General features: G+C 44.5%; 3 protein-coding genes across 22 annotated transcripts; 1 reads left to right on the forward strand and 2 right to left on the reverse strand.

Annotated features, from left to right (window-relative positions):
• Window positions 1–17423: 17423 nt before the first annotated feature.
• On the reverse strand, window positions 17424–79701 carry CYLD (CYLD lysine 63 deubiquitinase). 6 transcript variants are annotated; one of them, XM_019932499.3, is made up of 18 exons: window positions 79647–79701; window positions 78936–79016; window positions 72657–73308; window positions 70961–71263; window positions 68684–68789; window positions 46201–46299; window positions 44518–44634; window positions 39344–39723; window positions 38289–38454; window positions 37009–37150; window positions 35608–35730; window positions 32839–32930; window positions 31611–31677; window positions 26755–26887; window positions 25743–25851; window positions 24590–24708; window positions 24093–24309; window positions 17424–22446 (listed from the first exon to the last, which is right to left on the reverse strand). In XM_019932499.3, the coding sequence occupies exons 3-18, from the start codon at window positions 73158–73160 to the stop codon at window positions 22262–22264; spliced, it is 2862 nt and encodes a 953-aa protein (XP_019788058.1). In that variant the 5' UTR covers window positions 73161–73308; window positions 78936–79016; window positions 79647–79701; the 3' UTR covers window positions 17424–22261. The 6 variants fall into 6 exon arrangements, with proteins under 6 accessions (XP_019788058.1, XP_019788059.1, XP_019788057.1 ...); XM_019932500.3 differs by having other exon boundaries at window positions 78956–79016; window positions 79555–79688; XM_019932498.3 differs by having other exon boundaries at window positions 79555–79688.
• An 8649-nt stretch (window positions 79702–88350) lies between these two features.
• On the reverse strand, window positions 88351–114063 carry NOD2 (nucleotide binding oligomerization domain containing 2). Of its 14 annotated transcripts, XR_012327883.1 has the most exons (13): window positions 112334–113667; window positions 110374–110479; window positions 105208–107023; window positions 101249–101332; window positions 100934–101017; window positions 98580–98663; window positions 96600–96683; window positions 95998–96081; window positions 94241–94324; window positions 92900–92987; window positions 92336–92423; window positions 91027–91110; window positions 89524–89541 (listed from the first exon to the last, which is right to left on the reverse strand). XR_012327883.1 is itself a non-coding variant. In XM_019932492.3 (12 exons), exons 2-12 carry the CDS (start codon window positions 112790–112792, stop codon window positions 89469–89471), a joined length of 3042 nt encoding a protein of 1013 aa, XP_019788051.1. In that variant the 5' UTR covers window positions 112793–112800; window positions 113680–114063; the 3' UTR covers window positions 88351–89468. The 14 variants fall into 14 exon arrangements, 8 of the variants coding, with proteins under 8 accessions (XP_019788051.1, XP_019788055.1, XP_019788054.1 ...); XM_019932492.3 differs by lacking the exons at window positions 92336–92423; window positions 92900–92987 and adding an exon at window positions 113680–114063 and having other exon boundaries at window positions 88351–89541; window positions 112334–112800; XR_012327882.1 differs by lacking the exon at window positions 89524–89541 and having other exon boundaries at window positions 91055–91165.
• A 9214-nt stretch (window positions 114064–123277) lies between these two features.
• On the forward strand, window positions 123278–134533 carry SNX20 (sorting nexin 20). 2 transcript variants are annotated; one of them, XM_004320836.4, is made up of 5 exons: window positions 123279–123495; window positions 126327–126445; window positions 129594–129732; window positions 131198–131349; window positions 132615–134533. In XM_004320836.4, the coding sequence occupies exons 3-5, from the start codon at window positions 129603–129605 to the stop codon at window positions 133281–133283; spliced, it is 951 nt and encodes a 316-aa protein (XP_004320884.3). In that variant the 5' UTR covers window positions 123279–123495; window positions 126327–126445; window positions 129594–129602; the 3' UTR covers window positions 133284–134533. The 2 variants fall into 2 exon arrangements, with proteins under 2 accessions (XP_033701003.1, XP_004320884.3); XM_033845112.2 differs by lacking the exon at window positions 126327–126445 and having other exon boundaries at window positions 123278–123495.
• Window positions 134534–144179: the final 9646 nt, after the last annotated feature.

Genomic DNA, 144179 nt, shown 5'->3' on the forward strand with positions numbered 1-144179 from the left:
GCTGCTTGGATATTGGAGGCAGCATACTCCCACACTTGGGAAGACGGCTCCTGCCCATCCATTGGGTTATGTGGAAGGATGCTGGTCTTAAGTGAGGTCCAGAGCAAGAAGGGGCTCTACCCCAAGTCTGGGTTGTGCTACAAGTCCTGCATCTTGTGCCATATGCCTCGATGGACCCCAGGGTGCTGACATTAGAAAAAAAGAAAGGTCTCAAATTAATGACCTTAGCTTCTACCTTAAAAAAGCTAGAAAGAGGAGAGAAAATTAAACAAAAGTAGAAGAAAGGAAATAATAAAGATTAAGGCAGAAATCAATACAATAGAAAACAGAAAAACAATTTTTAAGAAATCAAGGAAACGTAAATCTTAAAAAGATCCATAAAACGGATAAACCTCTAGGCAGAATGATCAAGAATAAAGAAACTACAAATTACCAACATTAGGAATGAAAGCAGGTACCTCACTAGAGAGCCTATGGAAATTAAAATGATAAACGGATATTAAGCGTGAATTTACGGCAATAAAGTTAATAACTCAGATGAAATGGACACATGCCTTAAAAGACACAAACTACCAAAGCTTATATGAAAAGAAATAGATAATATTCCATAAAGGAACTTGATTTATAGTTTTAAATCTTTCCATAAGCAAAACTCCAGGCCCAGATGGCTTCACCGGTGAACTGTGCGCTTTCCAGTTCCTTTTCTGAAGCCAGCAGTACCCTGATACCCAAACCGGACAAAAATCTAACAAGAAAAGAAAACTAGAGATCAATGTCCCTCATGAACATAACCTCAAAAATACTTTTTAAAGTATGAGCAAATAAACTTCAGCAATATATAAAAGGAACACTGCGTGATGACTATGTGGGTTTTATCCCAGAGATTCAAGATTTGATTAGCATTCAAAAATTCACCACATCGACAGGCTGAAAAAAGAAAAATGGTCATTTCAATCGAGCTAACAACAGAGATTCAAAGAATGCCCACGCGTACCGCCTCTATTCAACATTGTACTGGAGGTCCTAGCCAGTGCAGTAAGGAAAGCAAAAGAAATAAAAAGCATATATATTGGAAAGGAAGAAATTCAATATGATCATCTACATTAAAAAAAATCTACCATAAGCTCTACCAAGTAGCTATTAGAACTAGTATGTGAGTTTAGCAGGGTCACAGGATACAAGATTGGTATACACAAATCAATTATATGTCTATGTGCTAGCAATGAACAATTGGAAACTGAAATTTTAAAATACCACGTACATGGGAGGGAGGGAGACGCAAGAAGGAAGAGATATGGGAACATATGTATATGTATAACTGATTCACTAAAGCGGCAAAAATTCGTTCTCAGGAGACTAAAAACCGTTTAAATATCACAATGGTATATGTCCCTCCAAAGAGCAATAGTGCATAAACAGATATGCAGTATATCTGTGGCATTAAATTTCTTGGGCAGGGGTAGTGCAGGCATTAGGGGAAAATGTCTAAAAAGGCTCAGGGGTTGGGGGAAGGGTAGTATTCAAAAATATGTCTTGATAAACACTGGATAAAAAGTTTGTATCTAGAATACATAAAAACTCTCTTACAATTCAATAATAAGACAAAGAATCCAATTTTTAAAATGGGCAAAAATCAGAACAGATACTACATCAAGAAGATATATGGATGGCAAATAAACACATGAAAAGATGCTCAACCTTATTAGTCATTAAAGACATGCAAATTAAAACCACAAGAAGATACTGATACACCCGTACAAGAACAGCTAAAATTTTAAAAAAGACTGACAATCCAAGGGATGGTGAAAATGGGGAGCAACCAGAACTCTCTCGGAAGATATGTTGTCAGTCTTCGGTAACGTCATAATATATACGCCTGGTTATGAGGTTTCTGCTCCAACCTTACTAGTTACAAATATGAACAAGAGACAGTCAAGTAGCTAATTTCTGGGCACCCAGTTTCCTTAGCTGTAAAATGATGTTAATCATACCTGGCTCATAGAATTATTATTCCTGCTAAATGAGAATTATGTATAAAGCATTATTAATAGGGCAAAATTTTATCTACTTACAGCTTCTTCACTGGACAGCAATCAGAGTTTCCACTTGTCTGAATCTATCCCCAACCCTTTAAACTTGCACAGTAGAAGGCGCCCCTGAAAAGTCAGAAGACACCACCCTCTAAAATGCAAACCCATCAGCTGGCAGAGGACCCAGGAAGCCAGGATCACCCGTTGACACCTCAGCAACATCAGGTTATATGACAACCCACCATGGCCCAAGGAGGGCGGGGCGCCAGTAGGGGGAGAGGGCTCTTTGGGTGGGTGGGTCTCTGATTCAGGCTCAAGAGCAAACTTGCCCACTCCACATGGTACACCCCCACCCCATGCACAGACTTCAGCCCATCTTTGATAGTCACTTGTTCAACTATCACATGATTCACACTCTCAGTCACTCAGGAATTTGTTCATTCATTCATCCTGAAAAGTATTTATGAAAGGGCCAGACATTGTGCCAGACATCAGGTACGCAGTATTGATCTCTCTGAGCCTTTGTTTTCCCATCTGTAAAATGGGCTGTTGGCAGAATAAGTTGTGTGTCCATGAAGTGCCCTGTATGGTGCCTGGCTCAGAAAATGTCCCTTCTCTTCCCGTTAGCACACGAGGCTCTGAGATTTCCTTTCCATTAAAATGAGACCTGTGTTAGCCTTTCCTGGGAAATAGGATACGTGGACCCTGGCAACCCCTCTCTTTATGTCAGGGGTTGCAAACTCAATTATCTCTGGTGTCCAGGCCTTGGGGAAGGTGACCAGGTGCAAGCAGAGCACAGAGCTTGTCCTCGGTGGTCAGCTTCAGCCCCTGGTTGCCCTTCCAGAAAACAGCCCCCAACAGGCCAGATTTCCCAGTGTTTCAAGAAAAGCTGGAGGTCCAGATTTCTTGTAAAAGCTTCTAGTTTTTAAACAAGGGCAACTTTTCACATTTATTCCAAACACCATGCAGACTTTGAGTCTGCAACCTCTACACAGCGGAGAAAAGGCTGTGGTTCACAGCTTTCACTGCTTCCCCTCACAGGGGTAGAATTTTCAGAGACACAGACCAACCTCATCCTTAAAGGCCAGCCCATCCTCACAGCCTCCTGGGCCCACAGTCCACACCGACCAGAGCCTCTTCAGTTCTCAATATATGCTTGTTATATCCACTGCTGCTCCCCATACCCTCACTCCTGCGTAAGGAAATGTCAGATCCCAGCTCTTTCTGCCTCTGGAGTATGTTGACCAAAGTGCCCTTTCTTCGCTGCAGACACAGATGAATACAGGGCTGCAAGGTGCCTGCCACGTGCAGGGGCCACTTACAACAAACAGGACTCCCCTCCCTCCCTGAGGCCCCGCTGCCCTGCCAGCCGCCCGCCTGCATGACCACTGCTCTCCCAGCTACGCTCTTCCCCACCTTGGCCACCTCTGCTCAAAGCGACGCACGTGTCCCCCCAGTGACAGAGCTGTGTGGTATGAAAAGACTCAGAGTTGATAAAAAAGACTTTTCCCCTTGATGACCATTTGGCCTCTGGACAGGCTTTCCAGACAGCCTGGAGAGAGCTTATTACATTATCAAACACCTAGAAAAGCAGTTCCTCTCTTGCCATATTCCAATCCTTAAAGAAAAAAGAAGAAAAAGCTACAATCTGGAAACAACCTAAATGGCTACATTAACCGGGGCACAACCAGACAACAGAGCATTATGCAGCCGTGTGAAAAGCTAAGGAGCTCTGTTATGTGGTTACATGAAGAGAGCAAAGCGCAGAACCAAGTGCAGAGTGTGTCCCATTTCTGCCCACAAAATGGTGATATTTAATTGCCCGAGTTGGTTCATGAAAAGAGTATTTCCGGAAGGAAATAAGAAACTGGTGAAAATGCTAAACTCTAAGGAAGGGAATTGGGAACAGGGAGGCACAGGTAGGAGGGAGGTTTGCCTTTCACTTTTATACTGTTTGACATCTTTTTAACCTTACTGTTATATTAGTGACTTTTTCACAAACTTCTTTTGTTTGGGAATATTTTTTAGGCTTACAGATTTGCAAGGATGACACAGTTCGCATGTACCCTTCCTCCAGTTCCCCTTAAGGTCAGCCTAACAGTGGTACATTTGTCAAAGCTAAAAAGCTGACAATGGTACCGTCTTACAGACTTTATCCAGGTCCTACTGGTTTTTACACAAATTTCCTCTTTCTGTTCCAGGCACCCATCCAGGGTCCCCTGTCGCATTGAGGTATCATGTCTCCTTAGTCTAAGTCTGTGACAGTTTCTCAGACTTTCCTTGTTTTTCGTGAACTTGAACACCTTTGAAGAGTAGTGGTCAGATGTTTCGTCTGGTGCCCCTCAGTTTGGGTTTCTCCTGTTTCCTCGTGGTTAGTCTGGACCGTAGGTGTGAGGCACAAACAGCCCGAAGGTGATGCGCTCTCCTTGCCACACCACATCGGGGTCCGTGCTGCCACGCTTACCCCTGGTAAGGTTAACCTAGGTCAGCTGGTTAGTCTGTTGTGTCAGTTTCCCCGCTAACATGGCTGTTCTTTCCTGTCCACACTCTGTTCTTCTGACGGGAGTCCCGGAGTCCAGCCCGCAGGCAGGGAGAGGGGATGCTCCCCCTCCAGACGCGGCAACAGCTACATGTGTTATTTGTACTTTTCTAAAAGAGATATTTGTCCTTTTCCCCCATTTTTTTAATGTATTCAATCATTTCTTTATATTAATATGGGTATTTGGGGTGTTACAATCCAATACTGCAGCTGTTCGTTTTGTCATCCAAATTATTCCAGCTTTGGTTACATTTTTTTGTTTTGTTTCGTTTTTTTGCGGTACGCGGGCCTCTCACTGCTGTGGCCCCTCCCGTTGCGGAGCACAGGCTCCGGACGCGCAGGCTCAGCGGCCATGGCTCACGGGTCCAGCCGCTCTGCGGCATGTGGGATCCTCCCGGACCGGGACACGAACCCGTGTCCCCTGCATCTGCAGGCGGACTCTCAACCACTGCACCACCAGGGAAGCCCTACATTTGTTTTTTAATGGTTTTTGATGATAAAAACCTACAGTCATTTAAGAAGGCTGTGATCAAAGATAAGGTTGCTTGAGATCATCAGAAATTATTCCCGGGCCTCAATCTTCCATACCAGAGGAGAAAGTACTGGGGAGGGATGACAAGCTCAGGCCCCAGAGTGAGAACCAGGTTCAAATCCCAGCTCTGCCACTTAGGAGCTGTGCAGCTTTGGGCAAGGGGTAACCTCTCTGTGCCTTAGGTGAAACATTAAAAAATGGGATGCTTATGGTACATAATAATACTTCCTACCCCCCAGTTTTTGTGAGAAACAATTACAACAGTATCTGGGAGGCATTCAGAACGCTGCTTGGCACCAGGACAGCACCCAGTAACCGTAAGCCGTGGTTGTCATTGGCATGGTGTGGGGTGCTGGGCGCCGGGTGCAGTTGGGGGTCCCTGCACACTCATCTCCCCCCATCAGTCCTGGTCGTCAGCAAGAGTGGGCAGAGGGCCAGCCACACGCAGGAGGAAGGGAAGGCTTGGCGGAGATGGAAGGGTCAGAGGCAGGAGGTCTGACTTCCAGTGCAGCCCACCTCTGGCTCTGCCACCGCAGGGGGCTGGGGTGGACGCTGCGTCAGCCCCCCCGGGCCTGAGTTTTCTCACCTGTGGGGAGGGGGCTCATGAAGCTGGGCTGCCTTTCTCAACCATGGATACATGAGAGCTTTGGAAACTGCCAAGTTCAGGGGACCCAAAGAAGTCGGTTGATTCTCGAAGCTGTCTCCCCAGGCAGGGGGTCCAGATGCTTTCCCTAGCCTGTTCAAGGGCGTCCTCTTTCAGGCTTCAGCAGCCTTGAAAAACTCCAGCCAGCCTGCCTCCTCTGCTCTGCCCCCCGGGTCCCAAGCAGAAGCTAAATAAAGTGTGAGATCCCCATTGCCCACACCTAATTCACTTGACCTGCCAGGCCAGGGTGACAGGTCTGGGGCTGGGCTGCCCTCAAGGCCCTTCCCCTGAGTGTTGAATGGCTGGGAGCCATTTCACAGCCCTAGCAACTGAGGCCAGAGTGAACCACCCAAGTCAACATGGTGAATACGTTTCCGATCCAGGACTCAACCCAGGTCTAGACTTCCCCCAGGGATTCCGCTCTGCACATCCCACCGCAGTCATCGTCCCTCTGGGCTGGGGAAGTAGCAGGAGGCCACTGGAGCGAACCATCTCTTTCCTCCACATCTGCTCTTCCTGCCCTCATCTTGTTCCCTCGGGAGTTAGCCTAGCGCATCCACTCAGCCCCCTCTGGAGATCCAAACCCTTCCCCAAGTTTCCCCACACTACCTCCTCAAGGAAGCCCTACTGACCAGATGAAAATTCCAGAAAGGGCTCTGGATTCTCTTGGACCCGAGTTTGGATTTTGGCTCCCTATTGCTTAGCTGAGACATCTTGTGAGAATTACCTACTTCCCGAGCTGAGACATCTTGGATGAATTACCTCCTTCGTGAAATGGAGGTACCCACCTCGTGGGAATGTCACAAAAACTAGCTGAATATATATATAAAGCACTTGGCCTTGGTGAACGTTTAGAAAGTGGTAGACGGTACACTCTTCTCCTTGCAGCAGAACTCACGGAATAGCTCAGCCTCATCCTGCATCATCCAACCCTCCGTTCACCCATCAAGTCCTCATGGAGTTCCTGTTCTGGGTCAGAATCCGGGAACCCAGTGCTAAGTAAAGCAATACGGTGGCTCCCACGGAGCTTGCAAGGAGCCAGATGCCATGAGTGTCACATGATGCAAAATGACAGCTGGGAGGGTGAACCTTGTTGCCCTGAGAGCCCATACTTGGGGGACTTGGTGGAGTCTGGGCGGGTCAAGTGAGGCTCCCCCATGAGCCAGTGATGCTTAAGTGAAACCTGACGGGTGATGAGGGGTGAGGAGGTGTGGACCAGACCAAAGACCAGCATCTCAGCTCCTGGAGGAAGGCCCATGTGCCTGAGAGAGGGAAGTGGAGGGGCTGGGCCAGGTGAGCTCCAGGGAATGGGGAGCCCTGTGTTCTGGCCGGGGAAAGGGAAGCCATCGGGAGGTGAGTAGCCGCTTGTGTCCAGAACATTCTACCCCTGTCCACCCCAGCTGCCAGAGGGGAGTCCCCATGCTCCCTATTCATTACCTGACATAACTAATTGCCTGGTGACATTTCCCATATTATAGACAAATGTGAATTATGGGCCCAGCTGTTCCCCTGCTCGTCACCAAGAATCGGTTGATAAATATGTTTATTCGAGGTCAGCCCGGCCTCATCCATTAGAAATATTGTTTTTCTAAACATTACATTGATTTAATTTAACTCTAATCAATTTAAAATGGTTCTGACAATTAACAAAAGCTTCAAATATGACCTTAAAGTAATAGGATTCATTAGCTATGTTTAGGATTAAACTTACCCTAATAGGGCAATTTTTCTTCCGAGGGTATTTGGTAAGCGACTAGTGGTCAGTCAAAATGAAATCAATTATTATAAATTATACAGTTAAAGTTGATTATGTATCCCCTGCTAATTTGTATAAATAAGGGTCTCTGACAATGGGAGTAATTTATTAATAACTATCTCTACCCCAGCCCGGTATCACACTTCATGTAACAGCTGCCAGGGCATCTGTAGCCCATGAAGTATTATTTTCCACGGCTGCTCTCGATGTATGCTAATTAAACCCATAATTAATTGGAACAGTTATAGTTAAGACACAATGCTGGCGCCCTTTGCCCTATTATTCATTACAGTCAACTCATTCAAAAGGCAATCTGATCAAAAATTCATATGCTAGCTCGGGCGCCCCTAAAGTAAGGCGATCTTCCTACAAAGGGTGCCTGTGATGTGACAGCTGGCGTGCTGGGGGTGGAGGAGACGTAGTCAGAATCCCAGCCCCGAGAGCTTCTGTGCTTCCCACCCCGCCAGTGCCAGCCAAAGCCCGGTGCAGAAGGAACGGAGGCTCGGAGCGGCAGAATAGAGGGCCTGGGACAGAATGCCTAGGCCAGAGCTCATGAACTGGTGGTCCACACAGTGTTTAAAAACAAACTAGCTAAAAAAACTCATGTTTTGGTCAGAATTGTTACAAATTTGGGAAATCTCACATCTCCTGGAGATTCCTGACTTTGAAAAATCAGAATCCGCTGGGCCTGCTTCTCCCATTCCCTGTAACACCCCCATGCCTTTCCTTCCCTTCTTCCTTTACCTGCCTGGTCCCTATAGGCAGTGAGCTTGAGAGCCAAGGTCTGGGACGCCTCCCCATTTTATAGGTGAAGAAACTGAGGCCCTGAGAGACAGTCTCGTCAAGGAGCATGTGGTGACCAGGTCCCAAGCAGTCTGGGTATGGCTGGTTTCACAAGTATCTAGGTGGAGCTGGGGGCCCGTGGGGAGGTGGGCCTGTCCATGAGCGGACCCTGTCCCTGCTGTAGACTAGATGGACCAACATCACCGTGTTGGATGTTTGCAGTTGGAAACCACAGACTGAGTCCCTCTAATGGCAGATTCTTTGAGTTGGGCTGGCGAAGGATGGGGGAAATTCTTCCTTACCCCCACGTGGGCTCTCTGAGGCATGTGGCTGCAGGAGGGAACCAGAAGAGAAAAGTCCTGACAACTAAAATGGCACGGGCAAAAGAGAATATTCAGCTTGGAAATGCCCATGAAAATGACCTTCGTGTGAACCGTCCAGTCCTCCAGTGGACATGGTGTGCTTCCCATTGGGCTGTCCTGGGATGGGTGCTGAAGCAGCAGGGACCACGCAGCTCTCGCCCTCTGATCGCCCTCCTACCAGAGCCAGCAGATGAATATAAAGCTTTGTGGAAGTCCCAGGAGTCTTGGGAGCGCCTGGGGAGGGGTCCCCTTGAGGATAAGGGAGGCAGAAGCTCTAGAGGTGAGGCTGGGCCTTTCTCTGCACACAGGCAAGTGAGAGTAGCATTCCTCTAGGGAAAGTCTTGAATTCTTCCTGCAGGAAGTGGCAGGTTGGTGAGTAGCGAGAGGTAGGGATGATGGAGCAGGTCTGAGGCCCCAGAGGCTTTGCTGGCAAGGAAACTGGGAAGCTTCAGACGACTGTGAGAGCCCTACAGAGCCGTGAACTAGAACCACGGATATAGACAAATGAGCGAAAATGACAGACACCGCACGGAGCGTACAGGAGCCTGTCCCCCTTTACATGGAGTCACAAACCTGGCAAAATGAATCATGGGGACAGGAGTCAAAATAGTGGTTATTGCTGGGGGAGGGGAAGGAGCTGCCTGGGAGGGGCAAAGGGAGAAGGACCAGGTGCTGGAAAAGCCCCGGAAGTTGACCTGAGGGCTGTACGGACACGTGAAATTCACGGAACCCTGCACAGAAAACAAGCGTGCTTAAACAAGGTACATCTCAATAAGAAAGGCCGCAGCCCCACACAGTCATGCCCGCGGTGGGCGGGGCAACCCCCAGGCTCCCTCCCGCGGATCCCTGAATAGATCCCAGTTCAGCGCCCCTAAGCGCTGGCGCCCCTCCCTGGCCGGGGTGATGGCTTGCTCTCTGCAGGCGGGCCAGAGCACGACTCCAGACGCAGGGCCACAACCACAGAGCATCAGACTGAGACCTTACCTCGTTGGCACGGAAACCCTGTCCAGGGCCCTCTGTCAGAGGGGGACCTGGATCGGGCAGGGTCCCTCAGACGTGTCCAGAAGAATGGCAGAAACGAGTGGGACCAGAGGGAACCGTCTTGAGCAGAAGTCCCCCAACCCTACCTCCTTTTAGAGTCAATGCTAGGCCTCTGGAGCCAGGCAGCCCTGAATTTAAGTCCCACTGGCTCTGCCTGTGCCTCAGTTTCCTCATCTGGGAAGTGGGGTGAGGTTCTTGTAAGAATGGGAGAGTACATATAGGAAGCACCTAACCCAGGGCCAGATGTTCACCAGATGGGGAAACTGAGACCCAGGGAACAGACAGACATGCTTCCCTCCATGTGTCAGGACGCTGTGGTTGCAGAGCTCCGAGCTGGCTCCCCCTGCAGCCCCAATTCCCCCCAGGCCGTTCTGCCACCAGCAGGAACACATTCAATCCTGCGGTTCCACCCCGGTCCCCTCCTCTGGGTGTCGGGACACCCAGTCCTGCCCACCACGGCCCTTTGCGTTGGCCCCAGCTACCCCGTCTCTTGGCCTCTTCCATCCTCGCGTATCCCTGATGCCCCGCACGCCTCCCCAGCCCTGCCTGTCCAGACTCCTAGCACGCAAGGCCGGAAGGGGAGTGACATTTGGGGGCAGCAGGGACCCCCTGGGCCTCCCCTCCCACTTTTCCGCAGTGAGCAAGCAGCAGGCTCTGTGCCCATGGCCTCTGGGGAGGAGCTCAGCCTGCCGCTTCTGGTCCTGCCCGCCCGGGAGAGGCCGGCTTATATGCTCGGGAGCACCACAGTAGAAGTCTGTTTAACCCGTAACTCCTGCCAAATCCCCAGCTCCTTCGGCCTCAGTTTCTCCAAAGCGCACCTCTCCATTCTGTGAGGTCAGAGGGTGAGGGTGAAGGCTGTGAGCTCTGGCAGTCACACCAAGGCTTGGACAGTGAGCAGAGACTGGAGTGGACAGGGCCGGGCGCAGCCGAGTCTGTTTACGCCAAACCATCCTGAACACAGCTCTCTTCCTTGGCCACCTCATGCCTGATGGGCTGCCTCAGTCTCCCCAGTGTGATCCTGGCGGTTCCTGCTGTCCCTTCAAGACCCCCTCACCCAGAACGGTCGTCGTGGCCTGGGAACAGCTTCTGTCTTGATCGGGTCATTGGCGGCACCCCCGAGCCCTCGCTGACTCACCCTTCATGCCAGCTGCAATCCCCTCCCTCCCTGGGGTCCTAAACGCCCTCTGACCTCCGAGGCCCCTCCCACCTCCCTTCCCTTTCCCCAGGAGCCGTCTTTTATCCCCAGGACTGCCAGGAGAGAACTTGAAAACTGGTGGACATGCACCTGTCTTCATCATGCCAAATGACCTCCAAAATCACCGCCCAAACTCCCCAACATCCTAGCAGTATTTGATTTACAGCTCACAGACTTTCCCACATCCATTATCTCCTTCTGATACATGGCCCCTGCCCAGCCACCTCCCTGCATATCCCGTCATTCAGTCAAACACGGGTTTTGATTTGGATAATACTGACAAAGGGAAAAAACGAGAACATCAAAATCATTTGCCGTCCCTGTAATCTCTGCAGTCAGTGTATTCACTGCAAACTTTTCAGTACACTCGTACAAAACCTTGTATAAACAAAATTAGACAGATCTATTATGAAACGTGTTTTATAATCTGCTTTTTTTCACCTAATATATTGTGGAACTTGGCTCATGTCATTTAAAAAAAAAATGATGTTCTAGAAGCATCTTTAATGGCTGCTGAGTACTCCGTAGTCTAGCTATACCAGAAATTGATCAAGGTCCTGCATCCTTAAGCTTCTCAAGTGTAGCCATGTTGCGAACAATGTTGCCTGTGGTCTTACAGCTAATCTTGGGCATCCTTGTGATCATGTCCTCAGAAAGATGTCCTAGCAACAGAATTGCCAGGTAGAAGAAAAACATCAAGGCTTCTGAAAACTAAGCACACGTGGATGGAACCCCACAAGTGGATTGACTCACAACCTGTGTGTGATTGTTTAAGGTCAGGGGGCTGAGGAAGAACCAAAGCAAGAGAAGTCAGCGGTCTGAGGAGGGGTCTGAGCACATACCAGGCCAAAGCACCCTCAGATGTGAACATGGGGAAGGGGGCTTAGAAAGCAGTGGGGCCCCTGAGTGTCAGAGGACAGCGGAGAGGCTAGCCCCAATCCCCCTATATTAAGGGGTGGAGAAACAGGCCAGAGAGACACCACCCAGAAAGGTGGCGACCTCCAGTTCTGGAGTCTTTCCAACAGAGCCCTGTGCTTTCTGTAAAGCGAGCCCTGCTGGGGCAGAGCAGGCTGCGCCTCGGTGTGGGAGTGTGGACTGGTCGTATCCAACCTGCCAAGCAGAGCCAGGGAGAGATGGTGGGTATGAGCCGGGGTCACGGACATACAGTGGCTATAATCAGCCTGAGCGCCTGTGATGTGCCAGGCGCTGGTCCAGGCGTTTGGGTCTGTGATGACAAAGTGAGTGAAGGTAGGAGCTACGGCGATGCAAGAGATTCCAGCTCTCGCTCACACAGAAAGCAGTTTATGTGAGCCTTCATCCACATGCAAATCCTTCCCGGATTTTGCTGAAAAAAAGTCTTTGCCACAGTGGCAGAGTCTAGGGTAGTGGTTCTCAAACACACACAAAGAGTGTACAAGACTCACTTGGTGGGGGGAGGGGGAGGGGTTCAAAGTGCAGACTCCGGGGCCCCATGCTGAGAGTATGATTCTGTAGTTTTAGGTGGGGCACTTGAGCCTGCATTCTTTTTTTTTAAGCGACGGATGTGTCAGCCCCATCGCATATTTCTTTAAGTCTTTATTGAATTTGTTATAATATTGCTTCTGTTTTATGTTTTAGTTTCTTGGCCGCGAGGCACGTGAGATCTTATCTCCCCGACCAGGAATCGAACCCGCACGTCCGCCTGCATTGGAAGGCGAAGTTTTGACCGCTGGACGGCCAGGAAAGTCCCTGAGCCTGCATTCTTAAGGGTCCCAGATGACTCAGATGCAGGTGGGCCAGAGCCCACTCTTTAGGAAACACTGATGAGAGTGTGGTTGATTTTCATACGGAGACCCTGACAACTTTAGCTGTAGTAAAGTTAGTAGATATTAGGCTCACCCTGACAGTCTTTTCCCACACCCTGTTCCCACCCCGCCCCCAGAAAAGCATGTTTCTAATGAAGGGAGAAATGCATACCAGTTTAGGGGCTTGACATCAGGATCCCATGATTTACCTACTTTCTTCTCATAAAGCTAGGGATTAGTACTCTATTCTTCAGCAGATCCCTGAGAGAAGCGCTCACACCCGACCTTACGGCATTCACCCAGCAGATGGCACTAACTCATTTTAAATACCATTTGTAAAAGGAGACAAAGCTCAAGATAGATGGAGACAGAGAAAGGGCAAGACAGACAGACAGTGAGAGGACAGTCACAAGCAGAAACGTCCTGAAGTGACACAGAGGGAGCTTAAACCCCCCTGGATGTAATTTGTAATCTGGTGTGTAGCCCTGACTAATTGCCACACTTGTTTTCAAAAATCACCTGCTGCTTCCCAAACCTGGGATCTGGCTGCATAGCCTATTATCACCACAAGATGGCGATGCTGTGCCAGGCGGACCAGAAGCACAGGAAAATCTAAGTCTAAAAGGCAATATGAAGGCTTGAGAATATGTCTTGAAAATAAGATCATGGAGGGAGAAGAGAGGGGGAAAGAGACATGTTGATTAGATTTGCAGCCTGTCTCTCAGAGTTCACGATTATGCTATTACCACGACAGCTGCTGCCACCAGCGGCTGCCATTACTGAGGGGCTACCACGTACCAGGCTGTGACAAGCACTCTACATACATACACAGTTTCATTTCAAGTTCATCAAGCTTACGAGGGAAGTTCCACGATGTCTCCACTTCTGAGAGGACGCATTATGTGGGACACCAGAGGCTGGGACCTCTTGTATTTTCTCAAAAGAAATGGGGACAGTGATCTAATTCTGGCCACATCAACAATAGTGAATGGGGTGACTTATATGCATAAAAGGCTGAGGGTTCCTTCTTTCACTGAGCAGATATTTGAGTGCCTACTCATGCCTGGCCCTGTTCAAGGTGCTAAGGAAAGAGAACTGAAGGAACTAGAGAAAAATCCCTGCTTCTAGTGCAGAGAGACCACAGAAAAGCACCAGGTTCCAGGAGGGGTGCCATGGAGAAACTGAAGAACCCCAGGGCCAGAAAGCGCCTGCAGGGGCATTTTAGAGGATGCTGGTGGTGGGCTGGAGCTAGTCCCACCGACCCTCAGAACCAATTGTTTAATTTTCAGGAATTTTGTGAGCCCGGTCTTAAACACATCCATTATTAATGTTAACTTATATGAACTTACAATTGTTATATGTAAAAGTTATCATTAAATAAGTCATATTTAAAACTTATTCCTTCCTAATTATTTTACATTTTACAATTATCTAATGAGAAGCACACTTCTTCCGTAAAGGACCGGAGGTAAATATTTTAGGCTGTGCGGAGCATACAGTTTCTGTCATTAACTACTCAACTCTGCCCTTGTATCTTGAAAGCAGCCATAGATATGTAATATGAATGGGCATGACTGTCTTTCAGTAAAACGTTATCTACAAAAACAGGCAAACAGGCGGTGGGCTGGGTTTGGTCACCCAGCCGTAGTCAGCAACCCCCGGTCTGTACTCAGCTATTCCTGTCTGTCGTATCTGGTTGGTGGATATGCTATATATTGATACTTGTGTGCTAATCCTAGCTACATCTCTTCCCGGTGCCACCTTCAGGGATGTCACACTGGCAGCTTGCAATCAGCCGCTGTGAAAGTATTTACACCTCAAAATTGGCAAACGCTGCAGAACAGGGCTTTTTTTTCTCCCTGGAGAGCTGGCTGTTAAACATTTACCAGCACACCAGCGGCTAATGTGGTCTGAGAAGGCCTCTCTGGGGACGTGAACTCTGCACGGGAACCTGAAACTGCACTTAAGTCTTTCTGTCCTGCAGCCGCCCATCCCACCCACCAGAGGTAATATACAGGACACAGCTTGGAAACAGATCTGAACAAAACAGTCTAAAGTTCGCAGAGACGGCCAGAAAGAGTAAAACACACACTTGTTTAAAACGTAGAGATTCCAGTCTCATAACCCCACCACGACACACTCCACGGAGCAGCCTTGCTTGTCTGCATTCATTCAGCCACGTAGGACGCACAGCTAAGAAGCCATGCGTCATGCCCCAAGGCCTGGCCTCATGTATTCCACAGGCTGGTGAGACTCTGCCTGCTGTCAAATGGGATTCAATAGGTACAACCTCGGAGGTCACATTCAACGTCTCACAAAGTAGGGAGGGGTGGCAGAGAGGGACTCAGGAGGCCTCCCTGGGGAAGTCAATTTCAATCCAACTCTTCAAACCTGAGTTCAGACTGCTTTGGAAAAGGCAGTATTTGAAACAGACCTGGGTGCTATTTGTAAGGGGATGGTCTGATGTGTAAAATTTACGAGTTTTCATAAACTCCTAGCAAAGGGTAAGGTCAAAGCAGTGGATGCAACTTGCAAATTTCTGTGGCGCTTTTGTAATGGAGGTCACTGCTGGGTAAATTACTCTACCTTTATGATGTCCAGTTCAGTCTTCACTCACCTAATTACTTCAATGAGACCACAAACTACTCCCTCTTCCGATAAAATTCAGCATTGAGCAACAGCCCTCCAAAAGTGGCAACTTGCACGAACCTGACTGTCCACAGTTCAGTGTAAAGGCTGCCCCCCAAAACACTGAGCCCCTTCCTAAGAGCTTTCCCACCTTCTTACCTAATCAACCTGGTGGGTTTTCTTTTCTGTTTATGACATCTAAGTTTCTACACACCTTGGAATATTTCCTTAACAGGATAGCATCTTCATTATGCCCCTGGAAGGATATCTTCATTCAAGCCCTCTTCAGAAGAAGTGACATTCACCCTGTTTCCAAATCCTTTCTCTGGCCTCTAGAATACATCCCACATCGATTTCCAAGGCTCTTTCTCAATAGTCTGGGCCATGAGCTTTACAACAGACTTTCTACTTCCCCTTTGGAGCCTGTCCAAGTCCATAGTCCTCTTTATCAGAGCAGAAGTTCCACCAGGGAACGACAGGTGGATTATGTTTCCCTCAGAAAACTCCATTCCCCCTGACAAGTGTCCCCCGATCCCGGCTGCATGTTGGACTAATGAAAGGAGCTGTGAAAAATGCCATGTGCCTGTGGCCCCGTTGTCACCAAGCAGGACCCTGTGGAACCTTCCTGGGACAGATGCCTACCCTATACCCTCTGCTTTAGCTCCTCTCTGAAGCACCTAGATAATAGCATCTGATGCATATTTCCTGAGATTTTCAGATGCTAAAACCACCACCAAATGGAAGAAGTTTACTACTTGATGATCATGAGCAGTAGCCCCCAGACCTTCTGGCACCTATGGATTGATGACGTTAACCCCTGTGAGACTGCCCTGTTACCTCACCATCAACCAATCAGAATTGTGCATGAGCTGATCACATACCCTGGGACCCTCCCCCCTCACCTGGCCTTTAAAAGTGCTTTGCTGAAACTCTTTGAGGAGTTGGGGGCTTTGGGGGCACGAGCCACCAGTTCTCCTTGCATGGCCCTGCAATAAACCTTTCTCTGCTCTGACTCTGTTTCAGTTTGTTTGGCCTCACTGTGCATCAGGCACAGGAACTTGCGTTTGGTAGCACCATCTGCAGACTCCAGTGGGCTCGGATGGGCACAGGCATGAGTTATCTTAAAAGCCTCCATCCGTGAATTCAGTGCGCGGCCAGGATTGAGAACTGCTGCTGTAGGCAGCACAGCCCTTCTCAGGAAAGTGAGGGACAAGAGGCCTCAGCAAGTCAGGAAAGGAGCAGGGAGCCAGGACCCAGGAGAAGAGGCCTAGAGAGGCCATGGTCCTCTGCCAACCGGGTAGCCTGCCTCCAGCAAGGTCTGGCTTTGACTGTCCACATCCACAGGTGGACACAAGCGTATAAACTATCACTGTCTCACTGACACACCCACAAAGAGAAAGAATGGATCTATGAAAAGGCATGAAAACCCTTGAGTCTGAACAAAGGAAAATCTGAGTGATGTTAAAATGGCAAAGTTTCATTATCACCGATGTGCCATTCAGCTATGCATTTCTGAAACAGGAAAGTTCTTGAAGGTTCTATGTTCATACGAATATTGCCAACTCAGACCATTCTGGCTTTCTTACCTTGGCATGACAAGTGACTTAAAATCCAAGTAGTAATTCCTGTAGAAGGCTTGTTATATCAGTTACCTAAAAGAAGGTAAAAGTTTCGGTCCTTATAGCATCATGTAATCATGCCTCTGGATTATACAGAAAAGTAAACTGTTTAACTGCCTCCTTGGCAGCTGTGAGGGACCAGGACACACTATTCTATAGTGTGTCAACAGTTTTGTGCCCATGTTTAGAGATGAACAACTTCTGGCTGGATTAGAGACTGGTGGATCAGAGCTTGGAGGTACCAGGTTATTTTAAGAAACTACAAGGAGTCATGATGTCAGGAGGCGACCCAGAGGCCACTGGCATATCTCCCACAACAGGAAAAGTCTGTAAGGTTTTCTAAAACAATTGTGATGATGGCAGAGACTTGAGGAAGACACAGGTGTGCCTGGTACAGCATTCTCCTAAAGCAATCTTCTTTCCTGGCACCACTGCAAAAACTTATGAAGTTGTACTCAATTCTAGTCTTCCCATAACCCAAAACCGTTCCCCAAAGAAATCAAGGAAAAGGAACCATACAAATTTAATTTTAATGATACAGAAATAGTATATAGTACATTTCTTTCCACAGCTGCACTTCAATCATCTCTAAAAAATTTAACAAAATTAAGGCTAAATCAGAGCAATCTGATAGTAAAGGGATATTTTATGTGGTTTTATTTTTAAAGAATGTCTTCATAAATATAGAATGTTCATCAGGCCAAAAAAAAAATGTTGAACGAGATACCAAATATGGGAAATGCAATACAAAATGTGCTCCTTTATACCAATTTCCTAATAACCACGACTTCCCTGGGAGGTTCCAAATGGGATTTTTTTTTTTTTTTAATGAATGTTTCTGACAGGATACTATGACTTTCTGAAGTACTATAGGCCATTTTAGAAAATAAAACCAAGGACAGTTGAGTCTCCAACACAATCTCTATTGAAAAAATGAAAAGCAAAAGTGGACAGGGTTTAAAAGTGCAGGAGAATTCCATCTGAGACGGCGATGCCCCCAAGGATGATCCCACCATACCTGGCCTTTCCCCCAACCTGTGTTATAGAAAGACTTTAAAATGCAGTGAAAATAACTGGCATCACTGACAAGACAGAGAGTCAGGAAAGCAAATGGGGTTCTTGAGTGACCTGCTCCAAATACTGATGTTTATTGTGAACAGGAAGAAGGAATGTCCTTCTTTCCCCCTTTTTCATTATCCTTGGCCATATTTGCTGGTTAGCTTTTTACCACCACTTTCTGACTCAAGAAAGACCCTTCGGCTGTTCCAGGATTTAGAGTAAGATGAAGAGTCTTTTATCCTCTCTTTTCCCTCCAATAAAGCTTCTGAAAGGAAACTAGACAATGCAGGGCTGACTCCCTGCAGGAAGCCTCGCTCTCTGCAGTCCCAGTCTCTGAGCAGCGACATAAGCCTGCGAGCAGAGAACCCACCTTCACAGGCTGGGTACCACACCTGGTGGCCTTCCCTCCTCCAACATCCCAACTCGCCTTGAGAAATTCCAGTATTATTTTCACTGAAGGAGAATTGTGGGTGTGTTAACATCACTGACCCCTAGAAAAGGTAGTTTTATTTCGTCATTATAAGCCTTAGAGTCCCCCTACTTTAACAAGGACAGTTTACTTTATGACCAGAATCTTCTCATACAGGGTTCAAGTTTTCATTATAAAGTAGCAGCTAGTTTACATTTTTTTCTATAACTTTGCATAAGAATTTTGTTTTTCCATTTCTTTGGTTCCCAGAGCCTCAATTTCCCCTGAAGAAATTAAATGAAATGCAAATAGCCAGGTAAATAACATCCAATACCCTCTTTAAGTCTTAAGTGTGTTCCAAAGATGGCTAAAACCTCTAGGAAACAGCGGGCTGAGGCATAGATACTAAAATGCATTTCTTATATGAATTCACATGTAAACACAGAGAAACAATATGACAAACATACAATTACCCACGTGAATGTAGAGTAATTAACACAATAACATTCTATGATCACACAATCACATAAGGAGAAGGTATTTGCGAGATCTTTCAGTTCAGTGCTTCTCAAATCTGGCTGATCATCAGGGTCACCTGGTTGGGCTTTGACATTTCCTAGACCCCATCTGTGAGGAGTCAGATCCAGCATGCATAGCCAGGGACCCAGAAATTTCTTTTTTTCCTATAAAATTCAACAGTCCCATCCTCTTGCTATATAGAGGAGGACACTAAGGCCCAGAGAAGTCAAGACGTTGCCGAAGACTAACAGAGCAAGCGACAGAGAAAGGGCTAGCACCAGCTCTCTTGTCTCCTTGTCCACCACTTTTTCTGTCACACCTCACTGCGTCCCAGAGCTTTCCCTCGACCTGGTACCCTTACACTTAGGCTAAGCAGCCTTTAGTAGACATTCTGTTGTTAGAAGTAGGTGGTAAGCTGCCTGAGGGCAGGGACCATGTCTCATGTTCCTTCTGACACAATCCTAGGTTATAAGTGTCTAAGAAATACTTGTTGGCAGGCAGTCCCTCAGCTAAGGCCTCATTCTGTATTTTCCACTCACATCTCTGTCTGCAATCATCCACATAGATGCAAAATCATCTAGCTGGATATCGAGATCCACCTGAGGAGGGCAGCAACGCCTCTGAATTTATGAAGGTGCCATGTTCACACAACAGGAATTTGAACGACTATGCAAGTTCCGTAAGGATTACCATGTCTTCCCCTTGTTCCTGAATTACGTGAATTATGAAAAAAAATAATAATATTAAATGAATCCATGGGATAGAAAGAAGTTATTTACCTATAATATTTGGCAAATATGAATTATAAAAATCCTCAACTAGTCCAGGGAGATAATCCTTAGCAACTGTAACAACTATATTTTATTGAGTTTTGTTACTGTTTCTCTTGGTTTGCAATGTGTATCCCTAGTCTTATAAAACATCCTTTTGTGGATGGAGTCAAACTCCTTCATCAAGCTGGTAGCGAGGGACTGAACACATTACGGCATGGCTGCTCTCCCTCTCCACCCCACATGTATAAACTCTCACACACAAACACACACACACTTACACGTGTGTACTTAATGGAGGTGGGGGAACATGACTTGCTTTATAAATAAGATGATTCTACTATATTGCCATCTTGATTGTAGATATGATACGGAAGAAAGGATAACAAAAACATTTGAAAAGCCAACAGGAAAATATTAAAGAAAATTTAAGGCTGAAAAGTAAATAAATCAACAGGCACATGGGCCACTGGTGCCACACAGCCCAGCCCTGCCTGTGCCCACCTGACACACGGGCCTCTGCTGGACCAGGAACAAGACAGGACTGCAGGGGAGCAGGGAGGACACCCAGGGTCGGAAAGGACCCCGCTTCCCCAGGAACCACTACAGCAGGCCCTGCCTCCCTTTACTGGGTACTCCCTCCCCAGCTAATGCTAAAAGAACTGTCAGCATTCTTCAGCTAATGCTTGAAGAGTCTGTCCTTAGAAATCATTTATGGATGAGGCCCCTCCCACTTGAAAGCGCCTCCACCCGCCTTGGGACACGGCACAGGCACCCTCACAAGTCCTCTTCAAGTCTTCCGCCGCGAGGGGCCGGGCACGACAGAGCTTCCTCAACTTGTACTTTGTTGTAATTTTTACAGGAAAGGCACTGTCTTCTCTTTTTTAACTGTGAAGTCCAGTCCTACCCAGGTATAGAGTCCTAGTCACTCCTCCAGACAGCCTTTTCAAATCACATTGATAAGCTCCTTCATCCATTTCCTCCCCAGCACGTACTGATTACGCGGTGACTGGACTTCCGGAAGGTCAGGACTGGGTGGGACCACAGACATCCTGTGTCCCATGCTCCTCACCTGCCCCTGGGTGACAGGGCGGGGTCACCCCCACCCCCCGATCTAGGAACCATCTCACCCCCAACCCAGGCACTGAGCAAAACTTCACGCACAAGTTGCGGACTTCTTCCTTTCAAAACTGAAAAAAATCACGATATGAAAGAACTTTTTGTACCTTATTATGATTTATAAAGCTAATAAATATTAGGAAAATGGAATGACAGAACCAAAAAGTAAACGTGACTTGAAAAAGAAACAATTGCAGGGTTTGCAAGGATTCTCTCCCGTTTTTTGGACATTCAATGCTTTATGAAGTCATATGCTAGACACGCGACAGCCTCTGCCTTTCCGCGCGGTTGGGAAGTCATTCCAGAGAGACGATGATGCCATACAACACATCCCACGGCACTGACATTTACAGCCTATGCTTCTAGTCTACAACAGACACACACTACGGATATTAGCTACAAAAACATTCATCTTCTACTTATCTAATCAGGAGGAAGGCAAAGCTGCTGCTAACATTTCAATAAAATATCTGATTCGTAATGGTCATTATCTCAAGGGAAATCAGATGGAATTTAATGCGGGTACTGATCTAAGTTCTGGACAGTCTTATCTAAAATAGTAGAGGTTTAGATATCCAATACATCTCTTCAGGGAAATTTTAATGAGTGATTCTATATGCCAAATTTATTTTCTTATGAACCATATATATTTGTGTAGGAATATATTTATCACCCCAACGCTTTAATAAAACTTACTGTGCCCTGTTGCATACAATAGAGAGCCTTAAAAAAAAAAGCTGTTAGCTGACAGTTACTACTATGAATGTAGAGCTTCAATTGCTGTATACGCTAATCCTCCAGGAAAACTACATCCAAAATGGACATTTTATGACAAAATCACTCATTTATATCAAAACCAGAACAAATAGAAAACACCACTAAGGGAATTTAAATACTCTTCTGACCACTACTGCAGAAACACAGAAACTCAGCAGATTTCAGACATGCAGGAATCAGCACTATACAGGGAAGAATTAACAAATCAAACTCAGTACAACTTTAATAACTGGATTGAAAGTAGACTCTTAATAAAACCAAAATATATCCTCCTCAAGGCAACCATCAGCTACAAAGGAAAAATGATTTCATATCCTTGGTCCATAAAGAAGACACATTTATTTACATTCTCAATGGACTAAAAGAGGTTTTAAACTGTCACAATTAAAATTTTATGCTTCCAAAAATATCTTATGATCAATGCACTTAACTTAAAGCTTCAGGTATTAATAACTTCATTTAGGCATCTTAAAAAACCAACACAAACATACTTTCTAGAGTGCAAAATGCTTCTTATTAAATACTTTAGTAACACAAAAGCAATTTGTTTTTAAACGCAGAAATCCTCTTCTGAAGGATCATCACCACAAAGACATCCATTGCCGGCAATGGACGTTGAACGAATCTGCCAGCTCGCGTGAAATGCAACATTAAAAATTGTGCATTGGGTTTCTGCACCTGTCCAGATGACCCCGGTTATTTGTACAAACTCATTGTTGGACTCTGGTACATGCACATGTATGCATCACAAAGAAGTCTTCGTGCACAGCCTTGGATTCTTCTGGAGTCCAAGGAATGCAGATCTTCTAGAGACATTTTCAAGTACTCTCCTACTTCTGGGCATGGGGTAACCTGAGGAATGTTGAAGCCATTCTGACCACCTATGGAAAAGAGGAAGAGCTGTATTTAGGGCAGTCAAGTTCTAAACCCTTTTGCTGTCCTGCCCCACCAAAGTAATTTTACAATTCCATAATTTAGTTAAGGCTAATTCCCAGGACCTGAAAGACCTTATTTTACTTCTGATTTCTAGAAGTTAAATCCTCTTGTTAACTCCCGACAGTCTCATTTCTTGGTTTCTGAAAGGATTCCGGGACCAACAGTGAATACTATTGATAAAAGGACACATATCCTGAGCAAAGTCCAAAACCTACTTCCCAGGCTTCTCTGTGTATTCAATCAGGGAATAACGTTACACACACATACGTACATGCACTCAACTCTTCACATTCCCAAATCCCTTCCCAGACACAAGCACCCCTCCCTGTATGCTTTACCATGAGCCTGTCCAGTTTAGGGCAGATCTAGTAAAATGAATACCATTTTATCCCGCTAAATTTAAAATATGTATTTGTGTGATTCTCGCAAGGTTTTGTTCTACATTTCATTAGACTGAATGAAGATGCTATGAGGCGTGGTCTTAGGGATTCCAGGAAAGGCTTTAGCCTCCCAGTGGCTTTTCTAAAATCGCCTGGAACCCTTGTGCTTTTGAGTTACATGGCTAAATGCAAATTTTAACTGGGGTAAGGACCTATTTACAGTTGGGGCTGTGCTATATCCCTCAACCGTCTGAGAATTGAGAAAACGTTGAGAACCCTTGGGGTACAGCTTGGGCATCTGATCAAGAGGCTGCCACAAGGTGGCGTCCTAGGTCACCAGAGGGCCACACCAGAAGACTCGGGGTCTGGAGCGTGAGAGTGACTAAAGGAAAAACGGAAGAGAACTGGAAGTACGTGTAAGTCATACTTCACAACCTGGCCTAGGACCAGTCCTAATCTGTAAACTCTATACAGGCAGGGGTACAGCTGTTTTGACAACTGTTTCGTTTTTGAAACCTACTAGAGCCCCAGGCACTTCACATGCACTCATTAGGTATTTGTTAAATAATGACTAAACATCCTAGAAAGCAGCCTAGAAGGTGCAGTATGTTCCCCACTTAAGGAAGACACATTACACACAGAATAAGCTTATTTTTCCAAAGAAGACATTTACTTCTATTCTTAGCTTTGTCATCTAGAAGACAACAGAAAAAACATAAGCACCGAGGTCAGAAAGACTGAATTAAATACAAGCTCTGAGACCTTAGGCACCTTAAATCTCAGCTTTAGTAAGAGAAAAATAGGAATCATTCCCATCTTGCAAGGATTTAGGTATAATGACGAAAGGTACCTCCCTGACAGCTTGGCATGTAGGTATTTAGGAAATGGTGACTATGGTACAGAAAATAAGAGAAGCCTGAAAGTCAAAGACGACAAAGCTGAAAACCTTTCAGCCCTAAAGAAAGAAATTTCCGGTTCATTTTTTTTCTTTTTTTTAAAAGACTCTATGAATGTCAAAATATCACAACAATATTATCCCTTCGTTTAGTAGCAGGGCTGTTAATGGGTTTCAAGATTTCGGACTACGTCACCAAGATATTCCTGAATGGCTTTTCCCAACACTACTTTATCACTCAGACCAGGCTAGCCCACTATGGTTATCCCACTACAAACTCAAATGTCGCCACATGTAGAAAAGGTCTGGAAAGTACCATCCCGATCAGCCATGCTGTCAAAGAAGAGCCAGGCAGAGTCGTCTTTCCCGTACTTCACAAAAGCGACATAGTGGCTTGTTTCTATGCAGAGGACAGCAAATAACTCCATCTTCTGACGGGGGATGCAGCCGTGTCTCCAATCCCAGTCAGGTAAATCTTTGGGAAGTGACACTGGGTTATATTTATGATTCAGCCTCTTGGGATGAAGGTGGACCTGAAAGGGAACATGAAGAGAATGCCATTAAGAAGCCAAACTCAATGTTTGACAGGAATGAATGCCACTTACTCTAATTGAATACATCCTCACAAAGAGCAACTGAGTACTTGACAGAAGTCCATCAAATCAGCAGAGGAGGCATAAACAATACCATTTAATTATGGAATTTTTAAAGTTAATTATGATTCTGAAAACTTTTCAAAACCTGAAATCTGTTTAAACTACAAATGATTCACTGTTTATTAAGAGAATATCCATTAAGTGAAGTCAAACTTACTTGAGTGTTGCAGGTTTTACAAAACTGCTTGATTTTTCCAGCTGAGATGTCAGGGTCATCGTAGCATTCTCTACACTCATACATTGCGAGCCCTCCACATATCCGGCACTGCCTAGGGGCTGAAAACGTTGGGGGTGGCGGGGAGTTAAGGGGTCTTTAAAAATGCATTCTTTCATTAAAAAGATTAAAAAGAAAAGTTAAGCTTTAAAAAGGATAATGCTCATGGACTCAGTGAAGTCCACCCCTCCCCATCCCCATAAACTTATTGGATTTTCTTGGATTCAGGATATCTTTAAAAACATTTTCTCTGACCAAATGACAATTTTTTAAAAATAATATATTCTAGAGTGTTTCCCCGATAATAAAATTTCTATTGATGAATATGCAAAGATACAAGAGAGTATAAATAAGAAAACCGAAAGCATCTACAATTTCAGTTAGCAAGACACAACCACTGTCAACCCAACTGTGAATTTTCTCAGATAATTTTATATCTGCACACTCATATAACTCGGCGCACGTGTGTGTGTGTGTGTGTGTGTGTGTGTGTAGCTCCTCTTATAGAAAATATCAGCATACTCTCCTTTTCACTTATCATTACATCATGACCACTTTCACATAACACTGGTCTTCAAAAACATGAATTTTAATGGCAGTAGTTTTGTTGTAGAGATACACCATAATTCACTTAACTACTCTCATTAACATATAGAGTGCTTCTAATTTCTTACTCATAAACAATTTACATATGAAATATTGATTTACATGTCTGATTATTTTTTCAGAATAAATTTTTTTTTTTTTTTTTTTGCGGTACGCAGGCCTCTCACTGTTGTGGCCTCTCCCGTTGCGGAGCACAGGCTCCGAACGTGCAGGCTCAGCGGCCATGGCTCAGGGGCCCAGCCGCTCCGCGGCATGTGGGATCTTCCCGGACCGGGGCACGAACCCGTGTCCCCTGCATTGGCAGGCAGACTCTCAGCCACTGCGCCACCAGGGAAGCCCCCAGAATAAATTTTAGTGTAGTATTTCCAGGCTCTTCAGATACCAAACTGTCCTTTAGGAAACTCATATCCTGTTAGACTCACATTCACAATTAACGTGAATGACCTGACAGACTATTTCTGAAAAACAAACAAAAAAATCTTATACTTACTGTCTTCAAGTAAATCTGTTATATTTAATTCCAGAGAAGGAAAAATTTTTTTAAATAGTTTAAAGTCTTTTCCAAATCGAGGCATCTGAATAATCAGACATGATGGTGCCTAAAAAAAAAAAGATACATCATTTTAGAAGCAAAACGCTGAAAAAAAATTTCCCTGAAATAGTTGTCAAACCAAGCAGTGGTTCCACCGTAACATGGATGGCTACTCCGTGTTCACAAATGGGATCCACATGTGAAATGGACTGTGAAGGCAGAACACCACGGAGCCACAAGCCTCAAGTAGTCCAAGATCTATGGACATGTGGACACGGAAGTCAGGCAGTTCAACAACCTTGGGTCTCAAATGATATGATGACCATGCAGAGTCATCTACTTTGGGTTTATATTTTTTAAAGGCTTTGGAAAAACCTGAAGGACACTATTCCTTATATTTCAACAAATAAATAACGGTAGCTGTTAAGGTTTTACCAGAACATTCCTTCAGAGATGGACACAATGAAAATGAACCACAAGCATGTACTACTAAGATCATGAAGATACTCAGTAAACAGTAAAAGAAAAGTAATTTAAATCACTTGTTCATTTACAGTAAGTGAATTTTGTTTTTTATTGAAGGAGGAAAAGTAAACATTTTTTTTGATATAGTTGGATAATATGCTTGGGTAAAATTTTTAATTGGGTAAAATGTTAAGCTGGGTGAAAGGACAACAACAACGCAAAAAAGCAAATCTTCTTTGCTTTAAGCGACTTAAAAGTTTTCAAGTTACAAATTAGAATGATATTTTCTATGGCACCAAAAATCTAAAAAGTTCAATCAATTCTAAGGTATTTTCTACATGGACAAAGTTGAAGCATGGCATATTTTTTTTAAAATTTGTGTTTTGTTAACAATTTGTGCTCCTAACTGTTCTCAGTGGGTTAAAAGTAATAGTTATAGAAGCTATAGTTGTCTGGAGAACCCTAATGACTTGCATAAAAAATACAATAAGTAATTATCACTAACCTCAGCAAATTTCAGGTTGCTGTTGATAAAAGACCATTCTAATAATTGCTGAATTGTAGGAACTCCAACTTTCTCATTTTTTTCCATAAAAATCTGATAGAAGTAACAATCTTGAACTTTCTGACCTGCTGATCTAAAAATATGCAGAAAAAAGCCAGATAATTTATTTATGAAATGCATCAAAAAGTGAAGTGGTTCCAGAGGCATTTGAGAACAGAAAAACTGTTGAGAACAGAAACCGATGGTGCAACTCTGACCATAAAACCAATGGTGCAACTCTGACACTCAGAACAACAGGGGCAGAGACAATCATTTAGATAAAATAATTAAATGTACTTATGCATAAGACCTTGCAAATGATTTCTTGTTTAAGTTCTCATATTGAAAAGCTGCCTTAGTGATTAGAAGAAAAATAATGCAATAACATCCACAGTCAAGAAGCACTGTGTGAACAATAAAAACCAGAAGCTAATATCACTTGGTTCAACTTAACCACTGAAGCTAGAAAGGAGCAAACTGCATTTAATGCTTGAAACAGGAAAGTTAATTTGTACATGCCTGAATGGGACAGACCCTAAGAGACCTTCCAGATGCAACTTTTCATTTCTAAAATAAAGGCCCTGAGATCTGGGGAAGGATAATCCTTCCCAGTAACTCAAAATCAGAGCCAGGTATAAAACCCAGGTGTCCTAACAACTGCTTACTATTCTTTGCACTAAAGCATGCTGTCTCTTTAGATGGTCACTCACTTACTCAACAAACACCAAGTTAGGGCCCACTATATGCCAATCACCGTGTTACCCTTATATTGAACATTTTCCCTTCTAAATATTTTACTTCAGAATGCATGAAAATTCAAGACTAACTCTACTAAAAGAATCAATAATCTTTCAATTTACTATTTACCCTTTTTAGCAGAATTTCTGCATATAGAATCAGACTGTTTACAATTAGATTTATAAGTACAGTTCAAGATTTTGAGGGAAAAATATTAACATAGTTTTCACAATAAAATCTCAGCTATTGAGAGGCCAACCTCAGAAACCCTCAGTTTCCCAAAGCAACTTATAGCCTGAAATAAACACAACTTATTTGGTAACAAAGCAAAGATTCTTGGGAAGCTACAACAAAAAAAGAAAAAAATGATAGCCAAAAAACCTGAAGGTTATGCTGTACCAATATTTTAATTGGTTACTGATGACAATAAAAGGCCAGCATTTTTCTGGCCAAAAAGCCAAAAAGCATTACCAAAAAAAGCCATTAAAAAAAGCCAAAAAGCCAAAAAGCATTAAAAAAAATTAACAGGTAACAGAAAAAATAAGACTGGAAACTAAGAAAGCAGAAAGTAGTAGAGGTCAGTAGTTGCAAAAATTAGAAATAATAATAGTGATGGGGAGGGGGATGGTGGTTGGAGGGAGCATGGAGTGGCAAACACGAGAGATGGGAACCAGAAATGAGGATGTAATACCAACAGCTTTGGGATACTGGGACAGAAAAACTAGAGGCGGTGAGGGGGGCAGCAACCACTCAAACCTCATAACTAAAGTTTTAGAAGGCTAATATCCTAGGGTAATTAGCTGGGCATTAAGACACACTATAAAAGAATCACAACAAAACTGGTGCTGTTGTACAAAACCATGAAATTTACATTGCTGTTTATCACCAAAAACATCTAAGAGCAGAAGGATACAAATGTTGTATTAACCTTAAAAGAAAACAGACGTCTACAGAGAAGATAAAAGTATCCATGGGTTTGCATAATATTGGTCTACCTACCTTTGTAACACAGACCATAACGGGTAGTCAACTAAAACTTTTTACAGATTCTGGATTATCTAGTACTATGGAATATAGCATATCCATGTAATAAGAATTGCCAGTTCTATTGTTCTATAATGAGAGGTACTCAGTAATACAACCTGAATGTTCCCTTATATCTGCTTCCTGATGCTGATCTTATTCCGTTATTTTTCTTGTAATGCTTTTACCTCCATCCATTAGCCTCTCGCATTAGTGGCTATGACTTTAGCTTCACCTTAGCACCCCATACACAGTCATTATTATTACTACTACCATCGTTGTTATTGTTTTTAAGTATGAAGGCTTTACTTACCCACATTTACCAATTTCTTGCTTGGCTTTCTTGTTTCTTGCATATCACTCCTTTATTCTAAATTCAGTTTTATGTTATTAAAGTACACCCTGTAATAAGTCTCTGACTGGTAATTTAGTCTTGGTTCTTCCAGCTCAGGAATTTTATGCATCTTTATTCTTAGAAATTAAGTCTGTCAAAAATTCCAAAAAATCTTCAGCTATTATCTCTTGAAATATTGCTTCTTCCCTATTCTCTCTAGTGTCTCCTCCTACAATGACAATTAGAATTTGTCTTCCATGTCTCTTATCTCCTTTTTCTTGTTTTCTAACTCTTTATCACTTTGGGCTACATTCTGGGTAATTTCTTCAGATCTATCTTTCAAGTAAGCAATTCTCTCTTTAGCTGTGCATACTGCATTCAGTGAGGTACCCTCTCCCAGCCATATATACATATAACTACATATATAGTTTTTTATTCTATTTTGGGGAGTTTTATTTTTGTTTATTTTTCTTTGTTATCAAATCTGCATTTATCCTCCATAGGTATCTAAGTTCTTCTTCTTTCTCTTAAGCTATTTAAGAATATTCATATTAAGAATATCATTTTAGAATAGTCTGTTTTAGACTACTTTACTATTTCAAGGTTTTAAGGTACTCATCCTCGTATTTGTTGCATCAGCTGATGCTCCCTCAGTCAGGAAGACAGGCTCATGGAGGGGAAGAATGACACTTGGGAAAAAACTGCTAACTTTTAAAGTATTTTTTTTTTATCTTTTTATAATCTTCAAACTAGTGATTCTCAATATGAAGAGGCTGCTGAATGGGGAGGAGAGGCAGAGCTTCCCAGGGCCCTCTTCAAACTCCACAAGACCTTCAGACACTGAGACATATTCCTATATGTGACTGACCCTTCTTCACCCACTCTGAGAATCACTGCAGTATTCATCCTATGTACATCCTGCGCACTGCAGTATTCATCCTATGTAACACACCAGGAGTGTATTACAACCCAAGGTGTGTTGGGCTATGCAAAAAAAGAATGAAAACTGTTTTAATCATCTGAAATTTATCTCTTCAAGATGAAGAACAGAAGTGATTTTTTTCCTCCCAAATTGCCTGGCAGATTTCCTACATCATGTATTCAATATATATTTCCTTCCTTCTTTGTGTTTGAAGGTCGACTTATAAAATACTGAAATACCACATATAGTTAATTCTATATCTGGGCTTTCTATTCAATTCTATCTATCCAATTTCTAATTGTATACCAGTATCACACGGTTTTAAATGTCTGTTGTTTTGTCTTTATAGCTTATAATAGAGTTCTTTAAAAAAAAAAAACTGCAATGTTTTCACCCATTTCATCTTGTAGAGAATTCTAAAATCATTTTACTAAGTTCCAGGAAAATAAAAGTTAAGAACTTGATTATGTACAAGTTATTTTGTAAACATTAACATCCTTAAGTTATTTAATCTTCCTACCTGGAACACAATCTTTCTCACTAATTAATTAAATCACCTTTTAGCTCTGTGCAAGTCTTCTTTAAAAACCTATCTCAGTAAAATTGATTTCTTAGCATTTTATACTTTCATGAAGTATGAAATTATCTCTTTTTCATATTTGCTAGTGGGGATACCAGAATATGACTGATTTCTCCATGGTTTTTTCCTGCATGGTCAAATTACAAATTCTTGTGTTAATACTAGTAGTTTCTAAACAATTCTCTAGGATTTTCTGGGTATACATATAGCTATGACCTTATCTGAATAGATAATAAATATATCCTATCTTATTTCATTAGCTAGAACTTCCAAAATAACATCAAACTATAACTTCAGTACTGTCCACCCTTCCTTCCATCCTTCTTACTCATCAATTTGACACTGGCATCAAAGATCATCACTTAAGACACTGAGATGAGTAAGAATACTTGTCTGTGATTAGGTTTTAGGGAAGTAAATAGTATATAAGCAAGATTTTTCAACAAAGAAACCCAGACTAAAATGTAAAAAGGCCCAGCATTCAATCTGGAAAGTTCATCAATTTAGAACATCTCACTAAGAACTTCACTGTATTAGATTCAAGGCTTTCATTGATGATGGGGGGAAAAATGACCAAGTTATAAAACTGAGAACAAGAGAGCTAATTTAGAGCTAAATTAATTCTTTGACTAATGGGTTGTCAAAAACAGTGCTCCCACAGTGTTTGATTGAGTTTGAATAATATTCTCTTAAAAGGATTCATTAATTTAAATTACAAAAATATTTACAGGGCTTCCCTGGCAGCACAGTGGTTGAGAGTCCGCCTGCCGATGCAGGGGACACGGGTTCGTGCCCCGGTACGGGAAGATCCCACATGCGGTGGAGCGGCTGGGCCCGTGAGCCATGGCCACTGGGCCTGAGTGTCCAGAGCCTGCGCTCTGCAACGGGACAGGCCACGACAGTGAGAGGCCCGCGTACCGCGAAAAAAATATATATATATTTATATACAGTTTTATAAGAAAACGATTTGCAATAGTGCTTATTACTGGGGTTAAAATTAAAAGCACAAATTTACACTGGATTTGTTCCTCAAGTTAAGTATGATACTATGGCAAAGATAATGATTTAAATTAATTTGCATTGCAGGAACCTAACATATTGAGATCCCTAAATAAATACAATATTAAGTAATCATTAAGGAAATCATTTCTACTGAATGATGGCAGTGGAAATGAGGACTGTCTATTTTTTCCAATGCTTCTGTAACAGTTTAAAATTACCTTATCTTTAACAATGGTTCTACCCTTAAAATATGATGAAACAGAATATTCAAGAATTCTTCAGGATCTAGGAGAAAATAAAAAATCAAATAAGTCACAGACAAGATTTTTAAATCATTCTATTTTTTCTTTATAACAGTCATATTCCTATACAGAATTCAATTTCATAATCAATATTATTTCCATTAAAAGCATAGTTCTCAAGTTTTCCTAACAAACTACAAAGGATATTTAAATGATGTGATAAAGTATTACGTGCCAATTTTGTTATAACTTTATTATATTTCAAAGGGTATAATAATTCACATATAGGGAAATAATTTTAATTTCTTTGGGAGGGGCTTAAGATAAGTGTAATAAAACCTGATGTATGACCTTATCTTTCCTGTTATTTAAATAATTATCAAGTCTGTAACTATTATAGCTAGTATGCTGTTAATACATTCAAAGTCAGGAGTTGAATCTCCGAGTAAATTCATTAGCTATGAATAGATTAAAACACTGTCTCTGACCATAAACTTTATCCTAATCAGCCATTTGTAACTGCCTTTATAACAAGGAAGGCTAAGTGAGAAATGTGGATGACTCAGTGCAACTCTTCAACCCTGAAAAGAAAACAACTCCGAATATCATCGCTGGACGGAAAGATCTCCTTATTTATTCATAATATACTCAAACCAGCCAGCTTCTTAAAGGGGTTCATTATTCCACATATCACTCACTTTTAGAAGAGAGAAAGCATTTACAAAAAGAAAATTGTACATCACATAGAAAAAAATTATATTTTAAAATATAATCCCCAAAACTACACAGATATAACATTTCAGCCAACAATTTAGCATTTATGCTTTCAAGTTATTTTTAATGCCTATCCTATAAATTAAAACAGTCACCTTGGGCTTCCCTGGTGGCGCAGTGGTTGAGAATCTGCCTGCTAATGCAGGGGACACGGGTTCGAGCCCTGGTCTGGGAGGATCCCACATGCCGTGGAGCAACTAGGCCCGTGAGCCACAACTACTGAGCCTGCGCGTCTGGAGCCTGTGCTCCGCAACAAGAGAGGCCGCGATAGTTAGAGGCCCGCGCACCGCGATGAAGAGTGGCCCCCGCTTGCCACGACTAGAGAAAGCCCTCGCACAGAAACGAAGACCCAACACAGCAAAAATAAATAAATAAATTAATAAACTCCTACCCCCAACATCTTCTTTAAAAGAAAACAAAAAACAGTCACCTTTTTCTTCAGAGGTAAATCCTGATGCAGCCTCAACTTTTTCAAGTATTTTCCTCAGTTTCATAATCTTTGTTGCACATACGTATCCATATCTATGTTAGTAAAAAACTATTAATATTAGCAAATATATTAAATTAATATAACACATTTTTTATTGAAGGACAGTTGGCTTACAATGAACATAACACATTTTGATAATCAAATATTTCTTATGTAACTCCAGCATGTCATAAATTAGTAAGCTTAATAAATATTTCAGAAAATACAATTATAAGCTTCTTCTTGAGGTTTGAAAATTTTAAAATCTATAATCAGAATTATCTCGGACACTATGATAACCTAAAAATAACTATCATATACTAATAAAAGAAAAAAATATTTTTCATTTATGATGACTGTTTTTTTAATACTATTTTACTTAAGGAATTAAAACATGTACTTTACAAAACAGGATATACAATTTTGAGAGAGACTCCTTTTAATGTTGTACTAAACGATGAAATAGCTACCAAGGGGGATGGAAAAGGGCAGTGATAAGAAAGTGAAATTCTAAACTCTGCAATCAAACCAGTCATCATAACTATGACACTTTCTCTTATCTTTCTCTGAATACAGGATACATTCAATAAGCTTCCTGTCAATCCTTGACAAAATTCTAATTCTAAAAATGGCTTCAGAAGACAGCTTAGAGGCCACCATGGGCTTCATAAGAGCAAGTCAGAACCACCTAATCTTATATCCATTTTTCATACCGGCTATCCACTCACTCATTAGCTCTTTGCAGCCAACATATACTGAGCATCTACCACTTACATAGTAATCTAACCTTTCAGTCACTGGGAATACAAAAATGAATAAGGTGAAAAAACAGGGTCTCTGCCTGCGAGAAGCTTGAAATGGAGAAAGCACGTGTTTCAGTACCAAGTAAAACCAGTCAGCTATAATCTAGATATGACTGCTGCAGACACAGGGAATCTTGATCAAAACAGGGCATCTGACAAGCTTCTTGCTGTGGACAGGGTGACAAAGTCTGACGAACCATGATTCTTGACTGGTTGGACAACAGTATTCAAAGAACGTTTATTAACAGACTTATGGTGTTTTGGAAGGAAAGAAGGAAGTGGTAACATGCCTTAGAGCTTTGGATTTAATCTGTCTTGTTCTAGTATCAATCACTTGGGGGGAAAATAGACAGTATGTTTAAATTTTGCATTTATACAAATAAAATACAAAATAACTGATGTAAAACTCAAGATTCATAATTATCTTAAGGGGGTAAAAACTACAGTTATTTTCATCATTACAGAATTCAAAGAAAACAAAAGATACAAGTGGGAAATTTATTCACCTATAATATACCTTCCTAGTCATGTTATATAGTAGGTCATTCCAAATGCTCATTATATTTCAGTGTTCTGCATTTTGGGGTCAAAATCTTATATGAAACTATTTTTTATTTTAATTGTTAAATAATAAAAGTATGTCACAAAATTTAAATTTATCTTAATGTGGACTTTAAATTATATAGTTTGCTCCCTATATTCCTAAAAGAACAGATTTGTTTTGTGATCTATGGCCCTGACTCTTCATAGTTTAAATTTTACACTGTGACATTATCACACATTCCTCCTACCACTTAACAAAAGTCCTTACTAGATGTCTTGTACTTATACCATTACAAATTGCTTCCTGTGGCCAAAGAAAGACATACTTATAATTCTTAAACTAGGAGATAACCAAAAACATCACCTTTTTAAGAGAAGTGGAGGGAGGCCTAAATATCTTCCTTTAACCAAGAAATGTGTTAATAAAATACATCTTATTTATTTCTAACATAAAACTATTAAATACTTGCTACTCTATAAATAAAAATGTCCCTTGCGGCTATTCATTCAGATAAAATTAAGTTTAAGAAGCCAGATCATACCGATTAAACTAATAAGCATGATTACATTAGGGGTAGTATTGAAGATAAGAATCCCAAATACCTTATATCAGCTTTTATAAACCTACTGTAATTGCTGAATTGTAGTACACTCTACCAAAATGGTTTAATCACTTCATGGCATACACTATGTGCTACACTTTGGCCAGATTTAAAATGTTAAAGAAGTAAAGACAGTACAACGGGACTTCCCTGGTGGTGCAGTGGTTAAGAATCCTCCTGCCAATGCAGGGGACACAGGTTCGATCCCTGGTCCAGGAAGATCCCACATGCCACGGAGCAACTAAGCTCGTGCGCCACAACTACTGAGCCTGTGCTCTAGAGCCAGCGAGCCATAACTACTGAGCCCGCGCACTGAAACCACTGAAGCCCATTGCCCTAGAGCCCGCGCGCTGCAACTGCTGAGCCCACACCCCGCAACTACTGAAGCCCGTGCACCTAGAGCCTGTGCTCCGCAACAAGAGAAGCCACCTCAATGAGAAGCCTGTGCACCGCAACAAAGAGTAGTCCCTGCTCACCACAACTAGAGAAAGCCCGTGTGCAGCAATGAAGACCCAACGCAGCCAAAAAATAATTAAATAAATAAAATAAAAATTAAAAAATAAATAAATAAAAGTAGCAACAAAGACTGAACAGAAACCTTCTTAAAAAAAAAAAAAAGACAATACAAGGACCGAAAGTTAAAAAAGATGTTAATACATCATCGAGAGAACTAATTCTCTCCCATTTCTCATTAAAGGAAAGCAGGGAATAAATTAATTACTGTACCAAAAAACAGCACCTAGGATACCACCTAAAGGCAAAAATAACTATCTTCTACTTACATTCTCAGAGGATTAACGATTTCTGTCCTCAGCAGCTCTTGAGTTTCACTATAATATTCTACATCATTCTTTTCTTTGGGTCTAAGTAACACAGTGTCCAGAACAGAACTAAAAGCAAACAAGCTGCAAAATAAAAAGAATATTTTTCCTCATGCTGTAAATGTACTAATTTTTGAGAAACCCATACTAAAAAGAATATGAAGAGAAAAATCACACACTCTGGAGAACAAATAACATGCAAATTAGTGTTTTTTATTAATACAGGTAACCAAGACCCCTGTCAAGCTTCCCATGGTTCAATCATCAGGGCCTAGAGATCCTTAAGGAGAATACTAATATCAAGAAGGCAAACTATAGATTGACAGTGTTAAAGGATTAAAAATACGCCTTCAGTACACTGGAAAACTTCTTTGCAAAAGCTGAAAGAAGGCCTACAAATCTGAGTCAAACTACAACAGAGGAGAAAGTGTGGAAACTAATTTCCCAAGGCAAACACATAGCCAATATGTAACCCACTCTAGATATTATACTTCTCTCTCTCCACAGCCCTTTGCAGAAATCTGAATTCCTTTAAATGTCAAAATCACTTGTGAGTGACTAACAGCAGTGACTTGCTGATATCAAAGAAAAAGAAAATTTGGCTAAACAGATTTTTATCAGAAAATCTGAAGAATATTACATCAATTCTTGCTTTTGTCAACACCTCTGAGAGACAAAGTATTCTGCCCCAAAAATGGCCCACTTTTATTCTTCTCCCTTGTCTTTAAAATTTTAACATCCCATTAACTTCCTAATTCTTACAACATGGCTGTACAGAGCTGGCAGGTTATGCTCAGTTTAACTGGCGATGTTCTTGGTTCAAGCTTCAGAGTGTAAAAATTCTTGCCATGTTAAATTGTTCTTCTTTGGAACAAACTACATATACGAGGGCAACTGTGCTTCTACTGAAAATACTTCTTTAAAATGAAGTAGTTTTATGATTGCCTCTGCCTAGTAAAACAAACACACACGCCAGTCAATGGCTTATGACAAGTTATTTGATTTGTGCACAAAGATCCTGTACTTATTCTCTTCAGTCCTATGATTTCCTACATACCCTCAGAATATCTGTACCACCTGTAACACTATCATTCACCTCTTATCCATCATTCACTGCATTATTTTTTATATTAATTTTTTGGATACAGGCACGTAAGGCAACATTCAGTAGCTTCCAAGGAGTATATAGTGAAATACAAATCTCCCTTTCTCTCCTGAACCCCAGCCCCCAGTTTCTCCACTCAGAGGCAATTAGCAGTTTCTTTCTCTCTCTCTTTCTCTCTCTCTCCGACACACACACAAAGAAACACACACACCTGCCCCCATGGCACTATATTCCTACTGCATTAATTATAAACTTACCAGAATAAGGTTGAGTCTAAGTAACAAGAATTGTAATGACCCTGGATACCTTTCTTCTTTCCAATCATTATCTCTAAACCTTCTTTTTCCATTTTTGGTGGAGTATTTTCTTCTACTACTTCACTTAAGTAGCCTCCAAATGCTGCAAAGATAAAAATGAAAATAATTCTTTTAAACTATTATAGTATTCCCATACATATTTCTTCACTTAAAAATATCTCTTTGGGGCTTCCCTTGTGGCGCAGTGGTTGGGAGTCCGCCTGCCGAGGCAGGGGATGCGGGTTCGTGCCCCGGTCCGGGAGGATCCCACATGCCGCGGAGCGGCTGGGCCCGTGAGCCATGGCCGCTGAGCCTGCGCGTCCGGAGCCTGTGCTCCGCAATGGGAGAGGCCACAACAGTGAGAGGCCCGCGTACCGCAAAAAAAAAAAAAAAAACTTTTGGTATTTTGATGCACAATTTATTACCCAACTTAAAACTAAGTTAAAGGTAGGTTTTGGTTAATTGTTATTCAGCTTGGCTTATAAAAAAATGCTAATGTTCGTTTTCAACCTTACTTCCTCCACAATTTAAAAAACATTTTAGAGTATCAAGTAATGTAAAAAAGCATCTGCCAAGTAAAATATTTTGTTCCCCAAATATCTTATTTGTCTGAAGATGTTCCATTTTCAAGTTGGAAAAGAAAACAAAAAATTCCAAAGCACTACTTCAACTGTAAGAAAAATTGTTTTTCATAAAGATGGCTTTCCTATTTATACCTGTTTAACCCTCAAGATGTTTCACCACAATTATCCAAAACTGGAAAGGAACCGTATCAGGAAACTGCCACCTACTATAAGTGATGAGATCTGTCGTTCATCAAGCAATTAAAACTACTTCTTATAATAATGCTGACTTCTTGATAAGTCATGCTTATTGATGTACTTGAACAATACAGAGAGAGGAAAATCAGTGCCATAATGAAGGCCACATTTCAATCTCTACTTCCTGGGTTGTTGAAAATTAAATGTCTGTAATCAACAGGAAGGGGAAAATAAATCCCACTATTTCTCAATTTTTAAGTCTCAAGCATGGTTTCCTGGCTAATACTTTTTCTAAATGTCCCCTCTTAGGATAACTGTAACTTTCTCATACACCAAGTAATAATTTTTTTCTGATTTAAAAGTTTGATGAAAACTGGCAGGAAAGAAGAAACACTGTTTACTACCAACTACTGCAAAATGACATGAGGTCAGAACTAGAGTCATTCCAGATTGATGAATAAATGAAAGGCACACAAATACCTAAAGAGTTACAGCGTTCGATCTGATTGGAAACTGGCTGCAGGGACGCAAACCTAGAGTCTGGCCGGCAGCTCTTCAGTTTAACAAACAGCGCCTTCTTCAGGGCACAGGTGAAATACCGAGTACCCCTAAAGGTTCCATCTGTACAGCCTGCACACTCATCTTCCTGAAAAAGAAAAAGAAAAAAAAAGCTTAAACATGCATTATTCTCCATCTTGCAAAGATGGTATACAAAGAACTAAGACTTGTTTCAAGTTTACCCTTTCTTAGAATTCTGCTGTCACACCTGTATTGAGAACTCCATCAGGAAAAAGGGGTTGACTAATCAGTGTTTCAGCCCACAGCTGATGATTTGAGAAATTAATGCCTTATTCCAGCATAAAATCTTCAATGTATTTCCCTTCAGAATACATGTTAAACCTTCCCTGGTTAACTGACTTCCCTGCATCATTTCCAAAAGCATTAAAACCAGTGGGGACAGGAGGCCAGAAGGGGCTGTTTATTTTAACAACCCAAAGAGAAAAATAGCATTCACTGGCCTGTAAACCAACAAATAAAAAAGCAAGAAATATATTTAAATAAAAGCTAAATGTACTCAAATTCTCTTTCTGATTATGAAATGTCAAACAATATGCTTTCTAATCTCCAAAATCTTTCCCTCTACCAAAGATCTCAAAAGGTCACTAAAAATGGTGATTAATCTTAAAGTCAATGATAGAAATATTAGAACTGACTGCAGGAGGGAGGCTAAGAAAAAAGAAAAACTGATAACAGTTTGCTTTCCTTACTGCATTCTGTTTAATATAATGAGCCTAAACATATTAGCCTAAAAATCTACTTTCATTCCCTGAACATAGATCAACTAACATTAAGAATAAGTGGATCAGATGCTTAATGGGTGGCAAAGGATGTCGGGCAGCGTGGTAATAAAATTTTTCTCTAGTGATGGCTTTGTGGATAAATAAAATATTTCACCAAAAAGCAAAGCATAGGGAAAGATCTGTACAAAACCCCAGACAGAAAAGAAATGCAATTTTTAGGTGAAATTAAATTACCAGTTCTAGTCCAGCCAGTACTTCATTGAGTCCTGGCGGCTGACCAATCCAACGGATTACCCCATAGAAAGGAGGATTCTCTTTAACCTCGGCCAGCGAGCCCACTTCCAGGCCATGTGAGTTACCAGAAGATACGGCCAAGGGTGGACTCTCCTGCACAGGTGCATTATTTAGCTCTCCCATCACAGACTGAACGGACAGAGAGAGCGGACTGTGGCTAATACTTCCATTGGTGTTGGGCATCTTTGTCAGACTAAATGGTAAAGAATGAAATCTGTTCTCGCTGGATAGTGAGTTCATGGAAGGAGGTTGCAGTGGTGGTGAAGCGTGTCCAAAGTCTGGAGAGATCTCCGTAAGCGATTTTGCAGGGTCTTCAGCAACTATAAGAAATTATTCTTAATTAGAGAAATTTATTTAAGAATATTAAATATGCCATACATCTCTAAAGATTAATATATACATAAGTCCAACTGCCCACCTGACCTCTTCTAGTATGATTCTCATAAGCATCACAAACTTACTACCTCCACGTCAGTGTTCTTGATTCAACCTCCACGTCAGTGTTCTTGATTCACATCCCCACCTCCAAATTTTTCTTCGTCAGTAAATGGCACCCAATTATTCAAACCAATAAAATATGTTATTGATTGGAATTGTATAGGTTATATTCTTTGTCCAAAATACAATTAAGTTACAAAAACCAATACAAAAAAGAGAGCAAAAAATTTAAGAAAGATGCTTCTAAATAACAAATGAATCAAAGAAGAAATGATAATGTAAATTTTTAAAATAAAGAAAAAAACACTTGAACACAACTAAAGTAATACTTATAAAAGAAATGTATAGACTTAATAGTTCATTTTAGAAAAAAAGGAAAGGTAATTAATAAACTCAGCATACAACTTAGGAAGTTAGAAAAACAACAGAATAACCTCCCCAAAAGTAGTCAAGAGGAAAGAACACAAAAACAGAAATTAATGAAAGAGAAAACAAACATCCAATAAAAAGAACCAAAGCCAAAAGCTGTTTCATTAAAACAACTAATACAGTTGCCAAGCAGGTACTGCAAATCAGTGTGGAAAGAGCAAACCTCTTAATAAACGGCGTTGAGATAATCAACTATCCATATTTTTAAAAAATTAAATGGGATGCCTCTGTCACACTCTACACAGAAACAACTTCCAGACGTCTTAAAGAAAAATGTCAAAGGCAAACCTACAAATTTTGCAAGAGAATATAGAAGAATGTTCTTTATGACTTTAGGGTAGAGAGAAATATCTTAAACATGAGTCTACAAACCAAAAAGGAAAAGACTGACAAATATGACCACATTAAAATTAAGAGATACTTGTCCATTAAAAGGCATCATAGCAAGAGTAGAAATATGAGCCACAAACAAGGAGAAAATACTTGTAATCCTTATTTCTGACAAAGGATTAGAATTCGAAAAAGGTCTATAAATCAATTTTTTTTAAAGACCAGAAAAAAATAGAAAAAAAAATGGGCAAAAGACTTGAAAAGGGAGCTCACAGAAAAAGAAACCTAAATCACCAACAAATCAATGAAAAGGTTCTTGCCCTCACTAGTAAATACATAAAAGAAAGTCAAAATCAACATGAGAGAGCTTTTCAAAAGGTAAAGGTCTTAGAACATTAACTGCTGGTGAGGATGAGGAGTCAATGATACCCTTACACAAAGCCGATGGGAGTGTGAAGTGGTATTAACTATTCCGGGAAACAGTTTGGCATTATTTAGTAAAGGAAAGATGTGCATATCCCATGTACATCTAGTAATTCCACTCCTAGGTACATACCCTAGGCATGGGTAAGAATGTTAATAGCAGAGCTGTTAATAATAGCAAGAAAATAAAACCAATTCAAATGTCCATCAGTGGTCGAATGGATAGTTACATTGTGGTATATTTAAATACCATATTTCACAGAAATGAAATGGAATGGAACGCAATGCTATACAGCAACGAAAACAAATAAATCATCATCACATACTACAACTTGGATGAATCTAGAAACATAATGTTGAGGGAGGAAATTACACAATATACATACAGTCTGATTCCTTGTATATAAAGCTCAAAACCATGCAGAACTAACAGTATGCTGTTTAGATGGACAAACTCATAAAGCGATAATGAAAACCAAGAGAGCGATAAACACTAAATTAAAGACGATGGTAGCTCAGAGGAGAGTGAAAAGAACACCACCAGGAAGAAGCGCTGAGGGGATTTCAAAGGGAATGATAATGTTCTTTGCCTTAAAGTGGGTAGCGACTCCATGGGTGTTCACTGTACTTTATAACTTATCCATTTAAGATTCTTTACTGATGATACTTAATCTAAAAATTTTTTAAGTTATTATTTTCTTTCCCAAACCCTCAACCCCCCAAGCCCAACACTCAGTTCCATACAGCAAGATCTGTTGTTTCTACTTCCAAAATATACCCCAAATTTGTCCACCCCTCTTACCCTCTACCATCATCTCCCCAGTCAAAGCCACCATCATCTTTCACCATGCAACCAGTCTCTTACCTGGACTCTCTGTCCCTCTTCTCGCCCCTCTCCAATCTAATTACCATACCACAACTAGTGAGATCTTTTTTAAAGTTTAAAGATCTTATGTGATCTTGTATCATTCCCTTGTTTAAAACCATCAATGGCTTTCCAGTACCTTACAATAAATACTAAATTTCTTACCAACACTTACTAGGTCCTAAATGATCCGGCTCCTACCTACCCCTCCAAACTCATTTCATACACCTCTTTTCCTTGCTTACTCTGCTGCAGCCACTCTGGCCTACTTCCTGTTCCCCAAATATAGTTTCTCACCTCAGGACCTCTGCCTTTACTATTTCCTCTGCCTAGAATGCTCTTCTCAAGCTCTTTTTCTGGAAGTTTCATTCACATCATCCAGATCTCAACATAAATATCATTTCCTCAAAGACTCTTTTCCAAACCATCTCTGGAGCCAGCTTCCCACCAGCTGCTATCACCTTGTTCATTTCCTTCATTCCACATGTCACAGTTAACCTTATCTGTCTATACATTTATTGTCTATCATACCAACTAGAATATAAGCTCCCTACAACGAGGAACTTTGTTAGTCTTTTCCATGGTTGGATCCATAACACTTGGTGTAGCCACTAACACAATAAAATACTCAATATTTAATTAAAAAAAATGAATAAATGAATCAAATGTTATAAAGAATAGCCTTTAAAATGTGTAAGTAAAACAACTACAGATATGATGTTCTTTTACAAGTAAATTGCTTCTATTTTCTAATTTAAGGATGCAGACCTATTCCATACAAATTTCATTACTTCATCTGTCTTTCTGACCAGTTAGAAGGTTACTATATTAATCCAGACAGCAAAAAACAAAGGAAAGGATCTGAACTAAGGCAGTGGTTTCAGAAATGAAGAGAGGGGAAGGATTCTAGTGATATTAAAGAGGAGGAAATCCCTAGGACTTGGTGACATCTGGATGTGACTAATGAGAGAGAGAGAGGAAGTCCAGGATGAAGCAGAAACTTACATTTTAGGCAACTGGACTCATGTCTCCATCTCCTGGCTCCGTAAAAACATAACTCACAAGGCCATCAGCGACTGCCACTGGCTAAATCCAACGGGTTTTTGTGTGGTCTTTATCTTATTTGCCCTCTCAGAAGCATTCGACACTGGTGTCTATTAGCTCCTTGGCTTGTTGGCCTAATAACCTCTTGTTTTGCCCACATCCTCTGGTTACCTTTTCTCTGTCTCCTTTGAAGACTTCTCCTCCTCCCAGCCATTATGCTCCTCAAGGCTCAGACTTCAGCCACACCCTCCATCCCTACTTTCTCCATAGGTGACACTATTCACAGGATTTTAATCACCACATATGTGAAGGCAAACTACAAATTTATTTCTCCAGCTCTTAACATCTCTTTTAAGCTCCAGATCTGCATATGCAACTGCCCGCTTGACAAAGCAACTCTGGGAAGTTTAAAAGGCTCCTCAAACTCAACATATTCAAAGCAAATCCATCACTTTCCTCCACAATCACCTAATCCATCACCTTCCTCCATCATCACCTACGTATGCAGGCCAGAAAACTAGGAGTCATCACTCACCTCTCTTTCTTCCTTACCTCTCACTTTCAATCTATCTGTGAATCCTGTCAATTCACTTCTGATATCTCATAGCCATCCACCTCTCCCCATCCCTTCCCCAACAAGGCTAGCCCCAGCAACTATAATCTACGGCTGAGCCTATCAGCAGCCATCAACGGTGTCCCTGCATTCACACAGCCCCTGCTTCAGTCCACTGTCCACCCTGCAGCCACAATCATCTTTTCAAAAGGCAAACCCTGCAAATCCCTTGCAAAATCCTTCAGTGGCTTGCCATTTCCTTTTAATAGGATACACCAGGCTCCACGTGCCCTGGCCTTGTTTGCCATTCCATTCTCATCTCATAAGATGTTCTATCTCTCTGTTCTGGCTACTCTGGCTCTCTTTAGTCCTTGGCAAACACCAGCTCCATTTTACCACAAGGCCTTTACATATGCTGTTCTTTCTGCCTAAAACGTTCTTCTGCCCCATTTCAATTTGTTATCTATCACTCCCCTGGTAAATCTAAGCTCATGTCACTTCCTCCTAGAAATATCCCTGAGCCCCTCAAGTAAAAGCATCCCATAATATACTCTCACAGCATCATATGCCTTCCTTATACCCATCAAGACTGCAATTCTTCATTTGTTTCTGGCACACAGTAAGCATTCGATATATACTTGTTGAACAGATGAACAAAAGAAAAAAGAATAAACCAGAAGAAAGTGATGTCCCAGAACCAAGGGAAGGTAGAGTTTTTTAAAAGTGGTATCAAAAAAAAGGATATCAAGATAGTAAAGTCTTTAAATGATTCAACTGATTCTAGAGATCTTCTACCTTAAACAGATCAATGAAGTGCAGAGAACAAGCTGCTAATACATTTTCTAAATATTACATTAGCCTTAACAGCAGTGCAGCTCAAATTGTGTACAATATTTTAATTCAGCAATATTAATAAAGAATGGTCTATTCATTCTGTTTCCAAAAACTATCTATATTGGTGAAAAAGCCATTTTTTCTCTAGTGAGTTAAAAGGAGAGAATCATTATAAAGAACACTAAAATTATAGATTACCTTCATCAATATACCATGAATTTTTTGATTTGGATTGTGGTTGTGAGTCAACAGAAGACCCATTTAAGGTATAAAATAATTCAGATCTGTTTCTATTTCCAGGGTCTGAGGTAGATCCTATGGAACAAGAAAAGTTCCTTTTAAAAATAAAGTCAATATGATGTGAAAGTTTTTCCGTAAGAGAAAATAATATGTATATGGTGTTAACAATTATTTACACAACCAACAGATGTATACAAACACAATATAGTTTATTAGTACCTTCAGCTTTAAAATTTTGGTAACCATTTTTGCAGTGTCAAAAAGATTCTTCAGCCCAAGAAACAATATAAGAGGAGAACAGGAGTTAAGTTAAAAGAAAAGCCTGCTTTTTTTTTTTTTTTAAACAAACTGCTTTAAAAAATCATTTCACGTACTATGGCTTATTTCCAAATGTCAAAATCACCATTCCCCAATTTCATTTAACGAAGCTCTTGGTTCACAAACTTAACATATTATTTTAAAACGGTTGCCCTCAAAAGAAGGCAGTCTTCGAATGTATATAAATAGATGCATAAATTAAGTTTAAAAGATTTAAGGTTTAAACATTTTGGAATTTAGTCAACAAATCCCTTGCTGAATTTCTTCATGTCTCTGAAAAAGTGAAGCAGTATTATTTCTTATACATTAGATTTATTAAATGTAAGAAAATTTAGTGTAGCTATGCCACAGACACATCAAGACATTCCCCCTGCCTCATTACTAAAAGGACATGCTATCGTTGCGAGTAGTGGGGTCTGAAGAACCTACAACAAAATCTGATTTCTTTTTCAATTTAAAGCAGATAACTTTACACTTCATACCTATAACTAAGATCTGCTACAACATAAGTAGTACACATATCTTAAGAAAATCTTTAGGCTATTCATATTTAAGTGAGAGTAGCAAATTGGTGCTAACCTATCTAGATCCATAGGTTAACATAAAAAATACTATCTATCACTTATATATTCTATTTAATTCTACATCTCCCAGGGTCCAATGTCACATAAAATATTTCTTAAAGTACAATTTCCTTTTAAATAAGCTGAAAAAGTTTTCTTCACTAGATAATTGAGGAAAAAATATTCTTTTCTTAACCTACATCTGAGTTGAAAATTCTTGCAGCTTTTTAAATTAGCTGTTTAGCTTGTATAACTACCACCCTATACATCTATGAAATATGTGGAAGCTAACCAAAAAACAACTAAAAACTCCACATGTATTGTAAGGGAGTCTCTGGAAGAAAGACAAAAATTTTTGCTTAGTGGTTTGGAATTTAATTTGTGCCACCTCTGTTAGCAAAATCCACATAATCTCTAGTATATTTTATCCTATAAACATTATCCATAAATGATTATTTTGTACAGTGTGACTCTAAACTATATATACAAATGTTACAAGTAGGGAATTCCAAAAACCAGCGTATATGGACCAGAAAAAGACACAGGTCCCCACAGGAAACTTTTCATCATTTAGAAAAGGTTGCGAACCCTTGGCTTAAGCAATACCATCTATAAACATTTTTTAGTAAACTACTAAAAATGTTTGCAAGAAGAAAGTCTACGTATACATTAAGGAGTAATACCTTTTAACCTTTTCTCAATGCTATGGCAAATAAAAAATCATGTAAATAACTAAGAACTGTATTCTATTAATCCATACCTGTAGCCTTTGGTTTATTATGACTGGATGAACCTTTGTCCCCAACACCTCTTGACATAAAGGCTAGTTTGGGAGGCCTCCTTTCCTGTGTAACGCTATCTGAAACAGTAAACATGTTTTTTAAAGATAAAAGCAAATTCTTATAGAAGAGAAACAATTGAGCAAATAATGACAATAACAACAACAATCCCTTTCCAATGAAAAAACAGAATTTTCAGAGTAGTTTTACAAATTCGTCAAGGCCATAAAAAGTACTGAAAAAGATCATACCAAAAAAAAATCACTGCTGTATTTCAAAACATAATTTCTACAAGATAATACACCCCAAGTACAATTCAGCTATGTGCTTAAACTTCTTGAAAATTTAACCACTTTTAATCAATTTTATTTGATATGTTGAAACACCACCAAGAAAACCTTATTCAGTTTTTTGCAGGATTTCCCAAATCAGTATCCCCAGAACACCCCTGTGTGTTATGAAGTGTCCCACTCTCAAATATCTCTAGAAGATGCTGAGATAAACAGACTTCTTTACCGCATAACCCCAGAACCTTTAATATGCTGATATGCATTGTGAATCTCTCAAAAAGGGATATAATAAACTTATCTGATAATGTTTTTGGTGCCACTCTACTTAGCATCTCAGATTAATATATTTCATGGGACACAGATTGGAAAAAGTCTGGTTAGGTATATGTATCAGTTTTTAAAAATATATATACATGTTAAGAATAACACAAACACATATACATATAAGAGAAAAAACACAGAGAAATACACAAATGAATAATGCAGAAAGCCAGAGATAAATAGCAACAATATTTCTGAAGAAAACACTTAAAACTGTTTTGAAAAATTGGTGCAATAATTTTGTTTTTGATACAAAGACTACTTTAAACCTTAAAGGCCAGTGATTTTCATAAGATATTCACAAAAACTGATCAAGCAAATGTAGAAAAGTCAGCCTGGAAAGTTTTCCCCTGGAAAGTTCAACATATCCGTGGAGTCCAACATGACACTTAAGAGTCCTACCTGATAAAGCTATGTATCAGCAAAAACAATATCACCCACAGTGGATTTTTGAGAACAGAAAGAGAAAAAGAGGGAAAGTTTTACATTTTAAACACAAGGGCTATTTTTTTTAAGAAAAAGGAAATAATATTGAATTAATTATATATAAATGATGCTTGGTAACTTTTTTCCACAGTTGGAGGGGGAGAAGAATGCATTATTGAACTATATCTTAACTGTCTCATAATGTGATCAAATGGAATATTATTTTAGTTCAAAAATTATACTGAATAACCATGTGTTTAACCAAGTGATATAGTAAATGAAAGGCTATTTACCAATATTTTTATGATGTTACCATTCCAATATCTCTAAATACCACATGTGACAGCTACTGTGAAAGTAAAACTTCTTAGTCACTGGCAAAAGTTTCCAAATTACAGCATACAAATTGACTAAAGAAAACTAACTCCCACTATTAACTGTAATTAATTGCATGTAAGTACATTTTGAAAAGATCTTCACATGTATACCATAATCTATATACATTATACAGTTAGTGGTGATTATAATAAAGGCAGAAAATGGTCTTAACTAAGGCCGCCTGGCAGTACCAAAAGGCCAAATGGATGAGCCGGTGGTGACAACTCTGATGCTGATGCTAGGGGAGAGCTCCAAGGGTTAGGAATATGCAGGGCACTGGAGTTGGAAATGGTGGTTATCTTCTGCCAAAGACTTTGTCATGGGGGAGGTAGGGGCTCAAATATCAACTTTGAGGAATAGGACAGTCCTGCAGAATTCTATGCAGATAAAGGGTCACATGCCATATCTAACTTGCCCTCCAGCAGTTACATACCAACTAATTCTTTCCTTATCACAACTGTATTCATGATCCAAAATCAAAGCCTTCCATCTTAAATGAATTTTAAGCGATTACCATCTCAGGAAAAGGCAAGTATGAGAAAGTAAACAAAGTAAGGAATAAATTTGGCAGGCAATTTTGTGAGATTAAAACAATCCTGATTAAAAGATATTAAAAGAGATAGCAAGACGTCCACCAAACGGCATGTATAAAATGTTCACAGCAGCCTTATTTGTAATAAACAAAAGCTGGAACAATGCATTCTACAGGAGAATGGATAAACAAACTGTGATCTGTTCATGCAATGGAATATTACATAGCAATAAAAAAGAATAAACAACTGATATACAAAACACCATGGACACTGTGTTGAGAAAAGAAATGAAGCCAAAAGTACCCATTATATATACACAGCAGGAGTGCATTCAAAATGATAAAATTAGAAGCCTGCCCATCACTCTTATCGATTTAATCAGAAAAAGAAAAACCTCTGGAAGAAACTTGGGTTGGAAATCATAACAATAAACCAGCGAACAATAACAAACCACAAGAAATGTCTGTGGATTTGAATGACCCACTAAATTGAGAAAATTGCTTAACTGATGTACTGCTTAACATCATCAGCCACAAGAGCATAATTCAAACCCAAATGAGAATTTAATATCCATGGAGAAATCTACTGAAGAAAATGTAAGTTTACTTGGGTAGAATGAAGAATTATAAAACCCAATACCAAACATACTATACACAACAACAAAGCAAAAATCTCCTTACAGTGAGACTACTGATCAAAGTAAATATTTTCCTTATATTTTAGACAATTTTATATGAAAAATTGTTCAAGAAATCCTGGAAGGTCCATAGAGATAACATCAGGGTTGCATACTGTGATCTAGTGCTTCAAAATAACCTTTTGGGCTCTAATTGTCTCATATGAGAGAAGTCCTGCCTATACAGACAACATTCAGGGTGATTCAGACTGACAAATCTCTACAGAAGGCCACTTGGCATTATCTATCAAAATGTAAAGTACACATACCCTTTGACCCAGCAAGTCCACTTCCAGGAAGTTATCTTTTTTTTAAGATCTTATAAATATTTTAATGCAAATATGAGTATAATATATCCCATTTAAATACTCAGAAAAGTATATTGATGGCACACAAGAAAAATCTACAGATGACATGATATTGAGAGAGACAAAACACAAAAGGACAGAATTAGTATCCAAAATGATCTGAAAATGGAAGACTGGATAGTTCTAACGACATGAAGTTAAACAGGGACAAATGTAAAGTCCTGCCATGTGTCCCCCAAATCAACCATACAACTATAGATCAGAAGCAGAAGTACATGTGAACAAAATTGGGGATTTAAGTCAAGCGTAAGTTCAGGAATCATTAATTCATTAGTTTATAAGTGCATTCATTTAGTCAAGAAATACTACCAACTCCACGCAAGGAAGGCATTACCGTGTCTCTGGGAATATAATTCAAACTGTGACAGGGCAGTCCCAAAATCTTTTCTTCCAAAGTCCTGTTCTATTGCAATAATTAGTCTACATACAGACTACGGTATTCTGTTCCCCTCTAGGTGTCCAAGTGTGAAGGTGTCTTTAACAAACCAGGTCTTATTCAGAATATCTGGAAGGCATGCGATATGAGAAATGGCTAAAATGACTCAAACTATTTAGGCTGGAGAACAGAAGATGTAGGTGTCAAGGACACTCATCTTTGAATATCTGAGGGTTGCTACAAGGAAGAGGGGCTGGATTTGTCCTAACTTCATCCCCAGTTAGAACTAGAATCAATGAGGGAAGTTATAGGAAGGTAGAGGTAAGCACTTATCCAAGGAGAGACTTTTTCACAATTAGATCTTTCTAAAATGAAATACTCTAATTTTCTTCAGGACAAAGTGACTCTTCTATCAAATGAACACATAAGTAATGTTTTAGCTATACTGCATACCTGCAAACTGAAACATACATATGACATTACTCACTGAAGCATTGTTTATAATAGCAAAAGACTGAAAACAGCCTTAATGCCCATCAGTAGGGGACTGGTTTCAAAAAACTGATACATTTTGGGGCTTCCCTGGTGGCGCAGTGGTTGAGAATCTGCCTGCTAATTCAGGGGACACGGGTTCGAGCCCTAGTCTGGGAGGATCCCACATGCCACGGAGCAACTAGGCCTGTGAGCCACAACTACTGAGCCTGCGCGTCTGGAGCCTGTGCTCCGCAACAAGAGAGGCCGCGACAGTGAGAGGCCCATGCACCGTGATGAAGAGTGGCCCCCACTTGCCACAACTAGAGAAAGTCCTCGCACAGAAACGAAGACCCAACACAGCAAAAATAAATTAATAAATTAATAAACTCCTACCCCCAACATGTAAAAAAAAAAATTGATACATTTATAAAATGAAATACAATGCAATAATTTAAGCAAAAGATTAAGTATGCAATTTATGTACTAATATAAAATGATCCCTATGATCGATCTACTGTTAGCTTTTTTTAAAAAGGGGCAACTTACTCTTCTGGGAAGATAAGTTGGTGTACTTTTTCCTATTCCTCCTGATAAGTACAGCTAAAAACTCTGGATGTAACATATAAAACAAAACTGAGAAGCCTCTGAAAGGCAAAGAGGAGAAGGCAGATGAGCTAGGGAGCACAGGACCTAAGGAGTGACACGAGATTTCCCTGGGTTTTCTTATTGCCTCATATATCCTAGACTTAGAGCTGAAGAAGGCAGCAACCTGGAAATGCCAACGGGGAGAGGCAAAAGAAACTCCCAACAAAGGTATCCTCTCATTAGTCAAAGAATGAGAAAAGACAAACCCTAGTTAGACAGAAACTTTTAGACAATAATCACTCTATTGCAACCAAACACAGCGGCCACACTCACTCCAACAAAGGCCAAGCGGGGAGTCTGGACTTCTGCCTCCACCTGACCATAATGAGGTGACACACACCCCTTGAAGCGGCAAAAACAAAGTTTAAATATGATCTAGAATCTCAGAATATAATACCCAACTGTCCAAGTTTCAAATAAAAATCACGCATTATACCAAGAGCCAGGAAGATGCCAAAAAGAATTTAAAAAGACAGTCAATAAATGCCAACACTGAGATGACAGAGATGTTAGAATCATCTGACAAAGATCTGTAAAGCAATCATGGTAAAAATGCTTCAATAAGCAATTACAAACACACTTAGGAAAAAATGAAAAATAGAAAACTTTTTACATAAAAGATAAAGAGAAAGGAATATTAGCATACCACTAAACAAAGTCATCAAACCACAAAGGAAGAGAGCAAGAGAAGAAGGGAACAGAGGAGAAATACAAAAACAGCCAGAAACACTGGACTCCATAAAAATCTAAATCTTTTGCTTTGTGAAAGACTCTGTTAAGAGGATGAAGAGATAAGCTACAGACTGGGAAAAAAATATTTGCAAAGGACTAGTGTCTAGGATATATAAAGAATTCTCAAAATTCAACAGTAAAAAGCAAATAGTCCAATGAAAACATGGGCAAAAGAGATGAAAACAAAATTCACTAAAGAAGATACATAAATGGCAATCAGTACATGAAAATAGATATTCAACATCATGAGCTATCACGGAAATTCAATTAAAACCGTAGTGAGATATGACTACACACATCTCAGAATGGCTCAAGTAAAAAATAGTGACCATACCAAATGGTGGTGAGCATGTGGAAAAACTGGATCACTCATAGATTGTGGATGGTAATGTAGAATGGTACAGCCACTCTGGGAAAGTGTGGCAGTTTCTTAAAAAGCATGCAAATACCACATGACCAGAAGTTGCACACCTGGATATTTATACCAGAGAAATGAAGACTTATGTTCACTTGTGTTCACTCTACACAAATGTTTATAAGCATTAGTTATAACAGCTAAAAACTGGAAACAAATCAGATGTCCTTCAATAGGTAAACTGTTAAACAAATAGTGGTACAGCCATAACATGGACTGTAACTCAGCAATAAAAAGGAACAGACCAGTGACACACACAGCATGGATGAATCTCTAGAGAATTATGCTGAATGAGAAAAGCCAAGCTCAAAAGGATTCTTGAAATGACAGAACTGTAGAAATGAAGAACAAATTAGTGGATGCCAGGGTTAAGGAGAGGTTGGGGACAAGACGGGCAGTGTGACAATAAAAAGGCCACACGAAGTATCCTTGTGGTAATGGGAATGTTCTGTATATTGACCATATCAATGTCAGCACCCTGGCTGTGATCTTACACTGTAGTTGTATAAGATGTTCCTTTGGGGAAAACTGTGTAAGGGGTACACAAGATCTCTCTGTATTATTTCTTACAACTGCATGCAAATATATAATAATCTCAAATATGTTTAAATCATATATCTGACAAAGGGTTTATATTCAGATTTATAAGAATTCTCAAAACCCAATAATAAAAATAAATTAACAAGAAATTGGCCAAAGATTTGCATAGATACTCCACCAAGGAAGATATACAGATGACAAATAAGCACATAAAAAGATGTTCAACATCACTGGCCATCAGAAAAATGAAAATTAAAGCTACAACTAGATGCCACTATATAGCTATTAGAATAGCTAAAATTTATAAGACTGACCATACCAAGCGCTGGCAAGGACATGCAAAAACTGGGATTCTCACACACTGCTGCTGGGAATGTAAAATAGTATAACCACTTTGGAAAGACCGTTTGGCAGGTTGCTGTTGTTTTGTTTTGTTTTTAAAGTTCAACAATCACCTACAATAGTACCAGCCATTCCACATCTGGGTATTTACCCAAGAGAAATGAATACCTATGTCCATACGAAGACTTATACATGAATTTTCATAGCAGCATTATTCATAATAGCCACAAACTAAATAGAAACAAGCCAAATTCCACCAACAAGTGAATGAAAAAACAAAATGGTATATCCCTATGCCTATAGGGAAAACACGCTGTCTTTCCCTTTGTTCTCATGCTCACAACAATTTTGACACTTCTGGCCACCAAATGTGTGAGGAGTTTTCCCACACTAAGCTGTGACACCAGCTGGGTGTCCTACAATTCAATTTGGTTCTGATGCTATCTACCTGGGGTTAGCGGCAAATCCCACAAGTTAAGGGCTCAGTCCCAAAAGACCGTAAGCTTTGCGGTAACCTGCAAGCTCTCAAAACCCCATACTATGGGAATGTTTATGGAGACTTCATCAGATAGGCATGCTTGATTACTAACTCAATTTCCAGCTCCTCTCCCCTCTCCAGGGGATGGGGCTGTGGCTGAAAGTTCTAATCACGGCTTGGTCTCTGTAGTGACCAGCCCTCCATCCAGGAGCCCACTAAGAATCACCTCATAAGAACAAAAGACACTTCTATCACCCAGAAAATTCCAAAGGATTTTAGGAGCTCTGTGTCAGGAACCTGGGTCAAAGACCAAACATTAGCAAGACTCAGGGGCAGACACATATATATATATTATACATTTATATATATTGTATATACATTATACACACATATAATATATATAATGCATATATATAATATATATTATACATATATAATATGTATTATTCATATATAATATATATATATTATTTCTCACTATAGAATGGAATACTTCTCAGCAACAAAAGGGACACGTGGATGAGTCAACAAATAATTACGTTGAATGAAATAAGTCAGACCAAAAAAAAAAGAATACATCCTGAGTTACTCCATTTATATAAAATTCTAGGAAAATGTGAACAAATGTACACTGACAGAAAAAAGATCAATGGTTGCCTAGATTTTGGAGGATGGGACACGCAGATGGAAGGAAGCAAACACAAGGGGCATACCTCGGGGTGATGGACATGCTCACTATCTTGACTGCGGTAAAGGTCTCACTGGTCTACACATTCGTTAAAACATAACAAACTATATACTTAAAATATGTGCAGTTTACTGTATGTCACTTTTAGTCAGTTAAAACTCACTAAAATTGTTAAGATTATAAAAAGAAGGTACAAAAAAGTGTATAAAATATGCAAACACTGAACAACAAAGAAACGAATTAATCAAGAAGGATGCAGAAGATAATTAGGTAGTTGGGGGGCAATGCTAGGAGGAAAAGGCCTCATACACCCTTTGAAAATTCTGTGCGAACATGAATGTACTACATAATCTGAAAAACAAAATGAGTATTACATTCCTAACCCCCAAAACTAAAAAAGACAACACAGATTGGACTAAAAAAAGCAGAAATTTAGGGGAGGCACTAATTGATATGCTTCATCACAACAGGTTTGAGAACCTGAATATAATGTCAAATTAGATTATGTTAGAGGTTTTTAACATTTAAAACAGTAACAAACGGGACTTCCCTGGTGGCACAGTGGTTAAGAATCTGCCCGCCAATGCAGGGCACACAGGTTCCATCCCTGGTCCAGGAAGATCCCACGTGCCGCGAAGCAACTATGCCAGTGTGCCACAACTACTGAGCCTGCACCCTAGAGCCCACGCGCCACAACTACTGAAAGCCGGAGCACCCTAGAGCCTGCGCACCACAACTACTGAGCCCACACGCCACAACTACTGAAGCCCGCACTCTCTAGGGCCCGTGTGCTGCAACTACTGAAGTCCGCATGCCTGGAGTCCATACTCCACCACAAGAGAAGCCACCGCAATGAGAAGTCCAGGCACCACAATGAACAGTAGCCCCGGCTCGCCACAACTAGAGAAAGGCCGTGCACAGCAATGAAGACCCAACGCAGCCAAAAACAAATAAATTAAAAAAAAAAAACAAAACAGTAATGAAGAGATGAAAAACTCTTAACAGGCTGAAGACTCCTGCATTTTTAGTCAATGGTATTCTTCAGAAGCCTACTGTAACAAGCAACTGAATAGGATGAATTCTTTCCTAATCTCATCAACTGTTCAACCACTTCCAAAAAAAATTTTTTAATGCTGTAAATAATTTTGTCCTACGAGTGAAGGTAATAGGGCAAGAAAAAAAACTAAGAAACTAAATGAGATTATGACTATTTTCTTCTCTCTCAAGAAATGGGTGTTAATGATGACATGAAATATAGATGAAGACCTATTTAAATAAATGAAATTAATTTTCGTTTAGACAACATTGCTTTTTAAAGTCTATTTGCAGGCTTTATTTTGTTGGCAAAAAAGTATAATTGGTGTATTATGTAATAAAAGCTGGTATCATTCCTAATTATCTTCTATTCATGGTTTATGAAAATCAAGGTTTAAAAGAAAAAAAAAAAGCATTCTTTGCCTTGCCTGTCACACTGCTCTGAGAGCCAGTAACAATGACAATGATTGCCACTGATCTATAAGATCAAAGTTTGCCTGACAAGTGATTCCTAAGAGATTCATGTAACTAATTTTGATTATTTTAATCTTACATCACTATTTAAATAAAATGTAATTGTAAATGTTTTTGAAGATAAATACTACTAAAGATGAATTCTTTGTGAGGTTATATATACTTCCATCACATGAAAAATAGAAATGGTAGCTTTTTCTTTTCTTTTCTTCTTAAGTGCTACTGTAGAACCCAAGATCATTTACATTTCAAACCAAATCGAGATATGGAAAAAGTATACAGAAAGAAATACAGCTCTGGAGTTGGAAAAAAAGGGGGTGGGGGCATTTCAAATCTTTATTCTACGGCAAACTGAGAAAAACACAATTAATATACATAAGCCAACCTTATATTTCAGGTATCTTTTTCTTTCTTAAATTATAATACTGAACTAATGATTTCCCCAGCCTCCCAACTTACTTGATATAATGAATTATATTTAGTTGTAAAATGGAAAATTCAAAGAAATTCAATTAAGGTACGTAAAAAGGATGGTTATACTAATAAGGTTTTGAGCTTTCAAAAGTACCCTTTGGACATTTAAAATAAAAAAAAAGGCAAGAAAGAAAGAAAAAGAAATACCCACAGAGATATTTGATTTGGTAAGACAAGTTAAATTACATTTATCCATGTGGTTCTGGTGAGACAATATTAGCATAGAGTTGATTATTCCTGTAAGAATAAATAATGAAAGAAAATTGATTTTACAAGGGATTCCCCTTAGCTATCCAGCAAGTTACATTATAAAATTAGCATAACTCACAGAATTTGCTTATTAGGACAGGGCTTCTCAACCTCGGCAAGGCTAACATTTCAGACCAGATCTTTTTTTGTGGAGGGCTGCTTGCTGCATTGTAGGATGTCTAGCAGCATCTCTGTCTCTATCCCCTAGATTCAAGCAGTACTCCTACCCCAGATGCGTTGATCAAAAATGTCTCCAGACATTGCAAAATGTCTTCTGTGGGCAAAATCACCACAGGTGGAGAACTACTACTGGCTTACAACTAAAATGACCTTCTTATGAAGGTTTTGTACTAATGCTAAAAGTAAAAGTAAGGGCTTCCCTGGTGGCGCAGTGGTTGAGAGTCCGTCTGCCGATGCAGGGGACACGGGTTCGTGCCCCGGTCCGGGAAGATCCCACATGCCGCAGAGCGGTCAGGCCCGTGAGCCATGGCCGCTGAGCCTGCGCGTCTGGAGCCTGTGCTCCACAACGGGAGAGGCCACAACAGTGAGAGGCCCGTGTACCGTAAAGAAAAAAAAAAAGTAAAAGTAAAACAAAACAAAAAACTTAAAAAATTGCTTAACATACCAAAAAAAAAAAAAAACAGTAAACTGACAGTCTAAAAAGAAAAAACTGCAATGGATACCAATGCATGGATGATTCTGATGTTGTAATTGTCAGATAAGAATTGTAAAGAGGCTATTATAACTGTGCTTAATGAAGTAAAGAAAAATATGCTTACAGTGAAGGAGAAGATAGGAATATCTCATCAGAGAAATAAAAACTAGAGAAACAAAAAAAGGAACTGGATGGAAAGTCTTAAAATACTTTTAAAAACTTAAAAATACAATATCTCAAAACATAATGTATTGGATGTGTTAAAAGCACAATGCGGATAAAAGAGGGGGAAGTGAATAAAATTGAAGGTAGAACAATAGAATTATCTAAAGAACAGAGGGACTAAAATTTGAAAAAAAATTAACAGAACCTTAAGGATAAGGGACAATACCAAAAATTTTGACATATATCAAATTGAAGGTACAGAAAGAGAGAACACTGAAAGGAACAGAAAAAACATTTGAAGGAAAAATGGCTAGACGTTTCCTACTTTGTTAAAAATATAAATTTACAAATCCAAGAAGTTTAGCAAATGCCAACCAGGATAAAGATGAAGAAAATCATTCTAGGCACATCATAGTTAAATGCTGTAAGCCAAATATAAAGTCTTCAAAGCACACAGAGAAAAACAACATATTACATTACATACAGGGTCACAATGATTCAGGCTACTGATGACTTTTCATCAGAAACTATGAAGGCCAGAAAAATCACAGAAAACCAACTTTATAGCAGAGTTCTATATATACCCAAAATATCCTTCAAATATGAAGGCAAGATAAAGACATTCTCAGACAAAGAAAATTAAGAGAAATTCATTTCTAGAAGACTTCACTTCAACAAACACCACAAGAAGTTCTTCAGGATGAAGGAAAATGATAAATAGATGCACAGATCTTTTAATTCTTTAAAATATAAATGATTATTTCAACAAAAAATATAACATTTTCTTGTGCATTTTTAAAGTACACAGATGTAATGTACATGACAATTAATAGCATAAATAATGAGGAAGAGGTAACTAGATTTACATGGTTACAAGGTTTCTACACCTTATACTGATGTATATAATTGGCACAATATTAACCCGAACTAAACTAAAACATAAGGATATATACTATAATCCCTGGAGAAACCACTAAAAGCAATATTACAATGAAATATAGCTTTAAAACCAATATATTAATTAACATATAATTCTTAAAATTTTTCAAATAATCTACCAAAAAGGTAGAAAATGACTATAAGAAGAATGAAAAACAGAGGGACAAATAGAAAACATAATAAACAGAAATTACTTTAAGTGTTAACACATTAAACACAACAACAAAAAGACAGAGATCATCAGAATGGATTTTTTTAAAAAATGACATGCTGTCTAAAAGAAAACAAGTGGGATAGAGTGGGAAAATGGAGTAAAGAAGGTGGGACGGGGGGAAACATCTCAATCCAAAAAAACACATTAGGGATAGGGTAGATAAAGTAGGACAAATAGAAAACACACAAGATGGTAGAAATAAATCCAACTGTCAGCAATGATAACTATTAATAGATTAAAATCTTCAGTTAAAATATAAAAATTGTCAAACTATATTAAGAAACCAACTATATGTGATTATAAGAGACATAACTAAAACATAAATCATGAAAAAGAGACATACCTGGAAAATACTAACCAAAAGAAAACCTATCTATATCATACAAAACAGAATTTAAGGCAAAAAAAAAAAAAAAAAGAAAAAATTACTGGAGATGGAGGCAGTCACCACATAATGAGAAATCACTTACAAGATATAACAATTCTAAATTCTAGGTACATAAAAATTCTAAACTTGTATGTAGCAAACAACAATTTCAAAATTAAAGGAAACACTTATAGATTAAGAAGAAATGAACAAATCCATCATCATATGAGGATGTTTTAATATACCTTGTTCAGTAACTGTTAGACCTCACAATTAAAAACTCAGTAATGATACATAAAATTTGAATAGCATAATAAATTAGCTTGACCTAAGGGACATATAAAATATGCATGAACTACATGCAACTACAATTGAAGAAAACACATTCTCTTCAAGTACACACAGAACATTTCTGAAAATTGATCACGTACTAGGCCATAAAGCCAGCCTCAACAAATGTCAAAGGATTAGTATCATATTCTCTCACCATATCAATCAAATTGAAAATTAATAACGATAAAAACAGACACCTGAAAATTTTTAAAGTACATTTTAAAATAGTTGATGAATTACATTAAAAAACTCATGAAGGAAATTACAAAACACTTCAAATTTAATGGTAACAAGATAACTATATATCAAATTTTATGGAATGTAGGTAGTTGGGTACATAGAGAGAATCTATAGCCTTAGATGCTTTACACTAGAAAAAAAGACTAAAAATTAACAAGCTAATAAGCATTCAAACTAAACAGTTTAGAAAAAAATAGAATCCACAAAAAGTCAAAGAAAGAATAATTTTTAAAATTACTGAAACAGAAAATCAATATATCTAGAAAGGATTAAGAAATCCAAAAGATGGCTTTTTGAATAAATGAAAGTGAGAATCCTCTGGCAAGATTGTTTTTCTCTGTCTGCCTTATTTCACTTAGCATAATGCCCTCACAGTCCAACCACATTGTCATAAATGGCAGGATTTCCTTCTTTCTCATGGCCAAATAATATTCCACAACATCTTCTTTATCCATTTATCCGCTGATGGACATTTTGGTTGTTTCCATACCTTGGCTACTGTAAATAATGTTGTAATGCACATGGGAGTGCAGACATCTTTTTGAGATCCTGTTTTCATTTCCTTTGGATATACATCCAGAAGTGGGCTTGTTGGATTGTAGGGTAATTCTATTTTTAATTTTTTGAAGAAAAAGGCAAATACTGTACGATCTCATTTATATGTGGAATCTGAAAAGGACAAACTCAGAAAAACAGAGAGTAGAGTGGTGGTTACCATGGAGTGGCGGGGTGGAATGGTTAATCATTAAAAAAGAAACAGTGTACGATTCCACTTAAATGAAGTACTTAGAGTAATCCAAATCATAGAGACAGGAAATAGAACAGCAGTTGCCAGAGGCTGAGGGTAGGGGAGAGATGGGCGTTTACTGCTTAATGGGTACAGAGTTTTACAAGATGAAAAGCATTAAGGAGGCAGATGGTGATGATTGTTATACAAAATTATGAATGTGTTTAATACCACTGAACTGTACATGTAAAAATGGTTATTTAAGATGGTAAGTTTATGCCATATGTACTTTACCAAACAAAAATGTTTTTTTAATTTAAACACATGCATTTTAAAATTTTTTTTTTTTTAATTTTACCCCAACACTTTCCAAGGAACAGGCCCTTCCTGAGGCAAGCCCATTCCAGGGCACTATGTAAAAAAATCTTTAAACATGCAATGCAAATTTGTTCTTTAATTTTGAAACATGCAAAAATTAGCAAACTGGACCAAGCAATGCATGACTCATGATAAAAGTGGACTTATATCAGGAATGTAAGGCTAATTTAATATTATAAAATTAGCAGATTAAAAGAAAAGAAACATAGGACTATCTCAATATATAAAGAAAAAAGTTTGATAAAATTTAGGGACTTCCCTGGTGGCGCAGTGGTTAAGAATCCGTCTGCCAATGCAGGGGATATGGGTTCAAGCCCTGGTCTGGGAAGATCCCACATGCCGCGGACCAGCTAAACCCATGCACCAGAGCTACTGAGCCTGCGCTCTAGAGCCCGTGAGCCACAACTCCTGAGCCCATGCATCTAGAAACTGTGCTCCGCAACAAGAGAAGGCACCACAATGAGAAGCCCATGCACCACAACAAATAGTAGCCCCCGCTCGCTGCAACTAGGGAAAGCCCGCGTACAGCAACAAAGACCCGAGCCAACACAGCCAAAAAAAAAAAAAAAATTCGATATCCACTCATGATAAAACTCTTTGAAAATGGGGAATAGTGGGTAGCTTCTATAACCTGATAAATGACAGCAACAACAATAAAATCCTATGATGAACATCATACTTCATAGTGCAATGCTGAAAGCATTCACTTTGAGATCAGGAGCAAGGCCAAGATGCCTCCTTTCACCACGTCTATCCAATATTACATTTACAGGGACACTAGGATAACAAAACCATATTTTAAAAATGAAAGATATAAGGATTAGAAGGAAGAGGTAAAACAGTATTTGCAGATGATAATGACTTGCTACTAAAAAGGTAATCTACAGATAAACTGTGAATAAAAGATTTTAATAAGATTGTTTATAACAAAACTCAGCATACAGAAGTCAACTGAGATACTACTTCACACCCACTAGGATGGCTAGAATCAGAAAGTCAAATAACAACAAAAAAATGAAGAAATCAGAATTCTCATACATTGCTGTAAAATGCGAAATGGTGCAGCCACTTTGGAAAACAGTCTGGCAGTTCCATAAATGATTAAACATGAGCTACCATATGACCCAGCAATTCCATTCCTAGATATATACCCAGGAGAAATGAAAGCATACATCCACACAAAAACCTGTACACGAACGTTTGTAGCAGCATTATACATTATAGCCAAAAGATGGAGGGAACCCAAGTGTCATCAACAGATGAATGGATAAACAAAATGTGATATATTATTACAATGGAGTATTATTCAGGCATAAAAAAGAATGAGGTACTGATACAAGCTATAACATGGATGAACCTTGAAAACATTATGCTAAGTGAAAGAAGTCAGTCACAAAAGAGCACAGATTATATTATTCTATTTATATGAAATGTCTACAATAGGCAAACATACAGAGACAGAAAGTAGACTGATGGTTGCCTAGGACTGAGGAGGATGAAGGGATAATGGAGTTATAGCTAAAAGGTACAGGGTTCCTTTCTGAGTTGATGAAAATGTTCTCCAATTGACTGTTGTGATAACTATACATATCTGTAAATACACTACAAGACACTGAATTGTATGGCTTAAACTAGTGAATTATATGGTATGTGAATTAGATCTCAATACAACTGTTTTTATAAGTAGACTGTATTTCTACTTATCACCAAAAAACTATTAGAAAATATGTTTTACTTTATAATGTATCAGAATACATGCAAGAAATGGAGAAAATTATAAAATTTTACTAAAAAGAGATTAAACAAATGAAAGGCTATACATTGTTCATGTATTAGAAGTTTCAATATAATAGAAATGTCAATTTTCCTCAAATTATTCCACAGCTTAACTGCAATTCCAATCAAAATCCCAACGGAACTCTCATAGTATTTGAGAAGCTGACTGTTAAATTTACAGTGAAGAGTCAAAGGCCAATCACAGCCAAGACACTCATTAAGAAAAAGAACAAGCTCAGGGTTTATTGTTTTGCTCTTCTGATGTCAATTAAAACACTTGGTTATTAATTTTAATAAACCTTTTTAGTTATTAAAAAAAAGAGAAAGAACAAGAAGGGAAATGTACTCTTACAGCTGTAAGACTTCTGCTAAAGCTATGATGATAAAGGCCTAGAGGTCTTAATGTAGAAAAAGAGTAGAGCACAGAAAGAGATCCATATATACATATGTTAAAACTTGATTTATACCCAGCAAGCATGGTAGAGAAAATTGGGTATATGTACCTCATATCCTACACAAAATAAAATCTAGGTGTATTATACACTTAAATGTGAAAAGCAAAACTATTAAACTTGTAGAAGACAATATAGAATAACAGGAAAACTCAGAAGAGCAATGAGACAGGACTAGGGCTCTTATTAAAACATAGTATAAAGAATCATTAAAAACAATGTGGTGCTGAAACATGAACAGACAGAATAGAAAGTCCAGAAATAACTGAAGTATATGTGGGAGTTCAGTATGATGAAAGTGGCATCTCAAAGGAGGAAGAAAAAGATGGACTTTTTAATAAATGGTGTTGGGACAAGTGGGTAACTATCTGGGCAGGGGGCTGGAACCTAAATTAGATCCATATTTCACATCATACACCATATAAAATAAAAATGGATCAAAGAAATAAATGTAAAAAATAAAACCACAAGAGTACTAGAAGAAAACATGGAGAAATTCCTTTATAACCTTGGAATGACAAAATCCAGAAGCCTCTAACAAATTTGATAAATTCAGCTACGTAAAAATTTTAAATCTTGCATGACAAAAATCACCTAAAGCAAAGTCAAAAGACATTAAACTAAGTGAAATAAGCTATATACAAAGGACAAATATTGTTTGGATTCCACTTACATGAGGTATCTAGAATAGGCAAACTTATAAAGACAGAAAGTAGAGAACAGAAGTTACCAGGGGCTGAGGGAAGAGAGAAATGGGGAGCTATTTCTAAATAGGTATAGAGTTTCTGTTTGAGATTATGAAAAAGGTATGGAAACAGCAGTGATGGTTGCACATCATTGTAAATATACTTAATGCCACTGACCGTACACTTAAAAATGGTTAAAATGGTAAATCTTATTACATATATTTTATCACAATGTTTAAAAATGAGGACAATCAGATAAGCAAACAATTAAAAACACTAATGACAAATGAGGGTTAGGGACAAATGAAACAGGAACATTTGCATCTCATATCACAAAAAAGTTTACAACCCTAACACATAAAGAAGAAATTGGTAAGGAAAAAAAAACGATAATCCAACTTTTTAAAATAGACAATAAATATGTATAAACAGTCCACAGAAAGAGAAATACAAATTTCTCTTAATCATACAAAAGGATGCTCAATCACATTCATCACAGACATGCAAATTAAAACTATACTGAAATATATCCTTCACCTATCAGATTGGAAAAAAAATCTATGACAAGGCTATAAAAAAAATCCCCCTTATGAAACCCTCCTATGCTGTTGGTGAGAATGTAAACTGTCACAGCCACTATGGAAAACAGTGTGGAGGTTCCTTAAAAAACTAAAAATAGAGGGACTTCCCTGGCACTGCAGTGGATAAGTCTCCACGCTCCCAATGCAGGGGGCCCAGGTTCGATCCCTGGTCAGGGAACTAGATTCCACATGCATGCCGCAACTAAGAGTTCGCATGCCACAACTAAGGAGCCCACATGCTGCCTCCCACAACTAAGACCTGGTGCAACCAAATAAATAAATAAATATTTTTTTTAAAAAACTAAAAATAGCGCTACCATATGATCCAGCAATCCCACTCCTAAGCATGTATCTGAAGAAAACTCTAATTCAAAAAGATACATGCACTCCAATATTCACAGCAGCACTATTTACAATAGCCAAGACATGGAAGCAACCTAAATGTCCATCGACAGATGAAAGGATAAAGAAGATGCAGTATCTATATACAATGGAATATTACTCAGCCATAAAAAAGAATGAAATAATGCCATTTGCAGCAACACAGATGGACCTAGAGATTATCATACTAAGTGAAGTAAGTCACTTAGTATGATAATCTCTAGGTCTCAGACAAAGACAAATATCATATGATATCACTTATTTGTAGAATCTAAAATATTATACAAGTGAATTTATTTGCAAAACAGAAACAGACTCACAAGACATAGAAAACAAACTTATGGTTACCAAAGGGGAAAGGGGGTGGGGAAGGGGTAAATTAGGAGTTTGGGATTAGCAGAAACAAACAACTATATAAAATAGATAAACAACAAGGTCCTACTGTATAGCACAGGGAACTATATTCAGTATCTTGTATTAAACTATAATGGAAAAGAATTTGAGTGTGTGTACACACACACAAACACACACACATGTGTATATATATATATATATATATATATATATATATATATGTAAAACTGAATCACCTTGCTGTACACCAGAAACACAACACTGTAAATCAACTATACTTCAATAAAAAAATAAATCACCCTCACACTCTGCTGGTAGGAATATAAATTTTTATATCCACTACTGAAAGCAGTTAAGCAGTATCTAGAACAATACAAATGTATACAGCTTTTCACCAAACAATCCCACTTCTGGGAATTTATCCTATAGATAAGTTAAGCACATGTGGAAAATATATATGTACAAGGCTATGCAGCATTGTTTGTAATAGTAAAAATTAAGAACAATCCAAATATCCATCAATATGAATCAATAAATTATGGAACCACAATACAACGGAAAAATAAACACTGTAAATAATGAGAAGAACCTCTCTATTCAGATATACAAAGAGCTCCAAGATATAGAGTGAAGAGAATAAAGCACGTTCAGAACAGCGTAAATACTAAGTTTCATGCCTAAAAAGGGAAGAAAGACTATTTATATTGTGTAAAGAAACTCTGGAAAGATATACAAGAAACTAAAAAAAATAGTTACTAATGGGAGGCAAGGAGAGGAGTGAGGGTGCAACTGGAGCAGAGGGGATAAGAATGGAAACAAGATACCCTCCTATACTGTTTCATTATTTTGACTTGAGCTATGTGAATGCATTTCTTATTAAAAATTATTTTAGTAACTTGATAGTTACTAAACTCAAGGGTATTTGTATTGGTCAAAACTCAAATGATACAATGTATATTTCATTACATGTATGTCTTTTATCTCAAAAGGAAAAAAAACCCTAAATACTTATCTCTAGCTAATTATATGCACGCTGAAGTATTTAGGAGGAAGTGTACTGATGTCTGTAACTTATTTTGAAATGCATTAAAAAAAATGGTGGATCAGTGCATGGATAGAGGGATGGATAAATAGATGATAAAGCAAGTACAGAAATATTAAGTGTAGACTCTAGGTCATAGGAATAGGGATGTTCAGTATAAAATTCTTTCAACTTTTCCATATGTTTGAAATTTCATAATAAAATGTTGAAAAAATATTTCATTAAAAGTTTAAAATAGAGAACTCATAAATCAATAAATAGACAAACAAATCAACAGAAAACTGTGCAAAGACACAAACAGGTATTTAACAGAAGACACAAATGTTCCATAAACATATGAAAAGTTATTCAACCCTACTTGTAATCAGGAAACTACAAATTAAAACCACCTTGAGATACCATTTCCCAAAGGCATCAGATTGGCAAAAATGGTGGTGAAGAGGATATGGAAATACGCAAAACCCAAACATCCATTCACATTAGAATGGGTTATTAAATCATGAAGTATTCACACAATGAAATATACTATGAAGCAGTGAGGGTGAACAGACTACTAACACCATCATCTACAGGAAAGACTCTCAAAATACACTTTAAGTAAATGATGCAAGCATTAAAGAATACAATCACTGTGACTCTGTTTATACTAAGTTTAAAAACAGGCTAAACGGGGCTTCCCTGGTGGCGCAGTGGTTGAGAGTCCGCCTGCCGGTGCAGGGGACACGGGTTCGTGCCCCGGTCTGGGAGGATCCCGCATGCCGCGGAGTGGCTGGGCCCGTGAGCCATGGCCGCTGAGCCATGGCCGCTGAGCCTGCGCGTCCGGAGCCTGTGCTCCGCAGCGGGAGAGGCCACGGCGGTGAGAGGCCCGCGTGCCGCAAAAAAAGAAAAAAAAAAAAAACAGGCTAAACAATATATTATATACCACCTCGATATACCACCTCAATCCAAGCCACCATCCTCTATCTCTCATATGGATAATTGCAACAGTCCTCCTCCTGATTTCCGTTTTTGCCTTCTAACACGCAGCCAAAGCGATCATTTAAAAACGTAAGTTAGGGTTAAGCTGTCCTTCACTCAAAACCCACCTGAGCTCCCCATCTCCCTCAGAGTAAAGCCAAGAATCCATACACCAGCCCACTTGGCCCTGCCTGGTCCAGCTCCACTACCTCTCCTATCACTCTCCCTCATTCAAGCCACAATGAACCCCTTGCTATTCCTCAAGCTGGCCAAGTCCTCAAATCTCCTTCATGTCAAGAGCTCAAATGTCACATTAGAGAGGTTCACTAGGACTACCCTATATAAAGTAGAAAAATCCCACCCCTCACAACCCAGCACTCCCCTTCCACCTTGCCTTGTCATTCTCCATGCAATCACCATCTAATTGACCATATGTCTTATTTATTGTCTGTCTTCACTCACTAGCATAAAACCTCCATGTGGGAAGACCTTTTACCTGTTTTGCTTCCTACTATATCCTCAACACCTAAAAGAAGCCTAAGTAAGGCTTTAATAATATTTGATGAAGGAACAACCTTTTACAAAACTGCTTTTTAAACAATAAGCATTTATTGTAACATTAAAAAGTATTTTGATTTATAAGATCACAAATTGTGTTTTTCCATAAGCAGTCATGAAAAGGTAAATTAAATATTACTAGGTAAAATACAAAGCACATGTATACTTTCCACTGAATGTAAACCATTTGTTTCCAAAGAGAAGCAAAGAAACAGCTAAGAATCCAATGTGTAAGAAATTAAAAACTGATTTCAAAGAAGTCAAGGAAAACCAAGTATGTCAGAGTTTACAAAGCAAAATCAACATAAAGCTATCATTTGAATCCCATACCTCCAACTAAATTAATGTACTCTTGCTGTAAGGCTAAAAGCTAACGTAGAAAGCATTTCCTAACTCAGCAAAACAAGCATTTATTACTTGCCAAGCCAACAGGGAAACAGGAAGGACAAAGAGGGCAGGCTAGAAGGAATCTCAAGGATCACCTAGTATTAGCCCCTTCATTTTTACAAAAAAAGAAACTGAGGACCTGAAATGACCTTTTGAGTTTTGGGGAACTCAAAAGTGTTATGTGTCAAAATCAACAATAATGAAATAACACTGGAAGCAAAAAAAAACATTTTGTTCAGTTGTGATCCTTGCTATAGTAAAATTCAGCTTTTAAAGAATTAAAGACAAAATACATCTCCATGGAAACAATATTCCCAAGTATACATGTGAGGCTGAGAATCATGTTCTTCTATGCAGGGCTTCATATCCTAAGTACACACACAGGATGTGGGGTGAGGAGGTACTGAAAAGGTCAGAGCTTTATAATCAGACAAGTCTGGATTTGAATTTGGGCTCTAACAGAATCAACTAGGATGTTACTTGATCCTAGTCAGTCTTATCTCTATCTAATCCTCAGTTCTTTATCAGCAAAATGGGGATAATTAAGACCTACCTTATAAGTTTGTCAAGAATGTAGAAACTAATTAAGAATTAATGTCCAATCTAATTAAGAGATTCATAATTTGTGGCTACTGAATGCAGACTTTCAATGCTCAATAAGAATCACCACCTCTGATTGCCTCTGTTAGTTCCATGACTACCAACAGACTAGCTGATAATTGGAATTCTACTAGGAGCAGGGAGAAGGTGATGTTGATGCTGCTATCGATAGGAATTTATCAATTAGTTGACAGCAGCCATTAGGTGCTACTTGTTTAGGGTAAAATAAAAGGTTGCTTAAGATTATTTTTAAGATGTAAAAGTTGAGTGATCTGTTTCTGACTACAGAGTCATGAAGCCTGATCAATTATGCCATTCTCAAAACTGGAAGGGATATCGTAGGGCATCCAGCAAGAATCCTCTCCACAGTATATTAGATTATATTAAATGACCAACTTCTGCTTAAAGGCTTCTAGTTTAAACCAGGCTCTCACTCAAACAGGTAGCAGTTTATTACATTTTCTGACCCTTGCAATTATCAGAAAGGGTTTTTTTTTCACCCACTTAGAAGGGAAACGTAATGAAAAAGTGAACAATAATGGATAAATGCTACCCCACACTCACATACTTTTAGAAATGCAAATCTTTAAATATTGTTTTTATTTGGGGGTAAGGAAGGATATTCTATGTAATAACAATTCCATAATATAAAAGTCAAGTTCCAAAAATGCATCTTGAAGCTTATATTTACATCCTCATAACTAAATATGCCTTAGAAGCTCTGCCTTCATAATATTTAAAACACAAAGAAAACATACCTGGGATGATATCATTGATATGCAAGAGAATTGTACTTTCAACACTTGCAAAACTACAAAGCTGTACTCCATCAAATCTTCCATCCCAGTTGCCAATAGGATTATCCTAGAAATTAAATAATAGAATAAATTTTAAAAACCTCCTCAACAAAACATAAATATGAAAGTTTGTATTTTCCATAAAAAGATCCTCCAACAAATGAGATCAAGAACAATCAAGCCATAGTAAACCCATGGATGAGCAAGGGATCAAAAGCATTTGTCATATTTCACTGGACAATAGTTATCTATATAACAACAATCCATCTACATAGGTAGATGTATTAATCATACACTGTTTCAGCCAGAAATCTGCCCCTAATTAACCCTAGCTTGCTCTAGTCACTTCACATTCCCTGAGCACTTAAATATTCCATTTGAATTCCTGTGTGCCTTTCTGTAGACAGAAAGTCTACTTTTTTTAACTGTTCTTTTGTCATTTTATGGGTATGCAAGAATTCCCTCCAAAATGGAGATTTTTATATTAATTATAAAAATGTACTCCATGAACAGCACTATACAAGTGCTGTTCATGGCGCTAGATTAAGAGATGGCCCAGTCAGACAACTGCCCTGAGCACCAATATGGACAGCATGCGAAATGTCATCAGAAATAGGAGATGAACACTATTGCATTTGCCAGAACTTTCCTTTCAAGGAGTGCACTAGAGGGGTTTGGAATGAATGCTTGCACAAGCCAACTGGAAGACAGACAGAGGCAGGGGGAGAAGCTGGCGGTGCAATCACTAGGCAGCCTGCCCCAAGTAAACAAGATGCTCCCTAGACTGCCATCTAAGGAGCGACAGGCCTAAATGGCTTTTGCCAAGTTTAAGGCCCAAATGACCTAAAGCAAGAGGAAACTAACCAATGACCAGTGGCCCTCTTTCTCCAACCTTCCCTCCACTCAGCCCACAACCTCTTCTCTAAACAAGTTCTGAATATTTAAAGAATAATGGTTTAAAGATGTGCTTTATTTCTAGCTATCCCGAGGGACCCACATGTTTTACACTGGCTCTAACTTCTCACATGGTAAATGTTCAGTAAGTGTTTGCCTAAACAACATAGTAACGTTTGTCTAACTAATGGATATCAAATAGAATTTCCCAGAATTTCCAAGCACAGCGTAAGAGAAACTTACGCTAGAACATTCATATCCTACTAAAAAGTGTACCTGAATTGATTAAAAATAATCACGAAAAACACCGTGAGTACAAGTCTATTACTCACATCCTCTCCCAACTCTTTCTAGTACTTAATAATTCCGTACGAATTTCTTTCATTATACCTAACAAATTCCTGTCCGTATTTTCAATCTATGAGAAAAATGTTCTCAAGACTTTTTCTTCTCCTTCTCTTAATCTCACAGGTATCGTCCAATTTGCCATATTGGGATGTAACCATAATTAACAAATATGATTGTAAGGTAACATTAAAAATAAGTGACACAAACAAAAGGACAAATATTGTATGATTCCACTTAATGAAGCACCTAGAATAAGCAAATTCACAGAGACAGAAAGAATTCTGGTTACCAGTAGAATACTGGCTGAAAGGAGTGAGTAACAGGGAGTTATTGTTTAATAGGTACAGAGTTTCAGTTTGGGCTGGAGATGAATAGGGGTGATGGGTGCACAAAAATGTGAATGTACTCAGTGTCACTTTAAGGTGGTTAAATTGGTAAATTTTATGTCACATATATTTTATCACAGTAAAAAAAAAAACCTCTTTTGAGTGAATTACATCCTAAGAAGACACTCTAATTGTCTTTTCCTCTAAAGCAATGTGCCTTTCCTCTATTCAGGTATTGATATTTTCCAGGAATGACTTTTACACACTACTCATTAAAATCAGATCAGCCAATTAAATTCAGCAAAATATTACAAAAAGAGAAACAGATTACAGAAAAAAAAAACCTTTTCAAAATAAAGAAAAATAAGACATCATGCAATATATTTCAGTGGGGTTTTTTTCTGTTTATTGGTCAGCTATTATAGAGCAAATTTAAAGACTGAAAACATTATTCCAGTTTATTCAAACTGGAAAAACGAGTAAGTGTAAATCTACAGCTAGACTCCTGTCCCCTATCAATGTTCCTCTACCAAAGACAAATTATAAAGTGTTCTTTAAATTACTACAAATTAGTCCATTTTAGATATTCTAAGTGTTAAATTTGTACCTAAATTGGTCGTAAAGCTAATAGATATATTCATAAAGATAACATAATTCAGAAGTTTCTTACCATGTCCACACCTACAAAATATCCTAAGCTTTCTTTGCCTGGCAAAACATCACAGAATATAACTGTTCCAGATTCTATAGTTTCTCCAAGCTTCAAAGAAACTCTGGAGTTTATTTCCAGAGGGGGAAGTTCAACTTGCATTGTGTCCACTGGACCTGCATAATCACTTTCCAATCCAGTGTCATCATCTTCTATGAGTTCTAGCTTGTCCAATGCAACAAATACTCCACAATCTTCATCACACTGAAAAAGCTGTTTCCCTTGATATATCCCATCAGTGAAACCTTGGCCACGACCTTCTTCCTAGTTTTTAAATGAGAGGAAAAAAATGATTGACTGATAGAGAAAGATGATCCCTAAGGAAAAAGATCCACTCTGGGGACTTCAGAGAAATCACTGAACAAATTCTAAATGACACATATAAGAAATATAATTATTAGAAGCTGATATTGAATTTAGGGTGTTTAAAAAATAAGGAAGAAACTGTATCTGATGCTGAAATAAAATTACTTGATAATTTCAAATCATTACCGTGAGAGAGCGTGGGCTAGATTCTACATTGTGATTTTAACAAAAATTTTGTCATAAAAAGAAAACTTTACTTTAATATGACAGTAATGCTAGCTCCATTTATTGAGCGCTTACTGTGTGCCAGCCACTGTGCTAAATCCTGAATCAATATATCACAAAAACACTGCAAGTTGTGTATAATATTACTATTTTACAGATGAGGAAGCAGATTTAGAGAAGTGGCTTGCTTAAATAACCTAGTAACCCAGCTAGCAAATGGCATAGTTAGGATGCAAATCTCCAATTGTTTTACAATTGCTGCTTTAAAAAATTAAACCAAAAAGCAAACAAGGGCTTCCCTGGTGGCGCAGTGGTTGAGAGTCCGCCTGCCGATGCAGGGGACACGGGTTCGTGCCCCGGTCCGGGAGGATCCCGTAAGGGGCGGAGCGGCTGGGCCTGTGAGCCATGGCCGCCGAGCCTGTGAGCCATGGCCGCCGAGCCTGCCCGTCCGGAGCCTGTGCTCCGCGGCGGGAGAGGCCGCGGCAGTGAGAGGCCCGCGTACCGCAAAAACAAAAACAAAAGCAAACAAGGCATGAAATTCTACTTGCAAGAATGTCAAAATATAACTGACATTTAAGTTCTTGAGAATTAATATTAATTTTGGAAACATTATCACAGAGTTCTTGGTTCTCTTTTCAGTAGAAACAAATTCCAAGATGATTTTCACGTACATTATCAGGGACAACTATAAGCAAGTTGAAACTGCTGTTAACTTATATAACCAAAATTCACAACTTAATAGTACACTTTAAGAAAAAGTGAGAAACCTACAGATGATAATATCACAGGATAATTAACAATTTTAAGTAATGAATTCATTTACAATTGATAGAATTCATTTTTAACATTCAATGTTAAAATTTCTAAGATATGAAAGTCTTCAATAATTACATCATCTACTTGCATTTCCTACTATAGTAGGTAGTTTTTAAAAGTTTTCAATGCAGCATCTTTGCATCATCTCAATTTACCATTAGAAAGTAAATCCTAAGGATTATGAATATTAAAAATTACAAAAGATTTCTGGGAAAACTTATTTTGTATTTAAAAGGGGAAAAAACACGTGTGCACACACAGACACAGACACAAATACACACAGCCCACTAAAATGGCTTATCAAACTTACCAGTAATTCTACTCCAAAGAATATTCCCGATACTGTCCTCTCTGCTAATAAAGGTCCTCTGAAGCGTACAACTCCAGGAAATTTTTCTTCCCCAGATCTCAGCTGGACTTTCACAGGGCAGCCCACATCTATTTGGAGGCCTTTACTTAGTCTGTTTCTGTTTTTAAACAGGCTGAACCTCTCTTCACAATTGGTAATTGCCAAAAGTAACTCTGTGAATTTTTCATTTATTTCTACAACATCCTTTTCATCAACAAACAGAACTGCATGTGGTTGCTCTAAAATTTTTAATCCAATCTGATTTTTCTTGCCTTTTGTAGAAGGAATCCTTGAATGCCCCACAGAACGGTCTTGGATATACTGTCCTATACTCCCCTTTGGTACTTTAAGGAGTTTTTGTGTTTGTTTGTCTGTAACACTGCATTCTTGAAGAAGCAAATAAAAAATCCGCTCTTCCCAGTAAGGTGAAGTAACTTTTTCTTGGCTCCATAAGCCCGAACTCATTGTGATATTAACTCCAAAACATTAACTCAAAAAAAAAGGAACTACTAAGTGTGTAGTAAAACCGCAAAAGGTAAATTCACTGGCAGTCCCAAAGCATGTTTTTAGCAATCTGGTGTCCATGCTGTAAAAAGACAGCAAATCAAAACGCCTGGAGGACAAGCAAAAAGAAACTTTACATTTCACTCTACCGTGAGCTAAAATTACGGTCAAAGACTTTTAAAATTCTTCATTGGACTAGTAAAAACACACACTAATGACATACTTCCAAAAATATCTTAAAAGGTTAAAAGATATACTATATTACTTGTTTCTACTGTAATCTCGCGTAATCAAGGAGATTCAATTGTAAATTATCTCCAAAGACAATACAATAATGTTTGTTTCCAAGGCATTGAAATTTATGAATTCAAATTCTAGTAAAAGATAACCTTATATACATATTCTGACATTTTCAAACTTTCACAAGTAGAAGTTTTAATAGATCCTGCCTAACTTAAATGGATAAGCTGCTATATTTGGGCAACACACACAAATCAAAAAGGCTATTTATATATATATATCTGTACAGGTAGTTTAGGTAAAAAGTTACCCATCACAATTATTATATTGAACATTTTTATCAATAAAAATACCATAAAATCACATTCTGAAACTTCAACCACAATTCATTTATCTGTGTACCACAGTTTGATAATGGAACATTTTATCTAACTCAGTTTCATTTCCTTAATCTTGTACATTTTGTCCTTAGGCAAATGTTAATAGTATTAATCATAGCTATCATTTAATTCCTCTCAATCATAAATATCAGATATTATAAATCTGCTTAATATTAAATATATCTTAAAAATCAATTTTGTAGCCATCAAAACTTGGACTACATAAGGAAGAAATATAACTGCAGTACAGCATCAAATATAAAATGTTTTTATACCACAAGTTTAACTATGTATACTAGAAAGGAATACATGAAAGATTATTTCTTTTTCAGTTTCAATTTTTCATTAAAGATTTTTACAAGAATACTAATCTTTTGCAATTAAAATAGACTTCGCAACCCTACTTGAATCATGGGTTTAAAACTACACAATTTCATCAATTCAAGTAAAGACTTTAATTCATTATGTTAATTAATTATCTTACTGAAAACAATAGTTCTTAGGTATTCTCTGTCACACGCATGTGGCTATTTGGTTTCTGAATACGGTATTTATTCCATCCTTCTCTGAGGTAGCCATATCCATTTCCATTATTCTGGGTAATAGCAGCAGATGATAGCACTATCATATTTATCTATTTTATTCTTGGAATTAAAAAATAAATACTCCTAAAACTTAAGAGCCAAATTTTAAGTTTAACCATTTAACTTAATGATTAAATGTGTAATCTGGCAAATCTACACACGGAATAACATTTCTTTTAGAACGCACTGGTAGATAGTGAGGTTCTCTATAATGGTAAAGTTTTAAAAGTCTGTCCCTCTACAAGCCAGAATGAGACATGAAGATCACCCAAGACAGGGTAAAGGGCTTGGCACCTCCTCAAGCCAACATTATCGAAATATATGCACAACAAATACATGCACAATATTTAGTGAGGGCAAGCAGCATAAAGTGGTTCTCTCTCTTTTTTTTCTTTTCTTTTTTTTATAATGTGTTTGTCTTAATTCCACTTGAGGGCACTGTCTCTTCAGCAGGAATAGGATCAATTTATGTTTGCTACTTATATAAGACACCTGTGGAAACCCCACATAAACAAAACCCCTTAGGAAGGTGACCCAAACCGTAATTTGGCTCTATTCCTTAAAAGTCCTCAAATGAAGTATTTGTTATTGCTGACTAAAATTCTTTTTAAATGTCAGCACTTTTCAACAAGGAAATAGCCTCATTTTTATCTTGATCACTGAAGTATCAACATGAATAGAAATTATTATGTGTGACCCCCCACTATGCAAGCGTGCTCGTTACTTTGTAATGAGGCTTTACGTCATGCTTTCTGAGTTCTTCGTCTGCCTTCTGTAGATTTACAGTCTACGGTTTTCCCCTGCCATCAGCCATTTTCTGTGGTTTCCTGCAACATGCATTTGACTTATTTTACAGCCTTGCTGCTTTCCAACTTATTGCTTCTAATGAGTTCTGGGAAGCCAGGTGATGAAATATGGTTGTGTGTTTTAAAAAAAAACAAACAAAACAATAACAAAAAGAGGAATGCATAAATTCTGAACGGGTCTTTTAGGAGTAAAGTGCATAGGCTTTATTGCATAGACATTATCTCGGTTGCTCCCGGAAGGATGAGACGGTCAAAAAGCAACTCCTAAAAAAGTGAAGTTGTTTTGTTCTCTTTAGAATATATTTAAATATTTTTGGCCAAAAATTGTTTTTAAAGTATGGCAATTCTATTTTGAAAAGAAATCTTTTAAGTTCCTACAAATTATATCTTCAAATATTAAAATTAAGAAATTCCTTGAATCTTAATAATTAGTATATGCCAACAACTTCTGCTCTGCTGATGCTCTAGCTTAACAATCCATGTCATGATTTAAAATAAAAACCACCAGTGCTAATGGAATATTACCAAGACAAAACTAAATCACTGTATGGAAGGCATTAGGACACCCTATTTTAAATGAATTTGATTACAAGATTGGTTTTTTGTAAATCATTTAAGAGACAGTCCACAGTAAAATATAACTACCTTTGGTTTATAAAAAGGTTGAGGGCAATTTAATAATAGTTAATAAGAACTGTATTTTAAAGTTAACTACACAAGTAGTAGTAACTTTTTTCTGACTTGCATTAGCACAAGTCAGAGTGAGCTTAACTCATTAACAGGATGGGTCATGTTAGACAACTAGAACAGCCAAAGCAAAAGTTATAAAATATTTTAAAAGCATTATCCAAAAAGTAAAAAGGATGTGGTTTTTCCTCTTTGAAAAAGAATACATGAAGGAAGAATAGGTTTGGAATTATCATATTAAACATTGATTCTCCTCATTGCAACTGATAGAGAAAGTTGAACAGGGAACTTTATGGCTCTATTAGAGGTATATAAGACAAATTTAATGAACATTAATATCTCAACTTACTGGCATTACAGCAGAATATGCTAATACACTTTCTTCCCTGTAGAAATGAATATGATGCCCACATTCTTCTTTCACTGGGATATGCACAACACTAAACTTAAGTCTTAAAGAACCCCAAGCAGTAAAAACTGACTCAAGACCACATGGGAAAGATTTAAATCACATTGTCAGTGAGTTCTTTATCCATCAAGGTTTGTTAGTTTAGTATTTTTACGGACTCAGCACAGTGTTAGACACTGAAAAATACAGAAGATTTAAGGTTGATGGCTGCCATCATTTGTGTTCTTTTATTACCTTCCAGGTCTAATTGTTTAAAAATTGCCTCTAACAATATACTGTACTTCACTTTGAGTGTAAATGTATCACAAACGATTCATCTAAAATACCATCATACTTATTTCAGGCCAAAAAACTGAGTAATTATGAATATCCTGATAAATACTATAAGTACCGAATGAAGATTATCGAAGAGTTGGAATACAATAATATTTTTAACGCTAAAACCATACTGAACAGGACTTTCTTTTGACAAGACTTCAGATGAGATTCAGGGTCAGATAGATTTGAAAATATATCTGGTTATCTAAGCTTGTTGATGGTCTGGATTCTGAGTAAAGGAGAATTTAATTGTATTACAATAAAGTCATTAAACCAAGTGAGGGTGGGAAGGCACAAATATCAGTTTCCTATCAAATGCAATGAAAAGAAGATGATTGAGAAATACGTTTCGTATGAAAATATTAAAGGTCCAAATTAGTTTTAAAAGATAATATATAGTACAGATGAACAGCATTAGCTACATGAAAGTGACAATGGTTAACTTATCTAGAAGAAACAATGTCATTTTGATTCTCAAGTTATCAGGTTATTGTTCAAAGAACTTCACCGAAGAAAACAAAAACAGATGCAATTCAGTAACATTTTGCATCTCCTGAGATATCGTGACTTGTTCTAAAAACCACAGGGGTCTATGTATGCCAGAATAAACATTACAACACTAAAAAATTGCCCATAATTATAAATGACAAACAGGTAGGGAGGCCAGTGTGCATACCCAAAAAAAAGAAGATACACAGGACTTTTTCCAAATGCTTCTAAATGGCTAGAATAATTACCATTTTAAGAAAGAATATTTCCCATTAAAAGAACAAGGTTGTACATTCCCAAACAGCAGAGATTCCAGAAAAGAGACCAGACCAGAAAAGAGTCCGTTTTCCTCATAGATTAATCTGTGACCCAAGTACACACTTATTCAGTACCTAAACAAGTGGGTTTTATGAGGTTTGGAAGAAAGTCTGGCTCCCACATCCGCATATTCACATCCTCCGAAGAACCTGAAACACTCCTGTCTCACTGGAGTTACACCTGGCCACTGCACTTCCAAACTGTGAACTCTCTAAGTCCTTCATCTTTATATTTCCACTGCCCAAACAAGAGCCTGACAGTATGTTAGACAATCAGTACATAAGAAATGAATGAATGACTTGGTTAACTCAGGTGATAACAGTGAAAGCCAAACTTCCATTTCCTCATCCTAATCGTTTAAGTGATTAAAAGCTTCTTTTAGGTTAAAAGAAGAAAAAGAGAAAAGACTCAGGAGTTGAGAGTAATTAGGTTTTTACCTAATTCCCTAAATAAATGCTAATTCTAATTCTCTGGCTCAGTGAAGGAATGGTCAGTCTTTATATCACTTCATTGTTACACACATAAGAGGAAACAAATAAGGAATATTTCACAATTACGAAAAGTTGTTTTGAGGTTCATTTGAAACTGGGTTCCTAGATTCTCACACCATGTCTGATGCCTATAAATTCTGCGCAACCAATGAAAATACCTTGACAAATTTAAGATCACAGTGTGAAAATCAGGAACAAAATACTAAAGTTTGATGAATAGGATAATTTACTCTTTTCTTCTGTGTTAAAGACTTCCTTGAACAAAATCACAGTTTAGGCATGCCAGATCACAAGAAATCATTCCTGCTGCATGTCTGTTGTTTTATATAACAAGTGCCCTGGTCTTATCAGCTCCTCACTAAAGTTACCCTCCAAAGGAAGGCTTCTTCGAAAGAGTACTGTAAAATTTTGTAGCAGAACATTAGAGAATGTTCTAGGTGTTATCAACATTCACAGTACATGAACTTCGACAAGAATTTCCGGCAAATCATTTTCACCTAATATTGTGCTAGTTCAAATCCACCCACTACTCAGTAGGGAATTAGCAAGCTAAATTCTTAGACCATTCAATCTACTTGGGGCGTGAGGGGGTGCGCAGAAAACCAACGCTTGAATGAACACCCTCTCTCAAGGCCTGGATTTTTCTCCTGGAGGCAATGACTGCAAAAGGAACAATCTTATTAAGATCCCTATTAGCCCGAAATCAAAAGCCAGGCAGGGAATGCTCCTTAGCTAAGCTAAGCTAAGCATACAACTTTCCAGGGAACCTGAGGAGAGGAAGGGGGCAGGCATGACGGGGACTGAAAAGCTTGGTGGCTGGAAGGTGACAACCATCCTAAAACATGCAAATGCCATAGGATGGAACAGAAAAGATGCCAAGTAAATGAATAACTGGGCAGTTGAGCCGGCTGAAAACCAAACTCAGGAACACCATCTTCCGTCAAGACTTCACGATTTCCCCAGAGATCGTTAATATGACAAGAAAGAAAAAAAAAGAAAGAAAAAAATGAATACCTTGCTTCAACAGAGCGCACCTTTCAACTAAAGAACTCCGGGTTGTTGTGTAAAACCATCCTCACCCTGGAAAGGGAGAAACTGAAAGAAAAACACAACACGCCATTAACGAGGCCAGAACCCCGACTGCTCTTCCTGGACAGGAGCCACAAACACTCCAAAACCCAAGGCACCGATGTGACAGTATTACAGCCCGGGGCTCTCGATGCCAACCCGGGCTGTCGGGAGCCCGCCAGAGGCCCGTGCCTCAGTTTCCCCATCTGTAAATGGGGGCCCAAGGAGCAGACGGTTTCCTGCGCTGCTCCCACCCCCAAGTCCTCTCTTCTCCCGGGGTCCTGGCAGTGGTGACCACGCTCCCACGACTTGGGAGCCCTCTCAGGAAGGCCGGAGGGGCTGGGGTGTCGGTGGGGAAGCCCCGGGGAGTGGGTAAGTCCAGGCTGACGTCAGCGGGCTCAGCACCCCGCGGGCCCGGCCGGCTAAGGGCCGGGGCAAGTAACGGGCCGGCGCCGAGGCCCGACGGCCGCCGCGGTAGCTTGAGGCGCCCAGAGGCCGGGGAGGGGCGCCCGAGGGACCGGGCCGCCAGTCGCTCGCCCGCTCGGCCGCCAGCTCATTCACTCACCTCGGGCGGCGGGGCGTCGCCCCTTCCCCAGTCTCGCTAGCCCGCCTACAGGGTCGGCCCCGGCGCCCCACACCCGCCGCCCTAGTATTTACCTCCAACGCGCTAGCCCCAGTGCAGCCGAACCTGCTACCTGGGCCCGCCCCCACCTGCCCCGCCTCCGAACCGCCCAGGGACGGAGGGAGGGAGAGGAGTAGGCGGGGGCAATCCCGACGCTAACCAATCGCAGCCCGAGCTGCGTTCCTAAGCACGCTCTGATTGGGCCATCCTGTGACAGACCTTCCTCCAATGGCTGCCGGCCCGGAGCGGACTGAAGGGACTTTCCGCTCCGTCAAGCTCGGTCGAGCCAAAGGGAAAGCGAAGGGGAGGGGAGGAGAACTGGAGATATGGGGGGCGGGGGGCTCTGGCTGATTGGACGAAATATTGCGGGTGCCACGGCCCCATTGGCTAACAACAGAGCCGGGGCGGGGCGCTGTGCTTCTCCCGACTCCACCCGGGTCTTGGCTTTTGGCTTAGCTGTCAAAACTCCTGCAGACTGAGAGTTCGGAGCTGGGGTGGGGAGGAGCCCAGACGCAAGCTAGGAATAGGATTTTAGGATTCCACGAAAAAGCAAAGCTTTAGAATAAGACCTAAGTTTGAATCCTTTGCGCTTTCAATTAGTAGCCGCGTGACACGGGGAACTCAACTGCTCTGAGCCTCAATTTCCCCATCTGTAAAATGGAGATAATCGGATCGCCTGTGTTACAGGATTGTTGTGAAAAATCGTATGTAAAGTCCTGACACACATTAAGAGCTCAGTAATGTTGTCTTTTCCTCTTCCTCAGATTCTGTGTGGGACCCCTGCTGTTTCTGAACCTCCGTTGCCACCTATCCGAGTTTGGAGGGACGTCTCCCTAGGGTGATGGAGAAGGGATTTCCACACAAGGCCTCCCACAGATCTGCACCCCTGGCCACCAGCCAGGACTTGGGGTGTAGTTAAGGATCTTTCAATTAGAAGGGAGATTTCTGATTCCCAAAAGTGCTCACAATATTTAAGGAAGTGCTTTTTATAATCAGTCCCAGAGCCTTGCAGCATGCCTTGCTGCACCGGATACTCCTGTTAATTAATTCCTTCTCCTTTGACATTTTAACTACCAATTATAGGAGAAGGTGATTAATACTGAGGAAGGAAGATGTGGGGTGTGTGTGTGTGTGTGTGTGTGTGTGTGTTTAACCATGAGAGGGAAAATTTTCCTCAGTGGAAAGTGACATTTCTGAAAATCTGGAGAATTTAAACCAGTGAGTCCATAAAATAAGTCACAGGAGTGATTATTAACATTACTGGTAAACAGGCCACCCATCTCCTTTGCCATAAGAGCCCAGAATGAAATGGACATCTTTTGAAAACCTCAATCCATTCTTGTCCCTCTTTAGTCCATCCTTAGCCATCTTCATGATCACAATGCAGGAGAAAGCAATAAAATGAGACTCAACAGACCTAACTCTAAGTGTGGCCTTAGGCAACACTGTTCCCTTCTAGATCTAGGTTCTCCAAAAAAAGTCAATAGGACTCCGAAGTCACAGTCTGGCTGTCGGGAAGAAAAATTCAGCCTGAGGACTGTTTTTGCTTGACCCATACAGTGAGGAGGAAGAAGTGGGATGAGGGAGAAAGATTTTGAATCCTTTTAGACAGGGCAAGCCCACTCCCTTTCTCCAGTTTGCCACACTCCTCACCATTCCCTATTTTATCCTGCTGGAACACTTCTCTCATTTACATTATCTGCTGGCTCCTGAAGGCATTTGAATTTGCCACCCCTGGCATAGAACATCCTCGTGTCCTTTGGTGCTGCTGAGCCCTAGGCTTCAGGAGGGCTTTCTTCCCTACCAGCGGTGGTCAGCCCTCCTGTCACAGGTTCCCTGAATCAGTGTCAGGGCCCAAATTCATCCAACAGATATTCTTCTAAGCCAGACGGGATAAACAGGGCTTATCTCAATTACCGTCTCCTATCAATTGGTAATGACCGCCTAGAACATTGTGTTGAAAACAATCCTCACGCTGTATTCAGGCTCACAGGGAAGAGAGATGCCTGCCAGGGGATGAAATGGGAAACGGTGTCATGGTGCTATTACTTACAGTCCTTAGTAAGCTAGCCTTTCATTTTACAGATGGGAGATTAAGGTCCAGAGAAGGAAAACAGCTTGTCAACAGTCACCCAGGAGATGAGCTGTGGCCCTGATTCTCCTAATTGCAAGCCAGGGCTCTTTCTACCTCTGTTTAAATGGATTCTCCAACTGAAATGCCCATCCTCCCTGCCTTCCAAATCCTCCTTCGTTTAAGGCTCAGCCAGAGTCCACCCACTTCCCGGGGTCTTTGCTGACGGCTCCAGGCCCCACTGATCCCCTCTGTCTACCCACCACCCCGCAGCCTCTTCCACTCAGCCTGGCCCTGGCTTCACACGACCGGTGGTTCTGTTACTGTGCGAGCAGCAGGAAACACGGCAGCATGTGAGAGAGATGCCACCCTCGTCCTTTGGCAAGGAAGGCAGACCTTAAACGAATAATTACACCATCGCTTAACTGGGGTGGTTAGAGGGAGCCCCAGAAGGAGAACTGCTCTGAGCACACATCAAAGGTGGCTGGGTACCCAGGGAAGGCCTATTTGAGGAAGTCATCTTTAAGATGAGGTAGAAAAGTTGACTGGCAGCCGGGGTGAGGGGAGCACCCCAGGCAAAGGGAACATGTTACATGACATATTGGAGGAACTGGAAGGGGCAGAGCACAGAAAGTGTGGGCGCAGAAGGGCCTGTCTAGGGCCTGCTGAGCAAGGACCAAGGGGTGGTCTATATCCCAAGAGCAGTCAGAGCCCTCTGAAGGGTGTTAAGCAGGGTAGTAACTGTAATTCTGCACTACCTTGCATACTTCTCTTATGGCACATAGCAGGACCCCAACAAAAAGCCAGTGAACTGAATGGAGCTCTCCCCCAGGAGCTGGGACCCTCCTGGTTGCCTGGTAGAGGCCTATGACTTGGAGTAACACCCAGTCAGGTCTCAGCAAAACCTTCACAGCAGCACTGGTCATGTTTATTCATGACATGCCGCCCCATGCTTCCCAAATCGCTGCCACAGGCTACCCCTACTTCCAGCCTTGCCAAATTCAGTGTGAATTTTATATCCTGCTGCACAACCCGAGTATCCTGATATTTCACACTTCCACTCCCCCATCTCAGTAAGTGGCAACTGCCAGTTTTTCATCCAGCCTCCCGTGGGTCCAGTCCTGGGAACGTGTGCATTCATGAACTCTAAACCACGAGGCTAAGTGGACCAGGTGTCCCCACAGACAAGGACACCATACCACTGCTCTCTCCATGATAGACCGGTGTGGCGTTTCAGTCAATGGCTGAGGCGAGAGCCCTCCATCTCGGGGATGTGCTTCTCTCTTAGCGAGGCAAACGCTAAACACAACTGAACATTCTGTCTGAGGGCTTGTACTCCGGTCACCTAAAAGCTCTTTTTAATCAGATAAAAGAGATTATTTTAATCATCTTTAAACTAATCCAACTGAACTATAAATCCATGTTCTCCTGTTTGAGCTATTTGCTCTTACCAATGACAAATGATTTCTGTGTGATTTAGAAAACACACACAGAGAGAAAAAGGGTTTCGTGCTCTCCATTGGGATCTTTGTGCTACATCTAGAATCTCATTTTGAGCAGTAGATACGTTAGGAATGATCCCATGTCCCAGGAATCCTTCCTCCCTAAGGAAGGAATCACTAACAGTGTCGGAAAAAAGTGACTCATTATCAGAATCTACCCCAGGGGCAGAAACTTCTATTTCTGCCCCTTTTAAGTAGGTGGATTCTCCCTTCATTCAACAAATATTTGGGCACCTACTATGTGCCAGGTACTGTTCTAGATTCTGAGGATGCTGCAGTGAGCATAGCCCATGTTCTCATGGAGTTGACATTCTAGAGGAAGGAAGAAACAAGGGTGCATCAGGTGGTCATGCTGAGAAGAGAGGACTAAGCAGGGCAGGGGCGAAGAGGTGGTTGGGGACTGCTGTTTTAGGTAGATTGTTCAGGGAACGGCTCCCTTGATGTGGTAGCATGCGAACAAAGACCCGAAGGAAACTAGGAAGCCAGCCATGCCGCGTCTAGGGAAGAGTGTCCCAGTGGGAGGAGACAGGCAAGTGCGAGGGTCTGGAAGCAGTGGTGTGCTTGGCGTTGCCAAGGAAGAGCCAAGAAGCCAGTGTGGCTGGAGTTCAGAGAATGGGGGTGTGAGTGACAAGGGTGAAGCCAGAGAAAACACAGGGGTGGTCCAGGCCAGCAGCAGACCTCGCCTTTTACCCGGCACCGGATGGGAAGTCCTGAGGCATTTAAGTCAGAGCCCTGGCTCATCTGACTTATGTTTTAATGGGCTCACTCAGAGGCACAAGGGCAAAAGCAGAGAGACCAGTCAGTAATCAGGCAAGGGTGGGCCTCGAAGGAGCCCCTTGTTTCTTGGGGCGTGGGAGAGAGCAGGTGGGAGGAGGGGAATGTGGAACTGGAGATGTCAAGAAAGAAGGTCCAGATAAAGAAGAGATGCAGCCCTTCCTGTGAGGAAGGATTTTCAGGTGATTGACGGGGCAGGGGTAGCACTTAGGGGATTGGATTTGTGGATTTTTCTGGAAGTGATGATAGGTGGGATTACATTTAGAGGAAAAAAAAAAAAAAAAGGAACTCTTGGGGAATCCAAAGAGCTTGGATTGCCAGTCTGCACAGCTGCAGTCTCCCCCTCTGTAGTTCTCCAAGGGCAACTGCCCAGGCCGGTCCTCAATGTTGTTCATGACCTTGCTGCCCACCGGAACCTGCCACCCAGGGCCCGAGGCCCTGTGTCCCCTCCCGTAAGGCCTTGCCAGGGAGTGTGCCCTGAGCGCTGTGTGCTGCACCAATCTCCCGAGCGGGAAAGGAGGCGTGAAGGTGTTGGTGCAATAATGAAATGATGCCGCATGTAGTCTCAACGCAGCCCGCTTGGAATGGGATTCCGCCTCCCACATCTCCGTGGGGTGTATTCATTTCAGCATCTGGGTTTGGCACTCTAGGTTTTGGGAAAAAAAACCACTCAGATTGACATTTTTTTTCTTCTAAGATGATGGTGAATCTAATTAAAGTCTCAAGCTCTTTAAAAATTCTTCTGCCCTGATACCTTTTTTTTCTGTGTGGAAGAATTAAATATTCTGAGCTACAGATCTGGAATCTGCCTGCTCCCAGATAAGCCACTGGCCACCAGCACACATCTTTCAGGTAACCTCCCTGTTGGAGAATTTTAAGAGTCCTAATTCGCAAGTTACCTGCAGATACCTAGAACGCCTTTGGTGGACCTACTGGCCTTTCGCAAGGTAGGAAACATCCACTCTGAGCTCTGACGGTAATCACATGTCAAGATCTCAGCTCCACCCTTACCTGGGCCCTCTTACATTTTTTTTTAAATAAATTTATTTATTTATTTTTGGCTGTGTTGGGTCTTCATTGCTGCGCGTGGGCTTTCTCTAGTTGTTGCAAGCAAGGGCTACTCTTCGTTGCAGTGCACAGGCTTCTCAGTGTGGTGGCTTCTCTTTGTTGCAGAATACGGACTCTAGGCGTGCGGGCTTCAGTAGCTGTGGCACGCGGGTTCAGTAGTTGTGGCTTGCAGGCTCTACAGCGCAGGCTCAGTAGTTGTGGCCCACGGGCTTAGCTGCTCCACAGCACGTGAGATCCTCCCGGACCAGGGTTCGAACCCGTGTCCCCTGCTTTGGCAGGTGGCTTTTTAACCACTGCGCCACCAGAGTAGTCCCACCTGGGCCCTCTTGAGCTCTTTGTTCTCCATAATCTCTCCCTGGGTTATATCATCCAGGCCCAAAGACCCCATTCCCCTTTTGATGCTGAGGATGCCCATGGTGTTATATCTGGTGGTGACCTCTCCCACGGGCTCCAGACCCACGCCAGAACGTGGCGTCTCCATTTGACCTTTCTACTTAGATACCTCAAACTTGAAACTCCAAAACAGCAGTCTCTCCTGCTTCCAAACTTGTTTCCTCCCCAGTTACTCAAGTCAAAAATCTAGCAGATATCCTTGAGTCTTCACTTTCCCTCACCACTTTCATCCATTCCATTTGTAAACCTTTGGGAATTGACCTCTAGAATATCTCTGGAATCCATCCTTTTCTCTCCACCTCCACTGATACCCCCTGATGCTGCCCAGCTGCCTCTCCCCTGCAATGGCTCCTAGATGGTCTCTCTACTTCCTCTTCTCCTCACCCTTACCTTTGTGCATTCCAGTCGCTTCTCCACCCCAGAACAAGAGAGATCTTCTTTAAATGGGTTGCATTGCACCTCTTAGAACTCTCCAATGCCCTGCCATGATTCTTTCCCATGGCCAACTAGGCCCTTCATGAACTGGCCCTACCTACCTCTGCAGACCCATGTGGTGGACTCTCCCCTTAGCTTGCCTCAAACACGCTGTATTCGTTTCCTGTGGATGCCGTAAGAAATTACCACAAACTTGGTGCCTTGCAACGACACAAATTAATTCTCTTACAGTCCCGGAGGCCAGAAGTCCAAAATGGGGCTAGAACAAAAGTAGCTGCAGGACTACACTCCCTTCAGAGGTTCTAAGGGAAAACGTGTGTCCTTGCCCTTTCCAGCTTCTCAAGCTGCATTCCTTGGCCCATGAGGCCCCTTCCTCCACCTTCAAAGCCAGGAGTATAGCCTCTTACTTCAGTGGTCACCTTGCCTTCCTCTTCTGTGTCAAGTCTCCCTTCGCCTCTCTCTTATAAAGACACTTGTGGTTGCATTTAGGGTCTACCCAGATAATCTAGGATAATATCCCTATCTCAAGATCCTTAACTTAATGACATCTTTAAGTCCCTTTTGCTGTGTAAAGCAACATTTTCAGGTTCCGGGGATCAGGACCTGGCTATTTGAGGGGGGTGTGTGGATTATTCAGCCTACCACACCCACCAAGCTCTCGTCCATGACAGGGTCTTTGTAAAGCTTGTTCCCTGTGACTGGAATCCTCCCCCAGGTCCCCCTCCCTCTTTGCATGGCCAGTTCCTTCTCATCTGGGGGCCTGTCACCTTACCTGTCACCTCCTCGCAGAACCTGTCTCTGAACAACCTCCAATCCAAAGGTTTCCCTCTATCTTGAAACTTTATTTCCTTCCTAGCACCTGCCACAGTGGACCTTATTTTATATATTTTCAAGTTTACTTGTTTTCTGCCTGCCTCTCCCTCTGCCCTCCCCACCAGTGCCTTGATGACAGGGCTGGTGTCTGTTCTGTTCAGATGAATTTGCAATGCAAGATCGTGCCATGCAAACAGGCTGCTCTGTCTACTCCTCTGAGAAAGCAGCACCCCCCCCATCTTCCTCCTGATCTTCTCTATTTGAAAGAATGGTCCAGACAGAACCTGATGCCACCAACAAAGAGAACCCACCCCTATGTTCATAGCATCATTGTTTATAATAGCCAAGACATGGAAACAACCTAAATGTCCGTCAACAGATGAGTGGATAAACAAGATACAGTATATATATACACACATACATATGCAATGGAATATTACTCAACCATGAAAAAGAATGAAATAATGCCATCTGCAGCAACATGGATGGACCTAGGGATTATCATACTAAGTGAAGAAAGATAAATACCATATGATATCAGTTATATGTGGAATCTAGAATAGGACACAAATGAACTTATCTATGAAACAGAAACAGACTCACAGGGCTTCCCTGGTGGCACAGTGGTTGAGAGTCTGCCTGCCGATGCAGGGGACGTGGGTTTGTGCCCCGGTCTGGGAGGATCCCACAAGCCGCGGAGCGGCTGGGCCCGTGAGCCATGGCCACTGAGCCTGCGCGTCCGGAGCCTGTGCTCCGCAACGGGAGAGGCCACAACAGTGAGAGGCCCGCGTACTGCAAAAAAAAAAAAAGAAAGAAAAAAGAAACAGACATAGAGACTTGTGGTTGCCAAGGGGGAGGGGTGGTGGGGCAGGGATGGAGTGGGAGGTTGGGGTGAGCAGACATAAGATCTATAGAATGGATAAGCAACAAGGTCCTACTGTACAGCACAAGGAACTATTTCAATATCCTGTGATAAACCATAATGCAAAAGAATATATACCTATATATGTAACTGAATCATTTTGCTATATAGCAGAAATTAACACAACATTGTAAATCAACCATGCATCAGTAAAATAAACTAAAACGAACAAACAAAGAGAACCCACACACATGCTCTCCCTGGGCAAGGGCCCAGGGAGATGTCACAACATTTAACCAACCAGAAACCAACACACGAAACCATTCAAGGAAGCAGATTTCACCTTGATGAGCGGCCACGTGAGTCCTTGCTAATTAAATGCAGCTAAGAATTATTTCGCCAAGGCCCACTCAGGAGGCTGCTTGCCGAGGAGAACTGTTCCCAAATCTTCTCCTGTTAGAGACTCCCGGAGCGACTTGGAGAGAATGGAGGGAGGCCCAGGGGTCCTTCTCGCATTTCTCACATTTGCCGCAGCCTAAAGTTCATGCTGGATTAGACTTTTCTAAACCAAAGCCAAATGTGTTTTGATTGCAAGCCTATTTCTAAAACCTGCTTGTGCCTTAAGCAACCAACTCTCTGGTTGAAACATCATGTTTCCCCCCTTCAAGTAGAAAATTGTGCTTTAATATTTGACGATGTTCAGGAATATTTTTAAATGTTTGGTCTCAACAAAGATAGCTTCGGTGACTCAATAGTTTTCTCCTCTGTGATTATGTGCGGCATAAAATTCATGGCCCTATTTTTTTTATAAAAACATAAACTTGGGAGAAAAAAACCAAGTGGTTTATAAATATTAACCAGTTTTTCACAGATAACAGTGTTTAAAATAATAACACTTGCACAGCACCTGACAGTTTAGAAAAGCTTCAACATGCATCATTTTGAAAAATTCAGAATAAACATTTGCTTTATAAGGAAGGGCCTTTGATTTTGCCCTGTAAACTTTTGATCCATAACTTTATATCCTAAAGCATTCTGGCACATATAAAACTGAACGGTCTTTTATGAATATATTTTGGAAGTCTGCTTCCAGAGTTCAGTTCACAGGCATCAGAGTGGGGCTGTTCAAACTTCTGGCCCAGATTAATTTTAAAAAGCTGCATTTGGATGGGGAGTGGTTTCCAAAGGTTTAACTGAAAAGTAATTGATTTCACTGGAAATAAAGGTCCAGGTGTGATACCAGCTGTAGTGTGGTCATATTTTTCTTGAAAATCTAGAATGTCTTGAGGAACACATGGCTGTCATGTGTCCCCTCTCAAAAATGTCTTAAGTACCAGAGGAGAGCAGGGTAAATTGAAGCCCTTCCCATCCAGGATGTGTGGGGCGTTGAGCGGAGTGGGAGGGCGGGAGGAGGGCTGGGGTGTAACAGAAGGAGCAAAGATGAGAACGCCAGTATTCTGAGTCCTCAACCGCAGAGGAAGCGCCATGTACAGGGGTCCAGGATGAGTGGAGGAACTAGGCATAGAGAACAACCTAATGGGTGACCATGAGTTGAAACACAGCAGAAAGTTGCTTCCTGAATACCCCTCCTCACGTGGAGCTCTCTGCACCAATAAGCACGCAGTGGCATCCGTGGCTCCTCTGACCCGTGTCAGGTTGGCCCGAGACCAGCCCCATCATGTAGAGGGGGGCTGCCCCTCTTCTACATCCCAGGATTGAATCTTGGGAAGAACTGACAGGAAAAATAGGCTTTGGGAAAGTCTGCTCTGCGGGGCACTGATGCGCCTTCCTCTGCCAGGACAAAGGTGACCTATTGGGCTGGCCCTGGGCAGGACCAGGTTCCATCTGAGTGGACTGCTGTCAGACGTCATCCCGTTTCTGGGATCCAAACCCACAGCCTGCTCCCAAACAAACTGAGATGAACGTTGACCTGGAGACATCAAAGCAAGAGTCTGGTGTCCCTGTGGCTGAGCTTCTCAGTTTCCTCTGGAGAGAAAGTGTTTCCTCGGAGCCTGAAGGGGATAAAGCAAAGAGAGGTTTGAATAAGACCAGGACCAGAGCAGTGTTTTCAACCGGGAAGCTGCCGCTTTATGAACTCATGCCTGGATGGCCTGGCCCTCCGGCCCAGCTGCAGCTCTCCTGGGAGAGAAGTCTATGCAGGTTTCACCTTCTGTCAGCCAGGATGGCTCATGAATCACTGTGCACGATTTAACAAGCCTTCATGGCCCTGCAGAGTCCACACTGGGCCCAGCCAGCCCTGACTCCCAAGGCTGGCCATTCTTTTTAAGGCAACAGCAGAATCTGTCAAGAATGCAATGAGCAAATCCCAATGTCCTCCCAAGCTCTGCCAATAACACCAGAACCCTTAAAATATCAACCTGATGCTAGCTTGCTCCCCCCGGACACAGAATGTGACATTTCTCAGAACTGTGCAATGGTTTAAGAAAAAAATAAAGCCCACGCTCTACCCAGGACCCGAGGACCTCACAGGCTACAGGGATTACACAATCGCACAGAAAGGAAATATCTCTCCATCGTAGGACAGATTTTTACAAGTCTTTATTTTTAACTTCATCATTTGATAGCTACAGTTGCTACTGCCTTGATGTGCTTTTTGAGGGAGGGACAAATCTGCATATGGAAAGCAGGGTTCACGAGCTTTCAGGAATGAGGCATGTAATATACAGCAGCCGAGGGGGCCTGGCCCAAGCCAATCGGCATGGTGGGTTTTCGGGTCAGCCTGAGCCGGTCTGCCCAGCTGAGTGGGGTCAGCCTGTCCTCTACTCTGCTTAACTACTGGCATTCTAAATGGAGTTCCAGAGTGGCCAGCTTTTTTTGAGAAACCCCTGAAAGATGGATTTTTATAGGGAATGTCCTCATTTTAAGATATTGGTTTCTAGCCCAGTGCCTGAAACATATATAGTGTCATTCACTCATAACATGTTAAATCAGGAGAAACCTTTCTACCTATAGTCTGAGTGATAAATCTGTATTTATCCAGGGGGAAAGAAGAAGGAGAAATCTTTGAAGTTGTGACGCACTGCTCTTTTCAAATACATAAAGGAACATGGCTTTTCATTACGTATAAGACTTGGAAACACTGGCCAACAGCTCCCATCCTGTGTAACAGCCGCCCAGAACGGCAGAGGGTCTAATACAAGAGCATTGACCTGTGAAGGCAGATGGGATACCCAGGGAAGGCAAGGGCTGAGTTCTTTTCTCTGTTTCCCTCTTCAACCACACCCCAAATCCCACACGATTGCCTAGAACAGAGACATTCCTGAATAAACGCTCATGATTTAAAAATGAGAGAGTTGGTCCCAGCTTAGAAACATGATGACATCTTTCCCAGGGAACCAGACCCATCACATGCAGAATGGGACTAAATGTCAGGGTCATAAGGGATCTTAGAAATTCTCAAGTTTCTCTCTCCCTTCACCCCAATTTATAGATTGGAAAACTGAGGGAGGTTAAAGAGGCCTGCCCAGGGGCCTTACCAGACTTCCAGGATGGTGTCATTCTTTTCAAGGGCCTGCAGGAGGGCTTCTGCCCCAAGGGAGGTGATGCCGTTGTTAGACAGCCTGGAGAGGAAGATGGAGTGGTGAGCTCTGAGGATGCTTGCTTGTCTTCTTCAGCCTGTTTAATTAAAGGAGGCTTTGGGAGCCGGCCAGCCTCCTGAAGCCCACCTGCCCCCTCAGCATGTCCCTCTCCTGCCAGAGATTCCCAGTGAGCTCATCCGCAAAGGCTCAATGCCCAAAGTGAAATGCACCCCTCTCTCCTCCATTCACCAGATGAGTATTAAGTACCTGCTCCCTTAGGAAGGAGCATGGTGGTTAAGTACGTGCATTTTAGTGCCAGACCTCCTGGGTTCAAATCCACCTTACGCTACTCCCTTTTTGATCTCAAGCAGATGAGTCCCAATTTCCTCATCTGTAAAAAGGACCTAGAAGAGTACCCACCTCATGGAGTACAAGAATTAAACTAAGAATGGCATATTCTAAAGCACTGGGCACTGTACTTAACTGATAGAAAATAATCGATGAACAGAAATATTGTCATTTAAGAGCCTTGGGGGCACAAGGACACAGACTAAAGAAAATATGAGGTTGGAAATGGGGAGGGAAGATGGTATACAGTCAGGGACAGCAGGGGGAGAGCCAAGTGGTCCCCACACTGCTCTTTTGCTCACAGCTGGCCTTCTATAATCTCCACTACCTGGCTTCCCCCTCAACAATTTCAGGAACTTCGGAGAAGCTGACCCTAAGGCAGTGCTAAAAATAACAGCAGGCGATATTTTTAGAGCTCTTACTATGTGCCACGTCATAACCTACATCACCTGGGCTCACGCTCAGAACCCTATGTGGAGGGTTCAGTTTTTACCCCATTTATACTTGAGGCAACTGAGGCACAAATCCAAGTGGGAACGGCTGGTAATGGTGGAGCTGGGGCCCAAACCCCAGCTGTCAGGCTCCAGAGCCTGCAGTCTTAACCAAGGCCTGGCACAGACCACGTCTGGAAGAAGGATGTAAGCTTTGCTTTTCTTTTTTAGGATATGTGAGAAGCTTGATTTTTATGGGGAAACAGTGGAGGAGGATACAGTTCAGTGGTGCTGAATTATAAGACGCTCGACAGAGCAGCGTGGGACATCGGCGGCTCCCACTGCCTGGCATCTGTGGGGTTCGAGTGGGGTAAGTCTATGACAGTGAGGGAGGACAAATGCGCCTCATCCGCACACGGTCGATAATAAACCAGGTATTGCCAAGAGCCGCCCTGCGTGCAAAGCCTGGGATCCCAGCGCATACAGACCCAAGCTTCACCAGGGCCTCCGAGCCCGAGCTTCATCCCTGTGACGAGTGGAAGTGTTTTCCCCAAACACTTGGCAACTTCCTAGCCCCTGTGAAGCAACACAAACAAGTGTTGCCAGAGTGGATCGCGGGTTGGCAGCAAAGCAGACGTTCTCCCGGCTGCAGCTGTCTGCTGGTCTCGGAAGGTGAGTGTTTTCCCCGGGCCACGCTTGCCAGGGCAGAGGCCAGTCTCCTCTAGCAAAAAGGGCCATCTGCTGGTACCCTGACATACCTGGGAAATGAGACCTTTGGCACCATGGCTGGTGTGACGCCAGCCTCAGAGAGCACCATTCCACAAGCCTGTGGTGACCACTGGCTGGGCCCCTGCTCATACCCGCCATCCCTCTCCTTGTGGCATGGGTCCCTGACCACTGAGTGCGCCTCTAGTGGTCCCCTGATCACCTCCCCGGCGACACCACTGCTGCCCAGCCCTCCAGCTCTGGACCCGCAGGACCTCCATGAGCTGCCATCCCCTTTCACCAGCTTCCTCCACTGCCCTCAGCCTGATCCACTTTCCATCTCTCACCTGGAAGGGTGCAAGAGCCTCCTGGCTGGTCTCCCTGCTTCCATCTTACCCTCCTTCCACCTGTTCTGCACAAAGCAGTAAGCACGATCTTTGGATGATATAAATCAGATCACATGACTGCCCTCATTAAAACCCTCCGAAGCCTTCTCAATGTCCTTAGAATAAACTCCCGAATCTTTCCCAGAGCTCTGAGGCTGCTGTGGCCAGCTCCTTCCCACTCCACCATCCACTACAGTCCAAGCTCACAGGCCCTCCTTCTGTTCTCAAAACCACCAAGCTCGTTTCTGCCACAGGGCCTTTGTACTTGCTGTTCTGCCCACCTGGATTGCACGTCCCTAAGACCTCAGCATGGCGGGAACCTTCTTGTTATTCAGGTTTCAACTCAGATGTCACCTTCCTAGAGAGGCCTTACCCAGCAGCAACTCCCCTACCCTCTCCAGTCACTCCCTGTCATCTCTCTCTGGAATTTTCTTGAGAGCACTTATTACTAACAGAAATGGTCTCATTTGTTTACTTGTTCATCATCTGTCTCTCCTGTTCAAATTTAAGAGCTATGTGAGCAGGGGCCTTTTTACCACTCTATCCTCAGTGCCTCAAACAGAGCCTGGCACGGACTGGGTGCTCCAGAAACATTTCTTGCATCAGTACATAAATGGATGAACGCACACATGAGTAAAAGCAAGCATGCCTGCCTGCATAACACACCAAGAGGAGCCACTGGGCATGACCATCAGAATTCTCCAGCCTGAGTCAGAGAGGACCCCTGGAGGGGGGGAAGGGCCCAGCCTGTAAGTCACTATAGCGGATGCTGTGGGCAACCCACCCATATTGCCTCAGCTCTCACCTCTACCTCTGAGGGCTGCTTGCCGGGAAGACCCCCATTCTCTGCCTGAGGCCTTTCTGCTGACCCCAGGAGCATGGTCAGCCATGTTCGGGGCAAGCCAGAGGTGCCAGAAAACGAATATCTCCACAGGCACACTTCAATATGTGAAGGACAGCAGCTGGTGGACAAACACCCCCGCTGCCTCTCGCCCACAGCATTGTACCCCAGAGGTCCCCAGGGATAACCGGCTTGATAACACACCTTCTTTTGGTTACTGTCCCTCCCCGGCCTCATTTCACTACCCTCTCACCAGTGTTTGCGGGGACTACCTCCCAAGTAGACAATGTACACTGGAACCCCTGCCTGGGATTGGGGGAACGCAGAAAAAACAGCAGTTTTCTACCGGGCCACCTCCTGTGAGTTAGCCAGGTTGGGAAGCCTCCCAGATCTCTGATTCAGAAACACCCCCTCCCAGGGCCAGTCATTACTGGCCCAGCTCCTGCTTACAGGTTCCTTACTTCAGGACTTTCAAACTTGAATTTTTCTCCAGTCCTTTCGCGAGACAGCACACACCTTCATCCTGGACATGGTTCTCCTCCAGGCTGGCAAGAACAAGGGAGAAAACCCAGTTGATATGGTAATGTTTATTATGGAAGATGACGCCAATAAAAATGAATGCATGTGCCCCCCTCAATTAAGAATATCCAACATCTGAAAACCCACATTTACCAGTAAAGTAAGAACAGGCCAAGCAGGGTATGAGGGTTCTCAATTCCTGGGACATCTTTGGGAGAGAATTTGCCCCAGGGCTTCTTCACATAAGAAGTTCCCTCATGTCCCAGTGACTCAATACCCATTTTCCCTTTCTTTCTCATTAATGGAAGGCTAACGTCATTGGGAGCAGCCATGTGCTTGGTGGAAAAACTATGTTTCCTGCTCTCCACTGCAGCCAGGGTTGGCCAAGTGACATCCACATGGCCACCAACACATAAGGAGAAACTGACAGATGGGACCTCTGGGAATGTTCTTTAAAGGGGAGAGACCCAGCCTTTTGCCCTTCCTGGATATAGAGACTGAACCTGGACTGCAGAAGGAGTGCTGTGGGTGCTGCAGCAGCCACCTTGTGACCATGAGGAAACCAACCATGAGGATGAAACCGCACGCTAAGGATGTGAAGGATTAGAGAGATAGAGTCCAGACCCCTGCTGACCTCATGTAGCTGCCATACCAGCCCTATGCTGCCTACCTCCAAACTGCATGTACATGAAAACATCAATCCTTTACAAGTTTAAGCCACTGTAAATAAAGGTATTCCATCACTTGCAGCCTAATGCAGTCATAACCGAGACACTCACAGTGAGGCACTCCTCTAACAAGAAATTCCAATCAGGATATACTCAATGGTACACTGGCAGTGCTAGTGAGCCCTGGGCCCTGCTAGTGGGCCCTGCAAGGCCCATTGGCAATATTCATCTTGTGGCCATGCTCATAGGTTTCAGTGCCTTTATGCTTCCCGGAAAAATCAAACATTCAGCATTTTATCTCCCTGATATAATTTGGAACTGCCCAGAATATGTCAGAAGAAGGCTAGACAAGTGGCAGCTAAAGGATGGAAAGCTTGGAATCAGGATAAATAGGATTCATGGTTCATCTTTTAACTTCCGCCAAACTCCACTCCACCTTGCACGTGACCCTGACTTTAATATCCAGTGTCCTTAGGCACTCACATTCACCTCGAAAAGACAAAACAGCAGTCATTGGAGCAGCAGCAGCAGCGAGAGTAGTAGAAATACTGTCACTACTACAGTTTCACATTTATGGAGTGCTTACACACACTCCAGACACTGTACTACGCTCCTCACAAGCATTACCTCATTTAATTCTTACAAAAGTGTTTTATAGTGGAAAGCATCCATACTCTCATTTTACAGGTAAGAAACTTAAGATTCAGAGATTGTTACTTAACTTGCCTAAGATCACAGCAGGCCTTGAAGGTCAGCTGGCTGGATTCCAGAGTCTGTTCTCTTAACCATTATGCCCCAGGGAGGCAGTAAACAAACCAACAAACCAATCAATATAATTAAATGAAAAGAATTAGCACCTATATGCCAGGCTCTATAAGCTTCATGTCACCCAGGACAAAGACAAACACAATCACCCAATCATTCAGTCATCCACCTTTGTCTTACACACACAATGGCTTCCACAGAGGAGGCCAGAGAATGAAGAAAGGCTGATGTCTGCCTCTCTAGAGCAATGAATCTCCTAAACTCACCAGAGTTCTTCCAGGGCCATGTTCTTTTCCAACATCAATGCTAAGGCTTGAGCGCCCACACTGCCAATGTCGTTCCCCACCAGGCTGGATGTAATCAAGGAACAAAAATATGTCAGAGCAGGGAGGGACCTCAGAGATAAGAGAACCCATGAAGTGCAAAATGCATGGCACACATTGCCCCATGTCCTAGTCTGCTCCGTGTCAGACATCACTAATTGATTACAGTGCCAGACATCACTAATTGATTACAGTGCTCTTTTTCATTAAGCCCAGAAGTAGCTATAGAATCCTTCCCAACATAGTGTACTGGGCAGCCCCCACTAACAGACTGGAGTTGGCCCTTGAGCTAAAGTGTATCTGATCTAGCCCAAGACCTTCAGTGTACAGATAGGGAATCAAGACCCCCGAGAGGAGAAGTGACCCAAAGTCACCCAGAAAGACTCAAGTGTCCTGATTCCAAATCTAGTGGTTTTTCTTTATCATCCAATTATCTAATACAGGGGGCTAAAAATGAAGTTCAAAGGTCTTCAGAACTGGCCCAAGCGCCTCCCTCCTCCTATTGGCTCCCCCATGACAATTTCAGGACAAACACTGAGGCATACCTGAGCCACCTCAAGCTCCGGTGATCACCCAAGGCTTCAGCCAGCGCCTGGGCTCCCCTGTCGCCCACCTTGTTGCCCCAGAGCCTGAAAAGTCCAACAGAGCCAACAGACAGTGTCAGTGAGAACCCGCCATGTGTTCTAGACATGTGCCTTTCCTCTCTATGGCCCCAATCAGAGGGGCAGGACCACCCAATCCCAGAAAGGTCTCAGGGGGACTCCTAGGTCCCAGCAAAGTGAACTTGCCTCCATTTTTGGAGGGATGGCCAAACTTCACTCAGGTTTCTTTAGCTTCTTTAAATCAGGCTTACAAACAAGATAGTTAGAGACCCACCCAGTGTACACCCTCAGGGACGAGGAACTCATTCTCAATGCCAATTCATGGTTGTGATATTTTTTCCTGACATTAGATCAGATGTGCTTGTGCTAACTGCCACCCACGAGTCCCTAACTACCTCTGGGACCACCCAGAACAAGGCTAACTGTTCTTCCACAAGCCAGCTCTTCATTTCTTCCTCCTTCTTCACATCCCCAGGCCCTTCACGGCATCTAACTCCACCTTTTGGCTCATACACCTCAGACACACCCTAATTTGGACACACCCCTTTTCAAAGGTGAAGCCCCGGTCACACCTTGGGACCTGGCTATTTTACGTGTGGGAAGTTAGGCTGGACCTGTAGGTGCCCACGTGAGCAGAGACAGTGGCCCTGAGATTTTCACTGCACTTTCACTCATTAGGTGAATAGTTATTGAGCTCCGGCCCTGTGCCAGCACCGCTCTGTGCTCCGGGGATGTGACACTGTAATAGCAAAAACCCTGCAAACAAGCTAAAGTGTGCATCGACATGCAACCAGCTAAACGCATCACGACATCCACCAGAATACTGAGGCAGCTGTTCTTTAAAAAATGAGATCATGTCACATGAGAAAAATGCCTACAAGAAAAACAAAATGCAAGCTACAGAACAGTTTGTATCATATGATAGTGTTTGGGAGTTTAGCACAGGGCCAGGCCCAGACAGGTACCTTAATAAATAACGTGTTGAAAGATAAACATCCCCCGATGTGCAAGATGTGATCTCAAGCAGGAAGGAACTCGGTGGGGCCGTGGCCACCCTTTCCTAGACTCTGTGCTGCTACCAATGCATCCTGGAAAAGGTGCTGATGTCTCCAGCAACGCGGTCCCACTCGGGGCTCAAACCGAGCTGGAGGGCAACTTGCCTGCCTATAAAATGGGTTGGAACACCCAGCTCTAAGGTCATTCTCTCTTCCTACAGTCTTGGGTTCTAAAGCCCGCAGTTATTATCAAATGGATCCTAGTTTACACCAGGAGAAGATAGGACAGGAGAGGGGCTGCAGGGAACTGTACAGGTACAACACTGGAGGGTATCGCTCTGCCCAGCAAACAGAGGAAGCCCCACTCAGGGGCCCTGAGGTCTGCAGGACTGCCCTCCCTGCCTGCGTCTGACCCCTCTCCCCTCCCTGGCAGGCCTGGCATGACCCTACAGGTGGCAAGGGCTCTGCAGGACTTGGTGCAGCCCCTCCCATCCTGGGTCCAGTGTCCGAACTTCCCCACTTCCTTCTCTCTCCTTGGCTCTCACCCCAGGCTGCGCATCATCTGGGGAGCTTTTTAAAATTACTGATTCCTGGACCTTGTATCTGGATATTTCATTTAATTGGTCTGGGGCAGGCAGTGGCATTCTTCAGGACCTCCCAAGTGGTTCCAACCCATAGACAAAGGTGAGAAGCACAGCCCTAGCACCCTCGAGGACTTCCTGCCACCGCTCATGGGCTCTGCCCTCCCCCAACCCTGACATCCTGAACTTCCTGTTTATTGAGCTCGAAGCAAGGCAGAGGCAGCCTAGGGCCGCCCACGCTCTCCGTGCCTCGCCCTCCCCACTGCAGCCTGGGCAGCCTCTGGGGCCTTTTGGCTTCGTCTGCCCCTGAATCCTCACGAGCCCCTCCGCCCCAGAATCCCACCTACCCCAGGAACTGCAGGGAGGCATTGGCTCTGAGCCCCTGGGCCAGCACCTCGGCTCCCGCGGCTGTGATGTGGTTGTTCCCCAGCCTGGAAGGAAAAGACAGAGGAGGCTGAGAAAGAGAGCAGGATGGGAGGACCATTAGTGCCCCGAGACCGGGGTCTGGTGGGGGAAGTGTGGCCTGGACAGAGAAGCAGGGAAGAAAGCTTTGAGGACTTCTCTGCAGGATGCAGGAACCAGCCCTCCAGTTCCAGCTGGGCAGACGCAGTGCGTGCTGTTCACGCCGGGGGAGCTCCCTCAAGGCTCCTGCGGACTTCATTTTCCACCAGCAAAGGGAAAGGAGTGGAAGGGCCTGTTTTGCAAAGCAATGGGACAGGTTTGAGCAGGAACCACAACAGGCAGCCGCCCAGGAAGGAGGCTTCCCCCAGGGAGCAAGGGTGACTCACTGTTCCACTCTCTCCTCGCTAGACCCTGCCTCCCCCCTGCAGCCTTCCCAGATTCATTGTGGCTGCCCGGTAGCCTCCACCTGTTTGGAAAGGGCCTGGAGCGGGCCAAGGTGGCTGAAAGAAAGAAAGGGATCCTGCTAAGCCTTCGGGCAGGGGCCAAGGAGGGGGTTTCAGCAAAATCCAGACACCTCAGAGAGTTTCAGGGAGGTTCCCAGAACTCTCACCCACAGCTCGAGGCTTCCTGGAATAATAATACAGTTTCATCTTTCAAAACACTTTCATACACTTTAAGCCACTCTGGCTGGCAACAATCCTGTAGGGCAGGTATTATTATTCCCTTCCGGAAGGGGTGTGGCAGCCTTTCAAACCTCTGAGCTTCCTGGGTAACGAAAGGCCCCAGCTGCCGTGCTGGGAAGTCCGACGTCCCCTCTGCACCAAGGCCTGTTTCCAACAGGCTGCTCCCAGCCAAGGACTGGAAGACCTGAGACTTCTCTGCTGGGCACACTGGCTGGAGGACTCCCCAACAGCCTTCTGTCCTCTCCCCGATCTGCACTGGGGTCTAAGATGCTTCCTCCCACCCCTCCTTCCTTCCCTCTCTCCCTCACTCAGGGTCAGACCTACACTGCAGTCGGCCAGCTCTCCCAGCCTCCCCCAGCTTTCTTCCCCGATTTTCCCTTATAGGCATTTTCCCCAGTAAATGTGTTGCACATCTAATCCCTCCTGGGAGCACTGGACGAACAGAATAAACGTGCTGAGAACTTACGTGATTTACCCACCATCTTTCAGGCACTAAGCTCCCTATAGAAAGCACTCACTATATTGTGCCAGCTTTTGACGTATGTTAACTCGCTTAATCATCACAACAACCTATGAGGTAGCTATAACCATTATCTCCATTTTAGAGAAGGGAAAACAGAGACACAGCGATAGTGGGCTGACCCAAGGTCACACAGCTAATGAGAATTCAAATCTCAGGGATGCTGGACCCAAACCTTGGTTGGTCTGGCTCCAGAGCCCTGTGCTCTCAACTATGATGCTACATTGACCAAAAACACAGGTCTCAAGTTCTGGGTGCACCACCTTTCTGCTACCCTACAGCCCTCCCTGGAGGTTGGGCCAGCCCAGCTCTGGCCACAGCTGCTCTCGGGTTCCAGAGTTGGGAGGAGCAGGTGGTGGCAGCAAAAGAGAGTCCTTGGTACAGAATGACACCTCCGGTGTTGGCCTCAGCAGCCCTGCCTGAGACGGAGTCAACAATTTCAAAATGGCAGCTCCTATCCCTAAACCCAGCCCAGCAGGTAGAAAGAAGGGATGGAGGCAACTCCTCACTTTGTCTTCTTTTACTGCCTCATAAATCCAGGAGGCAAGAATATCCCAGAGAGAAAGAGAAGCCAGGCCAACCGAGGGACTAGCTGGAGGGGCGACACAACAGTGTCAGATGGGAGAGAGACTCCAGTTGAGGCCGAGAGGGCTGGGAGCAGCAGAAACGCAGACTTCCCAGACTGCACCCCCCCAAGCAGTAAAAGGACCTTCTGAGAACTTTTTGGCAACTGGCTGCCTCGCTGTGGTGACAAGTGACGGCTGCATTCCGCCCCCTGCCAAGCACGTGCTCAATGTACATCAGGGAACTCGGGCACCCGAGAGCTAGTGACACTCTTAGACACAGGGAAGAAAAAGGTCCTGGAAACCCTCTTCAGTCCTGGGAGATAAAGGTCAAAGGGCAGGAAGCCTCAGCGGAATTGGTCCGGAGTTTGCTGGGGCGGTCACAGCACTAGTGAAACCCTGCTCACAACGAGACACTGCCCCTGTATTCAGCGAGGAGATCACACGCCCCATTATAAGTCGAGACCAGACCAAACTGATTCAGTTGTGGGGATGAGAAACAGTCTCCAGGGGTAGGGAAGCCCCAGGCTCACCTCAAAGCCAAGAAATTCTGCTTGCATGCGAGGAGCTTGGCCATGGAGTGTGCACAGCCGTCGGTCAATTTGTTGTTGAAAAGACTGGAAAGTTCCGAGAGAGAAGAGACATGGAGATGAGATGAGGCACAGTGGATAGCGGCCACCCAAAGCCCGGGTAGCCGGGTCCCTCAAGACAGGAGTCCCCTGTGCCCTCCGGCCACGCAAACGTCCCTGTCCCAGCCTGTCCCTTGCTCACAGCTGTTGCCCAGGCGGCATGGCCTGGAGTGAGGCTGGGGACACGGGGCCAAACGTCCACGGCCCAGCCTGACTTACGCTAACTTCTGCAGCTGCTCACAGCGAACAGCATGTTCAGTGAGCTTGCAGATGCCTCGGTCTGAGACGTTGTTATCTCGCAAGCTGAAAAAAGACAAAATAAATAAATTTGAAAACAGAGCCGATGAGAGAGGGGAAAAAACGAACAAAACCCCAAAAGAGACCTTTGCTCAAGCCAGAAGTACCAGCACCTGTGCTTCTGGGAAACGCCGCAAGGAAAGAGCACCCCGGAAAAGTGGAGACTCCCCCACGCCTGGCCAGGGTGCTGACGTCACTCACTCTGTAGGGTGGGGGGCTTCGGAAGTGGGGACCCAGAGCCCACGCAAATAGATAAATAGACAAATAAATAAAACAGACTCTCGGGCCCCTCCCCTGGAGCTGGTGAGTCTGCAAGCGTGGGGAGGGGCTCAGGGACCTGTGTATTTTAATAACCGTGCCCATGATTCTGCATCTTCAGGCCAACTTGGGAGGCCCTGACTTAAAGGTTAACACCTCAAGCTCTCTGGAGTCCCTCAAAGGAAGTTCTGATCCTGGCAGCCACTTACTAGCTATCTGCTGGTCCCTTTATCTGTAGAAAAGGAAGGATGGTAATGCCGACCTCACTGGGCTCTTGGTGAGGATTTAAAGAGATAGCGCACATGAAGCCCTGTGCGCACCTGGCACATAGTAAAAGCTACCTGTAATATGATCACTGGCACGTGTGGAGCCCTTCCCAATAGTAACAATATTTAATCTTCTTTAACCTTTTGTTTTTGTTTTTGTTCATTTTTTTTTCTTCTTTAATCTTTAATGAAGTAGGTACTATTCTGTCCACCAGGGAGAAGGAAACTGAGGCCCAGCAAGTGAAGCGCCTTCACTAAGGTTGCACAGCACCTAAAGGATTGCTGCCTAGGTTTTCTGGCTCCAAAGGCCACTCTAAACGATGCCGTTGTACAGCCTCTCCCTTCCGGCCTGCTCTGGGCTCTTAACGTCAGATTCATGCATTGGTGGATCACAAAATCAACCCAGAAGGTTTAGAGCAGCATTTTTAAATTGGAAAAAGAAGAGAAAGGAAAAAGAGAGCAGAGTGTATCACGGTTAATAAGTCATTTTGTGAAATTTCAACCTGACACGCCCGTGTGCTTGCTCACACCCTCTCTCGCTGTGGGTCACAGTCAAAAAACTTCGAAAGCCATCGCCCTAGAGTCAGAACCGGGGTCTAAGGAAACCTACACGCATTGGGGCACTTTGTGTATGGGGCTTCTTGAAGCCTGAGGGCTTTGGTTGGCATGGAAACAGCTCCAAGTGGGAGAGATGCAGCTTGGCACTGTGGGAGAGAAACCTCTCTCTCTCTTTCCCTTTCTCTCTCTTCCCCCCTTCCCGCCTGCCCTCCCTGTCTCTGTCTCTTTCCCTCTGTCCCTCTGCCCCGCTCCCTCATTCACTATCTGTCTCTGTCTGTCTCTTTCTCTGTCACACACAGGAAATGCCCACGCAGCAACCTCATGGTTTCTGCCCCTCCCCTGTAGCAATGGCGGTTTCAATACCAAGTGTATGGGGGGTAAATCTCGGTGGAACTTGGTCAGGGACTTTCACTGTCAGTGGAAAATCAGCCTGGTTCCCACAGAGCAGCAGTCTTCACAGTGTGGCCTCTGAACCGCTTGTAGCAGAATCACTGAGTTAAAAACCTAGATTCCAGGGCCCTCACCTCAGACCTACAGAATGGAAACCACTGGGAACAGGCCCAAGAATCTGCATTTCCACAAGTCCCTCTGCACACTCCGGTCTGAGCGTTAGAACCAGACCATCCTGGTCTTTCTCTGAAAATCGAGGCAGGGCCCCAGCCTCCACCCAACCCTTCCACACACCGTGGCAGTCACGTGGGCCTTCCCAGCCCAGGAGAAGGGGCGCCACTCATTCTAGGGATCCATCTATGAGGATTATCCAGACCAGAGGTTCCTGACCCCCTGGGGTTCAAGGACCCTTGGGAGAACTACTTTGGAGGTCCATAATCCAGAAAAACACACATTCGTATTTCTATCAGAACAGCTCCCACAGACAGGTCTCGAAATTCCTGAGTGAATATATCATGATTCCTACTTCCTGGGGAACGAGGGTATTGGGCTGCCATCTTCCGTCGACCCGGCCAGATCCACTCTCCCCCTTCTCTGCCTGGCTCTCGGTGGGGAGCTGATTCCAGTGGACTACATCGCGGACACCCTGCTCCAGCTCCCTGTGGGTCAAGGCGACAGTGGGGAGGACAGGAAGGCCAGGGTTTACCCCCAGCTCTCGCCCTTCCAGGCTGCTGCAGCCTCGGTCCTTCCAGACAGACCTCTGGGCTTGCTCCTCTCGGCCAAGAGCCACTCCTCCCATCCCCCACCCCTTCAGGTCTAAGAAGGCCAACAGCCCTGTCCCTACCCCATCCCCACTGTCAGCGGCCCCAGGACCCTGCACCATCGCTACCTGCTCTTCCTAACTCCTGCCCAAGCTTTTGTAAGCTGTCCCTTCATTAAACTCTCCTCAAGTCATCCAAATCAGCTTCCTCCCTATATACACATGTTTATCACATACATTAACTATGTACCATATACATATTAACTCTCTATGATATGTTATATATTACATTATTATTGCATTGTATTTATAAATCTATGACCACGGTCCTGATAACAAAGGCCACCACACAGTTTCTAGTAGAGATCCATGTGTTTGGCTCCGTGCAGAAAAAAAAAATCTCGCTGCTTTGGCCCAGAGAAGGTAGGTCACCCTGATAAAGTCAAGGAGAGGTTTCTTCTTTGCTCAGGGTCAATCTAAGGTCACCTGGGGTAGACCAAAAGCCCTGGAGAGGCTGTGAGTCAATTTCAAGTTAAAGCTATAACTTTTGCATTCTCAGAGGTTTAAAGCAGGGAGCAGGAAGGCTGGAAGGGAAGCTGGGGAGCCTGCAGCATGCTGGCCACCTGACCTGGGCACACCCTCTGCCCTCATCCGGCCCAAGATGTGAAGAGAGGCCCACGGGGGCTGGGGCAGAAACATGGGAAAGCTCACACCTTCAGACAGGGGCTGAGAGCGGTAAGGGCCAGGCCCAAATCTCTGCACTACATAAGGAATAAAAAAGCAGGTGAAACCCTGTGGCCACGTTCTATCTCTTGGGTCTCGAAATTTCCATCTCATTGGGATTTTAAAGACTCTCATGGGACTATGGGATTAACAGATGTACCCTACCATATATAAAATAGATAAACGACAAGGATTTACTGTATGCCACAGGGAACTATATTCAATATCTTGTAACAATCTATGATGGAAGAGAATAGAAAAAATATATAGACATAGACATATATATGTATAACTGAATCACTTTGCTGTACACCTGAAACTGATACACTATTGTAAATCAACTATATGTCAATTAAAAATAAAATACATTTTAAAAGGTAAAATAAAATCTCTCATGGGGTGCAAGTCACCTTTGATTTGGAGGTGGTTCCTACACATATTACACCCAACTTTGCCTGTGACTTAAAGGTTGCCCTGGTGCCTCTGAAGCCCGTCCACACACAGGTTGCTTGTGGAGAGCAGAGACTGGTAACCAGAAAGATGTGATTTGTGAATCCTAGCTCTGCCATCTCCTATGTGACCCTGGACAAGTTACCTCATTTCTCAGAGCCTCTAATTGAGGATAATGGGGAAAATAATGTCCCTGCCTATAGCCCAGGGTGGTCATGGGGATTAAAGGAGGTATTTCTGGGAAGAGCGTAACACAGTGCCTGGCACGTGGACCATTTCATGAATTATGACTATCGCTATCATAAGTCGAAACTAAGGCCCAGACTGGGGAGGGGACTCGGCTGGGGTTGCACCAAAGGGGTGGCAGGGCCTGGGGCTGGGTCTGGATTCCTGGCTCCCAGCACGGGGCTCCCCTACCTGCACCCTGATGGTGGCATTCCCCCTGTGCCCAGCCAGCATCGCCCAGCAACACTCACTAAAGAGCCTTGCAGACGCCGAGGCAAGGCAGCAGCTGCTCCACGCCCATGTCGCCCACAGAGTTGTGGTCCAGCTGCAGGGCCACAGGCTGCCGGAGGTGCCGCAGCACAAAGGCCAGGGCAGCACACTCGGCCGGGCCCACGCTGCAGAACGTCAGCTTGAGATGCCCGACGTCCAGCCTACGCACAGCCTCCCGCGCCAGCCGCTCCTCCTGCATCTCATACAGGCTCCGGATGAGCCAGATGAAGCTGGGCATGGCATGCACGCTCTTGGCCTCGCCCGGCACGGCTGGTGGGATGGAGCGAAAGTGCTTGCGGAGGCTGCGGGCCAGACACCGCCGGGTGCAGGCCTGGCGCCAGAGCAGGGCCTTCTCGAACACCTGGCACTCGGCCAGCAGGCCCCGGTGCTCCTGGGACAACAGCCCCGCCAGGAAGGCCGCTGTGATCTGGAGATTGTGCGGCTCGGCCCCCTGCAGCAAAGCGGCCACGCTGCCTTCTTTGCACCCGGAATCCCGCATGCGCAGTTTGGACAGCACCCCGGCCAGCGGCGAGCAGCCAGGCCCGTGACAGTTGAAGAGATGTCTGAGCGAGGATGGCGGCGTGTCGGCACTGAGAGCGAGGTAGAATGCAGCAAAGAAGCACTGGAAAGTGATGTGCAGGAATTCCAGGGGGGCTGTACTCCCAGGCACGACCGTCTTGGCACGCACCAGGAAGCCAAGAGAAACCTCCTCACTGTCGACGTGTGCTGCCTGCAGCTGCCTGGGGGAAAACACGTAGCAGCACGTGCCCAAGCCCCACAGAGCCAGGCGGCCGAGGTGCAGGAGGGTCAGGAGACTGCCCCGAAGCAGGCCAGCTCCCAGCCCATGGGCAGCTGAGTCTGGCGGGGAGGCATGCAGCAGGAAGTGCTGCAGGATGAGCAGGTACATATCTGTGGTGGTCTTCGGGGACACCCCGCCCTGCAGCAACAGTTCCCGGTGGCATTTGGACACCATCCAGGAGAAGACGGGCAGGTGGCACAGACTGTGCAGGGCCGAGGTGGCTCTGAGGCAGCAGATGAGGCGCTCGGCCTCCCCAGGCTCGCGATGGCGCTTCCTCAGGTACAGTTCGATGCCCTCTTCCGAGAAGCCCTTGAGGTTGAGCTCCGTGCGCACGTGCTTCCTGAGGCTCGCCGACACCGCATCCGGACGGCTGGTCAACACCTTGCGGGCATTCTTTAGCAGGTTGCCCTGCAGAAGGTTGAAGAGCAGACTCTGGACAGACGTGGGGGCGGTCGGACAGCAGTGACGGTCTCGATCCGTGAATCTGAACCTGAACTCGTCAAAGCCGTCGAAGGTTAAGAGGATGCGCTCGGGGTGGTCGAGGAGGACCTGGAAGACGTCCTGCTGGCCAAGGTCGGGCCAACAGCAGTGTTCAAAGAGCAGTGTCCACACCGACAGCGGTTTCGCCAGGCACTGCAGCTGCCGGCAGCTGAATGGGAAGACGAAGATAAATTCCTGGAAGGCCCTCCCTGAAGCCCAGAGCAGGTGCAGCTGCTGCAGAAGCGTGCTCTTGCCGCTGCCCGCCTCGCCCACCACCAGCACAGTGTCCGCGTCTTCGTTGAGGTGGCCGCGGGTGCTGAAAAGCTCCTCCAGGCCCAGGGTGGCGGGACTCTGCTGCAGAGGCCCTGCCATGCCCGCCTCCGTCCGGATCTCTAGAACATTCTCTGTATATATTTCCTCCAGGCAAAGGCTCTCTGTCCCATCGTAGGTGCTCAGGAAGCGAGACTGAGCCGATACCATGGTCCTCAGCTTGGACAGGTACCTCTTACAGGCGGCATCTGGAAGACAGAAGAAACAAATGAGGTGGCACCATGATGAAGATGGGACCTGACCAGAGGGTGGGCTGCCTGGGGGAATGGGATGTGGCACACGGGCGGTGCTCATCCTGGCTCTCCACTCACAAGCTAGGGACTTCGAGGTTGGTCACGTAATCTTCCCAAGACTCAGTTTTCTCCCCTGTGAAATGGGAGAAGCAGTGGTTCCTACCTTACAGGGATAGGGACCCATGTAAGAAACCATGGCCCAGTGACGATCACGCATGGCGGTTCTTTGTTCAGCGTCCCACACAAAGTGGTCAAAAGACATTGCCTAGCACCATTATTATTACTGACATTGGAAAGAGCTGTAGAAGGTTAGAAGGAGCACCAGGTTGGGGTCAGAAGACCCACATTCTGATGCCTGTCCCACCATATTGGTTCAGGAGCTTTAGACAAGTCCCCTCACCACTCAGCCTCAGTTGTTCTTTCTAAAGGCAAACAAACCGGGCTTAGGAGCCCGGTTTCTGAAGTCAGATACACCTAAGTTTGAAATCCGGGGCCAGGGACTTCCCTGGTGGTCCAGTGGTAAAGAATCCGCCTTCCAATGCAGGGAACGCGGGTTCGATCCCTAGTCAGGGAACTAAGATTGCACATGCAGCAGGGCAACTAAGCCCGCGCCACAACTACTGAGCTCGCACGCCTCAGCCAGAGAGCCTGGGTGCGGCAAACTACAGAGTCCACGCACTCTGGAGCCTGTGTGCCACAACTAGAGAGAAGGCCATGCACCGCAACGAAAGATCCCGCATGCCTCAACGAAGATCCCGCATGCCGCAACTAAGACCCGATGCAGCCAAAAATAAATAAATAAATCTAAAAAAAAAAAAAGAAAGAAAGAAATCTGGGTCCACCATCAGCTTGGGCAAGCCTCTCATCCTTTCTGGCTTCAGTATTCTTATCTCTAAAATTGGAGACAATTCACACCTTGAAGGATTGTTTTAGAAAGAAATGAGATAAAATAGAGTTTAGAAGAATGTTGACATATGGTTAACTCTCACAAAATGGTGTTGATTATCATTATTATTATTGGGTATGATAGGCACAACAGTGGCCCACATCTTAATCCTCAGGATCTGTGAATGTTAAATTACTTGCAAAAGGGACTAGACAGATGTGATTAAACTAAAGACCTTGAGATGGGAAGAGTATCCTGGATTACGTGGGTGGAGCTAGCACTGGATTGTGTCAGGGTCGCTGGGATGCTCCAGGCAAGGACTTAGACAAGGTTCCCTGATAAATATACACTTCCCCATCCTCCTCATACAACCCTCTGCAATAAAAATTCTCATGTCTAGGATGTGTCCACAGAGCTGCTGTTTTTCCTTTATCATCCTAATACCAGCATGAGCAAAACACTCCCTGTGTCAGGGGTTAGTTCTTTTTATAGGAAATGGGGAAATTATGGTCCAGAATCCCAGGGCAGTGGGACCTCAGAGCATCACAGCCTCACTGCCCCCAACCAGGTACTGACCCATTTGTTCTCAGCTCAAAGACTAACAGGTAATTCTCACAGAGCGCTCTGAGCACACTGAAGCTGTACTTATGATCGTCCAAAGGACACACCTTGTGATTGTGCTTCCTGTTCTGTTCCCAAAGCTGATGATTGTCATTGCTTTTTTTTAAAAAAAAATATTTATTTATTTATTTACTTACTTACTTACTTGTTTGTTTGGCTGTGCCAGGTCTTAGCTGTGGCAAGCGGGATCTTCATTGCCACATGCGGGATCTTTAGTTGCAGCATGTGGGATCTTTTAGCTGCAGCATGCAGGCTCTTAGTTGTGGCACGTGACATCTAGTTCCCTGACCAGGGATCAAACCCAGGTCCCCTGCATTTAGAGTGTGGAGTCTTAACCACTGGACCACCAGGGAAGTCCCTGTCATTGCTCTTAACGCCATCTGGATAAACTAGGAGCACTGAACGGAGACCGAAATATACATATTTTCTCAACACTCTGATTTCCCATGCAGGTTTTCCAGCTGCTATCAAAATTCTCCAGGAAAAAAAAATGTATCTCTCATTTTTTTTTTTTTTTTTTCAGTACGCGGGCTGTGGCCTCTCCCTTTGCGGAGCACAGGCTCCGGACGCGCAGGCCCAGCGGCCATGGCTCACGGACCCAGCCGCTCCGCGGCATGTGGGATCTTCCTGGACCGGGGCACGAACCCGTGTCCCCCGCATCGGCAGGCAGACTCTCAACCACTGCGCCACCAGGGAAGCCCCTATATCTCTCATTTGAAAAACAAACACATGTCGGTCATCACTTTTGGAATCGTCACCCTGGGGAATCTGGCACCATGGCACAGTGTTACAATGCGTGAAGAGCCAGCTGTGCTTGATGATATCAACATTAAACATTAACCAAGGGTCAAGCCAGGTACCACGCTCTGGGCAGCATCCCCGTCACAAACCGACGTCTGTGTTCTGTTCTCAGGTGAGAGGGCGCACAGCCAGGTGCCAAGCACAGGCTTCCGACATCCTTCCCACAAGCATGCTCACTGCCCAGAGGGCAGGGCCCAGGGTGATAAATCCATCCATCAGCTCCAGGCACAGTTCAGGGACCCTGGGTGCTCATGAGGCTTCCTGACGGCAATGTGGGAATAAGACACACGAGGCTTGCATCCTCTCTTTACAACCGACAAGCTCTTCTCCCAGGAAAAGAGGAAGTGTAGGTGCAGACGGCCTAAAACCAGATCCATCCTCCCCTACCTTGTCACTCAATCTCCCTGTCCCCGTTTCCACATCTGTAAAGTGGAAAAAACAACACCTACTTCTCAAGTTTGTTGCCAAGGACAGACATCGTAAATTAAGCACCTGGCAGGATGCCTAGGATGTTCGAGCTGGGCCGTCCAAGCCTCTCCCATTCCTGAACTGGGTCGGTGACCATGTGAAATGAGAGATATCACATTATCTAAATCCATTTGGCTCCTGAGTTTCTGATGATGAGTAGCTAAACTGCAGAGATCAAGGGATACCAGCCATTAAAAAGTGTACCCGCATCTTTCCAATACAAGAGTATGGCTAGAAAGGAACAGCTGTATTAGCTCTCAGGACAAGGTACCTCCAGTGGTCACTCCGCAGTGCAGGAAGAAATAAAAGCAAGCCCTAATACTACACACATTAATCCAGTTAATCCTCCCAATAGCCCAGTGAGACAGTGGTGATGCTGCCCTTAAAATGAGGAAACTGAGTCTTAGGGGGGTTTGCACAGCCAGTAAGTGGGATTCTGACAAGTCTCATGCTGGAGTTTTTGCTCTTAAGCACGAATCTGAAAGTCTTTCTCTCCCTTTCTGAAGAACTGAGAAGAACACATATATACCTTCAAAAGGCAGGGCCAACGGGACAGGTAATTCCTGAACACATTGTAGAAGGAAGGCAGCCAACCCATTCGCCTTCACTGTGGCAAGATCAAGGAGCCTTCTTGCCTGTGGGGAAAGCAAAAGTCATTATTTCTCCAGAAGGGCGGATGGAGAAGTGTGGGAAGGTTTCTACTGATTACGACAATACCATGGGCATCTCTCTCCCACCACAATAAAAGGCCAGAAAGACATCCCTAAACAAGATGAATTTAAAGAAGTCAGTACAGTATCGGGTAGTGAAATGAACAGTTGAATATACACATCCAATCTGGTTCCCACTCAGGACCCACTGAAAGAGTGAATAACCGAAAATAGGGGGAAAAAAGAGCCATAACCCTATAGAGGATAGGAAAAACAATTCTGGAAGATGTAAATCACTTGCATAAGAGGTGATTTCATTGAGTCTCTATAATCCCTCCAGGGCCAGCCTCAAGGAGCTAGTGCTCAGGGTACAATTGTAGGTTTCAGGTGCACTAGTGAGAGAGGACCAGAACATGTCTGCTCTATAAATACTTGAACATAAATACTACAAATACTTTAAACCAGCCTTGAACAGACTTATTCCATCAGTCTCAACCAGGCTTACCTAAACTCACGTGGACACCAAATACGTATTTTAAAAAATAGACAAAAACGGTAACTAGAAAGTCCCCCAACCCAGCCCACCCTAACACTGCAATGTAATTCCAGTTCATTCATCCAATAATTCATTATTTCTTCAACAAGTATTTCTTGAGTGCCTACCACGTACAAGGCTCTCAACACAATAAGCTTTAAGACAGAGCCTGGCACGTAGTAGGCATCAAAATAGATTCTGGATGAATAAATTAATGGTGAATGAATTAGTCAAAGCACTGTGTCCAGCACTGGCCCTCTCATGAACTACTGTGAGTTTTTGGTTTTTTTTTGTTTTTTTTTTTTTTAGCGGTACGCGGGTCTCTCACCGCTGTGGCCCCTCCCCTTGCGGAGCACAGGCTCCGGACGCACAGGCTCAGCAGCCATGGCTCACGGGCGCAGCCGCTCCGCAGCATGTGGGATCTTCCCGGACCGGGGCACGAACCCGTGTCCCCGGCATCGGCAGGTGGACTCTCAACCACTGCGCCAGGGAAGCCCCTACTGTGGGCTTTTTCAAACCACTTTTCTGGGACTCAAATTTCCCAATCCATAAAGTGTGGTGTTAATGACTGTTCCATCTGCATCATGGGAGGCCTGAGGTTCACTATTTGGGGGAAAATAAAACAAAGAGTTTCAAAAATACCCAAAAGACACTCTTCTGTTCTTGTGGAATGTCACATTCAGAGGCAGTTATCCCAACTCCAAACGTCTATGATCTAATGCAATTTCCTATTAGAAATCCTATGTGGGCATTTAAACTATATTAGTACATAGTATGCTATATTCATTATTAAACACAGGTTTAATTTAATGAATTTTTATCATCTGTTGAGCTATTCATTTAAAGCAGACAGCATTAAAAGTGTACAAGTACAGAATATCACTGATAACAGAATTGATAGTAGCCAACGGTAATGTTAAGGAGTGCTTACTCCGTGCTAGACACCGTGCTAAGAGTCACGTAGCTCACCTCATTGAACGCTCCCATCTGTGTTTCACAGATGAGGAATCCGAGACAGGAGAGATGAAGGATGGTGAGTTTCCATAGAGAAGCCTAAAGTCACAGGCTTTGAGCCTGCGTCGCCCTGACTCCAGAATCCAAGATGCTCGCCACCATATAACGCTGCCTCTCGTCAGAAGTGGCATGATACCAAAAATCCAGAACAACGTTTTCCTGCTTGGCTCCCCTTAAAGGGGAAGCGCCATGACCCAGGTCTCCCCGCAGGGCCGACTTCACAAACCAGTCTCGGTAACTAAGCACGCTTTTCCTTTGAATTCTGATGAGCAAAGAGGGGAGAGCCTTACCCGCTGGGATGACGTGAAGATGGGCCGCCTGATTTCATCACATTCGTACCGGCTGATGAAACCCCGCGCCTGTGTCAGGTCCAGCACGCCCTCCACGTGGCCGTGGAGTCTCCTGACGATGGCTGGCCGGTGACTCTGCAGGTCACGGGCTGGGTGGGGTGAGTGGGGCTCCCAGCAGCCGGGAAGCTCGGGGGGCTGTCTGTCAGCCTGGGTCTCCCGCACAGCCGCAGTGAGTAGTTCACAGCCCCAAGCACCCTTATTCCAGACAGTGTCCAGGAGGCGCCTGGCCAAGTGGGAGACAGGCTGGCCCAAGAGGCTGAGTCCCTCGTAGTCCTCCCAGGAGAGGACTTCCCAGGAAAGCAGCCAGTCCAGAACGCTCTCAAAGCCCTCCAGGGACCCCGAGACCAGCAGCTCCACCAGCTGGCTCCTCTGTGCCTGGAAAGCGTCCTGCGTGTACATTTCACAATCTGTGGGGGAGAACGAGGCCCAGTGCAGGACTTCTCAGGAAGCAGGCAGGCGGCAGTGGAGAGGGCAAGTCAGCCCCACCCTGAGACCAAGACGGCCACAGTTCTACCCTCAGACATTACCAATGCAAGCTCCCCATTGTAGAGATGTACAAACTGAGGCCCAGAGAAGGCAAGAAACTGGCTTGAGTTCCCACAGAGGGTCTGAAGCAGCCAGGAGTTAAATCAAGGCCCCTGGCTCCCACATCCATGCTTCGTCCCTGCTTCACGAAGTTTTAAAAGGCTTGAGTTAATACTAGGAGCGATGTCTCCCAAGGGCTCAGGCAATCAATTCTCTTTGAGGCCATATGAGAGGGCCCTTACGTGCTGGTTGGATTCAGGCTACCGCAGCTCTCTTTTCAACAATGGCTAACATTTATTAACCACATACAACGTGCCAAGCACTATTCCAAGTGCTTTCATTAACCCTCCCAACCACTGAAGTGGGTACTAGGATCAGCCCCATTATACAGGTGAAGAAACTGAGGCACAGAGAGGACTGAGTACAACTGAGGCTTGTACAAGGGTACAAGGTAGAGGGGGTAGAGCTAGGATTTGAACCCAAGCAGTGCAACTCCAGAAGACGTGTCTTTAATTCCCTTATATTTGGGTTCCCCACAGGGGCCCAAGCCCAGGTCTGTGTAGGTAACCCACTGCTACCGCCAGGGACAGACCCAGAACATTGCTATAAAGATGCCAGCCCAGGTGAAGCGAAACTCATGGTACAAACTAAGACGTTTCAAAGCTTATGGGTGTACTGACCCCAGTCCACTGTCCCCTCCCCAAATGCCCAGGCCCTTACCACCTCCCCACTCCCTTCCACCACACACTGTGTGCCGTCACCTCTGTCGATGGCTTGCTCTGGGCTCAGCCTTCAGACTCTGGGTCCTGGGAATCTGTGGGGAAGCGATCTCACGGAGCTTCAGGCCCTGGGAGTGTCCCCACGCGGCAGAGAAAATCTCTCAGCAGGGCCCCTTCTGCGACAGTCACAGAATCTAGGGCTGTGAGCTGGGGCAGTGCCCGCAGAAAATGAAAGTGAAAGGAGGCAGGCATGGAAAAAGAAGAGGAACGCCAGCTTCTTTCTACAAAAACGGGACATTCCAGGATACTCAAAGGAGCAGACGCCAAGGGGCTTGGAAAGTCTGTGTATTTCCTATTGGTTGTTTATGCGTCTAACTCCCATCTTGGCCCAAGCGGAAGCCTGGGTTTTACTCATCCTGGCATCACTAAGCTTGGCATGGGGCTGGGCCAAGGGGAAGTACAGTGGGAATGTCCATGAATCAAAAACCCACTGAGGGAAGGGGTGGGGCTGGAACTTCCTGCGCCTGTCCTCATATGCCATCCAAAGCAAGGGAAAGGAGGAATCACCAGCTCGGAATGCTGCCAACACTTAGGCTGGAAGCCTTGCGCTGGCCAAATGAGGAAACTGAGGCAGCGAGCTTACCCATGTGTCTGGCAGCTTGGGAGGGAGGGCATCCTCAGTGCAGAGGCCACCGTAAACCAGAAAGGAAAATAGTTCTCTCTGGCCAAGCAGGCCTCCTTCTTGAGCCCACTGCCAAGCAGAGGAGTCAAGAGGGTAGAGGTGGGGAGAGGGGAGAGGAGAGAACAGGACAGGGTAGGAAGAGCTCTGGGCTTGACCCTGGAGTGGTTCTCAGCCCCATCACCACCCCTGCCCAGGTCCTGGGGAAAAGAACTACCATCCACCCCTCCGGAAACAGCCCAGAAACGGGGTCAGCACTCTCTTTCCAACCCAATGCCTGGAGGGCATGTGTGCAGCCAGAAATTAAAGAAGTTGAAGAGTTAAGATGAGATAGGACATTCCCTGCCCGTTTTACTCAGAGGATGCCTAAGGATGGACAGCTGTTCTCTCCTCAGCATCGGGAGAGCCTGGACCACCCTCCCCGCCCCGTCAAAGATCATTAGGCTTAGAGTAGGCATGGCCAAGTCATCTGCAGGCAGGCCTTGAGCAGGAAGGCAAGGCTGAGTGGCACAGGACTGGCAGGGCTAGATTTGCCCACAGATCCCACATCTCTCCCGGGGGAACCCCCGAAAAGATGGGCAGAAGCCAGAGGTGGCCAACCAGCTGTGAAGAGCTACACAATTCTCAGCAGTTCTGGCACAGAGCCTTCACCCTCCACCATTAGCTGCACTGGGAGACCCCACCAAGCCCAGTGATCTCTGACACACTCACAGACGTGCCAGGCCACAAGTGGACAAGCTACAGGGAAGCAGGGGCCCTTCCCAAACACTCCGAGTCTGGGTCAGCAGATGGACGCTTGAGACACACATATCCAACTCGTGATGTCAGGGCACCTGGAGAAAGAGGGAGGCCCAAGCCAGAAGGTTTGCTGCTCTATCTCCCCACCGGTAGCTGGGAAGTCCCAACTCTGTCCTGGCCTTCTTCCGGAAACCTCAGAGGTGGGAGAATCCCCAAGGGCCAATCTGGCCAGCACCCTGTCTCTAAGAAGGCATTGTTCTTTCCCATCTTAAACATCCAGGGCAGAGGACCTGGCCTGTTGCTGTCCTCACTAACCAGCACAGGAAGTTCCTCATTATGTTGAACCAAAGTTTTTCCTGCTTCAGTTTACATTGGGAATGGGAGAAAACAGATGTCCATTCATCACCTATCTCATAAAAACTGTCCCTAAAATCCTACCTCTTGCCCCTTTACTCCCTGCTCAGACTTCCCCTCTTCAGACTAAATCAGCCTCTCTCTGTTGCCTTTTCTTCTCTGCTTCAATTACTGCAACTTTGGAGTCATCGTAGCCTTTTCTCGAGGAAGGTGAGGCCTGTGCAAAGAAAAGGGCACTTCCTTGTTGAAACAGAGGGTCAAGTGGAAGGGGTAACCCACGTGGGCACCCCTTATCCCCAAGCCCAGGCCAAGCCCTGACATCGCCCTCCCTCCTGAGACACAGCCAGTCTGGTTTCTCTGGAGCCCTGAGCCGGTTGATTTCCTTAAGTGCTGAAATCTCAGCCCGCTGGGCCACTGCAGACAGAAGAGAGGGAGGCCCTGGAAGCTCAACCGAACTGTCCTGCTCTCAGCTGGGGCCACGCCCCTGCTGGGGCAGTGGACCCATCCCTCTCACTTCCTGCGGCATCCTCCATTCTTGCCCCCTTCACCGGGCTTCTCTCTGGGAGAGCAGTTCTCACCAGCACATACACATACTATACTTTCTGCATCTGACCCCATTTCTCTGCCCCCTTCACAGCAGGACTCCTTAGCTGTTGTCTACTGCTGTCCTGAAGTTCTCCCCTCCTGTCCCCTCCGATCGTGTCCCCTTTGGCCGCCAGCTACTTCTGTCATGGTCACCAGTGACTTCCAGGTTGCTGGATTCTCAGCCCTCACCTCACTGGCTCCGCCAAAGGCATCTGTCATAATCACTCCCTCTTTCCTCCTTGAAGCACCTGCCTCATTGCCGTCCAGAACACCCCAACTCTCTGCTTTTTCCTCCCATCTCACTGGCCACTCTTTCTGTCTCCTTGGCTAGTTCCTAATGCTGGGAGCCCCAGAACTCTCTGGTGGGACCTCTTTTCTCTGTATCACTCTCCCTAAGTGAGCTTACCTGCTGTTATGGCTTTAAATACCAGCTATATGGTGATGAAGCCCCAAATTTTATTTCCAGCTCCAACTTCCCCACTAAATTTTTTTTTTTTTTTTTTTGCGGTACGCGGGCCTCTCACTGTTGTGGCCTCTCCCGTTGCGGAGCACAGGCTCCGGACGCGCAGGCTCAGCGGCCATGGCTCACGGGCCCAGCCGCTCCGCGGCACGTGGGATCTTCCCAGACCGGGGCACGAACCCGCGTCCTCTGCATCGGCAGGCGGACTCTCAACCACTGCGCCACCAGGGAAGCCCCCCACTAAACTTTTGCAACTGCCTAATGGACATCTTCATGTGGATGCCCAATAGGCATCGCAAACTTCACAAGCACAAAGCCAAACTCCAGATCTTCCCCCTAAACAGGTCCCATCTCGGCCGATGGCAGCTCTAAACTTCAAGATGCGCAGCCCCCAAACCTCCGAGTCACCTTTGACTCCACCTTTCTCTCACATCCCAAATTCTATCACCCCCATCTTCAAAATATATCCCAAATCTGAAAATCTGATATTTTTTCATCACCTCTATGCCATGGGTAACAAGCCCCCACGGTCTCTACCCAGAATGACAGCAGTGGTCCCCTCACTGGTCCCCCCACCCTTCTGCCCTCACCTCCCTGCATTCTCTCTCCCGTTCACAGCTGGATGAACCTGCTAACCCCTAGGTAAGAGCAGGTGACGCCTCTTCTCAAAGACCTCCAGTGGCTCTCAGTGCGCTTAGAGTGAAAACCAGAGCCCTTGCAGTGGCCATCGAGACCCCATGCAATGGATCCCCACCTCCCCACCCCTTATGTGTCTGCACTCATTTCCTACTAATCCTTCACTGGCTCCTCACCTACGCTGCTCCAGCCACGCTTGTTCCTAGAACAAGGCAGACCTGCTCCCACCTGTCATGCTTCTGCCCGAGGACCTTTGCATATGCTCTTCCCTCTGTGGGTGCACTGTCCTTTCCCCCAGTTATTCACATAGCTCCCCCCTCGCCTCCTTCAAGGCTTTGCTCGGTGGTCACCATCTCAGAGAGGCCCTCCCTGACTAAGCTATATAAAACCACAATACCCCCAGACCAATACCTCATCCCCTTTGCCTGTTTTATTAGTCTCCATAGCACTTCTTACCACCTGACATACCTTGTATTTACTTATTGGACTGCTGTCCAACTCCTTTCTAGAAAACCAACCCCATGAGGGCAGGGAATTTTGTCTGCTTTTTTCATTGCTATATCCCCAGTGTCTCATGCAGGGCACTGATCAAGATTGTGTGAATGAATAAAAGAATGAATTTACTCTGCATGGTTCCAGGAGGCAGAAGTGGAGCCAAGGGGTGGAATCTGCAAGCCACAGATTTTGACTAAATGAAGCCAGAGCTGCAGGACGCTGAACAGTGCTTCATAAGGAATGAGCTTCCCATCACTGAGCGTATGCAACAGAGGGATCCTGCGCTATGTGGGAGGTCAGTAGGCTAGATGGGGTCCCTTCCTGCCTCAGATCTCAGAGTGCCAATTGGCTAAGGGGATCTGAGTAACCAAGAGAGGGGGAGAGTGATTGGGACAGGAGAGCAGAAGCAACCAGAATGTCACTCGGGTCTTCACCAAGGGGTCAGGAGACGGGTGACATGGCAGGCTTCTCCCCTCTATGGAACAAGGACCCTGTGGCCAGGGAACAGCCCATGGGGCGATGGAGCCCACCAAAGGGAGGAGACTAAGAGCTCCAAAAGAGAGAGAGAAGCAAGAGCAAACTCAGGACCAAGGGTCCAGCTGTGGGAGGCCTCCCTGGAGGGGATGGAGGGAGGCTTTTGAGTTTGCTGCAAAGCAAGTAGGACCGGATGGCTGTTCCTCAACATTAGGAGAGAAGGAGAGGATGAACAGCACAAAGGATGTGATGCCGGCAGGCCCTGGTGTGGGGGTCTGGGCAGGGGTGGGATGCAGAATGGGCAGGGGTCTCCACACCCACCACGGGGGAGGAGGAGGAGGTAGGAGACCCCCATGAGAGTCACAAGGCCACAGGCAGGGTTAGAGATCATCCAGGCGCTCTCATTTATACCCACCCATCCACAAGCAAGGTGAAAATGGGGAAACTGAGGGAGAGAGGAGGGGACTCAACAGAGAGTAGCTCCCGCTCAGACCTGAAGCCTGGCCTCCTCATTCCCAGGCCGGCCCGGTGCCTCGAAACTTCAACCTGCATGTTCTGCCCCCACAAACCCCTCGATCCCCAAATCATGGTCTCTCTCCAGACCTCAGAGGCTCCTGGGGCAGAAGTTCTGCCCACTCTCCCAAACCCCCTCATCGTTTGTAGTCACAGCCCACCAGGAGGCTCCCCAACCTCGAAACACCCCCCTTTCCTTCCAGACCCCGGGACTCCCGAAGGGGAAACCGAGGCAGCCCCATCCTAAGGCTGGCGGCCTGGACCGCTCAGAAGTCAGATGTCCCAGTCCCGGGAGCGGGACCCTCGGCACCTGCAGCCCCGGTGCGGGGTTCAGGACCACTCACCCCCGGCCCCCCGATTCCTCCCCGCAGCTCGAGTCTTGACTCCCCGGCTCAGCTCCAGCCTGGGCTGCGCGGGCGCTAGGCCCCGGCCCCGCCCCCGACGTGCCCCGCCCCCACTGCCCACCCTCTGCCTGGCAGCCCCGCCCCTCCCGAGAGAGCCAGCCGGACCGTGGGCGGCGGAGCACGCAGGGCAGAGGCAGGCTGGACGGCCTGTGCCGCGCGACCCGGGCCAAGTATGTCATCCTTCCTGAGCCACCTTTCAACCAGAGGGAATCGAAGAGCCTCTCAGGACAAGTCCCCCATCCAACACACACACACACACACACACACACACACACACACACACACACACGGAGGTATCCTGTGAATTGAAAAGCTAGGAAAGCTGTTGGGGTCAGTATTACCCAACGCACCCTTTGTGGGTCAGGAAGTTCATAGTCATCTAAAGCCTTACTCTTGTGAAGTCCCAGGACGGAGTTCTCTGGAGTGTGGTTCCGTGTTAGGTAACAGTGGACAGGGCATTTAAACTTCCTCTTTCTACATTTTTCTTTCCATTCTTCTAAGTTGAGGCAAGCCATCTCAGTTTAGTACTAATAGGGCTTGAACTCCTCTCTAACGCTGCCTAGTCTACTTGGCTCTGTGACATTATCTAACTAGAATTCACCAGCACTGTTTTGTTTACGTTAGATTTATTTTATTTTATGATTTCTTATTCCTGGCAAGTGATTGCTAGTTTTTCACTGAAGGTATTAATATAAACATTCCTTTTAAAACACTTGTAATTGGAGGCTTCCCTGGTGGCACAGTGGTTAAGAATCCACCTGCCAATGCAGGGGACACGGGTTCGAGCCCTGGTCCGGAAAGATCCCACATGCCGCGGAGCAACTAAGCCCATGCGCCACAACTACTGAGCCTGCGTGCTGCAACTACCAAAGCCCATGTGCCTAGAGCCCATGCTCCGCAACAAGAGAAGCCACCGCAATGATAAGCCTGCATACCGCAACGAAGAGTAGCCCCCGCTCGCCACAACTAGAGAAAGCCTGCATGCGGCAGCAAAGACCCAACACACCCAAAAATAAATAAATAAAATAAAAATAAATTTTAAAAAAAATTTGTACTTGGAAAATTTTAAATATAAAGTCAATTTCAAGGAAAAAACCTGACATTGACGTAGTGCTTTACAGATACTAACTCATTTAATCTTACCTACAGGATATTGACTATCTTTACCCTAATTTGTAGAGGAAGAAACTGAGGCACAGAAAAGTTAATTACTTTATCCAAGTCATGACAGCAGAGCCGAGATTTGCCCCCCAGATGTCTGACATCAAAGTTCATGCTCAAAACCACTACCCCACACTGCCTCCAGGTAAATACCTGCACTGCTGGTGCGCATTTGGTTGAGGCTGGGAAATGCTGAGTTAGAAGCACTGAATCTAACCCCAAGAAAATCATTCCAGATGGTGTACAGATCCATCTGCAAGGATGTTCACCACCATCTTATCTATAACAGCAAAAAGCTGGAAGCCTTCTGAATGCCCAGTAATAGCAGATTACTTAAGAAAAGTAACAGAGCAACTGAACCTGGAAAACTTACCCGATTCATCTTCTCTTATACTCCACACTCAACCTGGAAGCAAATTTGTCAACCTGAGCTTCAAAACATATTCAGAATCAGCCACTTCTTACCATAGCCACTATTACTACTTGGGTCCAAATCACTGTCATCTCTCACCTGGCAAGAGCACCCAGCCATTCCCCATGATTCTAACTAGTCTCTCTTCAACCTCACACTGCGCAGCAGTCTCCACGCTGGTCCCCTGCTCCAAGCAGCCCACCCACCCATCAGTGTCCAAACCCTTCTCCAACCAGGCCCAAATGATGCACCAGTGTCCTTATAGCTCTTGGTCCCCCCACCTCTGTGCTTTGCTCACTCTGGGCCTCAGTGGGAGGCAACAGGTTGAATAGCATAGACTTTGGACTCCAACGAACTTGGATTTGAATCCCAGATCTCTATGCCTTTGGGCCAGTTATTTAACCTTGGCCTCAGTTTCCCTAACAGCTAAGTGGTGCTGACAATTCACTTAGATCTTGTCGTGAGGAGTACAAACATAGAGCTCGGCACAGAGTAAGCCCTAAACTCTGTATAATATGAATGTTATTTATTGAGCACTTACTATATGCCAGGCACTGTACTCTCATCCATCACACGATCCTCTTTATGGAATAGGTACTATTCTTTGTCCCCACACTTTTGAGATGAAGAGACAGGTTCCAAGAGGTAAATAATTTTCCTAAGATGACTCAGCTACAGGATGGTGGAGCTGGTAATCAAGCCCACATCTTTCTTTCACTCCTTTTGTTGGGACTTACCTATCCTTCAATGCCCACCTGCCTCCAGGTAGCTTTCCACTGTCCCCACGGAACTCTCCAGTCCTCTGAGCTACCAAGGAGCAGCCTGCCTGTGCTCCTGTTTGCTCTCAGCCTACATGGTGTTCTGTTTCAGCTCATGCGTCCATCCTGTTTTCTCACCAGACTGTGAGTCCTTGAGGGCTTGAAACATCCCTTCGCCATTGCCGGATCTCCACCTCTGGCCCAGTGCCTGGCCCAAGTTTGTTGAGTGACTTATTAAAAGAGAGACAATGCATGAGGGAAAGGCACAGCAGAGAAGGCATCTTTTTACTGAGCTGCCTCAAACCTGGGGAACCCCATGCACCTGGGGCCTTCGGACGGCCTCTGGTCTTACCCATCCCCATCTCAAGACCAGACCCACATTTTGTCCCCTCCCCCCACCTCCAGCCCTAACCAACTCCAAGCTCATCAGTGAGTCAGGCGGGTTTTGCTGCAGATCAGACACCCAACAAATCCAGCTCCCCTGATGGGTGGGCCTCCTCTTCTGCAGACCCCTTACAGTGTCTCCTCTCTTCTTCCCCTCCCCCATATGGTTTCTAGAATCACCTTCAGTTTCTCAAACCCTTCCCTTCTAGCCCCAAGCTTAAAAATTCCACTTCAGCAAAACAGAATATTCCATCAGCTGAACTTACTGTCTTTGAAAAACAGTTTCTCAATCCTCCGTCATTAGTTCACTCACAGCCAGCTCGCATCACCCTTCTTTTCAGATTAGAAAAAGGCGACCCCTTTACCTGAGGGAACACAGGAGCCAGCTTGGAAAAGCAGAGTGAGGGCTGGATTTCAGCCCCACTCCTGCCCTCTTGAGGCGCTCTCGGCAGGGCACAAACCTTCAAACTACGTGCGATGGCCCTAAACTCCCAGGCAAACTCATCAAAGACTTTTTTTTTTTTTTTTTTTTTTTTGCAGTACACGGGCCTCTCACCGCTGTGGCCTCTCCCATTGCGGAGCACAGGCTCCGGACGCGCAGGCTCAGCGGCCATGGCTCACGGGCCCAGCCGCTCCTCGGCATGTGGGATCTTCCCGGACAGGGGCACGAACCCGTGTCCCCTGCATTGGCAGGTGGACTCTCAACCACTGCGCCACCAGGGAAGCCCAAAGCCTTTTACCTAAGCAAACAGATCTCCCAGGAACACAAGATGTTTGTGTCCTGCTGATAATTAAAGTTAGATTTTCTCCACATTTTAGCCATGAATTCTTACACAGATCAGAAGGACTGACAGAGCTTGTGTGAGGCCCAGGAAGGGCTGAGGTGTCTCCCCAGCCTGCAGTATAGAAATACAAACCCACACTCCAGTCCCACCCCACCCCCGGCCCACCCGTCGCTCTGCTATGTCTCAGTATAACCACATCGGTGCCCCACAGCGCACTCTGTCTGTGGCCCTAATTTTAAAACCCTGCAGTATTAAGAACTTTTGAGATTTTTTTAAAAGCTAATGTTTGTATACCCAGCTATGGAAAAACAAGATTGACATGACCAGGTTTTGCATCACCTACTTACGAACAAACACTTCACCAGTTTGGGTTTTCTTTGCCAGACACGTGGAGGCACGCCTGTGATCAATCAATTCTTACTGAATTTCTCAAAAGCGGCGTTTCGGTGTTGGAGACCCAAGCTTGTCAGACACCCAGAGCAGCAGTGAGTGGTAGTTTACCGTATTGTTATCTGCCCAGTGGGGCATGCTTTGGTGCCGGGAGGATGCTTAACTTAATCTCATGTCGCAATTAAGGAAACTGACATTCAGAGAGGACAGTGGCCTGCCCAGGTCGCACAGTGAGTCAGGCCGGATCTGGAGTCCCAGCCCGATCTCCACTTCTCTGCGTTCGCCCACTCATTCATTCATTCACACAATTACCGAGCATCCGCTAGGTGGCAGGCGCTGCGGTGGGTACTGGGGACAGAACGCTGCCACAGACCGAGTCCCCGTGATCGAGGCGTCCCAGACGGGCACTAAACAAGTAAACAAATAAGCGAGACAATGATAGTTCTTGACGGGGGGTCAAGGAGGGCTGCACAAAGTAGAGACAATCGAGCTGCACCCTGAGGATGAGAGAGAAAAGAGGCTGTCGTGGAAGGAACCGAGAGCAGGACGTTGACGGCTGAAGGAATTGCAAGCGCAAAGGCTGTGAAGCACATTTGAGGAACAGAAAGTAGTCCGGATGGCTGGTGTGTGGTAAGTGATGCTGGGAGGGGTGCGAATGAGGTTAAGAAGGGAGCAACCACCGGATTACGGAGGCCTCAGCGGGGGGATGTGGGGGGGCTGGGTTTACTCGGAATGCGGGTGGAGGCCAATGAAGGGTCCAAGCAGGGTGAATTCTAGGGAAGACACCTAGACTCTGACTTGCCAGCACTTCCCTTCCTCAGTTCCCAAGGCCCCTTGGTGTCCCCTTTGGCTTCAGTAGTGCAGTGCGGGGATGCCCATTCCTGTCCCCCCCCACCATGACAGCGGGACCCTGCCTGTCTTTGTAGACATATAGAAGTCCTCTGCCACCTCGAGCCCTGTCCTGCAGAGAAAAGCCAACACCCGGCAGGTGGCCAAGTGTGGCCTCTCCTGGTTACTGTGGTCCAGCTAGGTCCTTCCTATGCAGGCCAGACGCTCCTGCGCGTCTGGGGGTTTCCAAAAAGCATCTCCCACCCTGAGAAGAGGAAGCAGTGGCTTCTACACACTCTTCCCCATGGTTGCTGGCTGGGGGTGAGAGGCACGCAGGGCTGCAGAGAAGGGCTCAGAGTCTACACTGGCATCTCGCAGGTTCCAGGCCCAGGAAAGGACTCAGAGAGGAGGAGAGATGGAGTTCTAGCCTCCCTCTATACAGAGCCTGCATCTTCACGCCACACCAGGTGTTCTATGGGGCAGTGCAAGGTGGAGGTGAACAGGATACGGCCCCTGTACCCCAGGGGCTCACCAGCTAGCAGGCCAGAGGCACACTACTGATGCCCCTTCCGCTGGGCTAAACAGACCCTGACATGTGTGGATACTCTTTTTATAACAGTGATGGCACTGCAAAGCAGTGGGATTGGACGGCCATTTCAATAAATAAGGCCAGTTGGTGAACATGTGGGGAGAAAACATGGACCTCTTACCGCACACCATACACAAAAATCTACTTACTCTAAGGGCATTATACTGCCGCAAGTAAGAAAGGCAAACTAGAAAGGTTTGAAGAAAAACAAGAATTGCCCGCCCTTGTACAGTGCTTACGAGATACCAGCATCGTCCTAAGTGCTTTGAGCATCTTAACTCATCTTAAGCCTCACAGTGGCCTGTGAAGTTGCTGCAGAAAGAACGATAAAGGAGTAATGTCCATGGTCTTACGGCATGACACCAGCTATGAAAGAAAAGATTGATACAGTTGAATGCTTTAAAGTTAGCAACTTCTATTTATCCAAAGACCCCATTATAATAGAGTATGCAAACCATAGGATGGGAAAGATATTATTGAGAAGCACATATACCCACATGAATACATAAAGAACACCTATAAACCATGAAGAAAAGAAGCCAATCAAACAAAGGAGCAATGGACTTGAACCAAAAAGGATCCTTCACCAAAAAGGATATAAGGATGGCAAATAAGCCCACGAAAAGATGCTCAACATCACCAGTCACTAGGGAAATGCAACTAAAAACCATGACGAGATACCACTACACACCCACTGGAATGGCTGAAACAAAAAATATTGACCATATCAAGTGTAGGTGAGGATGCAGAACTTCTAGAGGCTTCATACACTGCTGGTGGGATTGCAAAATGACGCAACCACTCAGGAAAAGTGTCTGGCATGATTGAGTACAGCTGAAGCTATTCATACTCTGAGACCCAGTCATTTCGCTCCAGATAAATATGTGCATTGGATGAATGTGTAAGAATATTCCCAGCAGCACTGATCATGATGGCCCAAACTAGCAACAACCCAAAGGTGCACCAATAGACAAAAAAAAAAGGTAAGTACTGATATATTCAAGTAACGTAGCAATACAGCAGTAAAAAGGAAAAAGCTTTAGCGACACACAAAGACTGATGAATCTTATTCACATAAATGCGGAATGAAAGAAGCAAAGCACCAAAGCATACGAAGAGTATGTGTGGCTCAATTAATATAAAACTCAAAAATGAATCAAATGAAACGATTGTTTTGGGGTCTGTTAGTAGGTGATAAATTACAAAGAAAAGCAAGGGGGCTTCCCTGGTGACGCAGTGGTTGAGAGTCCGCCTGCCGATGCAGGGAACTCGGGTTTGTGCCCCGGTCTGGGAGGATCCCACATGCCGCGGAGCGGTTGGGCCCGTGAGCCGTGGCCGCTGAGCCTGCGCGTCCGGAGCCTGTGCTCCGCAACGGGAGAGGCCACAACAGTGAGAGGCCCGCGTACCGCAAAAAAAAAAAAAAAAAAAAAAGAAGGAAAAGCAAGGAATTGTTCCCCATCAAAATCAGGACTGAGGAGGGGAGGAATCATAGCTGGGGAGAGATACATGGTAGACTTCTTGGGGGCGGGGGGAGCAGGAGAGGTTTAATTTTTTGTCTTGTTCCAGCCTCCTGCACTCCAGGCCACAGTACGGTTGGCTACAAATCACGTAACTGCCCAGAGGTTTGGCTTCCCTGGTACTTTCTGGCATGTGGGATGCAGCTTCCGCCAGAGAAAGGCACTCTGAGTCTACCCGCCCCCAATCCGGCCCTGGCTCTGCATCCCACCAGCTCTCTGCTCCAAGCCTCAGTTTCCCCATCTGTCCTTAGAGCAGGATGGCCCCCATCATGCCTAGCTCAGTAGGGTAGGATAATGCACATTGAAGAGCTTTGGGAACTAAGGTCCGAAATGCCAGAGATTGTCAAGGACCCTGAGGGTCAGACAGGCTGATGTGGGAACTGAGATCCAGGCCCGCCCTGCCATGCTAGGTCCTGCCCAGCAGGGCGGCCTCAGACTGTTAGCTGAGTTCACTAGCATCTTTCATCAGCCAATGGGCTGGGGCAACCAGGAGCGGGTCACACAGCTTATTTCCTGTTTTCATACAGGGAACTTAGCAAAGTGGCAGCCACTGGCCTGCTCGCCCAGAGCTTGGAACAGAGAGCTGAAGGGGGCCATGTGACATCCCTCCTGGACCCCTGGACACGCACAGGACCAGAGACCTCAGGTCAGTGTCTGACCCCAAGCTCAGTGGGCCTCTGCCCCCCTGTGGCCTGAGCCCCCGCCTCCTGTAACCGTCGCTCGCTACCTCTTGGGGGCAGGGTGGTAGGGAGAAGGGTTGGTGACAGATACGCAGGACTCCCCTCAGCTCATTGGGGCAGAGCAGGGAGCAGCTCCTCGACCCTCCATCTCATCAATGCCTTTTGAAGTACCAGATGCTTCTCCAACCTCTCTTGAGCCTGGGGAATAATCTACCAAACCTGTGTTTCTCAAAAAGTGGTACCAGGGAAAGCCTGTATCAGCACAGCCCTCGGGACTGGTGCAAAATGCAGAATCCAGGGCTCACCGCAGGACCTGCTAGATGGGACTCTCTGATGTTGGGAGCAGGAAGTCTGCCCCTCGGCACCTCCACCTCCACCCCCGCCCCTGAGGAAGTTCTGATATATGCTTACATTTGGGAGTGTGCCCATCCAGTGTCTAGGATCTTCTGTCTCCTAGGTTGGACCAGGGTGCTTTACTCTGCTGGAGTTTCACCCCTGATGGAATGTCCCCTCCTGCCCCCTCAGAGAGGTAGCATGGGCTCCGAAGGGGGTCCTGTGTGCCCATCAGAAGAAGCCTGGACATGGCAGGCATCCCTTAGAGGGAGAAGTGATGCTCAGGGCACCTGGGAAGGAAGGAGCAAGGGTGACTGCTCCCGGAGCTGGATGGTGGAGGGGCTGGGCAACTGCTGTCCGCTGGGCCAAGGACAGGCCCTCGAGCCAGGAGTACCAACACTTGTCATATTTTGTCGTAAAGCCTAGAAATCTTTGCTCTGTGGGGTGTAGAGATGGGAGGGAAGGGCCCACAGGACACCATGTATAGCTGTCCCCAAGGAGCTCTTGGAGTCACAGGATTGCTTTCCCCATTTCACAGATGGGAAAACTGAGGACTAGAGACTCCATAGATGCACCAGTGACCACTTTCTCTCTGCCGCTTTCCAGTTTCAGCCGATCCCATGAAAGAAAACCTAAGGGAGCTGGCTTTGGCTGCTGAACTTGATATTTATTCTAAGCTCTGCATTCATGCTCAGCTTTGCCAGGTCTTTCCTGGGATACCCAGCCAAGGCCATCACTCCTGGGGTCTCATGGGGTCTCTGGGCAAACAGTGCCCTGCTTCTGACCTGGCACCAGCTGCCTGATCAAGACAGCAGAGCTGGAAGGGCTGGGACCACTGAGGCCAATTCTACTCGCCATCACCCATTTTACAGATGAGCTAACTGAAGCAGGTACATAGGAGTGCCCACAGGAATCACTGAGCCCCCAAGAGTCCTGGCTACCCGAAATCCGTTGGATAAGAGTGTGTGGACCACTTGCTGTCTTGCCTGGGCACCTACCAGAATATAGGGAACCTGTTCCTAGCCATCCATCATCTAGGACAGGGTTGGTGGCCACACCTCTCAGGTGGGGAAACCGAGGACTGGAGATATTAAATAACTTGCCTACGGACCCACAGTTGGTCAGGACGGAAGACCCGACTCCTCAAGGGGAGAAAGCTATAGGGTACTCAAGCGTGTGCAGCCCTGGTCCAGCCATGCCCTGCTCTGTGCCTCAGTTTCCCATCTATATAGGATGAGGCTGGACAGAGGGTCCCTGAGAACCCCCCACTGGACACCAGCACAGAGCCCCCTGGAGGATGCCCCCAGGGTTCCTTTCACTTGACACAGCAAGAGCACGTTAAGAAGGAGGTCAGGTCACTTGCACCCTTCTTATTTTGAATTTCTGTGCCTAAATGGTGCCCCAGCTACTCACTCCATCTGAGCTGATGTTTTGTTTTGGTTTTTTTTTTTCGGTACGCGGGCCTCTCACTGCTGTGGCCTCTCCCGTTGCGGAGCACAGGCTCCGGACGCGCAGGCTCAGCGGCCATGGCTCACGGGCGCAGCCGCTCCGCGGCATGTGGGATCCTCCCGGACCAGGGCACGAACCCGCGTCCCCTACACTGGCAGGCGGATTCCCAACCACTGCGCCAACAGGGAAGCCCCTGAGCTGATGTTTTAATTGGCCCTTTTTCTAATTTGTCTCAGACATTTTAACTTGTATTCCAACTCACATCTTCATTCAGCCATTTATTTCTCAAATATTTCCTAGAGCATCTATCACGGGTCAGGTACTAATAAAAGGGACTAATACGGTATCTGGTGTGTGCGCAGCCCTGATCTGGTGCCTGACTTAACACTCACACCAGCTTCATGAAGGTTATTGTGCCCCTTTTGCAGGAAACTGAGGCTCAGAGAAGTTAAATAACTTCCAGGCACCGGCTCATCTTGTTCACTTACCTGGGTCACAGACAGAGTTATGCATAAAATGAACCCCAGGACTCCCGCTGCCCACCCTCCCCTGAGTACCAGGGAGACGATTCTGAAGTCAGACCAGCCTGCGTTGGTGCCCTGCCCACCATTTACCAGCTCTCGATCCTGGGCAGCTCAAAGTCTCAGTTCTTTTACCATAAAATGGAGACAAAAGCCTCCTACCACGTACAGCTTCAGATGAAGTGAGGGGGTGGGTGTTGAGTGCAGAATGTGTAGCGTGCACACCACAGGCATTGGCTCGGCTGGCTGGTCACACTCATGAGCCACGTGACTCGGGCTAAACCTCGGTTGCCTTATCTGTTATTGGAGTCCCGATAGATTATCGTGGGTGTCAAATCAGATAGTGGCTGTGAAGAGCCTGCGTGTATGTGAAGTGGGTATAACAAGTTGTTAGTAAATGTTTGCTTCAAGATGAAGGGAGAGAAAAGGGAAGGATACATTCCAGACTCCTTGCTTTGGACACTGAGATTTTGTTTACACGTGTAATATGAAATGAAATATTGGTTTTTCTGGACAAGCCAGCAGCTCTCTCTCAAGTCATCATTAAGCTACTACCTTTGCTTAAAGTCACCTCATTTAAAATTCAGAGCAACTCGATAATATAAGGATGCTAACTCTAAGAGAAGGTCATGCTCAGCCTGGGAGCGATCAGTCCAGCAAAGAGCCAGACCCAGGTTTCACATCTGACAGTCGGGCGGATGGCTAGGTGGGCAGTGGAGGGCTCAGCAGTGGGGACTGTGGAACCCACCAGGACCCACCAGGAACCCCAACACAAGTGGGCACTCACTGTTCTCTCTTGTTTTCCTGGCAGCCTTGGAGCATGGCAAGTCCCAGGCACGCCAGGAGCCCTGGATGGACAACACCCGTAGCCCAGTGCATGGCAGGGACCAAGCCGAAAGCATCAGCCCCTGGCCCAGACCTCCCACGTCCAGGACCTGAAGAGCACTTAGGTGGGCTTGAGGCTTGGGGCTTGGTCGGGGGGATAGAGGTTTGAAGACATTTGAAATACAAATGTGCATACTTCAGTGGATGCCGTGAGAAACAGGGCAGCTCACTTAACTTGTGTTATCCCGAAGTGGACACTGAGACAGGGATTCGGTGCGAGTGGTTTATCCAGGAGACAAGGCCAGGAGGTATGGCAGGGGAGTGGGCAACCGAGGAAAGGAAGGGCAGGAAACCAGTACGGGATGTCGATGAAAAGATTACCACTGTGGGCAACTCGGGCTCTGTCCCAATGGGGGTTGTCTGGGAGACCGTATGGATCACACCTTAGAGCTGTCCCATCCCGGCGGCGAGGAGGCCAGCCTGCTATCCCCTGGTCCCATCCTCCATTGGCAGAGGTACGCTCCACAACGTGCTGCAATGGCCCAAGAAAGCCCTCACGGGGAGAGTCCCAGGTGCTTCCGAAAGAAGCCAGTGGGATGTTCCACAACAGTCAATGCCAGTGAGGGGGCATGGCCGGGCACTGACAGTGTCTGCTATAGCGCCAGCTCCTGGAGCAAACATCTGCCATGTGCATGCAACCCTTCAAGATGTGCTGGCTGACCGCCTGCTCTGCTCCTGGCCCTGTGCAGGCACTGGGGAAGCAGGAGCAGTCAAACACCGTGCTGGCCTTCAAGTTTAGTAAGGAAACGGATCTGTAGAAAACAATGTAAGATGCCATGGAAAAGGCACAGGGACAAGGTGGGAGGCTCTCATTCTAACACCAAAGGGCAGTTGAAATGATATATGGGTTGGGTCTTGAAGGACACATTGGAGAAGGGCTCCTGGGACACATGTCCCTTGAAATAAAATGTACAGTGGTTTGTGCATTTGGGGAGAGGAAGGATTCTAAGCTTTCCCAAGATTCTCAGAATGGCCTAGGGCTCAAGTGAGGTTTAAGAAACACTTCCTTTTTGAGGCAGGGAAAGAGGATAGCATTTGAGGCAGAAGAAGTGGTATGTGCAAGAAAAAGCAGGGAGTGTGGGACATGAGAGGAGAGAGGAAGGGCCGGCCGAGCTGAACCTGGAGCCCAGCATCCTCAGAGCTCCCCCCACCATCCGCTGGTGTGCGCTCAGCCGACAGTAGGGAGGGTGGAAACCCACCAGCCACATCCCTGCTCTTCCGGAGCATGGGGTTTCGCAACAGGCAGAAGTGGACGACGTACCACAAACACACTGCATTTCACCACCAAGAAGCCTCTTGGGGACGCTGGGCTCTTCCAGGTTGCCCATGGCGAGATGGATTCAGCCAGGTTGGGTGTAGGGGTCTGACTGATGCCCGACTGGGTCTATCCAGGGTGGAAAGGAGGAGAGGGATAATCACAGCGTTTCCAGATTCCCACGGCTCATCCCAGACAGACCCAGCCATCTCCCCAAGTCCTTGCCCCCAAAGCACACTGACCTGTGCTAGTCCTTAAGAGTGTGGTCCTTCCAGATGCCCACGACAGCCAAAGCTCCAACTCCAGCATGACCACGCGGGAGCTGCAGGAGTACTGGCGGACCCAGAAACGCTGCTGGAAGCACGTCAAACTGCTCTTCGAGATCGCTTCCGCCCGCATCGAGGAGGGGACAGCCTCCAAATTTGTGGTAAGCAGAGACCAAAAAGTGATGGCGCGCCTTCACGGCCCCCTTCCCGGCCCTGGGCAAGGCTGGTTGCACCTCAGTCTCCCTGACCAGGAAATGGATTGACACACTTTAACTCACAGAAGTCTTCTGGCAAAAAAACGGTCCAAAAGTGAGATTTCACGCTCAGCACCGTGACGGCTGGAGAGTCAAGGTGCCTAAGCCTAAGAAGCAAACTGCCCAGTTTAATCCCATGTTACCCGGTATTATCATCTGTGTCCCTTCTTCATTGTTTTTGATATCCTCATATCATTTTTATTATGTACCTCAGTTTTTCTTTAAAGTGGATCACTTTTTAAAAACACTGAATGGATTTATTTCAAAGGGAAATACCTTCAATGGAAAACCAGTATCACACGGCATAAGAAAAGGTCATTATAAAAGTAAATACAAGGAAAGCTCAGGGCTGTTATTAAATTCTAGCTGGTTACCATGGCAGGCGGAAAGCTGGGCTTGGGGCTGTTTTTCTTTGGAATGGAATTTCAGCCTATGTTGGGGGAGAGGTTAATGACTATGGAAGAGCCACACAGCCTTTCTTTGCCCCCCACCATTCCCCAAATGGGAGTGGAGTAATAATAATAGCTGACCCTGAGTGCTGACTGCACGTCATGGTTTCAGTGCATTGATTCATTTAATCCTCACCCAGTGAGGCAGGCTACTATCCTCATTCTCTGGATGAGAAAACGGAGGCTCAGAGAGGTTAAAGTACCTACCTAAAACCACACGGCTAGACCGTGGTGGGCTGGAATTATAACCCAGGCAGTCTGCGCCCTTAATCAGCATTCTCTTGAAAGAGAAGAGAAGAGAATAGTTTTCTTACTTATAACATCACTGCCAGTATATCACCTAAAACCATCTCCCAGGAGTTCCACACCTGGAAAACACAGATCTTATTAATTCAAGCCTCCCAGTTCAGGAACCTGAGGCCCAGTTTTGACCACGAAAACCAAGAACGCCCCAGGTCCCCCGCACGGCAGGTTCCTGTATGGCCTTTCTACCCCAGGATGCCTCCACGTCGCTGTGTTTGTTATTCTCCGGTTGACTCTTGTCACGATTCGCTGTTACAGCTCAGCAAAGGCTAATGGCAATTTAAAACAGAATTGCAGAAAACCAGCCCCCATTTCCAGGGTATGCTTTAAGGTCATCGTTATTGTATTTCCCGGGCTCTCTCTGTCAGTTCAAACCCTCCGTGACAGTGTAGTCAAAGGCCCTCTCTCTTTGCACCGCAGATGTACCAAATCGTCGTCATCCAGACGGGGAGTTTTGACAGCGACAAAGCCATCCTGGAACGGCGTTATTCAGACTTCGAGATGCTCCAGAAGAAACTCCTAAAGACCTTCCGGGAAGAGATCGAAGATGTCGTCTTCCCCAAAAAGCACCTGATGGGAAACTTCACCCCGGAGATGATCTCCGAGCGCAAGCTGGCCCTCAAAGAGTACCTAGGTCTGCTCTACGCCATCCGCTGCGTGCGTCGCTCGCGCGAGTTCATCGACTTCCTCACGCGGCCCGAGCTGAAGGAGGCCTTCGGCTGCCTGCGCGCGGGGCAGTACACCAAGGCCCTAAACATCCTGGTGCGCACGGTGCCGCTACAGGAGAAGCTGACGTCCCACTGCCCCGTGATGGTGGTGCCGTCCCTGTGCGCCATGCTGGTGTGCCACCGCGACCTGGAGTGCCCCGCCGAGGCCTTCGCCGCCGGGGAGAGGGCTCTGCAGTGCCTGCAGGCCCGGGAGGGCCACCGTTACTACGCCCCGCTGCTGGACGCCATGGCCCGCCTGGCCTACGAGCTGGGCAAGGACTTTGTGTCCCTGCAGAAGAGACTGGAGGAGAACCAGCTCCGGAAGCCCGCCCCCTGGGGCTTCACCCTGAAGGAACTCACCGTCCAAGAGTATCTGTACTGAGCCACTCCCCGGGGAAGCTGGAGAACTGGGGATCACCATGGCTCGTGGGCTTTTGGGGGTTGATTCTGAGCGGAAAGAGCCACTTTGGGCTCTAGCTTGTGGGATGACTTTGAACAAGCCCCTCCTCTGGTCCTCCGTTTCCCCATCTATGTTAAGCGGAGATGCTTCCGGGCATCCTTGGAAGCCTCTACTTGTGTCCTGTGTCCCCTTCATGCCAGGCCCACTTCGTCTCAAAACCACAAACCCAGCCGCCAAAACACTGGAGAGTCATATCAACCTTACTGGGGTTTCTGTAGGTAGCTGGAGGAGAGGTTTAAACTGCACATCACAGACAAAGCTTGATCCATTTCCTCAGAGACATCTCTCTTTAGCTGCCCTGAGGCTTTCCTCTTTGTTCCTCCCCCTCAACCTTGCTGGTAAGTATTCCCACCTATCATCCTAAGTATTCTAGCTCTTCCCTGGTAGGCCCAACTCAGCAAGACAAAAGGTCACCTACTGCTCCTCAAAGCCAGCTTTGTCCCCAGGATGAGCCATACGTCATCCTTTGAAGGGCGAGAGGATCCTGGGCTAGAACCAGCAATCATTGCCTGGGGTTGGTTTCCATTTGTAAGGCAACTGTCCCTTGAATGGACTTTCTGGATTACGTAGACATAGCCCTGACAGGAGGTGGGACCTCTGGGTAGAAGAGATTGAATGCTCGACGCCTCCCCATCTGAAGGACAATGGATTGGGATGCCCTTAACCGAAGTCTGCTGTCAGGCCCCCCAGGTGAAGTGGATTCTGGGCCAGTGACCTGGGTTCAGCGCAGGGCAGGAGTTGATGGTACAGGCTGGTTTGGACCCCATATGCCTATCAGGCTAGTAGTCCCTGAAGATCTAAACCATGTGGCTGAGGTTATTATCAGGGTGAGGCTGTAACTTGGGAACCGTAACCTGGGGCGCCACACTGGCCTGAACCAAGATCTAGCTCAGCAAAGAGCAGTGGGCAAGCATTCACTGAACTACACCGAACATATTCAACAGCAACACCATGCGGCAACACCTGGAGTGGCCCAACCAGGCTCCTTCCTGGAGGTTAGACACAGACTGACACCTTCAGAAAAAGAAAGTTTTCAAGTATCTCAATTTACTCCAGGAGAAGGACACTTTAAGTGGGAGAGATTGGATTTCTTGGAAATCTGGGCAGGTGGATAATTAAAGTGTTAAACGGAAAAATAAAAAGAGCTGCAATTCTTTTGTAATAGTAAAGAAGATCATATTGATTTTACAAGTCATTTCATCAAATACAAAATGCTGCTGTCAACTGTTAGACGCACCAAATATTCACTAAGAAAGAAAAAAAAATGCCCAACATGGGGAGTTTAGTAGGCGTTTCCAGCAAAAAGCTGGGAGACAAAAAAGAGTTAGCTCCCAATGTAATGGTCCACGTAGAATAAACCTGCCTTGTAGAAAGGGACAGTGAGGAAAGGCATGAATCAAATTTGACACTGAGTGGAGAGTGCGGACTCTAGAACTGGAACTGCAAACTGGTACTCACCCAGGTTTGGGGTCTAAACACACACAGTGTGGTCCCAAATCCTCAAGCTGAGAAGTCATGGTAAAGAGGTTTCAGATGCAGGTGTTTCAGGTACCTTGCACCACAGATGCAAATTCTGAAGGAAGTGAACATAGATCCAGGCCAATAGAGAGGAAGATGCCATTGACTTCAGAGGTGCTAAAGCGCAGGGGGTGGAGGGTGACTGTGCATCTGAAAATCACATATATATAGTATACTTGTGTGTGGTGTCGAGACAGAGGAAAAAACCTTACGCAAGGTAAAAGGGAACTAAGAAATCATATGGGAGAGTTTCCCATCAGTACCCTTAAAGAAGGGCTGGGTACCACAGAGTAAGGAAAAGGACTTACTCTGGCTTCTGAAAAGGGCCCACCCACAATGCATAGCTTCAGGCCTCCCACGTTGTCTCCTCCTGGTGATGCTAGATGCTGCCCTCCCAGTTCTTTTGATGGCCTTGGCCTGTAGGTCCACTGGTGTTTCTTCAGGCCACGCACAGTGTGTCTTCATCCACTCCGGGTGTCCAACGGCCTCTCCTCCTGACATCTCCCTTTGCCGCAGAAGTCTGAGACCCGCTCATTTCTTGAGTTCCTGGAACAAGTCCTTGAATTCCTCAACCCCTCCTCCAGGAAGCTTTCCTTGTGGCCCACTGTGACCCCACCAGGGTACCGCACTTCCCTGTTTGCCTGGACCCTCTCCCACCCGACAGTATTGCTAAGTCTTTCTTTCCAGGGAACTCTGGAGTGGTGGTAGCTGGGATTGGACCCTTTTCTCCTGACTTCTCAAAAGTTGAGCCCACAGGAAAGGTGAGAGGCACTTGCCCTCAATGCTCAGGGTGGAGCCCCGGACCAGAAGCATCTGTGTCACCTGGAGCTTATGAGACAGGCAGAATCTCAGGCTCCACCCTAGACCTTCTGAAACAGAATCTGCATATTAACGAGATTCCCTCACCCACCTTCTCCTTCCTGCCCCACGAAGGTGATTCCTCTGTACGCAGGTTAAAATTTGAGAAGCCCCATGTTGAATTGACTTGACAGTGGCCTTGAGGAAAACCATCCACAGAGCCTGGGCAGTCTGCCATCTGGGTTCCTCCCTGCCCCACCTCCTCCCAGCCCAGGCCCTCGCTGGTACACATGCTTCAGCCCAGGGCCCGAGCAGCTCTTGCTGGGAGCACCATGCCAGCCACACCCACACCCGGGAACCTGCTCTGGGCACTTGGCCCCGGAGCCTGAGGGGGGCCAGTTCACATGAAGGTCTGCTCCAGCAGCCTCTGGCTCCTGCTGGATGTGACACAGAGCCAAAGGTCTCCCTTTGGACGGGATTTGTCATCCTTGTGAGACCCCATGCCTGGGATGCTGGCAGGTCTCTTACCCCCAAGCCAGGATGGGGAAACGGTTACTACCAGGGGCTCCCCAGCATTTTTGGAGCCCTACTGTGTGTCTAGGGCTTCTCTGATTACTGGTGGTCCAGCTCTGCCCAAGAGATATTCTTATCCCACTTAACAGACAAGGACACAGACACCCTGAGAGGTTAAGTGACTTACCCAAGGTCACACAGCCAACAACAGGTAAAGCAGGAAATTAAGTGCAGGCCTGTGTCACCCCCAGCCTGTGCTCTCCTCCCTGAGCCCCACATTGGAGGACTGAGAGGAGAAGGTTGCAGATATGTCCCTGGGGATATGTCCCTTCAAGAGACTTTCACTCCTCTCTGCTTACAGGTGGGGAAACTGAGACCTGGAGAAGGGGCTCTCTCCAGGTCACATGGTGAGACAGGGGCAGCTCCAGGACTGGGGTGTCCACATCAAAGTGATATAGTATGGCAGGCTGGGCAGACAGAATAATCCCGGGTTGGGATTCCAAGAGGCGACGGGGGGTCACCCAGCTGGACCTGGGGGGCACAGGATCAGTACTGAGGCCTGAGCCAGGGCGGCTAGGCTGCTAGCCAGGAGGCTCTGTTCAGGGTGGGCTCCAGCCCCATTGCCTACATTCCCTTAGCTCAGCAATGGTCTCCTAGCTGTAACTCTGCTTTGGAGCAGCAAATTCAGCTCCAGTTCCACTTGCTGGGGACAGGAAGCTCCCACCGTGTCCCCAGACAGACCCTCCTGGGCTCCTCCAGAGCTTCCTGTCCTCCTGCAGCTGCCTTCCCAGAATCCTCCCTGGGGGGCCAACAGCACTGCCATCTGTTCTAGCATCCACCAGCCATCTTCCTTCTAGCAGTCTCCTTTTACGCATGTAAATGGATTTGAAAAAGAAACTTCCTATTACAACCCTCCATGGAAAATCAGATTCACCTGCTATAATGAGAGGGTAGCTATAAAAATAAGCACAATGAAACCTCTCGCTGTTATTACAACTCTGAGGCCTTTGTCTGAGACAGGCCTTGAGTTTAAGGCCGCCAGATGTCCTCTGTTAAAAGAGACAGAGACAAGCCTTGGAGACCTGTCAGCACCACGTTGAGACTGCTCTCTGATTTACTCAGAAGGAATGGAAAATACCGCAAAGGGAAATCAGCTTCTGACCGCACGGGCTGAATCATGCGAAGTTCTCTGTGCGTTGTCTCAGACTAGTTGGGGCCTTGCTCCCTCTCCTGGGCCCCGTGGCCCCGATCCCCGTCCCATGCCCTGTATCAGCCCTGCTTGATCAGTCATGGGCCTGGTTTCGGCTTTGGCTGACATCCTTGGTTTTCCTCACCCCACCTGGGAGGTGGCACCCAGGCTCCAGTTCTGGGCTTCACACCCTGACATCAGGTAAGACCCACAAATGGAGGGAGAGTTCTGGTTCGGTCAAAGCCAGAACCTGCAGTGTGTCCTCTACTTGGTGTCACTGTGTCGCCTGGTAAGAGCCAAAATAATGCCCCTCCCCGGAAAAGGCCCTGCACAAGCCCCACCAGCCCAGTCAGCAGAATAGGGCCCCTCACCAGCCTTACCCATACACCGTGTACATTCTCCTCTCTCAGTAAACAACGACTCCTACTCTATGCCAGACCCTGTGAAGAGCTGGGGACGCAGCGGTGAACAGGACAGACTGGGTCCCTGTCCTCATGGAGCTGAAACATCAGAAGGGAGACACTTGCAGAGCAAACTGAAGCTGGGACAGAATGGTCTCCCTCAGCCAGATGGTCAGGGAGGGCTTCTCGGAGGAGGAGGTGTTTAAGGGAGCCATAGGGGAGGCTGAGGAGGCAGCCACCGCAGCGTGGGGAGGGGAGAATTTTAAGCAGAGGGAAAGCGGAAGCACAGCTCTGAGGCAGGAACCTCCTCTGTCCCCAAGGAGCATCAGCCCAGGCCCGGGACCAGGAAAGGGGCAGGTAGGCCCTGGACATCCCTTCCCCTGGCTGTGCCTGCTGAGAGGAAGGGTTCCAGGTGCTGACGGAAAGCCGCCTGGCAAGCCCATCTGTGCCGTGGCCCATCTCCAGCAACTGGCTCGTTGCAACATGAATGAGCTGGGAGCTCGTGTTCAGGGCACTCGGATCCTTTGGGTTTACGAGTGACAGAAACCCAGGGTAATCGGACAAAGAGAAATTTATTCTCTGAAAAGCCCAGGAATAGATTAGCTTCAAGTTGGAGCCCAAAACTCAAACCATGACCTCTACATCTGCTTTCTCTCTCACTTTCACTTTCTCTCTAAATTTCTCTTTCCTTGGTTTAGCCTTCTCTCTCAACAAGCACTCCTCCTGGTGATAAGATGGCTGTAGCAGCGCCAGGCTCATATGCTCCTTCTCTGCAACCCCACAGGAGTCCCCTGCAGGGCTCCTGTGAAGGCCGGGTCTGTAGGATGTGTAGGAATCGCCCACCCACATGCCCTTTCCTGAGGAGCCCAGGCAGGGCAGACCACAATGAACTCCCCCCGCCTTCACCAGAAATCGGTCACCACATATTGTTTTGTAATCGGCTTTTAAATTTTTTTTTACTAGACTTAATTTTTTTTAGAGCAGTCTTAGTTTCCACAGCAAGATGGAGTGGAAGGTACAGATAGTTCTCATACCCCCTGCCCCCACACATGCATCGCCTTCCCACCAGAGTGGTGCATTCGTCACAGCTGATGAACCTACGGTGACATATCATTGGCACTCAGAGTCCACAGTTTACCTTAGGGTTCACCCTTGGTATTGTACATTCTATGAGTTTGGACAAATGTATTCACCATTATAATATACTGAGTGTGATAAAGTATGATTAGAGAAGGATTAAATTTTTTCTGTATACCATGAGCATTTTCCTGGAATATATAATATTTTCCCATGCTATTTTTAATAACACTGATTTCTAACGTATGTGCCACCGCTGGTTTAACTGTCTTGTAAGGTTCCAAATTTTCCTAAGTACAGGCACCACTGCAGCCAACGCCTTGATCCAGTGTCTTTTTCGTATTTGTGCTCTCTGAAGGCAATTTCTAGCAGTGGTATTTCTGAATCATAAACACTGTTAGTGATTTTGATAATATTAATTTCTCTCTCTCCTTAGAGTCTGTACTAACCCACCCCTCCAGCAGCTAAGTGTGAGAGATGCCATTTCCCTGAACCTTCTATAACACTGGATGTTAGCATTTTTAAACTATTTTCAATGTGATACTGAGAAGTGGTTTCCACGGTTTAATGTGCATTTCCTCCTTTCTGGTGAGTATGAGCATTTTTCTTAGGCTTCCTGGTCGTTTTTATGGTGCTGAAAGTTGTTTCTTTTCCCCTTTCCATCAGCCACTTCTGGAAGGAGGCGGGACCTGGAGAGGATCTATTCCGCAATTTTTAAAAAAATGGCCAGCAGATGGCGCTGCCGCATTGGCGGCACCGAAAGCTTCGCGGGCTGCGCTGGCGAAACGGCATTTAAACAAACAGGAGGGAAATTGAGCGTTTCTTTCAACAGAGAAAAACAAGACTTCGAAAAACCGTTGGAAGGGGTTTGAAATAATGCTGAAAAGAAAGAGCTTTGCTGGGAAAGTGCTGATGCTTCGCTGCTTCTTCACTGCACTTCCCACCGCTCATGTTGTTTGGGGTACCCGGGCGACCCCCACTTGCGGTTCAGGACGTCACTTCTCGATTTCTTCTCCCTCATCCTCTTCCCCCAGCTCACACACCCAGAGGGGCGGAAGGAAGCCTCCTCGCCGCCGCCCCTCCACCTCCTCGATCAGCAGGAGGCAGTGAAACCGCAACTCCTAACAGAATGGGCCGCATGAAAATAGCAGCAGCGCGCAGAGCCTCCAGGAGCAGGACCGCACCCACTGTAACCCGACGTTTGGTCCGCTGGCTTCTGAGGGAGAGGGCTGGACTAAGCCTCCCTCCATATGGGAGGAGGGTCCTTCTCCAATATCGGGGTGGGGGCGTGGGCACCCACAAAAGCCCTGCCACGTGACTTTCCAGGAGGGAGGCCTTGGGTGTCACCCTCTCCCCAGATCCCACCTCCGATCTCTTGAGGACCTAGATGGTGCTGGGGGCTTCCCATCCATCTGCCTGCGGAACTGGAGGAGAGGGAGGGGCAGCATTACGTGACTTCTTTTTAACCATTTAAATACCTGGGCCCCCGGTCTCCAGACGGTTGGTAAAGCGTGGGTTGAATGAGTAAGTAAATGGAAGGAAGGAAGAGGGGAGAGAGTGAGAGGTTAAAGAAAAGTCTACCATGCTTGTTAGCGTGTAAATTGGTACAACTCTGGGGAAAACCATCTGGCGCCATCTACTGAAGCTGAACATAAACAGCTCTCTGAGGACCCACAATTCCACTCTTAGGAATATACCCCATAGATACAGAGACACCATCTTCACCAAAAGACCTGAGCTAGAATTTCAGGGCAGGACTACTCCCCAAAATATTCCCCGGCTAGAAACAACCCAAATCTCCATCAACAGTCAAACAGGTAAGTAGATGGTGGTACATTCATATGTTGGAATATTATACAGCCACGAAAACAAACTGCACTTATACACAAGGACGTGGATGAATGTCACAAACAAGACTGAGTGAATGAAGTCAGACACAAAGGAATATAGCCTGTGTGATTCCATTGAACGAAGTTCAAGAGGAGAAACTAAACGACAGAGGTTAGGGATGCTTACTGAGATGGCAAAACTCCCAAAAGGAAAAAAAAAAAAGCAGAAAGGGTTGCTATGAAAATTGAGAGAGTGGCTGCTACTTCTGAGGGACAAAGGGTCAGTGGATAGGAGGCAGCGGAGAGCATCTCGGCAGTATGGGAATTTCTATTCTTCGTCCTGGGCGATGGTTACAAGAGTATTTGCTCTAATAATTTGCTAAGCTGTACCATTGCATTTATGCACTTTCTGAAAGAATGAATGGATGTAGCCAATATGAGATCAATATTTAGTGTGCACCAAGTAATGCAGCACTCAAGGCTGGAATTTGAACCCACGGCTTCTGCCCCTAGCCTGTGCTGCCTTGTAGCACTAAACCAATGGGGAGGGGCTGGGAGTCAGGGGATGTGATTACCTGAACTTCAGGCCTCAGACTAGTGAACGATGCAGACCAAGATACTTCACACCCACCCAGCAACTGTGGGGCTCGGACTCCAAATCCACACTTTCCTTAAACCCCAGGAACAAATCATGAAAGGTAGACATTCAGGAATAATCCTTACAGATGCCTCATTTAAATAAAGTGTGTGGTGAATTGCAGGGATGACGCCAGTTCTCTATGCCTCCCTGTCACCATGCCATTTGCTCTGTGACACTGCAGTTCCTCCACTACAGAGGCAGCGTCAGTTTCCCTACTCCTTGAGTCCTGGTTGTTCTGGACACTTTCTTTGGCCTACATGATGTGGCAGAAGGGACAGTGTACCAGTTCCAAGCCTTGGCCTGAAGAGACCTTCTGTGTTTTGCTTGCACTCTTGGGCTTCTGCCATCGGCATGAGAAGAACATGCCCATGGTCTCCTACCAGAGGATGAGAGACTCGTAGAGCAGAACCAAGTGTAGCTGACAGAGAGCCGACTCCCAGACGTGAGGGAGAACTCAATCAAGATCAGCCACCTCTCAACCATGCGATTCGTGAACCCAAATAATAAATTGTTTTAAGCTACTGAATTTTGGGGGCTGTTTGTTATGTAGACATAGCTAACTGACACATTGTCTGTAGACAACTGTGGAGTCCAGGAACTTGTTGGAAGAGGTTCCAGAAAGGAGATGCCCAGGATGGGAGGTGATCAATGCCGGTCTGCCCAACACCCCCGCCTTCACTGGATTCCCTTTGAGGCTCCCAGCAGCCTCCATGTCAACATTACCAGTGAGGCTACTGATGCCTGCCTACAGAGAATCTATCACACCAGGCCTTTGGTTCAGCACTTTACACACTTATCTCACATAACCCTTACAATAGCCCTATGAGGTAGGCACTATTACCATCCCCATTTGACAGATAAGGAGACTGAGGACAAGAGGTTAGATGAGCAGCCCAAGGGACCATGGCTTGTAAGAACTAGAGCTGGGATCTGACCTCAGAGCCTGTGTCATCCTGCCTGTCCATCCCAGGCAGCTCCCCCAGGAGCATCTTCCCCAACTGCAGGACGCCAAGTCCCTAGACTCTCAAAAGAAGGTCACCCTCCCCCCCGTTTGCCTTCTCCTCTCCCTCGGGGCCACCAGGTCCCCAGCATGAAGACTGTGCTGAGCAGAAATCCTGTCCTAGCAGAAGATGGTTCCTGTAGATAAACAAGAGGCCGGTTTACAGGAAACAATCAGTGGAAAGGATGCTTTGCAACAACTTCTAAACAGGATGAAGTGTGTTGGAACAGAGTTTGTCATTCTGATGGGGAATCTTGGAATATTGGGGTTGGAGGGAATTCCAGAGCTAATCCAGTCCAAGTTTCAGACATTTTTTAAGCCACAGAGTCTTCTTCAAATGAAATGTGATATAGAAACTGAACACAGAAGAAAGACCAAAGCCAAGCTTTTCAGGCTGTGAGGTCTGGGAGCTCTACCTTAGGCCCATCGGTGGTACCCCTAGGGCTTCGTGGAGCACTATTTGAGAACCACTGTGGTGGCCCCGTCGGGTCACTTTGCTGATGAGAAATGTCCTCAAGGTCACAGAGCACTAGAGAAGAAGAAACAAGACTTGAACTCAGATCTGCTGCCTCCCACCCCTGGGCTTGCTCTTCTGTTCCAAGTGTTCAGGAATAAAAACACTCGTTCCAAAAGGAAGGCATACACCTGATTTTTTTTTAACATCCATTTTTCAAAATGGTGCACTTGGCATCTCACCTTAGTCATTGGATAGAATCGCTCAGTCAGCACATTTCAGGAAAACTTTTTTTTTCATTGCTTTGTCATATTTAGCTTGGGGTCCACTGGGACCCTGGACCCTTTTTCCCGGGATCACCTGCCTTGCTTATTCTCCCCTCATCTCACTGCACAGCCCTTGTTTAGCCAGCTCCCTAGGGAGCAGCTACCCCTAGAGCAGCTTTTCCCTGCAGCTTTTCCAACCTCTTCTACTTTCTGGGGTGATGGTCAGGCTGCAGGTGTCTGCAGATGTGAGAAGGTGCTCCAGAGCACCCCCCAGGTCCAGGAGGAGCCAGAGAGGCCAGGGAGGGAGCTGGGCAGTGTGCATGGGGCATCTCTGGGTTTTGCCTGCTTGGCTCTTTCTGGAAACAGCATCCTGTGGGAGCCACCCCTCCCTGATTCCCAAACATGTAGTTTGGGGGGAAAGTTGTATTCGTTTCCTAGGAATTCTGTAACAGATCACCACAAACTGGGTGCTTAAAACAACAGAAATTAATTGTCTCACAGTTCTGGAGGGCAGAAGTCTGAAATCAAGGTGTCAGCAGGGCCGTGCTCCCTCCGAGGTTCTGGCGAAGAACCTGCTTCACGCCTCCTGGCTTCTGGTGGCTTCTGGCAATCCTTGCCATGCCTTGGTTTGTGGGTACATCACTCCAGTCATCGCCTGCATCTTCACATGACCTTCCTCTGTATGTGTCTGTGTCCAAATTTCCCTCTTCTTATAAGGACACCAGTCATTGGATTAGGGCTCCTCCCAAGCCAGTATGGCCTCCTCTTAATTTGGTCACATCCGCAAAGACCCCATTTCCAAATAAGATCACATTCGCAGGTACCCGGTGTTACGAGGTCCATCTTCTCCCCTCCTTTACACACCTGGCCCATCTGGTTCCTCGTCCCATTTCTGCCCTTCCCCCTCCACCGCGTGGGCCCCCTTGATCCTCAGAAACACCAGCGTCTTTCCTGTGTCGGGCCCTTGCTCCTGCTGGCCCACCAGCTTGGGGTGCTCTTCTCACGGCTCTTCAGGACACCCTCCCTGGGGACCCGCCACTCTTTTGCCTCCTCCCATTTATCTCTTTAACAGCTCACATCCCCAGGAAAAATCCTCTTGAGGTCAGCTCATTGCCCCTCTTCCCCTTGAGTAT

Source organism: Tursiops truncatus, chromosome 19, assembly GCF_011762595.2.
Source record: "Tursiops truncatus isolate mTurTru1 chromosome 19, mTurTru1.mat.Y, whole genome shotgun sequence".
Classification (NCBI taxonomy): Eukaryota; Metazoa; Chordata; class Mammalia; order Artiodactyla; family Delphinidae; genus Tursiops; species Tursiops truncatus.

Coding starts and splice junctions, on each gene's coding strand:
- NOD2 (XM_019932492.3), bottom strand. CDS start 112,792: ATGTACACGCAGGACGCTTTCCAGGCACAGAGGAGCCAGCTGGTGGAG. Junction 91,111..94,240: donor TCAAGTTTGAAAGTCCTGAA/GTAAGGAACCTG, acceptor CTTCCTCTCCAG/GCTGTCTAACAACGGCATCA. Junction 89,542..91,026: donor GACACCATCCTGGAAGTCTG/GTAAGGCCCCTG, acceptor TATCCCCTTCAG/GCTCCGAGGAAACACTTTCT.
- SNX20 (XM_033845112.2), top strand. CDS start 129,603: ATGGCAAGTCCCAGGCACGCCAGGAGCCCTGGATGGACAACACCCGTA. Junction 129,733..131,197: donor AGGACCTGAAGAGCACTTAG/GTGGGCTTGAGG, acceptor TGGTCCTTCCAG/ATGCCCACGACAGCCAAAGC. Junction 131,350..132,614: donor GGACAGCCTCCAAATTTGTG/GTAAGCAGAGAC, acceptor TTTGCACCGCAG/ATGTACCAAATCGTCGTCAT.
- CYLD (XM_019932499.3), bottom strand. CDS start 73,160: ATGAGTTCGGGCTTATGGAGCCAAGAAAAAGTTACTTCACCTTACTGG. Junction 46,300..68,683: donor TATCAATGATATCATCCCAG/GTATGTTTTCTT, acceptor TTACTGTTTCAG/ATAGCGTTACACAGGAAAGG. Junction 25,852..26,754: donor GCAACCTGAAATTTGCTGAG/GTTAGTGATAAT, acceptor TTTTTTTTTTAG/GCACCATCATGTCTGATTAT.